Genomic DNA, 144,179 nt, shown 5'->3' with positions numbered 1-144,179 from the left:
CAGTACTTTCTACTTTGTGTGTCTGTGTGGGTGCAAACTGTTGAAATCTTTACTTAGTATCGAGTTGATCTTCTGTATCTAAAATAATTAAAAACGAATCTTAATGAAGAATGGGATGGGAGAGGGAGTAGGTGGGCTGGTTTGGGGGTGGGAGGGCGAGTACAGGGGGAAAAACCGCTATATTCCAAAAGCTGAACCTATGAAATTTATATTTACTAAATAAAAATTTTCTAAAAAAAGTTTTAGGGTCCCCTTGGCAAGGGGGAGTACAGAAAACTTGGACAATTTATCTTTTTACTCATTTTTCTTTCATTACTTCTAAATTCTCCCCCATTGCATGGATTCTGTCACCCTCATAAACATGGTCCTCTAAGAAGGTGCCGAGACTAGAGGCAAAATCCCAAACAAAATAAGTTAATTGTTTGATACTATGCAAGAACCTCGGGCTTTGAGGAGGAGGAAGAGTAGGTGAAGGTATTTCTTGGTAGAGCGAGAATGAGGCTGAATACACGGAGATGCTGAGCTGGGACTCTGGATTTAAAGACTTCCTAACAGTACAGTTCACTAGCCTTCCTGGGTGGATGGCCTTAGCCTATTTTCATATCTCCGTTGTTCAGTATGGAGGGCACCAGCCAGCTATCTGCAACTACCAAACACTTGAAATGTGACTGTGGGATGGCTGAGGAACTGAAATTTTAATATTATAATTATAGCAAATTTAAATTTAAATGTCCACATGTGGTTGTCGGCTTCCATGTTGATCAACACCACTTTAGAACAACTCTACTTGTAATCCCAGGAGAACTTGTGAGAGATCAGTATAAATGTCTCTGATGATCCTGTCAACTTTCTGCTGAGAATGCTACCTGTGGAAAAGGTGTTTGGTTAGGAAGGGTATAAAACACGAAAAATGGATTTTGGGTTCTGCCTGTGGTGAAGTCCTGTTAACATACACAGAGGGGCTTGGTACAGAGAAAGGAGGCTGGTCATGTGGCTTTGTCCCACAAAGTTGGGCATCCAAGTCTCTATGAGCAGCTAGCTAATAGTGAACCTAAGGGATGGTTTTTGACTCTGCCACTGATTTGAGCACCTGTATCCTGTTGTACCGTTTTTCTACCCTAACTTAAGTCCTTTCAGGCTAGATCAAGTTATTGTAAACTACTCAGGAAAGATGGAGAGGATTTGTGATGTTGAGAGCCATGTTTGGAATGTGTCACCAGGAAAAAAAATCCTCCTCTTATTGCATTGCTTTCAAAAATGAATTTGCAAATGACATCATCTCAATAGCAAATTTGAATCAAATTGAATACTATTTTTCAATTGCTTTCATGTATTATTCCATTTATTCCTTTTATTAGCCCTATGCCTCAATAGAGTGAGTGCTATAGAAAGGACTTTTGTGCCTTCGGAGAAGTTAACTGACTTGCCCTTGGCCACCGAGGATTTGAACCCAGACGTTTTTACGCATTGTCTGTTCTCAATATGGAAGTTACACTAGGTAACGAGGCCACTGATTTTTAGAATCGATACCTGGTTTTTTTCATCTCTACAAAACATCATGACTTCAAGTTTGTGTGGCCTCACCCTTGTAACTTCTATGCTTCAAATGGGAGAAAGCTTCGATTCATGTCAGTTGTTTAAAATTAATGGGCACTCATATTTTATTTAATAAATATTAATGGTTGGATTTGGCTGAAGGCAGGGAGCTATTTTAGACTTTTCCTGTAAGGAAGATCATTATCACACCCCCAAATCTGATTTCTAGAGTGCTTCTCTATCAATAGCTATCAGACGCTTTGGTTGCTTCTAATTATGTATCCTAGTTTACCTTGCAGAACACCCTTCAGTGAGCGTCGCTCCAGCTAAGTGCATTGCAGAGCGCACTTCCTTGGCGGTTGTGTCCTTCGGCGGAGGCTCGTTCTGTCTGTGAGACGTAACTGGGATGCTGTGGTCTCTTCTGTCAGCAGACGATACCATAGGAAAGCAGAAATCCCAAATCAATAACACTTTTTATTCCTGCACAATTGATGCATAACAGCCTTCTTCACATCGAGTTTAATGTGTTGTAAATTAATTATCTGGAATGAATGCAGGGTCAGTGGTCAATGGACCTTGGCGTGACTGGGAGGTGGTGGGAAGGTGTTCCATCCTCTCCACCGCTCAGCATCCTTACCCTGGCTTTTGTGAGTTTCAGCTCCGCCCTCTTGTTCGGTAAACTCTCTGTGGGGCAATGATTGCCCTCTAGGGACTGATGAATAGAAAAAACAAAAAACCTGCTTTGCCAACAATTGTTTGCCTAGAAGGCAAAAAGAAAGAGTGGAGGACATTTTATTTCTATATCCAGTGGCACTTTTTTTCCCTTAAGAATATTTAATTCCACCTTGGTATTTCCACAGTGAATAACACATTTTCTCCTAATTCAGTCTCTAAAAAGAGTTGCGCCAATACATGCAGCTTTTATCATTACCACTCTCTTTTGCGAATGGGAACGATTTGTTTATTTTCTAGAATTCAGTTTAAAAAGAAAACTTTGCCCCATAATCTAAATGTGGATATGATGGCAATCCCATTTCAAATGACATAAAATCAGGTACAGTAAAGTGGATTTTCCATCAGAAGCAGAGCAATTAAAAAGCAGGATTTCACTAAGTTTTAAAGGACTCAATTTTCTATTTTCTTTAAAATAAGAATAGGAGAGGCAAACTCCATTATAGTTTCTCGAGGGTAGCTCTGCTATTAGTAGCTATAGAAACAAGGTAACTAGGTAGTGAATAAGAGAGAAGGAGGGAGTAGGGAGAGAGGAAGGGAGAAATGGAATATGAATAGAGAAAAGCAAACCACAGACCTAGCTTAACACTTGCAGGTGAATCCTAGGATTTAGGGACTGGCAACTGGCCAGCAGATTGTCCAACACCTCTGCTGGTTGGCCAGTCTGAACACTTCCTTGTCAATGCCTGATTCCTTTGGAATTTAGGCACGCGCTGTATCACCCACACAAAGTGGATCAAACCGTCTTCAAAGAACAGCGATGTAAACCGCCCCCCTCCCCTGGGCACCAAATCGCAGGATGCACACACACGGGGGTCAGCTTCGTGGATTTTTGCAGAAGCCTTTTGTCTTCTGTCAAGTTAAGGGACAGAGAGTGGAACCAAATCTGCTTTATTTCCCTTGACAACGAGGTCAATACCACTTGTAAATCTGACCTTCCCCGTTGCAGCTGTAAGTGTCAAAGCGAGGAGCTCAGCGGGACACTGGAATCACTCAAGACACAGTGCATTTTCCAAAGTCCAGCTTGCACATGCCTGGTGGAAATGCCTCTGATCTTAGTTTAAGTTCCCCGGGAATATTTTCAGCGTAGACTTTATCCACACATTTGTCTGGGATCATCACAGCGTATTTATTACACTGCCACTTGGTCTTTAGAAACAAACACCCTAACAACCGAGTGGATGCTATGTGGGGTGTGGCTTTTTCGAAAATTATTTTATTTATTTATTTGCAAGGCAGAAAGATTGAGAGTGAAAGGGAGAGAGAGCTCCTATCTACTGGTTCAACTCCCCAAAAGTCTGCAATGGCGGGGGCTGAGCTGGGATCAAGGCCAGCAGCCAGGAGCTTAATCCAGGTCTCCTGTATGGGTGGGCACCCAATAACTTGAGCCATCACTGCTGTCTCCCAGTATCTGCATTAGTAGGAGCTGGAGTCAGGTATCAAACCCAGGTACTCTGATAGGGGATGCAGGTATCTTAACCTCTAGGCTAAATGCCTACCACTGGAGCAGCCTTTTGCATCAAATAGAGTGGTTTTCTTGCTGGTCAAGAGCCTTAGAGGACCGTGCAGGTGTGAAATATTGCCTCTCTGCTTCTGTTTCTGAGAGAAAATGGGGTATCGCAACCAAAGCTCAAACCTAAGCTTTCATAAAAGACAATCATACATTTTCAACATACCCTCATCTTGGGCTACTTAGCATAACAGCAAGGAAGTCAGTGCAAGCCAGAGAGCAATATGCCGAAGTAAACAAGTCATGTCCATTTCTTTGGGCTGCAATTGTGTGTGTGCTAAGACTCAGCATCATGTGAGTGGTTAATAGCAGAGGCAGGCACGCTAGAGCCAGGAGCCAAATCCAGCCAGACACCAACCTTGTGTGTCTGCTTTCGCACTGCCAAGACGGAAATGAATAGCTGTGACCGAGGCCGTGTGACCCGCAGGGACATTTACTACATAGCCTTTTAACGGACAAGTGTGCTGACTTCTTTGTTGTTGTTGTTTCACTTAAGAGAAGGGGGTTTTGAGTCACAGTGTCTATCCTTGAATTCTGGCTTCCGCATGTATTGGCTGTGGTGCCTGGATCAGTATTCACCACGCCTCCCTCCAGAGTCTACCTGCTGTGCAGTACTTGGTCCTCTTCGACTGCTCCCATCGTCTCTAACTTCCCAGAAGGGTTCTAGATCCCTAATAAAATCATTTTCTTAAATTTCACACAGGACAACTTTGTGAATGGAAGGGGAGAGGGAGTGGGAAAGGGGAGGGTTGCGGGTGGGAGGGACGTTATGGGGGGAAGCCATTGTAATCCATAAGCTGTACTTTGGAAATTTATATTCATTAAATAAAAGTTAAAAAGAATATTAGTTTTAAAATTCCTGACTCTGATTTCTTAGTAGCCCTACTAGGAAGGGCTACAAGAACATCACACACTCATGCAATTTTGCACTTATAATTTTAAATCTCTAGTGTTTGTCCAGATTTGGGCATTAAATTTGTTTCCCAGAGAAATTCACCTACCTATTCTGAAATATCCTAATAGGAAGTGCAGAAACAGAGCTCAGTCATGGCACATGGCAGAGCTATAGTTTGGGGCAGGTAAAAGATTTGAGGACAATGGACACCTAATTTGGAGGGACCCGAGACCGTGTCTTTGAACTTTAGGTCCTTGGAAGCAGAGTAGGAGTCAGCGTCCTCCCGTCCTGGAGACCGAGGAATCAAAGGGAATGACGTGGCATGGCCCCTGGCCAGGTGCAGCTCTCACGTTCTGACATCCCCTTCCTCTTCCTGGTGCCCCATCTCCTTGCGGCCCTTGGCTGTTCACCGTCCCTACTGCGTTGCATCTCAGGTCTGGCTGCCTCCAAAGCCATTCAGGTTCCAAATGATCTTTCTTCCCTCACCCCCCCAGTCTCTGAGCAGGACTCCTCTTAGTTTCAGACTTGTCTATATGAAGCCAGGATGGAGCTGGTGGAAGGAACTCCGGCTGAGGGGACATTTGTATTTTAAAAGAGATTATTTCATGCAAATGAAAATCAAATTGATGAGACTTTCTTAGCAGAGGGATTGTCCCTGAGTTCCTTGCTTTCTGTAGTTGTCAGTAACTTACCCAGGCTCTTCTGACATGCCCAGTCTTAGACTAGACCAGATTGCGTTATACTATCTTACTCTAGGATATATCCCAATGTCCCATGTGTATACGGATACAGTCTCCCTGAGCCATATCGGATTACATGTGATGACTGACATAGGAGCCTGAATGGTTCCTCCCTCAAACCCTCCCAAAAGGCACCGGACTGTGCCCAAGCTATGTAAAACCCATCTGTGTGGAAAATACAGAACGTCACGTAAAACGTACCGAGCCATCAGATACAGACTGAATTCCCTGTTTTCTTCCCTCTTGGTTTGGAAATTCCCTGTTTGATGAATTTAGACTGAAGTTCCTATTAGAAATCTGCAGTTTGCGTGCTGAGCGATTCAGTCTTCCAGATCAAACCAGAGCTAATTTCACCTTGTTTCGGGCTGGAGAGAATCCAGGTACCGCCTGCTGTGAAGCATTTTCGGTGGTGCTACACGCTCCGTTGACCCAATTTCAAATTTCCTCCATGCGTGCTGGTTGCTTGTATTAGAATCCTGGCTTTACAGACTGCTTTCTGCCTTGGCGTCTCATTTTCTCCAAGTTCGCTGGTTTTACCTCCAGGTGAGATACAGGCAACACTCATGATCCTCATTATTTCAGAGGAGAGATGAATAGCTGTGATCAGCTAGGGTTCCAAGTGATTGACTTCGCCAAGACGTTTTCTGATACGGATGCAGGATAACCACAACTCAGGATGCTTTCACTGTGACCAGTTCCCCGCCCCAGACCCTCCTTAATCAAATGAGTGTGCCCTGGGACTGCCACTGTGGCACCCCACTATGAGGTTGGGTGGATCACTTGTACCAGCTAAGTTCTTCCCATGTGGTCATGGATGGACCTAGCTTTACACCAAATCCTCGCTGTGAGGGTGAAGGCTCTGGCTCCAGGGAAGCCTCTTCATCTACAGCTCCCGGCTCTGAGCGAGCTTCCTTCAGCCTCACTTCCACTTAGAAGAGCCGCTTTCTTCCCCTGATGTGGGAAAAGAGGACTTGAAGACTTTCTTTGACTTTAAGATCAGGCACAAACTAACTGGGCAATGTGTGCACATATTTGATTTTTAGAAACTAGGTCAAAAGACAAATTCTTTAGAAAGTACAGTCAAGGCTTGGGGGAAGCCTACAGCAGGACGGGCAAGAAGAAGGCGACATTTGTAGATGGTGGCGTCTCCTCTCTGTCCACTCTCTACTCCGTGTGTGAGTGACTTTCATTGTAAAGGAATTTGGCTTAATGTCTGGGAGGAGATCACAGGACCGTGCACGCGTTCTCTCTGCCCCACACACTCCCCACCTTGAGCCCTCTTGAAGCAATGCTGTGGAAACTGGTTGTGCTCTGAGTTTGGTTGCGTGGTGGCTTGTGTGGATCGGGCACCTGTTCCTGCTGTCAGTTTCGTGTGACTGCTCACGTGGACCTGAGATGTTATGTGGCTGTCTCATACTCTCTTTCTTGCCTCTTGCACCCTTTAACTACTTAGTACTAACTACTTAGTATCTAACTAGTATTTACTAGTTAGTAATACTATCTAATTAGTATTTAACTACTTAGTATTATTAAATATATTAGCATAATTAGTTCAGTAATTTAATTTACATCATAGAAAATATAGAGTATAATCATCCCTTAAAATAACCCATTTACATTTTATGTGACATGGAGAGAAAAAAATCAGTAATTTCCTTTATTTATCCATGCCTTCCTGGATGAGGGCAATCTAGCAAAAGTATAGATGTGGCCTGGTAAATTCATTAAGGTGATTGAGAATCTACATTCAATGATACAATTAACTGCAAGCTCTATATTTTTTTAAACAAAGACTCTGCTTTTCCAGACTCTATTCCAGTAATTATAGCAAATAACAGGACTACAATAGCTGGGTTGGCATATTTTCAATCACACACACACACAGGCACACACAGACATAGCTCAGTGAGTTTGTTTAATTGTTAATAAACCTAAATATAAAATATCCTGCCAGAATGCCCTATTAATTTCATTTTAGGATATTTCTTGCACTCTATCTCATGAACCATAAGCCATCTGGATCATTTTAGAAGAGAATCACAGATGAAATTTCTATGTAGATAACTTGGCCTTTTATCTAGGAAAGCTGAAAACTGGTACATTTGCAGATGATGGCAGCTGTTTGTATTGAATTCAGTACAATGAAAAGAAGTACTATCCCCTTTCCCACTCCTCCTCTCCTCCCCCACCCCTCCTGGTCCCTTTCCTTCTCTGTAGTGTGTGGATTAGGCCTAGAGGGAGGAGAGTGTTGGTCTCTAATAGATGTAAATGACAGGCTGTGGCAGGTGCTGCAGGCCTGCCCATAACCTAGTCCCGGGAGTGTTTGACCATGGGGAGCAGTACTGGAGGTATGTGTAGGAGCCTCATGAGCAATGATACATGTAGCTCAATGAGAAAATGGCTTATTTCTGATCTTGTCATGTTTAAAAGTGCTGTCGAAACAGTCTAATAAAATTAATTGTATCAAAGCCTACAGATACAGTCCTATTCATGACCATTGATGGTTTTGAGTAAATGAAGAGCTTTATTCTTCTCTTTATTTAACAGTTATTGAGCATTCCTGGGATGAGGTGATGCTGGATAGGTCAGGTAGGGCAGTGAACAAGACAGGCAAAGGATCCTATTTTCACTGAGCTTATGTTTCAAGTGTGTGTGATGGTGTGGGAAGAGTGACTGTGCAATGAAGGGTTTGAGGTTTCACCCTATTTGCAAGCTAACAAGTTCACATGCTCCAGTTTGATGACTCCTGGGTTGGAGGCCAAGTACAATTTATTCACAGCAGTACAGTAGCCAAGTAGCCATTGTTTTTCTTGAGTTGATTCCTCAAGCCCCAACCCCGGTGAGCAATGTGGCGGTGGCCAGGAAACACCTGCATGGGCAGTATTTGTGTTATGATTGTATGATGGGAGAGGGGCCTTAAGCTTAGGGAACCCAAATAGTTTATAAAGGACAGTAACTGCCTCTCCTTTGCTTTTAGGGAGACAGCAGCCTGGTTCTGGATGAGGGAAATAAGGTCTCTAATCTCCAGATTTATTCACTATGCAAATATTCTTGGGACAACTGCAATGCCTCTGCTGCAAAGAGCCACAGAAACATCAGAGAGCCTCCAGCAGAGGAGCAAAGAGATAGACTGATTCACACTGCAATATTTATGAGAGCCGTCAAGTATATGAAACCCGGACAAGTCTCAGTTCTGACTCACGGCTTACGTTGGTCGCGCTGGTTCTCAGCATTGGTTTTAGCAGTCGTGCAAAACAGCAGGGCTTCATGTTCCCTCGTGGACTTGGCCCAGTGCCACCTGAGCAGTGTGGATAAGGATTCACACTTCCCCTCTGCCCCTCTCTGGCTGTATCGCTTTAGCAAATTGCATAGATTCTTAAATCTGTTTCCTATAAAATGGAATGGTAGAACGTACCTTATGGAGTTGTTGGAAGATTAAATAAATAAGGTTCATAAAATACATGGCACAGAGTCTAGGTACAACAAGCATTTAGTAACCGGCGGGCATTTCAATTTACTGAGTAGGTCCTGGGCATCATAGGTTTTACCTACAGCATTTAAGTTAACCCCCCCCATAGCAACACTGTAACGTGGTGCCACCTCTACTTTATAAGTTAGGAGATGGAGATGTATCTGGGGTTTCAGCTGATAAGTGAGAGAGCCGCAATTTCAACACAGTTCAGTCTGTGTCAAAGCCCACACCGTGCACCGCCCTGCAGGGTTTATTGCTTCAGTCCCTGCATTTCCCAGATTTCCTGATTCCAAACGCACTCCTGCAGTTTACCATCTGTTTTACTTTGAACAAAATCTTTCTCCAGAACAATGGGAATTACCTACCAGGTAAGGTGGTTTATAAAGGTTAAATGAAATAGTACCTGCACACTGCTTGACAAATAGCACCACAAGTTCATGTATGTTGATGCCATTAATGTCACTCTTAGAAAACTGAGATGCATCGTTTTGCCTTTTGTGGTATATATTGTGGGGAGCAACTCGGACTAGACTAAGTTACTGGAATTAAGACTTATTCTATGCATCTGCTCTCCCACAATATGGCGCTGAGAAGGGAGAAACAGCTTCTACACAGCTGCCTCCAGTTCAACCAATAAACTGTAGGACCTGCTCCTGATTGGAGGAGAGCAGCGTACTCGGCGTGTGGGTAGCAGAGTTGGGATTGGTGGAAGAGGACTATAAAGGAGGAGAGAGACAACATGCACCAGGAACATCTAAGAGGAACATCTGAGGGAACACCTGTGCAGCCCCCGAGAGAGCCGGCCGGCGGTGTGCCGCTCCCCCGCGGAAGTGGGGAAAGTGGCAGGGGGAACCGCCCTTCCACGGAGGTGGAAGGGACGGTAGCCAACCCGGGAAGGACCAGCAGCCAACCCGGGAAGAACCAGCAGCAAACCCGGGGAGGGCCGAGCAGACGAAAGAACAACGCAGGGTCCTGTGTCATTCCTCCACGAAGATGGGGAGCGACAATATATTTCCTATAGGCTACATATCCGAAGAGTTTTGAGGAGTAGCTAATATGCTGATTACAAAGTATGGTGGGTGCTTGATACATAACTTTAGATTTTATTAGAGAAAAGAGAAAGTTGTATTGGGTTTTCTATTCTATTTTCTATTCTCCCTCCATAATTCTGATAACATATACAGAGTATATGTTGATCCAAATAAACAAAACATTACTTAATTTACTTTGACTCATACATATCTGTTGTATGGGTTATGTCACCTTGTGTACATTTTATATAACTTTTAACATATTTTATTTCTTATATATATATTTTGAAGTTTTCTGAATGGCTTATTCTCTTAACAATGGGAAAACATAACCTCATTAATGTAAAAAAAAAAACAAGCCACCATTTTTCTTCGGAGGAGATGAGGTGGTTGCGCTTCAACAATAGGACTCCTTAAGGAGGAAGAAGGGGAGAGACTGAGCACTTGCTGAAAGTCACATTCCTCAGGAAATAGTGATGGTAACACGTGACAGGAGCATTGACGGGGGAAAATTAAGGCAAAAGGGCACTTTCTCTCTTTTTTCCAGCCATTTAAACAATGAGTGGCCAAGAAGGGCTAATGTATCCCTAAGTGCTAACAGTTTGAAGCGCTTGCTCTCTCCCTCCCCAAAGGACAATCGATCCTGCCTCTGCGGCTCTCAGGCTAAGTGGAAATCATGGTGAACCTGGTCTCTTTAGTGATACCCCCTGGGAAAGGCTGGTGCTAAAACATGCAGAAGAGCAGCCTGCCTGTTCAGGAAAAAAAAAAAAAAAAAAAAAAAAAAAACCAGCAATGAATTGAGTTGGACACTGTATCCCTGAGGCATAGAACTGACTTCCTCCATGTTGACCCCCCGCCTATGGGCAGCTATGAGTCATTCGAGTGACACTTTACTTACTTACTACAACGCTAGAGAGGTACCTGTTGTTTTGACACGTTGTTTTTTTAACAGCAGCAGGTTAGTGATAGGGGAGAGCCCTTTGAAGAGTTTCAGGGTGAGCCATCTAGAACCGTTTGAGGAATTTGTGGCCCCAATAACTATGAAATAATCAGCCAATGCTGCATGGTTGCGTTGTCTCTCCTCCAGAGTCAGCGGTTCTCCATAGTTACAGCAATCACCAGAACACCTAGCCGTCAGAAAAACTGTTTCCTGCTAGCAGATGAGTTTTTTAGATGCTAGAGAATCCACTGAAAAGAAGTGGCCATCAAAGAAGGAGGCACCTTTCTCTGAAGGGAGGCGAGAACTTCCTCTTTGACTATGGACTTGTCTAAATAATATCGGAGTTTGTGGACTCAAGAGGCTTCCATAGCCTTGGCAGCTCATGACAAGAGCCTCAGGTGATCACTGACATCATAAATAAGAGTGTCAATTGTTCAATCAACAACGGGAGTCACTGTGCACTTGCTCCCCATGTAGGACCTCTGTCCTTAATGAGTTGCACTATGAGAATTAACGGTAAAACTTGTCTTCAAACAGTACTTTCTACTTTGTGTGTCTGTGTGGGTGCAAACTGTTAAAATCTTTACTTAGTATAGAGTTGATCTTCTGTATGTAAAGTTACTTGCAAATGAATCTTGATGAAGAATGGGATGGGAGAGGGAGTAAGAGGTGGGACAGTTTAGGGGTGGGAGGGTGGGTACGGGGGGGAAGAACCACTATAATCCAAAAGTTGTACCTATGAAATTTATATTTATTAAATAAAAGCTTTCTATAAAAAAAGAATCCACTGGAAAAGTTCTGCCCCAGGTACCTGGTCACTGGCAGCCCCTTGAGGATGAAACACCGGGCAGACAGCAATTCACCCGCAGAGGAGGGGAAGAGCTAATTGGTTGCACGTGGTGGCCAGTCAGCCCCCGCCCCCCAGGAGGCTGGCTGTAGAGTGATAGATACGGTGATATCTTAACCAGCCCCACACGACAAATGCGAGCACATTTGAAAGCCAGGCGCCTGGGAAGAAAATGTGTCAGATCAGAGCGATGTTATTTTTAATGGAGCATGTGTTTGTCTTGTAAACGTGTCAGAAGGAGGGAGCAGGTGTCCGGTTGCCGGCCAGTGCTTCTGATGCAAGATGAGAGGCCGGGGTCCCCCTTGGCCGTGTGAGATCTTTGATAATGCGAGTGGAATGACAGCCGTCCAGATTGCTGGACTGCCTCACTCTGTGTACAGTTGCTAGCAAAGGAAACTGGGCTCCGTTCAGATTCCACGAGGGCTCTTCAGGAGTGAGCCAGGTCCCTTTAGGCAGAGTAAAAGCCCAGTAAACGGGAACTGTACACCCCCGTGAGGTGAACACAGGAGACAGTGGAGTTGACCTGAGATCTACTCGGAAGGGAAAGATATGTCCTCCCCCCACCCTTTTTAAGAATAAGAACACGAATCCGCCAATAAAAATTAAAAATCCTCATGTACAAGAATTGTCAATAAGAGAGACTGTATTTCCCATGTTCAGTAATAAAGCTATCTATTATTTTGGTAAGAAATGCCTAAATTGAAATTCCAAAGGGCATTATGAACTTGAATTAAAAAGGTAATGGATTTTTTAATAAGTTCTGGGTCAAGATGTATTATCAAACTATTTTCCATAGGGCATAGAATATACCATCTATCCTTTTAATAATACCAGACCCAGTCTTACTTCCAGCAGCCAGCTGAGGCTGCCTGTCTATTATAGTCTCGCCTACCATCCCTAACAAGGAGCAAATAACTAGATGGCCTACGAAACATTCTAAATAGAACTGTCTCCTGGAGAAACTGTTACGAGCAGAGACAGGTTCGATCCAGACCTGGATAACTCACTTTAAGAAAGAGCAGATCAATAGTGTTTGGGAGCAAGTAGCAGAAGTAAATATTATGATGAATTAAGTAAATCATAAAATAAATGATGTATACCCTGGCAGACAGCCTTATTCTACCTGATTGCTCTGATTCAGGACTATGCGAAGAATAATTCCATGTGCTTTGAAACTCAAAGGGCTTTCAAGAAGCAGTTTTAATTACACAAACCATATATTAGTCATGAAAGCACTATGCCTGCAAATCCTTAAAGACAGGCAAAGAACTTGACCATGCATTTGAAAAGTAGTCGGCGCATTCTAAGTTGCAGGAGATGAGTTCTCTTCTTTCCTGAGTTATGGCTTGGGTCCAAAGCTATGGCTTTGTCTTTTTTTTTTTTTATAAAGATTTATTTATTTATTTGAAAGTCAGAGTTACACAGAGAGAGAAGGAGAGGCAGAGGCAGAGGCAGAGGCAGAGAGAGAGAGAGAGAGAGATATCTTCCATCCGCAGGTTCACTCCCCAGCTGGCCACAACAGTCGGAGCTGTGCCCATTTGAAGCCAGGAGGCAGGAGCTTCTTCCAGGTCTCCCATGCGGGTGCCAGGGCCCAAGGACTTGAGCCATCTTCTACTGCTTTCCCAGGCCATAGCAGAGAGCTGGATCGGAAGTGGAGGGGCTGGGACTTGAACCGGTGTCCGTATGAGATGCCAGCACTGCAGATGGTAGGTAGCTTTACCCGCTGCACCATAACGCTGGCCCCAAAGCTACATCGTTCAACCATTCTTTCTGTTACCCTTGTCTGTCTGACTCTGCTGTCCTCTGCCAGCCTGCCTCTTTCTTACACTCTGCTGCTGGAACACTTCTTTTGTACACCACACGTCCTCCTGGACATTGCTGCTGGGTACTGGCAGGGGACGTGGCATTTCTGTGTGTAGCACTGGAGTTACAGGAGGAGAACCTGTTGGCTAAAAGATAACTGCAGTCAATGGAAGTAAATGCTCTTATGTCCTCAGGGAAAAGGTAAATGACTAGGAGTCCTAAATGGACAGAAAAAGCTGCGTCATTCCATGTTAGCTGCTCTGTGCTCAGGGATGAGTTGGTAGATGTTGTCACAGCTACCTCCATAGCTGCGCTTACTTTAGATGGCTTCAGATTGGGAGAGGAGTTGATTTTCTACTGTAACTTAATATCGGAAGCATCAAACTCTTTGCTACAAATCGTCTTCTGTTTTCTATATCTTCTGTACAACAAGGATCTCAGTAAGATGAAAGACCACCTGCCCCTTTCATCATGGACACATGGAGAGACGGAGAGGATCTGGAAAACAGATTTATACCTTTTCTGGAAGTGGGACCCACTCATAAAACATCCACTGAGTTCAAGGTCCCCTTGCTCTCCTTCTGCCCCCTATTTATAAAGCCTGTTGGCAACGCAGAAGCAGCCGGGGTGGGGACACGGTGTTGGATGGAGCTGCCTCAAATCTGAAGATTTATGTAAACTCTGACGGACGAAAGTACCCGTTTTCCTTTTTTGAAAAGGATGAGATTAGTATTCAGAGGCCACAGTACATAATTAAAGAGAGAAGTGGAGTGAGCTGTTTATGCAGGAACAAAGACTGGGTTTGGTATCACCACAGACCTGCGAGGCCGTGGCAGAAGTTTTAAATTTTGCTCAGGGGTCTAAAGCCCCTCGGAAGAGCCCCCGCGAGTGCAGTCGGTGCCTTCTCAGCACGCCGTGAACCTGTTCGCCGGCTGCGCGTGTGTGAGACGTCCAAGTGTCTCCCGATGCATCTTTGTGTTCGCTATGCTCTCATTAATTTTGGAAAGAATTTTAAAGAGTTCGCAAATAGCACTTCCAATTAGTGGCAGAATCAATTTTTTTTAAAAAAGGTGTTGGAGTACAAAGCTCATTGAAAAAACCCCAGATGGTTGAATTTTACTCTGAAAGGAATCCCAGGTAAGAAGCAGACTAACTGATGTCTAGAGGTCTCTGAACCATCTAACGCAGTTAAAATTCTGTTCCCACTCCCTTCTGTTTGCTGGGGGCACTAGTTATAAGTTCTGTTCTTTACTTCTAAGCTTTCAACCTTGGGCTAAAAGCCTGCTTTCATTTTCCCTAGAACTTCATCAAGTTGTGCCTTACTGTCAGGAAGTAGGAGCCCAGCTGGCTACATTTTGCATCAACACGTTTTCCCGCCTACATGAAGTCCACCATCATCCTGCAGAGGTGGGCTTGGTGGGGGTAGGGGGAGCTGTGTGTGATTTGGCGGCTACATGGAGGAAGTAGGATGCTAGATCACTCGTGTAACAAGGGAAAACTTCCCAGTTAATTCTGGATTTCCGGGAGGCCTCCTGGAATTCAGCAGGTAAGGAACAGAACCCCCGAGACCAGGGACTTTGCCGAGAACGTTGGCTCCTGGGTCTGGAGGCAGAGAAGTCCAAGAGTGTGACATGGGTGAGGACCTCGTTGCTGTACCAACTCACGGCAGAAAGTTAGTAAGAATTAGCGAGAATGGAACTCACGCCAGCATCCAAATGAGAAATTCTCCTTGACCCATAAGAGGTGAACACTTCTCAGTAGGATGTGTGTGTCCGTGGCCACTCTTGTGTCCATGTGTCGTGGGGAGCACCTCTCCAGCACTGAGCCAGTCCAGGACAACACTAAATGATGCAGATTTCAAGTTAGAAGTGATGGGAAAGAACCCGCAGGTGTCCTGGTGAGAAAGGGTCTATCCCTTGCATCAGGACCGGTTCCAGTTGGGAGAGAAGAGCCAGGGGGAGGTGGCTCTCTAGTGCTTTGTGTCTTCCTGAGCAAACTGGAGGCTGTGTGGGGAGGGCCTGGCAAGGAAGCAGGGAACAGAGCAGCTGCTGTTTCAACTCAGCGTGAAGAAGTGTGTCGGGCCCATGTCAAAATGGATTCTTTCGTTGGAAGTTACGAGGCTAGCTGTAGGAGAGGCCTTTGCGTCAGTTTATAAGTTTTTAAGGCTAAATCACTTTGCCTCCTGAAATTCCACAAAGATCAGTTGGTTAGAATACAGGTCATGTTCTAGAAGGAAGTTTTTAGGGACCTAAAATTCTAGAATAATCAGAAGCTCCACAGTTGATTCGTTGCTGGTAAGCTTTGGACATCATCAAATAAAGTCCTGGCTGACTGCATGCGTGACCTTATAAACTTCAGTGCGCTTCGCTCTTAAGATCTGCAGTTCTTTGTTTTAAAAATCTTTCTAAGAAACAGAGAATACCCTGGTTTTCTTGACTCTGGATAAAGTCTGTGGGGACAACCCAGGTTCTAGCTTTCAATCTATAAATGTTAAATTTATACCCAGTTTATGTCGTGGGTGAGTCTATGTATAATACAGTTTAGGGATTCTGAATTTATGAATGAACAGGCAGCTTTGAACTCCTTATGGGAGCAGGCGCCATATGCCATTCAAAGGTAATCTCCCTTAGATTTACATTTCATTTACTCATCTTGGGCCCCTAAAGCCAAGGCTGTGTCAGGCCTTGAAGGCAGTTCTGGCAGTGAAGAGCAGTCCAGAGAAAGAGCGATAAGGCTGACACACAGTGGCCTCCCCAGTAAATCACAAAGTCCGCGGAGAGTTGACTGTCGAGCGCATACTTTAGAGGAAGAAATGTAGAAGGAGGAAAAGAAAACAATCGTAAGAAGTTTGCTGGGACCAGTGAAGGAGAAAAAGGAGCCACAAGGAGACCTGGCAGGAAAGGAACGTGACTGACGGTGTGAAGCAACACCTTCGAGAAGCCAGTTAGACATTCTGGAAAAACAATGAGAAATAGTCTCTATGTGCAGAAGGCCAATCAAGTATGGAAAATGTTGAGAGCAGGCCTTTTCAAACAAGGTGGAGTGCAGCAGAGGATGGACACGTGAGTGCCTGGGAGGTCAGAGGTCAGAGGGCACAGGTTCATGGGTACACCAGAGCAGGTTGGGTTCCATTTCTTCCATTAGGAATCACAGTTCAGACAAGTTGTGTGGGATTTGAAGGTTACAAGATTTGGTGCAGATTTCTTCAGGGAGAAACAATGATGACCAGACAATAAGACGTGAGGCCTTTGGAGACATCTGAAATGGGGAGATATGATGGCCTTTGGCTGCTGTGGGGGGCAAATGGTCTGCAATTCATCTTCTTGCATGATTTCAAAATTTTTGTACACCAAAAATTTGTCTTTTAATTCCATTTTCAATCAACACTTTGGAATATCCTCATATACGTACACACACATATATGAGCAAATGATGATAAGTATAATGAAATAGAATAAAACAGGTTATGGGGGAATAGTCCATTCTGCCTCCACCCCTTTCTCTCGCTGTGTGTGTAGCTATTGCTATTTTACGTAGTGTGATCAAGAACTCGGTGGGGGCTTGTGCTGTGGCACAGTGAGTTAATCCACAGCCCACAGCTCCGGCATCCCATATGGGCACCAGCTGCTCCACTTCCAACCTGGCTGCCTGATAATGCACCTGGAAAATCAGCAAGAGATGGCCCAAGTCCCTGGGCCCCTGCGCCCATGGAGGAGACCTAGAAGAAGATTCTGGTTCCTGACTTCCAGCTGGCCCAGCCCTGGTTGTTGTGGCTATTTGGGGAGTGAACCAGTGGATGGAAGATCTCTCTCTCTGTCTCTCCTTCTCTCTGTAACTCTGCCCTACAAATAAATAAATCTTTTTTTAAATAAAAAATTCAGTGATAAAATGGTATTTCAGAAGAAGATAAAGAAGTGAGTGAAGAACACTGTGGGAGGAGCTTTCTGGAGAACAGCAGGTGCATGTGTCTGGAGGCTGGAGTGATCCGGGGGTGTCTGAGGACAGCAAGGGAAGGCCGGTGGAGCTGTGAGCTATGCTTTGGGAGAAAGGTGAGAAGGTTGGGGAGGAAGCCAGGGGCAAATCTAAGACCCATGGGAGGCCGTGGTAAGGACCTTAGACTCCTCCAAGTGAGGTGGGGAGCCATTGGAAAGAGCCATACTTGGAGAACCTCTGTTAGGTGGGCAAGATTGAGCAGGGAGCTGAGTGGGAGGACTCCTGGAACAACCCGAAGGAGTGATGAGAGTTGCATGGACCAAGTTGGTAGCAATGAGGGTGGAAAGGGATTGGCTCCTGGTTTTATTTCCAGGAAGAAACCAGCAGGATGTCTCAACAGATGAGGTAAGGCAATGGCAGGCCACGTTTCATATCAAGCAACTAGAAGGTTGACATTTTCATTTATGAGAGGAAGAGAACTGTGGGAGGGGATGGTGGGATTTCTGTATGGAGCATAAATTAGGGTCTCCGTTAGACAGCTAGCTGGAATATCAAGCAGGCAGTTGGATGTGAGTTTGATGTTCAAGGAATTAGGGTGAGATCGGAGGTAAACGTGTGAAGTCAAGGGGCTAGCATCGTGGCCTAGCGGGTTAAGCAGCCACCTGAGACACTGGCATCCCATATGGGTGCTGGTTTGTGTCCAGGCTGCTCCACTTCTGATCCAGCTCCCTGCTAATGGCCTAGGAAAAAACAGCAGAGAGTGTTTGGGCCCTTGCACCCATGTGGGAGACTCAGATAAAGCTTCTAGCATGAGCCTGGCCCACCCTCGTCATCGCAGCCATCTGGGGAGTGAACCAGCAGGTGAGAGCTCTTGCTCCCGCTCCCCCTCCCCCTCTTCCCCACCTCTCCCCCTTCCCCTCTCTCTCCCCCTCCCCCTCCCTCTAAAGCAGCCAGTTCTGGGCCAGGCTGAAGCCTGGAGCCAGGAACTCCATCCTGGTCTACCACATGGGTGACAGGGGACCAAGTGCTTCGGCCATCTTTTGATGCTCTCTGGTGCCTTAGCAGGGAACTGGATCAGAAGCAGAGCAGCCGACACTACTGGAGCTCTGGTGTGGGATCTTGGCATCGCAGATGGTAGCTTAACCTGACACATTGCAATGGTGGTCCCACCGTTCTTGAACTTTTGGTTAGAACTGCTGTTCAATCTCTAGGAATCGGATGTATATGAGCCTAGCTTCCTGCTATTTTCCTCTCTCTACAAATCCACGGCACAACTTAGACGCTTCACATTCCATACAAGGCTCTCACAGTCTGACCCATGGCACTCACCTCCTAGTCTTTGTTCTACCAAGTACTTTGTGCACGTTTTGCTCATGCATATCTTCTTCATGGAAAGTCCACTGAAGCCCCAACCTGCTCCCGCCTCTACACTCACACACTCACTTCTGGGGAATTTCTTTTGAAAGGCAGAGTTATAGAGAGAGAAGGAGAGACAGAGAGAGACAGAGACAGAAAGAGAAAAGAGGTCTTCCATCCACTGGTTCACTCCCCAAATGGTTGCAATGGCTGGGGCTGGGCCAGACAAAAGCCAGGAGCCTGGAGCTTCTTCCAGGTCTCCCATGTGGGTTCAGGGGCCTATGGACTTGCGCCATCTTCTGCTTTCCCAAGCACATTTGCAGGGAGCTGGATTGGAACTGGAGCAGCCAGGTCTTGAACTAGCGCCCATATGGGATGCCATTGTCACAGGCAGAGGCTTAACCTGCTATGCCACAAAGCCAGGCCTTCTACTCATTTTGAAGACCTTGATTAAGTATCTTTTGCCTAAAAATAAAAAAACAAAAAACTTCTCATCAGCTCACTCCATCTTGTACGCTCTATTGTCTAAGTTGTGGGACTAATTCCTTACCCTGTTGCTTTATAATACTGTCTCTTACTAGCTGCACAATCTTTGCAATAAACAGAGTATTTATGAAAGTGGGCCAGACTAGTCATAGAAAACATGCAAGAAAGTAATGAGTGAAACCAGTCCTTTGATCTCCCAAAGCAGCAGAACACAGCGAAACAGACCTGAATTCAGCCAGAGGCTCCTGAGCCAATTCCTAACCAATGTCCTCTTCTCTGGACTCTGTACTTAGCCTGGTCTCGATGAATGGGAAAAAATAGACCTGAAATAATCAGTCATGGGGCAAAGAGCGAGCAAATGAGGAACTAAGTCTGTGCTGGGAGGAGAAGGAAAAAACACCCAGACAGTTCCTGCTCTGAGGACAACTCAGAATGATCCCAACTGCAGTCTAGCTCCAACTCAGCGAAGGAGTATTAATCTCCCGAATGATGAGAATGAGTCTTTTTTTTTTTTTTTTTTTGACAGGCAGAGTGGACAGTGAGAGAGAGAGAGACAAAGGTCTTCCTTTGCCGTTGGTTCACCCTCCAATGGCCGCCGCGCTGCGGTGGCACTCCGATGGCAGGAGCCAGGTACTTACCCTGGTCTCCCATGGGGTGCAGGGCCCAAGCACTTGGGCCATCCTCCACTGCACTCCTGGGTCACAGCAGAGAGCTGGCCTGGAAGAGGGGCAACCGGGACAGAATCCGGCGCCCTGACCGGGACTAGAACCCAGTGTGCCGGCGCCGCAGGGGGAGGATTAGCCTAGTGAGCCGCGGTGCCGGCCGAGAATGAGTCTTAACTGAAGTCCTGAAACTGCCTTTCAGGAGAGCGTGTTGTGGTGTAGTGGGTTAAGGCACCACCTGGGCCTTTCCCATCCTATTATCAAAGTGCCTGGGGTAGAATCCTGGCTCTTCTGCTTCTGATCCAGCTTCCTGCTAATGTGCCTGGGAGACAGCACAGGGTGGCAGTTCTTGCCACCCATGCAGGAGTTCCATCTGGCCCAGCCCTGACTGCTGTGCAAGCATTTGGGGGAGTGAAACTACAGTTGGAATCTCAATCTCTCTGTTTCTCCCTCTCTTTGTCACTCTGCTTTTCAAATCAGTCAGTCTTTAAAATAGTTTGTGGCAATGGAATTAAAAGATATGTTTATCTTAAAAATGACTCACAAATATAAAACTCTGAGTTAAAGAGATAATTAACAGGCCGGCGCCGCAGCTCACTAGGCTAATCCTCTGCCTGCGGCGCTGGCACCCCAGGTTCTAGTCCCCGTTGGGGTGCCGGATTCTGTCCCGGTTGCTCCTCTTCCAGGCCAGCTCTCTGCTGTGGCCTGGGAGTGCAGTGGAGGATGGCCCAGGTCCTTGGGCCCTGCACCCACATGGGAGACCAGGAGGAAGCACCTGGCTCCTGGTTTCGGATTGGCACAGCACGCTGACCATAGCGGCCATTTGGGGGGTGAACTGTGGGGAGCAATCCGGACTGGACTAAGTTACTGGAATTAAGACTTATTCTATGCATCTGCTCTCCCACAATATGGCGCTGGGAGAGAAGTAAACAGCTTCCGCACAGCTGCCTCCAGTTCAACTAATAAACTGTAGGACTTGCTCCTGATTGGAGGAGAGCAGCGTACTCGGCGTGTGGGCAGCCGAGTTAGGATTGGCGGAGGAGGACTATAAAGGAGGAGAGAGACGGCATGCACCAGGAACATCTAAGGGGAACATCTACCTGAGGGAACACCTGTGCAGCCCCTGAGAGAGCCGGCCGGCGGTGTGCCGTTCCCCTGCGGAAGTGGGGAATGTGGCCAGGGGGAACTGCCCTTCCACGGAGGTGGAAGGGATAGTAGCCAACCCGGGAAGAACCAGCAGAAAACCCGGGGAGGGCCAAGCAGACGAAAGAACAGCGCAGGGTCCTGTGTCGTTCCTCCACGAAGAGGGGGAGCGACAGTGAACCAATGGAAAAGGAAGACCTTTCTCTCTGTCTCTCTCTCACTGTCTAACTCTGCCTGTCAAAAAAAAAAAAAAAAGATAATTAACAGTTTTTAAGCAAATAGTAGCTCTTGCGGCTGTCATTGTGGCATAGCAAGTTAAGCTGCTACCTACAATGCTGGCATCCCATACTGGTGCTGGTTTGAGTCCCTGCTATTCCACTTCCCATCCAGCTCCTTGCTAATGTGAATGGGAAAGGGGCAGAAGATGGCTAAAGTGGGGTTCCAGGCTCCTGGCTTCAGCCTGGCCCAGCCCTGGCCTTTGTGGCTCTTTGGGGACTGAGCCAGTGGATGAAAGATCTCTCTCTCTCTCTCTCTCTCTCTCTCTCTCTCTGCTTTTCATGTAAATAAAACAAATCATTGAAATCTTCTGTTTTATCCAGCCCAATAATGTTAGAATTATAAAATCATTTAAAAGAGCTGCTCTTGGAAAGTTTTTTAGATCTTTGTTAGTATTTTCCCTATTGACAAATCCATTACCTGTAAACTGCTACGAGACCAGATTTCAGTGGGACCATCTCATGCTCACTAGTTGCTCTCCTAATGTAGATTGGCTTTGACATCTTTTATTTATTACATCACTCAATTGTAAATTCTTTAAAAGCAGGAACTCTGTGATGTCGGTCTTAAACTAATGTGTGTTACATTTGAATTTGAGAATCTCATTGCATGACTTCAGCATATTCTGGGTTTCTGGTATAGAACATCTACACTATTCCATAGTAATACACTCGAATAATGGTACAGCCGTGACTGATTAGCACCTACATCCTGTACTTGCTTTGTTTTGTTTTATCCTCACCACATCCCTATGGGAAAATAGATTTTTTCAGTTGGAAAGAAGCAGAAGTTATGGGACTTGAAGCAGTTCACTGAGGTTCAGAGACCAATTTTTTCTAACAAAAATAGCCTTGGCTTTTTCTTGTAAACTATGCCTTGACGTACTTAAGTAAAACTTATATATTATATATATATATATATATAAACTCAAGTAGTTGTACTACATGTATTTAAGAATTCCATTTATTAGGAAAGTCTAGGTGTATAAGTGGATTTCAAAATCCTTATTAAAATATCACTCAATTTTTTTTGTTATCAAACAGAAGTGACACATTGGGGTTATTGTCTCAGATATGTGTTAAATTTACAAATATCACACAGTATTTATAATTAAGTAGAGAGAAATATTTGCTTCAGATAATTTACTGAGTATTAGAATTTCTTTTTTTTTGAATATTTATTTATTTATTTGAAAGTCAGAGTTAGAGAAGGAGGGGCAGAGAGAGAGAGAGAGAGAGAGAGGTCTTCCATCTGCTGGTTCACTTCCCAACTGGCAGCAACAGCAGGAGCAGTGCTGACCTGAAGCCAGAAGCCAGAAGCCAGGAGCTTCTTCTGGATCTTCCATATGCAAGCAGGGACCCAAGGATCTGGGCCATAGCAGAGAGCTGGATTGGAAGTGGAGCAGCTGGGACTGGAACCAGTGCCCATATGGGATGCCAGCATTGCAGGCAGTGGCTTGCACTACACTACAGTGCTGGCCCCATAGGATTTCATACGTATTTAATAGTAACGAGTGCTAGGGCCTCAGAATCAGCCCTTAAGGCATTCAGATCCAGCTAAAAAGCCCATGAGAGTTTCTCAGGCATGGAAAGCCAAGACACTGTGGTAAAACAAACAAACAAACAAACAAACAAAACTAAATTAAAGATCTCTGTGAGTGATATCCCAGCAGAAAGAATGGGCCATCAAAGAAGGCAGTACCTTTCTCTGAAGGGAGGAGAAAACTTCCACTTTGATTATGGCCTTGTCTAAATAAGGTCGCAGTTTGTGAACTCAAGAGGCTTCCATAGCTTTGGCAGCTCATGGCAAGAGCCTCGGGTGATCACTGATGTCATAAATAAGAGTGTCAGTTGTTAAATCAACAACGGGAGTCACTGTGCACTTGCTCCCCATGCTGGACCTCTGTCCTTAATGTGTTGTACTATGTGAATTAAGGTAAAACTAGTCTTCAAACAGTACTTTATACTTTGTGTGTCTGTGTGGGTGCAAACTGTTGAAATCTTTACTTAGTATATACTAAGTAGATCTTCTGTATGCAAATGAATCTTGATGAAGAATGGGATGGGAGAGGGAGTGGGAGATGGGATGGTTGTGGGTGGGAAGGAGGTTATGGGGGGAAAAAGCCGCTATAATCCAAAAGTTGTACTTTGGAAATTCATATTTATTAAAGTTTTTAAAAAAATAACAAGTGCTATAAGATGCTAATACCCAGATATAAACATGCAAATAAGTACACTTAGGTACATACTTTATTCTCTGAAAAGTATAAATTAACATGCAAGCTGGGGCCGCGGCTCACTAGGCTAATCCTCTGCCTGCGGCGCTGGCACCCCAGGTTCTAGTCCTGGTTGGGGTGCCGGATTCTGTCCTGGTTGCTCCTCTTCCAGTCCAGCTCTCTGCTGTGGCCCAGGAAGGCAGTGGAGGATGGCCCAGGTCCTTGGGCCCTGCACCTGCATGGGAGACCAGGAGGAAGCACCTGGCTCCTGGTTTCGGATCGGCACAGCACGCTGGCCATAGTGGCCATTTAGGGGGGTAAACCAACGGAAAAGGAAGACCTTTCTCTCTGTCTCTTTCTCACTGTCTAACTCTGCCTGTCAAAAAAAAAAAAACAAACAAACAAACAAACAAAAAAAAAACAACAAAAAACAAAAAACCAAAGAGAACCAAAATTAACATGCAATAAAATCGCAGTTTGGTGTTTCCTTCTAGCCTTGAGGTCTCTAATGCTTTGTCGTTTTCCTTCCTTCGTGCAGGAGATACCAAGCTTCTGTGGTGCTGAGCGCGGACAGAGGGCAGCAAGGACACTGCTCGCTCGGTTGGTGCTTTGTGGGAAGGCCCTTCCATCCTGGCTCGCCTGGACAACACCCGCATCTGCCCTGCTACACTTGTGAGTCGGAGGTCTGTCTGTGAAGCCCCTGCTCTGGTCTCATCTTGTGTGTCATTTACCCACTGTCATTTCTGCTTGAATTCTTCTAAGGGGTCTCCACTCACCGTAAGATACTTCTCCTGGGGGCAGCATAGTGGCAGGGCAGGTTAAAGCACCGCATGCGATGCAGGCATCCCACATCCTGGTGTTGTATGAATCCCGAATCCCAGCGGCTTTGCGTCTGGCCCAGCCTCCTGCTAATGTGCATGGCCCAAATGCTCATGCATGGCCCAAATGCTTGGGCCCCTGTGATGGAGTTTAGGGTGCCTGGCTCTGGCCGGGCTGTTGAGGCTACTTAAGGAGTGAATAAGCAGATGAAAGATGTTTCTCTCTGTCTCTTTCTCTGCCTTTTCAAAAAATAAATAACTCTTCATTAGAAAGATACTGCTTCTGGGAGCCCCTCCAGGAAGATGCACACAGTCACGCTAGCTCTGGGTGACACAGATGCTATTTTATCACCCAGTGAAGTGGTGACCTCCTTAGTCTGTGACAGCAGACTCTGTGATGTTTGCACAAGGACAGAATCGTCTGTTGATGAGTTTCTTGGAAGGTATCCCCGCTGCTAAGGGTTATGTGACTAAGTGAGGGTACTGGGAAAAGTTAATGGAAAATTGAATGAAAAAGGTAAGTTTATTTTGGTGCAAAAACAGTGGAAATCCATGCATGAGGGATGTTTAAAAAGTTTATGAAAAATGTACTTTATGAAAAATGTTAGCGTTGGGGCCGGTGCTGTGGCATGGCGGGTTAATGCCCTGGCTTGAAACGCTGGCATCCCATGTGGGCACCGGTTCGAGTCCCGGCTGCTCCACTTCTGATCCAGCTCTCTGCTGTGGCCTGGGAAGGCAGTGGAAGATGGCCCAAGTCCCGCGTGGGAGACCAGGAGGAAGCTCCTGGCTCCTGGCTTCGGATCGGCACAGCTCCAGCCATTGCTGCCAATTGGGGAGTGAACCAGTGGATGGAAGACCTCTCTGCCTCTCCTCTCTCTGTGTGGCTCTGATTTTCAAATAACTAATTAAATCTTTAAAAAAAAAAAAAAAAAAAAAAAGAAGGCTGGCGCATGGCTCAATAGGCTAATCCTCCGCCTGTGGCGCTGGCACACCGGGTTCTAGTCCCAGTTGGGCCGCCGGATTCTGTTCCGGTTGCTCCTCTTCCAGGCCAGCTCTCTGCTGTGGCCCGGGAGTGCAGTGGAGGATGGCCCAAGTGCTTGGGCCCTGCACCCACATGGGAGACCAGGAGAAACACCTGGCTCCTGGCTATGGATCAGTGCAGTGCGCTGGCCGCGGCGGCCATTGGAGGGTGAACCAACGGCAAAGGAAAACCTTTCTCTCTCTCTCTCACACTGTCTACTCTGCCTGTCCAAAAAAAAAAAGTTGGCATGGATTTCAATTATGGAGGGCACCAAAATAAACAACATTTAAATCCACTTTGCATGAACTTTGTGAAGTATTCTGACATTTGAATTTTTTGGTGCTACTGCTGTACTTTGTGAAAGTTTCTGTAATAATATCTAATACTTTCCTCTGGAAATGCTGAGCATACAGACCAGTCTCCCCACTCTTCACTTAGCTGAACTAATAATAATAATAATAATAACAGTGGCAGCTATGGTTAACAGAATTCTTTGCTGACCTCATTGACTACAGTGGGCAAATAATGCCAGCAGATTGGAAGTCGTTGACCAGAAAACACCTATTTGCCATTCCTGCAAATAGGAATTTTTAATAGTCATTTTATAAGCATTTTAGTTTTTCATGACATGAGTAGATAAATTAGTGAATCCATAGATGAATCAGGGGCTGGTGTTGTGGCACAGAGGGTTAAGCAGCACCTATGATGTGGCATCCCATACCTGAATGTGAGTTTGAGTCCTAGTTGCTCCACTTCCGATAGAACTCCCTGCTAATGAGCATGGGAAAGCGGCACAAGATGGTTCAAGTACTTGAGCCCCTGCAACCATGTGGGAGGCCTGGATGGAGTTCCAGGCTCCTGGCTTGGGCCTGGTCCAGCTCTGGCTATTGTGGTCATTTGGGGAGAGCACCAGTAGATGGAAGATCTCTGTCTCTGCCTCTCCCTCTCTCTGTCACTCTGCTTGGAATAAGTTTATGAAAGTTGTATACATTGATAAACAAGTCACACTGCTTTTTTAGGTTTTCTGGTGACAAAACAGAGTCACTTTGGTGGGGTCAAAGTCTGTGACCTCCGCTTCTGCATAGGAATGTTCACATTTGATGACAGCCAACTGATCAAGCCAGCCCGTTCCTAGGCAGTGCATCAAATTAACCCAACCAAGTTTAGTGCCAAAAAGTTTCTCGCCTTTGAGTCAAGGGAAAAGACACACAATAACTACTTATGACAAGTATGCAATATTAATTGTGCAGCTAATTAATCTTTAATATCAGGTTGGTTTAATTAGTAGCCCAAGAGCGGCAGCTGCCTCAGACAACTAGAGCTGGTGTGCTATGTAGGTGTGTAAGTTTAGGCTGCCATAGGCTTTATAGCTTCACACGTGGCTCAAGATGTATGGTCCACACATGATCCTTAAAAAGTCCTCTCCAGCCAAATTATGATTAGTAAGTAGTTCGAATCTTAATTACATGACATATTTCTTCTTTATAAAGGGAGATGTTATCTAACAGGGTTCCGAATGCCAGAGGCTAATAGCATCAGGGCCTCAATGGAATTTTGTTTTTCTATGCACTACAAGCGTATAAAAAATGATGCCGCTAAAAGAGAAGAAAATAATTAATCACTAATCAGTGAATTGCTTTGGTCTTCATATCCAGCGAACAATCTTGGTTCTGTCCTGGAAAGTCCTGAGTTCATTTTATTTATTTGTCTAAATGTTTTTAGATGATAGAGTTGGTAACTCCTCTGTCTCTATTATTTCCTGTTTCCTATGTTATGGAGCCTCTATATCATTCTGTAAAGTCAGGTGGAAGGGAAAAAAGAAAGCATTGTTAAACTGATTGCAACAAAACAAAACAAAGCTAGAGGGGAAAATAACTCCCATTCTATACCTTTGAAACAGAAATCAGCTAATAGAGTTCAAACATAACTTTTTGCAGCATTTTTGTCATTATGCTCTTAGAATATATGATGTGTTTTTATTTTCATAATTAACGGGAAGTACATGTTATACATTAAATGTGACACAAGAGATATGAATTATGCAGTCAACTCGGTATGTGCTGATGAGCTCAAAGCCCAAGGCACGTTCGGTCGGCTCGCTGTGAAGATCTGTAATGAGTTTCAAGTACATCATTTCCTGACGGAGGATAAGAAAACATCCATCAATGCAAATTTTTGCACATTTTTCAGCTTTTATGAATACGTTACAACTTCTAAAGAGAATGGATTTCCAAAGTGCAACTTGAGCAAATTCTACTAGCAATTTTATCTTTGACTGTTTAGAGTCCCTGGCACCCTCACACATATGCATGTATACACACAGGCGGATATATTTAAGCTTATTACAGAGGGCTGTCAATCAAGACAATTAGCATAACACAGTTTTGATCCTGTACAACTTAATGAAAATGCTAGCTAATATCTGAACCTGGGATATTAGTTGTATGTTGGAAAATAAGCAAATGGCACCATGGAATAGGAAGCAAGCTAATACTTACATACTCTTTAAGCTCAACATTAAGATTTTTCATATATGTATGCTAAATAAACATGCATATTTTATTCATGTAGTTCCTTTAGAAGAGTTTATACTAAATACCTCAAAGTTTAGGTTGGATTGAGTTTTTATTCTCTACTAGGATAGTGTTTAAACATATACTAATGAGGAATGAAGGAAAATACTTAGGGAGTAAAATTGTGTTGAATATTAAATAAACATTAAAAATCATAGCTCTTGGAGGTCCTTAGAGATACTTTATAGAATAACGTATGGTTATTGTATAAGAAAGTCCAATAGGCAACAGCCTCCTAATTGGTTCCCTAAACACATTCCCCCTACCCCCCTCAGTCCATTTTCCACAAAGAAGAGTTATCCTCCTGAAAAGCTGATCCGATCACATGGCTTCCCGTTGAGAGCCCTCTGCTGGCTCTCTGATCTCCCCAGCTTGGCCCCAGCCTGCTCCTCCAGCCTCATTTCCTGCCAAACTCCTCCACACACCTTAACCCCTGGGCCCTGGGAGGAGGGGTATGGGGCCTGGAGCAGAGGGCTGGCCCCAGGGAGCAGGGTGGGGGATTTCATGGCCATTTCCTCCTCAGGGCTTCCCCCTTGAGATGCCCGCCCCTCTTTTATTTCACAGTTGACCTGCACTTTCACGATCCAGTGTTTACTTCTACTTTTTGTTTTTGCCCATTCTCTGTCCTCTAGCCCAGATATCACAAAGTGACAGGCAAACATTCTCACATTCTCACGGTGGTTAATGGTGACAGGGGTGCTCATGGATCGGAGGAATAACTCCTACTGTTCTGCAGACCAGGATAGCTATGGTCCGTGACATTTAACTGCAGATTTTAAAATAGCTAGTAGACAGAATTTTGAATGTTCTTAAGACAAAGAAACAGTTAAATGTCTCGGGTGATAAGACATATGTTCATAGGGCTATACCTGATTTGATCATTACACCTTGTGTACGTGTCTTGAAATTATCACACACTTTTTTTTCCTGAGTACAAGGGGACTTCGAAAGCTTTTGGAAAAGGAAATCAAAAGAAAATTTGGGTGCAAAAAAAAAAAAATTGAAATCTATTTGGTACTTTCTATGAACTTTTTGAAGATATTTGAATTAATTGATGTGTCAATTAAAAATTGTTTAAAAAGTCTCACAACGTAGTGCAGGCTGTGAAGAGAAAATATTCCTCTGCTTCCCTTCCTGGCTATCAGTTACCCACGGGCATGGAAAGTCAGAGGTTCCAATGACTGCTGCTCACCGAGGAAGGACGCAGAGCCACCAGGAAAGCGGCCCACAGTCCCCCTGGGTCCCTTGTAACAGAATCGTCTAAGGCTCCAAGCACCCATCTCCAGCTCCTCTCTCTGAGGTCGGCGTGTAACAGCTCAACAGATGGTTGTAACAAACTGAATTGAACTGATTGATAGCTCTTAGGAACTGGGAGGTTGAAGGAAGTGGTATCATGTTAATGATACTATAACAAATTGATTTTGAATACTCTTTCTTTTCCTACCAATATGTAAACACCGTTCATGGTAAGTAATTTTATTTTTGGTGTAAGTGAAAAAAAGAATGCAGAAGGGGTACTTGTTTATTTACTAGAGCTGCGGGCTCCTGCAGATTCAAATGTGTGAAGTTGAATTTTGTTTTTTCTCTCTGATGCCCCCATGCAGCTCTACAAGCTGTTTTTATGACTGTAAGTGGATGCATGGAGTGACAGCCTGCAAAGCGCACTGACATAGTGGTGTGGTGAGGATATGAACCCCATGTTTAACTGATCCAAAAGAAATGATCTTATTGTGCCAAACAGTCCACTGATATGGACCAAAGGCTTCAAAAAGATTTCCCTCAAGCTCAGGAAGTCATTGATCTGAGGCCCCTTACCAAAAATGCATTTTTCTCAATTCCCTGCAGGTTAACATGAGGGACCATTATGTCAGCTGTGAGGTGGTCAACGGGGAAATAGATGATTTCCTATGTAACCTGAGCCTATCCCTTTCAAGATCTTTGTCGATTGTCCTGCAGATTCAAAAATGAAAAGAACATTCTTGATATCTTCAAGGATTTTACAAATGCAACAGGGAGAAATATTACAGAAGTGTATTCAAATATTAAACGATACAGGGACAGGCTGTGGCACAAATCAAAATTCTGTGCAACCGGCATTGTTTATGTAAGGAATCGTCACTTCAGAAACTATTAAGCCAAAACTGTGGCCGAGCATAAAAGAGTTTGTACATCAAGCACTGAGTGGAAAGCTGCGTTATGCTAACAAGCTGAGGATCTTGTCAACAGCTCCTCAGTTAAGTGTGCCTCTTCTTTGATCATCTAAAAAGGTTTCCAACACTGTAGGTGGTCCTAATTAACAGGGTACTGTGATCTTCCTCTACTAGTAGATTTCACACGTCAGGCAATGGACCACATTCTACTAATGCTTACTAATGTTATCCTATTCAAATCCCAATAGCTCCCCAGATACACAACTGGTTATGAACGTGTGTCCTCTTTGAATAGCATCTTTCAAGCGAAAGCCTGATGTTCCTTACCTAGATACCTTAGGGTTCCTGCAGCCAATTATGTTTTCTCATGGACCAAGAAGCCCCACACTCAGAATAAGCTCTGAATAATGCCTATCTGAATTCCACCCTTGATCTAATTTACATGACCATCCCAGGGTAGAGGAAAGGAGAGAGAGAGAGAGAGAGAGAGAGAGAGAGAGAGAGAGAGAGACTGAGTGTGTGTGTGTGTGTGTGTGTGTGGTGTGTAGGTGGTGTGGCTGCATCTGGATTTAAGTCCCTCTATTAGGACTGCCAGAAGGAAATACACTGGTTGCTTTACATACACAAATCACTCTTAATAGTTATGCCAACCCTGCAAGATAGCTTGATATTCATTTTAGAGATTAAGAGACCAGAACTCCTTCTGTGGAAAGATGGCAGACAAAATATATGCCTCTAATTTTATTTCTTTTGAATCATCAGTGAAAACATAGTAAAGTGACTTTTAAAAGTACAATCAGGAAAACAGAGACAATGGGAGTTGGACCAGCCTATGGAGCTGGGAATGCAGATTGATAAGCGTCAGGTCCTACTCAATGCCTGGAAAGTTTAGACCCAACCAGGTAAGGATCCTCCGAGGGCTCAGAAATGTTCATATCACCTTCTTCTGGAAGAGGAAAACCAAAAGGGTGCAGGGAGCGAAAGCAGAAGAATTTACTGAAACTGTTGGTCAAGTGGTTGGCTCCTCAGATGAACTTTCCCACTGTGCTGCTGGGTGACCGTCTGTTTTCAGCTCCCAAAATACTGGGAGTCCTGTGCTCTGAAAACAGTGAGCCGGTGCTTGTGTACTGGACGACCTGGATCTGAGGGAGCGGAGCCTCCACCATCACAGGGAGCCCAAGCACTCTGGATTTTCTGCCTTCAGCTCATCCCAGCTTGCTTGCGCTGCCAGAGCTCGGGCAGCACGGTAATGTCTCCACAGAAGGAGTCCTGTCTGGAGACCCAGAGCAGCCCCAACGCAGAGACCAAAGATTCTATTTCTGCAGATGCCCCCAGATGGGCTGGAAAATCTAAAGCTCAGACAAAACACGTGGTGCCAATGGACAGGGCTGGTCGTTCTCCACCCTTTCTTTTCAGCCTCATTTTACCTTCAAAATTTAGGTTAGGTTTCCTGTTATTTTCTTACTGACTTGTTAACTTCATTCAAATTTTCCAGAAATGAACCTTTTTTAGTAGTTTGTGCTTTAACTATCTTCCCTAATGTCATGGTATATTTTTACTTTCTAACGGTTTTTGTAAATGAGCAGATGTTTATTTACTTGGTATCATTTATCAAATTTCCTTTAATGCTGGTATTTTTGTATTCTAGTTGAGAAAAAAATCATTCACTACTATAAAATCTTGACAATATTCTACACTTTAAGAACTTTATTGTTTCACATGTCAAATTTTTATCTATAGTCCACTTGTAATTGCTTTTTAAAGAATATATGATAAGACTTCCTGGTCTGACTGAAAAGCCCGTAAGAGTATTTCAGGCAGGGAAAGCTAAGACACTGTGGCAAAAAATGTTCTACATGAAGGATCTCTGTGAGTGAGACCCCAGCAGAAAGAAGTGGTCATCAAAGAAGGAGGTACTTTTCTCTAAAGGGAGGAGAGAACTTCTACTTTTCTTCTGGCCTTGTCTAAATACTGACAGAGTTTGTGGACTCAAAAGATTTCCATAGCCTCGGCAGCTCATGTCAAGAGCCTTGAGTGGTCACTGATATCATACATAGAGTGTTAATTGTTAAATTAACAACAGGAGTCATTGCACACTAACTCCCCATGCAGGACCTCTGTTCTCAATGAGTTGTACTATGAGAGTTAATTGTAAAGCTAGTTCTCAAACAGTTTGTGTGCGTGTGTGTGTGTGAGCAAATTGTTGAAACCTTTACTTAGTATAGAGTTGGTCTTCTGTGTACGAAGTTAATTGAAAATGAATCTTATTGGAGAATGGGACTGGTAAGGGGAGAGGGAGGAGGAGAAGGGTTGGGAGTGTGGGTGGAAGGCAGGAATGGTGGGAAGAATCACTATATTCCTAAAGTGTACTTATGAGATTTGTATTCCTTAAAAATAAATTAAAAAATAAAATTTAAGAATTTAAATCCTAAAAGAGAGAATATATGATTAGCTGTTAAGTTAGTTCTCAAATTTTAACTTTTTTCCATATAGGTAATTGATTCAACACCATTGTTTGGAGACATAGTTGTTCCATACTGCTTTGTGATGCAAATTTAATAAAAAGTGAAATTATCTGTTGGCCTTTTTTCTGGTTTGTCTTATTTGTTCTATTTTTTGTGTATCCTCACCCCAATACCATATCATCTTCATACTAGTTATAAATCTTTAACAATAATTTATTTTTAAAATTTTTAAAAATTTTTTTAATTTTTTTTGACAGGCAGAGTGGACAGTGAGAGAGAGAGACAGAGAGAAAGGTCTTCCTTTGCTGTTGGTTCACCCTCCAATGGCCGCCGCAGCTGGTGTGCAGCTGCCAGCGCATAGTGCTGATCTGAAGCCAGGAGCCAGGTGCTTCTCCTGGTCTCCCATGTGGGTGCAGGGCCCAAGCACTTGGGCCATCCTCCACTGCACTCCCTGGCCACAGCAGAGAGCTGGCCTGGAAGAGGGGCAACTGGGACAGAATCCGGCGCCCCGACCGGGACTAGAAACCGGTGTGCTGGCGCTGTAAGGCGGAGGATTAGCCTATTGAGCCACGGTGCCGGCCAACAATAATTTATTTTTAAATCAGCAAAAAAATTGTATTTGTTTGTGGTACACAATATACTTTGATCAAGCTAATTAGCATATGTATTACCTTATATACTTATTTTTGTGGTGGTGAGAGCAGTTAAAATCTGTTGTCTTAGGAATGAACACCGTCCTTTGCCAATAACTGGTCGGCACATTGTACTACTGTGCCAGTCCCAACACCTGTGATGGAACAACAGTTCCTCTGCCTTGCGTCGCACTGCTGCAGCCTGGATCAAGTCGGGGCACCTGTGTCACTGCTCTTCCTCTTCTGCTCTCCCTGTTCCTGAGAACCAAATGTTGGCCCCAGGAAGGACAGAGCCGCCTGTCGCCTGGTCACGTGCTTGCTGGCTGGCCCAGCCGCACAGCGTGCTTGCTGGATCCCTTGACTGTGCTAACTCCTTGATTTCCCAGGACTGTCTGATAGGCTTGCCCATGGAATTATGGAATTTCCCAGGAGAGTTCTTGCAAACTCCGGTTGGGGGGGGGTTATGAAGACAGCCTATGGCCGACAGCTTTCCAGCTTGTGCTCTCCCGGGAATCTTTAACCGTGTTGTGCGCAGTGGTGCCTTTTCCTTGTGTTGCAAGTCTTCTCTTTGGTCTGTGGTGTTTTATTAATCATCTTTCACTTTAATTAATATGTAAGTGAGTGCTTGTAATAATAAAAATATTCTAATAGTAGTTAGTAGGAAGTCCCTGGTCCTTTTGGCTTCCCTTGTATGTAGCCTTCCAGTGTTTGAGGGACACCCTAAGGCCTCAAGATGTGACCCAGGTAACAGCTGAGAGTTGGGGAAACCAAACGGCCCTCGGAGGGAGACTGCTGTCCTGGCTATGCTTTAGAAGTGACTTAATGTCTTTGTTTCTGTTAATAAAATAATGTTGGATCTCTAATAATAACTGTTAAGGGTATAGGAAACTTTCCTTGAATTATTTTTATTATATAATTATTTCCTTGAGTTGTCTGTTTTCTAATGGTGATACCAATAATGTATAATTAAACTCTTCTGTTTTTCTTATCTATTACTTTTGTCTATTCTTTTAAAACTACTCCACTTTATTTTTTCTACTTGTCTACTTGTTTTTTTAAAAAGATTTATTTATTTATTTGAAAAGTAGAGTTACAGAGAGGCAGAGGCAGAGAGAGCAGAGGCTGGTTCACTCCTCAGGTGGCTGCAATGGCCAAAGCTGCATGGATCCAAAGCCAGGAGCCAGGAGCTTCTACTAGGTCTCCCATGTGAGTGCAGGGGCCCGAGGACTTGGGCCATCTTCCACTGCTTTCCCAGGCCATAGCAGAGAGTTGGATCAGAAGTAGAGCAACTGGGACTCAAACCGGTGCCCACCAGTGGCAGCTTTACCCACTATGCCACAGCGCTGGCCCCTACTTGTCTACTTCTAATTGTCTATTAAATTTATTTTTCTGGCCGGCGCCGTGGCTCACTAGGCTAATCCTCTGCCTAGCGGCGCCGGCACACCGGGTTCTAGTCCCGGTCGGGGCGCCGGATTCTGTCCCGGTTGCCCCTCTTCCAGGCCAGCCCTCTGCTGTGGCCAGGGAGTGCAGTGGAGGATGGCCCAGGTGCTTGGGCCCTGCACCCCATGGGAGACCAGGAAAAGCACCTGGCTCCTGGCTCCTGCCATCGGAGCAGCGCGGTGCGCCGGCCGCGGCGGCCATTGGAGGGTGAACCAACAGCAAAGGAAGACCTTTCTCTCTGTCTCTCTCTCTCACTGTCCACTCTGCCTGTCAAAAAAAATAAAAAAAAATTATTTTTCCCACTTAGAAAAGTTTCTGTCCTGCGCGTGCTCCTGCCAGTCCCTGTAGTGCATCCTCCCTGTCTTGTTGCTGTTGTGGCTGTCACTCACAAGGCGGCTTTTCCTTTCCACTCTCTCCCAAACTCCAACGGCTCATCTTCATCTTCCCTCTGTGTCTTCTCAGAGCCCTGCCTCAGTTCTTGCTTTAAATCCATTTTTGGTTTGTTTTTAGTGTGTAGAAATACATTGGGTCGTAGATTGAGCTGTGACATGGCAAGATCTTTCTGGTGAATTTTCTTTTCATATCATTTGTTTCTCAGTTCCTTTTCTCCCCATCCCCACTCCACACCCTCTCTATGTGATCTGTGTACAGATCCCATGCTTACTCCATAATTATTACCATCATCATCATTATTCATCTATAAATGGGGTAAGTTCTTTCTAGACCAACGCTTTCCAGGTTTGTGGGGGAACAGACTCCGTGTCCTAGGCTAAGAATTCTCCCTGGCTCTTTGGAACTTTCCTCGTGGTGCAGGTTTATGTGGTTGAGTGAGTTCTTTGGCTCTTACTCTCCTAAGGGAGATCTGCAATTATGTGGTTGCGTCTCTCCAAGGTCCTCTCCTCCGCTGCCAGATGTCTGTCACAAGAAACCAAGCTGTGTGCTCCTTGTTGAGTTCCAGACTCTGTGCTTCGCCATGTTGTCGATGGGATCCTATAATGTTCTCTCATCAAAGAAAGGATTGGTTGCAGTTACTGTTCAGCTTGGATCAATGACTTTGAGAAGGGGATTCTGGGAGCTTTCTTGGAAATCTACGACCACTAATGTCTTCTCCTGGCATCTCCCCCCAGGACTTGTAAGATCCTTGTTGACGTTCCTCCCCTGCTGTGTTTTGGGGTGACAGCCCCCAGTAGCTTCACCAGTGATGCAATTTACATTTCCTGTTTTGGTTTTGTTTTGAGGTGACTACTGAGGGAAGAAGGCAGTAGAAATGTCTTTTTCCCACTCTGCTGAAGTCAGACACGGACAGTTTATAGAAGTCCTGTTGTTGCCTCTGCTTCTCACAGATACTTTTGTCTCCTCTGTTATCTGGTATTGTCCAGTACTGCCTGTGGAATGACCTATTGTCACTCGTTAGATGTGCTGTCCAAAATAGACAGCCACTAGTCCCCTGTGGCCAGTGAACACTTGAGGTGTGGCTGAGCAGCTGAATTTTAAATTTTATTTATTAATTTATTTAAAATCAAACTTAATTAGCTCAACTCCAATGCTGTAGTTCTCCCTAAAGATATATGCATTTAGAAGGTATATATTATTCTTGTTTGTCTCCCTACTTTTCACATCCCTTATCTGAGGCTAAGAACACAGCCCAACTGTTTGGAGGTATAAGGGAAAATACTGGGAAAAAATAGCACAAGCTAACATCTCAGGGATCTTGCTCCCCCATTCCTTGGAGTTCAGTTTTCTTCCCGAGATGGAGCTGGAGGCCAAGCCTTGGTTGGGAGTGCCCAGTACCCTCCAGCCTCAGCTGTTCCATTTGGTACCTACAGTAAATGCTAGCACAGGAATCTTTGGCATTTCTTATGAGTCATGAAAAATGCAACCCATAGCTGAGTTGCTAAGTCCACAGGGGCACGGTAACAAGAGGGAAAGAGGATAGGAAGTCGAGAGTACCCTCACTCCCAGGGAGCGCGTGAGCCATGGAGCCGGGCACTGCCAACCCCTCTGCCCCTGCTGTCTTCTCCCAACACTGCCCTTTGTTCTTTGTGGCCAGGCCTCCCCTGAGAGTCCATGACTGTGCCAAGTCCCTGCCCACTCCACGACTCTTGCCTGTCTTGTTCCTGCTCCTGGGAATCCCCACCTCCCCTCTGCCCTTATTTACCTGGAGTGCCAACGATCTTCCAACCCCGGATTTCACTTCCTCAGGGGAGCCTTCTGTGACTGCTCAGTCGGTTGTACCTTGGGAAGTCAAGGCTGGGTGGGTCGCAACGGTGAAGGGTCGGAGAACAGCTGGGAACACGCCTTCCTCTCCTCCAGGAGCTCACGACCCAGTTGGAGTGTGGGGTTGCCATCCTCCATCCCTGCCTGAGGTGTGTGCTTGCCTGGTGCTTATCACTCTGTGGTGCGTGAATGATGAATTACAGTTTCAGTAGTCATCTCGAAGTGTAGGAAACAAATTTCCAATTTCCATCCTTTGCTGTAATCATGTTATGCAGTCCCTCCTCCCGTGAAACATTTTAGGTCGCTTGACTCTGGCTAATAGACACTTTAGTCTTTATTTGAAAAATGTAGCAATGTTTTCATTCATAGGACTTACAGAGATGGGATACCTCTGTTAGACTTAAATGTTTTCTAGAAATGCATGGTGGAATACCAAAGGGTCACGGCACAACTTATCAAGGAGGAAAAGAGGTGCTTGTACCTAATGAATGAGGTTATTTCCCTGTCTGGTGGCCTACAAAGTAGATTCATTGTTCTCTACCAATTTAATGGTTTGCTCTTCATGGAGGTAGGGCTGATCCCTGGATGAACAGAGAACAGGGCAGGGAAGAAAGGGAAACGAGAGAGCTTATTATTGGCTTAGGATAGAGTGAAGGAAGTCCCCGAGGCTCATTTTCTCGTATGAGAGAGTTTGTCAAAGCGATTTCACCCTTTCAAAAACTGCACTGATCCTGCTGCGTCAGGTGAACGCTAGGTTAATATCCAAGCCGTTTGTTCTGCTGTCTGCAACACTCACAGAATTTATTCATTGACAAAGGCGACGCTGACCAAATGTCATGACTTCTTTGAGTTCCCCAATGTATTGGGAGTGAGTTGTGCATTAGCAAATGATGTGTGAATGACCAAACATTACTACCTAATTGGAGTTAATGCAGGCTGGATCTGGGAACGCAGGTCAGTCAGAAGGGGTTTGCTGTGCCATAGGCCACTGCCAAACAACCAAGTTAAAAGAAGCTTAGTTTTGGGGCTGGCGCTGTGGTGCAGTGGGTTAACACCCTGGCCTGAAGCGCTAGCATCGCATATGGGCACCGGTTCTAGTCCCGGCTACTCCTCTTCTAATCCAGCTCTCTGCTGTGGCCTGAGAAAGCAGTGGAAGATGGCCCAGGTCTTTGGGCCCCTGCACCCATGTGGGAGACCAGGAAGAGGCTCCTGGCTCCTGGCTTCGGATCAGCGCAGCTCCGGCCATTGCAGCCATCTGGGGAGTGAACCAACGGATGGAAGACCTCTCTATCTCTACCTCTCTCTCTTACTCTTTCAAATAAATAAATCTTTTTTTTTTTTTTAAAGAAGCTTACTTTTTCTCCATAGATCTTACCTAGTTTTACTTTATTTAGCTATTTGTTTGGAAGGCAGACACACAGATACACATACAGGCAGGAAGCAAAGAGGTCTTGGATCCACTGGTTGACTCCCCAAATGCCTACAACAGCCAGGGGCCAGGCTGAAGTCAGGAGCCTGGAACTGTGGGATCTGATTGTCCCACATGGGTGGTAGGGACTCAGGTACATCACCCACCACCTCCCAGGATGCACATTAGCAGGAAGCTGGAATTAGAAGTTAAGTCAAGTTAAGTCAAGTCAGCAGTTGAACCAGGAATCCTAAGTGGTATTTTCAGCACTTTGCCAAACACCTACCGCTCAGTACAATTTTAAATTTATAAATACACCAGAATTCCTTAGATGTTGGTTATGCAATAATTCATATTAACTCACCAGCATCATATCCATAAAAAAATCCTAAAGTCAAGAGAATAAATCAACCTGTAATGGCGGCAACCTCCAGTCCTTGACATTGGTTGTGACGCAGAGGAAAGCAAGTCTAGTGTGGCAGCTATTTGCAGATGGGAACTTGCTCTGAGATTTCTCAGAGATGACTAATATGAATTAGTCATGTAACTGTTTCAAAGTAGCCCAGAAAAATTAAATTCAGATGAAGTCATTATGCAGACTTACTACCCTTGGAGAGTCGAGGCCCGAGGCTAAGAAAATAAAAGTGGACCTTATTTGTATTTATATTTAATCAACAAATGAATTCATTAGCTCCTTAAACAGCCTTAAAATTGGTCCATGTAAGCAGCCTTCTTCAGTTGCAATTGGAGAGGCTGTTTTGTGAGCTGAATTACAGGGAGTGTGCAATCGGGCCCTGGAGGTCTGCTTGCCTCTCTTCCTATTTACCCAAGCACTGGCTGGCTGCCTTACATTCTTCAGCCGAAGATACACATGCCTAGAGCTAAGTGTGGGGTGTGCCTGTCGAAGACTAGGAAGGACAGCTTCTCCATTGGTGGTCTGAATCCACAGACTCCCAGGAGGGGCCGCCGGGAGCCTCTCAGAAATGTGCACTTAGTTTTTATTGTCATGGACTCTGTGTCATTAAAGTGTCAATACGACAGCGTTTTACCCACATGATCGCATTCCTTGTGTTTTCGTGGTAAATTTTGCCATCTGAGCAGATAAGGATTCTAAAAGTAAGGAAAGTTAAGGTCTTAAGATTTTTGTTCTTATGGTGAACTCAAATTTACATTAAATTAAGCATACACATGGTGAAACTGACAAACACTACTGCAATACTTTATAGATAAGCAGGGATTGAGCGCTCTGCCCATCCTGTCCTGGAATCTTAGAAGTTCGCCGGGGTCAGATAACCCCAGCTTTCTGGAAGATAAACGTTGGCATGGGAGCACACAGTGAGAAAAGCCTGGCTCTACCTCCTCAAATCCTCATTTTTTTTTTTAAATCCATATTTCAATTAGATTATAAGGTTTTTCTCTCTCAGAATAGGAAACTGAATGAGATCATTTCTATAATTATTTTAAAACTAATAGAATTATGGAAGTTTTATGCAGTCGCATTGTCATTTTCTCTTTATAATCATCAAGGCTCCCCAAAAAACCTTTGTGTCTCACCCTCACTTCTACCATTGCTACGCTCAGGGACACCCACATGTATGTGTTTTTGGTAAAAGTTTTATGTGACGCTATCACCATCCGGGTTATTTGATCTCAAGCACCTCTTAGAGTGTGGACTTGTCTGCTTCCATTCTACAAATCCTCTGAAGGCCTCCAGCCCGGATGAGAAGTTTTTGAGCAGATCTTAGCTCTCCCCTCTCTCACTCCCAACACAGATCTACTGATTTTCTGGACTGTGGAGCAGCAGAAGCCGAGGGAAACTCTCTGATAAGTTCTGAAGGTGAAGGTGGGAGCTTACAACCAAAAGATCCTGAAGTGGGAAAAAGTGAAGACCCCAGCCCAGGATGGAGTCAGTGGAGGGGGGAATTAGCTGGAGATGGAGGGGGGTTGAGGGTTGTTCAGGAAAGGGATAGGGAGACTAGGACTCAACTCAACTCTTCTAGTCCCCTCAAATACACTTTGCTTTTCAGAGCCAGAACAAGAAGCCTTGTTTCTCCCACAGTACTGTGTTGGTTTGTTTTCTCTCTAAATACTGGGACCATTTTAGAGGAAGACAGATCTCTTCATTCTGCAGAATTAGAAGCCTTCACACGTTTGGAAGAGTTCACATCTCGGTAAAGAGATATGGGCAGAAAGGTAAATACGGGTATCAGATCCTTCCTGGTCTGATGGGGCGAGGCCTCTGGGAGCAGAAACATGAGTCCCAGGAAGGGCAGAGGGGCTGTACGGGGAAGTCTGGTGCACAAAGTGTAAGACAAGGCCGGCAAAGACAGATCCCATTATTTTATGATTTGATTGGGGCTGCCCTAATTATCTTCTTCTCAATGCAGACAAATAAAGCTGTGTGCAAGGGTTTTATAGCTCTTGTCTTTATGAAATATCCACACCTAAGTGAGAACTGTGAAGCATTTTGCAACACGATTTTGCAATCTGTCAAAATGCAGCGTTTTCTTTCCTTCTCAAAACCCAGTATCCCCCAGCTCTGCATGTAAATCACAGTTGGACAGATGATATTAAAGACAATTTTCCTCTGCTAAGGTTGCACATCGTAGACTCGCCTGACACTTTATTTTTCTAAGATTGACCATTAGCGAACCTTCCCTGTCCCAGGATAGAAATTCACAGAATTGCTTGTGTCACAATGGTACAAGGATGGGCCTACAGTTGAAGAGGTTGTATTTCTTCATCTGGTTAACCAGTCACCTCCTGTTGTTCTTTATAACATGCAACATTGCCCAAGATCAGACAATGGGTTGTAACATTTAGATCCAGTGAGTATAATGTCAATATTGCAGGAGCTATAAAACAACACTTCTGCTTTCTAAAATGGTGTTGGGTTGAGACGAAAGAGGCTCAAGTATTTCTCTCATGCCACCATTGATTCAGTTCCTTCTGGAATATGCAAAAATATACATGAAAACTTTTTATGATGCAAAACGGTGTTCAAAAATTCCAGCTGTTTGATCGTTGCTTTAGAGAACACAGTTGACAGAATGGCAAGACATTTAAGACATCTGACTGTGCTAATTGAAACCAAGAGAAGATGAACATCTGGTTTTGAGTATCCTTTTTCTAGCCAGAAGTAGCAGGGTTATAGAGCACTGGTCCCTTGGCACTGTGGCATAGTGGGTAAAGCCACCACCTGCAGTGCTGGCATTCCATATGGGTGCCAGTTTGAGTCCCGGCTGCTCCACTTCTGATTCAGCTCTCTGCTATGGCCTGGGAAAGTAGTAAAAGATGGCCCAAGTGCTTGGGCCCCTGCGCCCACGTGGGAAACTGGGTAGAAACTCTTGGCTCCTGGCTTCGGATTGGTGCAGCTTTGGCCGTTGTGGCCATCTGGGAAGTGAACCAGTGGATGGAGGACCTTTCTTTCTCTCTCTCTCTCTGCCTCTTCGTAACTCTGCCTTTCAAATAAATAAATCTAAAAACAAAACAAAACAAAACAAACACTGGTCCCTGTGGAGGGCGCTAGAAACTACTTATATGTTTCTGATAGGACCCCTTCTGTTTGGTTTCCACTTCAGGAATGATATTTTGACATTCCTCAGGAATTCTCTGCAAATTGCTTAGTATGCACAAACATAGCTAAGGGCTGCCTGTCTGCTTCCCATAGGTGGCATATCCCTGGCAGCCGTCAGACACCATTGCTTTTCACTTAGAGCAGATTCCGCTTCCGTTGTATTGGGATTGGATTTTTTTTTTTTTAAATTTATTTGACAGATAGAGTTAGTGAGAAAGAGAGACAGAGAGAAAGGTCTTCCTTCCACTGGTTCACTCCCCAAATGGCCGCTACGGCCTGCACTGCGCTGATCTGAAGCCAGGAGCCAGGTGCTTCCTCCTGGTCTCCCATGTGGGTGTAGGGGCCCAAGCACTTGGGCCATCCTCCACTGCCTTCCCGGGCCACAGCAGAGAGCTGGACTGGAAGAGGAGCAACTGGGACTAGAACCCAGCGCCCATATGGGATGCCGGTGCCACAGGTGGAGGATTAACCAAGTAAGCCACAGCACCGGCCCCAGGATTGGATATTAACTCAACTGCAATACTTGAGACTCAGTGAAGGGGCCATGGCACATAAGGGCAAACTCAGTAATGACTTCAGTCACCTGTGGCTAGCATAGCTGAGATGAGCCACTCTGGAGAGAACTGTCCTCGTTATGAAGTATCTAATGTGATGACTTGCAATGCCCGGGCCTTTGTGACTTCATTAGGAAGTTTTCCTGAACTTTTCACTGTGACACAATTCTAGATTTACAAGAATGTTGCAAAAATGGTACAAGGAATTCCCACACACCTGTCTCTCAGCTTCTCCAAATGTTAACATCTTACCCAAGTCTCATATGATGACCAAATCAGGAAATTCTCATTGACTGTTCTCACTCATCTTCAGATCTTATTTGAATTTTTTGCTTGTTTCTCCAGTGTCCTTTTTCAGGTACAAGATCAAATCCAGGAAGATACTTTATGTTTAGTTGTTGGATAATAACTTTTTTTAAAAGGATAATTCTTTAATAGTGGTGTCTAAGTATGCTTCTGGAATGAACAAGTTAAGGGTATACTGCACACAGTGAACTGAATAAGTAATAACTTTCTCATAGTCTTATCAGCTGAAAATAGAGAACTTTAAATGTGATTTTTTCATGCTTATATAAACTAGCTTTCACTTTTGTACATGTAGTATAGTATGCTATACTTTTCTATTACCTAGTTCACTTGCTTCTTGAGTGCCCGCTATTTGGTGCCAGGCACTTGATCCAGTTTTTCAAGTAGAATTATCTTTCAGCATAAGTCACTCTAACTGAATTGTCAACAGCAGTTAGAGCAGAACCTTAGAACAGAGATCAAAATTAAATCAATATTTTGACTTAAAACAAGTATAAAACATACCAGAGGTCCTGGTGCATAATTCACTTGTGAGTTTAAATGTTTCAATGTTTAAAATGCCTTTCCTCCTTAAAGACAAGCTGTGATATGTACATGGGTATATAGTCATCTATATATATACTTTGGGTTGTAGTCGTACTCTTGATAAACCTCTTCTCCCAAGATGCACTTATAAAATTCATGAGAATACCATTGAGGGGAGACTTCTAAAAGTTGTTACACAGTAAGACAAAAAAAAAGCAGCTGATACACATTGTTAACTTTTCCAAGTAATGTCATGTACAGTTTTATTGACTGTATTGTACCACTTCCCTTTTTTAACTATTAGAAACTTTGAGTATAATGATATAATTATGAGACTGTTTCAGTTAAAAAATGTCCACGCCTGTTATTTATGAATTCAAAGAATTTTTTAATGTACTTATTCAAGGTAGAATAGGAAGGAAAAAGGTCAGAATTTTCCCAGGCACGTTAACTTTGCACCCATCCTAAGTGGGGAATGTTATTATATAGCCTTAGAAGTATTTTGCCAGGCTAGCACTTTCCATGGTCAGCTAAGTTGGAAGCCAAATTAGAACCACTTCCTATTTTAGAACCATCTTGACATGAGTTCCAATACCATTACTTGACTCTCAACTTTATTCAAAATTAACTATGGTTTATCCCTTCAAAAATCCTTCTAATCCCTTTTGCACTGACCTACTGTTATTGAAATTCTCATCCTAAGTCAATGTACTTAGAATTTTTTTATCCCAATTGGTTGAGTAACACTGAGCTAATTGATATCCTAAGAAGTAAAAGAATGGTTCCACTCACAGAAAGCCAATCTTCTTATTGGAGAAGTAATATGTATTTTACTAAAACATACATACTAGGGTTCTCCAGAGAAACAGCACCAAACAGAACATACGTATGGTCCTTGACTTAGCATGGTTTGACTTACCATATTTTGACTATATGATGATGTGAAAGTGATATATGTTCAGTAGAAATTGTATTTCCAATTTTGAACTTTGATATTTCCCTGGCTAGTGATATGTAGCATGATACTCTCCTGAGGTTCTGGGTAGTGTCAGTAAGCCACACAATAGTGAGGGGAAACACAGAACTGATGGGGAAATACACAGCAGGTGGTCTACATTGAACTGATTCATTGCTAGACTGTGATTTCTGGCAGGTTGGATGTATTCAGTGCATTTTTGACAGTGATATTTTCAGCTTGCCATGGGTTTACTGAGATGTTAGAAGTTGAGAAGCTAGTGCAGACACATTTATTAAAAAAAAAAACTGACTCCCATGGTTGCGAGGCTGAGAAGTGTCATGATTTGCAGCTACCAAGCAGGAGGCCCAGGAGAGTGGATGGTATAAATTCCAACTGGAGCCTGAAGAACCTGAGAAATGGAATTCAGATGAAGGGAACTGATGGTCTAAGTTCTAGCCTGAAAGCAGCAAGTTTGAAATTCAAGAAGAGTTGATGTTTCAGGTTGAAGCTAAAGACAAAAAAGACCACAGCCCCAGCTCAAGCAGTCAGGAGGGAGGAATCTCTTCTTACTTGCCTTTTGGTTCTATTCAGGCCTTCAACTGATGGATGATGCTCATCCACACTGAGGAGGTTAAATCTGCATTACTCAGCCTACCAATTCATGTGTTAATCTGGCCCAGAGATACCCCCACAGACACACCAAGAATGTTGGACTAAACACGGAGGCATCCATGGGCCAGTCAAGGTGACCTGTAAAATCAGTCCTCACGGTGTGGTTTGGGAGTATAGACAAGGAAAACCAGTGTGGGTTGGAATAGTGAACATGGCCTGAGACTTGAAGAGGAGCCAGATTACGACAGAAGTGAAGGAACTCACAGAAAAGAGAAGTGAATTAAAGTAACAGCAGCAAAATCCTACAGAGTGAGGCATGTTGGCAAACAGATAGGGCAGTGTCACCTGTTAGAGAGAGTGAAGTTATAGAATGATGAACTGAAACATGATGTCATGATATAAAAGGCGATTCAATTTAATGTTAGGACTTTTTTTAATGACAGAAGGAAGACCTTTCTCTCTGTCTTTCACTGTCTGTAACTCTACCTGTCAAATAAAAAAATCTATTAAAAATAATAATTTTTTAATGAAAGGGGTAATGATTTTGAATATCAGTCTGGTAGTAGTATTACTTTTATTTTGAGTGGATTGAGGAATGGAATCTGGTTAAGAGACCATGTTAACAATAATTCAATTTGGGGCCGGCGCCATGGCTCACTTGGTTAATCCTCTGCCTGCAGTGCCAGCATCCCATATGGGCGTTGGATTCTAGTCCCGGTTGCTCCTCTTCCAGTCCAGCTCTCTGCTGTGTCCTGGAATAGCAGTGGAGGATCGCCCAAGTGCTTGGGCCCTGCACCCGCATGGGAGACCAGGAAGAAGCACCTGGCTCCTGGCTTTGGATTGCTGCAGTGGTGGCCTTAGCAGCCATTTGGGGAGTGAACCATAGAAGGAAGACCTTTCTCTCTGTCTCTCACTGTCTGTAACTCTACCTGTCAAATAAAAAAACTATTAAAAATAATAATTTGTTATATTGATGTATTACATTTATTGATTTGGGTGTATTAAACCATCCCTGAATACCAGGGATAAATCCCAGTTGGTCTGGGTGAATGATTTTTTGCATATGTTGTTGGATTTGATTATCTAGTATTTTGTTGAGGATTTGTACATCTACATTCATCAGGGATATTGGTCCATGGTCCTCTTTCTTTGTTATGTCTTTATCTGATTTTGGAATTAAGGTGATATTGGCCTCATAGAAGGAGTCTTGGAGGATTCCCAGGTTCTAGTCCTGATCGGGGCACCAGTTCTGTCCCAGTTGCTCCTCTTCCAGTCCAGCTCTCTGCTGTGGCCCTGGAGGGCAGTGGAGAATGGCCCAAGTGCTTGGGCCCTGCACCTGCATGGGAGACCAGGAGAAGCACCTGGCTCCTGGCTTTGGATTGGTTCAGTGCCGGCCGCAGTGGCCACTGGGGGGTGAACCATCGGAAAAGGAAGACCTTTCTCTCTGTCTCTCTCACTGTCCACTCTACCTGTAAAAAAAAAAAGAAAAAGAAAAAGAAGGAGTCTTGGAGGATTCTCCCACTTTCAGTTATTTTGAAAAGTTTTAGAAGTTCTTTAAGAGTGTAGTAGAAGTCATCAGTGAAGCTATCTGGTCCTGGGCTTTTCTTTGTTAGGAGGGTCTTTATTACTGATTCAATATCCCCCTTGGTTATTGGTCTGTTTAGGTTTTCTGTGTCTTCATGATTCAATTTCAGTACATGGTATGTGCTCAGGAATTTATCCATTTCTTCTAGATTTTCCAATTTTTTGGCATATAGCTGTTTGTAGTAATTCCTGATATTTCTTTTTATTTCTGTGGTATCCAATGTGACATCTTGTACTTTATTTCTAATTTTATTAATTTGGATTTTTTATTATTACTTGGGTTAATGATTTATCAATTTGTTAATTTTTTTCAAAAAAAATCTCTTCATTTCACTGATCATTTATTTTTTTTTAGTTTCGATTATTTTATTCTCTAATTTTTATTATTTCTTTCCTCCTACTAATTTGGGTTTTGGTTTGTTCTTGTTTTTCTAGATCCTTGAGACGCATTGTTAAATCATTTATTTGATGCCTTTCCAACTTCTTGATGTAGGCACTAATTGCTATAAACTTTCCTTTTAACACTATTTTTTGTTGTATCTTTTTATAAGTTTTGGTATATGTTGTATTGTCATCTTCACTTGTTCCTAGAAATTTTTTATTTCTCTCTTGATTTCTTCAAAGACCTATTGTTTTCATTTAGGAGCATATTGTTTGAACTCCATGAATTTGCATATTTTCTAGAGTTTCTTAAGTTGGTAATTTTTAACTTCATTCCATTGTGGTCAGAAAAGACACATGACACAATTTTCTACAAGTTGAATAATAAAAACCATATGATTATCTTAATAGATGTAGAGAAACATTTGATAAAATATACTGTCCTTTCATTATAAAAACCTTAAGGAAATTAGGTATAGAAAGAACATATCTTAACATAATCAAGGCAATGTATGACAAATCCATAGCCAGCATCATAATGAATAAGGAAAAGCAGGAAGCATTTTCATTAAGATACAGAACCAGACAAGGATGCCCACTTTCACCATTACTATTCAGAATAGTTCTGGAAGTTTTAGCCAGAGCCATCAGACAAGAAAAAGAAATCAAAGGAATACAAATGGGAAAATAGGGAGTCAAATTATCTCTGTTTGTGGATGATATGATCCTGTACATAGGGTACCCAAAAGACTCCACTATGAGATTATTTGGAACTCATAAGAGTTTGGTAAGGTTGCAGGATATAAAATCAGTTCACAAAAGTCAATAGCATTTGTGTACACAAACAATGCCATGGCCAAGAAAGAACTTGTAAGATGAGTCACATTCATAATAGCTACAAAACCATTTACATATCTTGGGACAGAGTTAACCAAGAATGTGAATTATCTCCACAATTAAAATTATAAATCATTAAGGAAAGAAATAGAAGACACACAAAAGTGGAAAAATTTTCTGTGTTCATGGATTGGAATAATTAATATCATCAAAATGTCCAAACTGCAGAGAGCAATTTACAGATGAATCTACACATCTTTAACCAACTAATATTTGACAAAAGCACTAAACAACACTTTGTGGAGAAAGGACAGTCTCCTCAACAAATGATGTTGGGAAAATTGGATCTCTGCATGCAGAAGTATGAAACAAGACCTCTACCTTCTACCCTATAAAAAAATCAACTGAAAATGGAGCAAAGATCTAAATATAAGACCTGGACCATCAAATTACTAGAGGAAAACAGGAGAAACACTGCCAGACATTGGCAGAGGCAAAGACTTCTTAGATAAGACCCCAGAGCACAGGCAAGAAAGGCAAAAATAAACAAAAGGGATTACATCAAGCTAAGAAGCGTCTTCGCAGCAGAGTAAACACTCAGCAAAATACAGTGGCAAATGACAAAATGGAAGAAAATATTTGTAAGCTATAAATCTGGTAAAGGATGAATATCCAGAGCACAGAGGAGCTCAAGGAACTTAACGACAAAACAGTTAAGAAATGGGCTAAGGCTATGGACAGGCATTTTTCAAAGGATGAAACACAAATGGCCCACAGACCCATGAAAAGATGCTCCGGATCACTAGCCAACACAGTAATGCTAATAAAAATCACAGTGGGGGTTCATCTTACCACAATTAGAATGGCTTTCATCCCCAAATCCAAAAATAACAAATGCTGGAGAAGATGTGGAGGAAAGGGTACCCTACTACACTGTTGATGGGAATGTAATCTAGTACAACCATTATGGAAGACAGTATGGAGATTCCCCAGAAATCTGAAAATAGATCTACCATATGACCCAGCCATTCCACTCCCGGGAATTTACCGAAAGGAAATGAAATCAGCATATGAAAGAAGTATCAGTTCCCCCATGTTTATAGCAGCTCAGTTCACAATAGCTAAGACATGGAATCAGCCCAGATGTCCATCAATTGGTGACAAGATGAAGAAATTGTATATGTACATGATGGAATACTACCTAGCTGTAAAAAGAATGAAATCCTGTCTTTTGCAACAAAATGAATAAAATTGGAGACCATTATGCTTAGTGAAATAAACCAGTCCCAAAAAGACAAATATCATATGTTTCTCCTGATTTGTGATAGATAATATACAGATTAGAAAGAAAATAAAATGCATATGAGTAAAATTGGCATTTTGAGATTTGATTATTGTTTATAGCCCCTGTCTATACTCTTGAGGAACACTGGTTTTTTTTTCTACTTACTACTTGTTGAATTCTTTACTTAGTGGAGGGTTAAGCTTGTGATTATAAAGTAAATTGAAGGTATGTCATTGTAAAAATTAAAGAAAAATAAGAAAGGAAGGAGGAGGGGGAAGGGTAAGGTGAGGATTATCGATATGCTCTTAAAACTGTATATATGAAATACATAAAAATTTTTCCTTATATAAATTTTAAAAAAGAAAAAAGAACAATAATGCAAGCCAGAAATGATATTGTAGAAAGAGAAAAAAGGATTGAGAGGAAAAATCTGAGAACATTCCTGCCACTAGGTGGCTGAAGGTTGCTAAGGAGATGAGAAGAAAGAAGAGACTCTTAATTTATAACCATTTACGAATTGCTTACTATGTGCTAATATGTGATAAAACTTTGACTTGTATTAATCATCACAATAACCCTTATACAGCATTCCAATTCTCTCCAGGGTAAAATCTAACCTCGCAGGTGCATGAAACACAGCTGTTCATGTACAGACCTTGTTTAGTTGGTCAAGCTCACTTCTGTCCAGTAGATCCCCAACGTTTGCTTTCCATCTTTGAACTTATTGGTAGTTGCATGCATAGGCTAACTTCCCTAGTAATGCTGTGGCTCACTAGGCTAATCCTCGGCCTGCAGCACCGGCACGCTGGGTTCTAGTCCCGGTTGGGGCACTGGATTCTGTCCCCATTGCTCCTCTTCCAGTCCAGCTCTCTGCTGTGGCCCGGGAAGGCAGTGGAGGATGGCCCAAGTGCTTGGGTCCCTGCACCTGCATGGGAGACCAGGAGGAAGCACCTGGCTCCTAGCTTCAGATTGTGCAGTGTGCCAGCCAAGGCGGCCATTTGGGAGGTGAACCAACAAAGGAAGACCTTCCTCTCTGTCTCTCTCTCTCTCACTGTCTAGCTCTGCCTGTAAATAAATAAATAAATAAATAAATAATTTTACTTCTTTACCAGCATGCCTACTCCTGCTTTTTTCCTGTGGAAAGTTAGTTAGCTTTCAGCATTCAGTGCAAACTTTATTTTCTCTGGAATGCTTTCTTGTATTTTTCAGATAGGCAAAGGTGCTGTGGGGTCTCACTCACTGGACTACTGGATATCAAAATAAGGACATGTGCTTGTCATATTGCATCCTCGGGTTCCACCATGTCAAGTTAAAGAGGCACTGGTCTAGATTAATGAGTGTTGCTGAGGAATGAGTGAATGAATGCTGAGTGTGTTGGTCAGTATTATACTATTATGTTTCTGTTAAATGATACAGTGAAGTCATTGCTTAGGCCATTTTGTCCCAATTGTTTTTCCAGTGTCTAGAAATCGTCTTCATCTTTGCTATAAATCTTGTTCTTTTCCATCATTCCAAATGTTGGAATAACTATATTACTGGCAAAACACCTCCTGCATCACCACTCACTGGTAACTTGGACATATTCTTCCGTCATGTCTCTGCTTTTTGGTGAATGTTGAAGAGGAGAGTTTGTTACCATTCCAAGGCTTTTTGCTAGGGAAGAGCTAATTTTAAAATCTCTGAATTATTCATTATTAGGGGGTGATAATTTTGTAAATAGGACATCAGAATAATTTTTCCATCCTTTTCACAAAGGAGGTATCCTTCTGAGCTCTTGCTGCATGCCATGTGATTCCATTCTTGATTATTTCTAAACTATTTAGTGATCACGTGCTAGATGCTAACCGCTGTGTTAAGTGCTAAAATTTTTAAGTGTCACATATTTTACAGGTTTGCCTTAAGTCACACAATTAGAGTTGTATATTCTTAGAATCGTCCTTAAAGACAGGATGCATTTCCCCTGTTTTACATAGAATATGGAGAGGTTAGGTTACTTGCTCATGGTCTCATGGCCAGTGAATTACAAACTGAGATTTGGATGCAGGACTATCTTACTCTGTAGTTAATATATTCTTGCTTACTCTGTGCAACACCTTAGTGGGCATTGTGGAGAAGCCCTGCATTTACAGTCAGAAGACCTGGGGAAAGAAATCCCAGCTAACTTGCTATGTGCACGACTTCTCTTGTATTATTGGACTTTAGTTGGTCTTGATTTCCCCTTCTGGGTAGTAAGATAACTCTGACTCACAATGTTATCATGAAGATGAAATCAAATTCTCTAAATGAAAACCATCAGTACAGTTCTTGGCATAATGTAGGCATCCAGTAAGTATTGACTGGATCTAAATTACAAGTTTAAAAATTCTACAATCATTTTCTTCCATATTTAAAATTCCTTCCTATGAGTATAACAAAGTGAATAATTTCCAGTATTTATGTGATAGATAAACTTTCTTAGGTGATCTCTCCTAATAGATTATTTTCCTTTTCATTTAAAATTTTATTCATTTGAAAGGCTGAGAGACAGAGTGAGAGAGACAGTGACATAGAGAGATCTTCTATACACTGGTTCACTCTCCAAATGCCACCTCCACAGTCAGGGCTGGATCAGCCCAAAGCCAGGATCCCAGAGCTCCATCTGGGTCTCCTGTGTGGGTGGCAGGGACCTAAGTACTTGAGTCTCACAGGGTGTGCATTAGCAGGAAGCTGGAATTGGAAGCGGAGGAGCCAGGACTCAAACTCTGGCATACCAATGTGGAATGCGGGCATTATAAACAGTGTCGTAACCTCTGTGCCAGACTCTTTCCCCTAATATGTTGCTTTCTGAATAACATCTGGATTCATTGGTTGAATCAAGAAGGAGAAAGCAGTAGGAGAGCAGGAGGACCACAAAGTATCAGCAGAGGCCAATTCTGCGTTTTGGGCAATGGACGGACTGTCTTCTAAATGATGGAGTCCTCAAAGTAGCTCTTGGGTGGTCCAGAGTCCAGTGGGAGCCAAGGGGTCCTGGGTCCTGCTGCCCTGTGGCGCCTCCCTCCCTGGAGCCACCTCCTGCTCCCTGCCTGGCGCAGCTGCCCTCCCTGTGGAGAGTCTGTGGTCTGGAACACCCGCGACTGATGCACACTTGCTGGTGCTGTGCTTGTCAGTCCCACAAGCTCTGCTGTTGAAGGAGGACTGTTCAGGGAGCCAGGGTAGCAGTGACTACGGGAAAGCTGCTACGTGGCTCCAGCTTCCTATTTCCTGAGAAAGGAGGGAGGGAGAGGAGATGAGCTCCCCGATTTCTTCAAGTTCTCTAATCCTGTGGTTCCTACTCTGTCATCTCGTCTTGCCTTTTCTGCATTTTGTCATTGCTACTCAAAAGTGTGTCCATAGGAACGCACTCTGGCTGTCTCACAGGGCATGCGATCACAGAGATTCTCTTCACACAGCCTCCCTGTTCACAGCAGAGTTTAAAACATTTTTTATGTCCATTTATAGGTGAATGTTTAGGGTTTACTTAGCCCTAAGAGAGATTATTCAGTGTCAGGAAGAGGGGGAAGAGGGAATTTTTCTGGATCTTGGGGGTTCTATAAGATTAAGCTCTAGAAAAATACAGGTATGGTTTTACCACACCAACAGAAAGAAATGATTTTTAAAAGATTTTTTCATGGACTTCTGCCTTGCAAAATAGAAAGTTATTTGAAGGAAAAATAAAAACAGGATGAATATGGTATAATTTATATCGAATTACAAGTTAGTATTATCAGCTTTAAAGCTGAGTATGATCCATCATCTTACTACCTAGAGTGTTACCTTGGTTCACAAACCGTACACAATTGAATTTCTTAAGTGTCTATAAAATTTTTTAAAATGACCACATATAACATTTTGAAGTGTAATCTGACTTATTCTCTAGTTTTCGCCATCTATTGGCACAATTAAATTTTCTCTCCTTAAGACCAGCTTGTTAAATGCATATAAAGAGAAATCAGCTTGAATAATGAAAGCCCGAGTGCCTGTCTTCTGCGGTAAGCACATAAGAGTTGACGAAAGGATCTTGACTGTCAAGGATCATTTAAAACCAATGAATTAAAAATCAGGAGGTCGGGAGAGCCGTACAGAGCCAATAAGGCTCTCTGCGTTTGTCTTCACAAAGGAAGTATCAGACCAGAGTGATTTTCTCCCTCATTCTGTCTCCCCACCGGAGAGAAATGTGGAACTCAATTTTACCCTTGGTTGAGAAGGTGCTAATTTGCCTGACAAGTGGTTGGAATTTGAGGATGCTCAAGTTATCCTTGATGTCTCAAGCCTTCATGCTGAGTGAAGCATGCCTCTGGCGTGCCAATGTTTAGGAGATATTCCATATCTCATTAGGTAAGGACAATATAAGCCACATGAATGCAGATGGGGCAAGAACTTGTCCCTTGAAAAATGGAAAACCTTCAACACGTTATAACCAAGGCAATTTTTGAATCACTCTCATTCAACTAATATATGATTAGAAATTAACTTTGATTTCCTTTTTTTTTAATATCCTAGAGACTTTAAGTGAACTTTCCCCTCGTTCGCTGCCTATATCTTGGGAGGTGTGATCTTCAAATCCTTCCCTTTATTGATCGCAGTATCAATGAGTATTTATCAAGAAGGCTCCTAAGAGAGATGGCAATGTAAATATGAAAACTCTAATTCCTTTTCTTTTTAATTGTGTATTTATTGATTCCTTCATATACCTTGTAAAGCCAAGAATTAGCTGTCTGAATGACCTCTGCATGTTAGCTGACCTCTCACTGGTAAGCTGATGCACCTCTGAGAGAAAGGTCCTGGTGGAGAGAAAGCCCTTTCCCTAGCACACGCTCTACCCCAAGTTACATGGCTGATTGTATTGGTTAGCACACGGAGCTATCGCAGTGGGCCAGCTGTGTTCTCAGAGCTTTCACTCATATTAACTCAGGTAGTCTTCTGAATAAGAACCCGAGGTCGGCATTATTATTCCAGCTTACAGAAGCAGAAAAGTGAGTGCCCAAACTTTGCACAGTTCAGTTTCAAACTCAGACTGCTGGGCGTCAGAGTTCTGCTCTGAACTCCTCTGCTGCTTTTTCTTGAGTATGAACCTTGTCCAGCAGTGATGGAGCGCGCTGTGCAGAGCAGGAAGGTGCTGCTGGAGTCAGTAAAGCCTCACCTGGCTTCTGCTAGAAGCAGAGTTTTATAAAAGAAAAAAGCATATGAGATACATTTTGACACGTGCAATAACACTTGTTACTTTTTGGACCTGTCTCTCTCTCTCTCCCTTCCTCAGGAAACTTAAAGTACAGGCTGTCCATGTTAAAAAAATTTTTTTTTCAATCAAGGTGACATTGACATGATTGAAAAACAAAAGGAAGGCGCCAGCATTCGTGTAGTAATTTCAGCTTATTCAGTGATTCAATTGGGTGACTGTATAGCCAATTGTCTCGTGATTGATTTTAGGGGAGACTCATGTCAGATTGAGTTAACAGGAACAAGGAGACTGCAGGGTAACTTCCGGTGAAGAAGAGGACCATGGGAATTCCTCTATATAGACCACATCAGTGGCTCTGTCTTGATTGACTCTCAGGGGAACGTATGGAGGTTCTGTTGCCAGGGCTGGAATTCAGAGTAGAAAGAGTAGACTCTGTGGATGAGCTCCTGGCATCAGTATGGTTCAAAGTCTCCCCAGGTGATTTCCATGGGTCACTCACCTAATGGAAATTTTAGGTGTGAAATTTTGGAAAATTCTATATCTATTTCAAAAACACTTCAAGTCATTAAAATAAACATCAAATAACTTTTCTTGGAGTTCCATTTGTTGATGGGAGTTACAACATAATTGTTTGAATATCCTGCCTAGTACCTGGGGTATCTTACACTTTGAAAGTATAAGAAGTCATTGGTTATTTACAAAGTTCAAGTGATTCTGTGTAACAATCTAAAAGATTAAATATAAGTCAGGATTGTGTTTTGATAATTATTCAAGCCACTTAGTCCTGAAACATTGGCAGTGGTTATATATGTCTACATTTGGATGCCTACATACTAGATTTTCCCCGTCTTGTCTGGGAGGCCCCACCATCCTTCTCACCTGCTAAGTTCCATGTCCTCTGCTTTCTGGTTATCTAGACCAACGGGAAGTCTGGTTTCCAGACCTGAAAGGTGGGAGGGAAGTGAGACTGTCGGCTGGCCATTGTCCCCACGGCAGGTCACCGCTGCTTCCCGGCGCCTTGCCTTCTCTTACACTGAGACCTTTACCTCTCCCCTTCCTCATTTCTTCATGCCAAGGAGGGAGGGAGGGAAGCCTTCGCTAGTGCTTACCCCCGGTCCCCGCAGTCCCTGGTGGTTACTCCACCCTCTCCCACAGCTTTACGTAGCTCCTGTGGAGATAACCCTCCTCAGATCATCCGTTCTGACTCTGCCTTTTGTCTCCTGTTGCGATCCTCACTGAGAGCATTCATGACAAACTCAGCGACCCTGTGCTGAGATGACATCAGTGACAAGGACTAGAGGATTCTGGGCTGCCCTGTCACTGTACTATAGAGCAGAATCAGAATCTAATGTGGAAAAGGTGGGTTTAAAAGTGTCTTCCCTCCAGTTTTTTTTAGGTGAGTAACAAGTTAATTCTGTAGTCCATTTGACATGTGATTTAATAATGCAAGGTTACCATGAATATGAAAATCTACATAGTACAGTCTTTTTTTTAAAGATTTATTTATTTATTTGAAAGGCAGAGTTAGAGGCAGAGGCAGAGAGAGAGAGAGAGAGAGAGTTAGAGTCAAGTCTTCATCTGCGGGTTCAATCCCCAGATGGCCACATTGGTCAGAGCTATGCCGATCTGAAGCCAGGAGCCATGAGTTTTTTCTGGGTCTCCTATGCAGGTGCAGGGGTCCAAGGATTTGGGCCAACTTTTACTGCTCTCCCAGGCCATAGCAGAGAGCTGGATCAGAGGTGGAGCAGCTGGGACTGGAACTGGTGCCCACATGGGATGCCGGCACTACAGGTGGTGGCTTTACCTGCTACATCACAGTGCCAGCCCCTGCAGTATAGTCTTCATTGGACATGCTCTCCATCATGGGTCCCTCTGGGCTATTTTCTGTCCTCAACATTTGTAACATATTTTCTCCCAGTAATGTCTTATCTCACTCTGTTACTTCCTCTTAGAATTCAAAGGTCTAGATAGGTGCCATCTCTGCCATGAAATCTTCTTTGGTTTCTCTCAACTGTGGGGCAATGAAATCCAGCCCATCACCTGCACTCATTGCTAACACTTTCTACTCTACTCTGTATCTCAGATCTATCCCTCTGGAGTCAGTTCTCTCTGAGCTAGTGACTTGATCTTTCTGTGGTTTGCTTTTCTTCTCTTTAAAATGGATATAGATCTATAGATATAATATAATATATAGATAGATATAGAGAGAGATATAACAATCACCTTTGGTGAGCTGTGAGGTTTATATTAGGTAAAGATGATAAAGTATTTCCAGCTGCATCTGGTATATAATAAGAAAATGCATGTTTGCTGTTTTATTATAGTTAGATTCTTATAATTAAACTGTTTAGGCACAGGCTATTACTCTGTGGTTTACTGAAGTATTGGGGCAATGAGAGATTCACTTTTGTAGCCTCATCAAACAAAGAGACAGGCATAGCGTCGGTGGGTAGGTAGCTGGTAGTTCATTCATTCGTTCAGTTAACTCAAAGGTGACAGTGTGATACACTGGCGACACTCATGCGCTCAGAAACACAGTTCCTGTTTCAGGTCTGGTTTCTACCACCTATTGCTTGTGTGGCTGTGAGCAAATTGTCCACGCTCATTTTGTCTCAACTCTGAAATGGCGATAATGACATAACTCTGCCTCATGGTATGGTTGAGGTTTAAGTGAGATGATTATGGAAATCACTTAGCTCCGTGCATAGTAAATGACACTATTATTAAAGAAATCACAAAATTAGAAAGACTTGGGGAGAAAATAATAGATGAGGCAAAATGACTATGGCTTAATGTTTATTATATTAGAGGTCTCATGTATTGAAAAAAGTTACAGTGAGGAAATACAGATAAGGAAAGCACTTGAGGTTGAGAATTATGTCAGGACGAGGTATCCTTGTATGAAACTGCTCGAGTGATGTGAAAAAGATTCATAAAGTCTATCTCTTGCCAAAGGGTATGTCAAATGTGAGATTTACACTTCCTAAGAGTTGTGGGTTGTGATCCGTGCCATTTATTTGCGTGTCAGTAACTCTATAATCACTCCTGTAGAGAACCTATTCACTTCTCGCTGACCTCCCCTTTCCACTCTGTTCATTCCTCATTACATACCAGATGTGCACGCTGATGTATGGCCAAAAATCTAGGTGAATCAAGAGTGGCGGTCTAGAACAGACAGGAGCCGTGCCGTGCCGTGATTCATTCTAATTACACTGAAATCTAACTAATGGAGAAGTCAGAGCAGTCCGAGGAAGGAGAGGGATGTGGCTCCCCTCTCCGCCTTTGCGCTTTCCAGAGGCTGACCCCAGTGAACTGTTGGAACTTGATGGCCATAATCAATAGCTTGTAAAACAATAAGGTCAGCATTGGAAGATTCAGATTTTCTGCCTCCAAATGTAATGGAAACAAGACTGGTGGGCTGAGCCATTGAGGTGAGTCTGACCTTAGCTGACTGACTGATAAAAGACCCAGAGCAGAGGAAGAGATAAAAGAAGAGCATGGGGAAGGAGCAGTTGTAAATATAATATCAGCACAATCCTTGCTTCTGCTCTGGGAACATGCTGAATCGTTATTTTGCTGTTGCATTACAAGTGGAAAATCCCAGCTCTGGTAAAGCAGTAGATTAATTAGGAAGACTCAGAAGTGGAGTGTTTCCTCTAACAGGGCTTCATGAGTAGGTTCCAAGTGTTTTTATACATTTGGGATAATTCCCTTAGTTCACTCACATTTCCTAAATGCCAAGTGCACCTGAAATAATTTTTTAAAGACCAGAAATTAGTACTACTTATCTCAGAATTCTAACAGGAACTGGTAGGTTAGCAGACAGATTTTTCTGCATTTAAAATGCATACTGAAAAGGCATTGTTGGCCTACAGGTTAGCGAATTTGGCTTTTATCAAAACAGTCGCTGTTTCCATTGTATTTCTGTCAAGCACTTTAGGATTTAACTAGAAAATATGGCGGGAGGAAATAGACGTTGGGGCTCACACACTCGGGTCTCCATGTTTAGAGGTTATGTCAACCAGCAGGTGGATGCAGAGGAGTGACACCAGAAGTTCCGCATTAGACACAGCCAGCAAAAAAGCAATTGCCTACACTAAAAATATATATATATATATTTTGACAGGCAGAGTGGACAGTGAGAGAGAGAGAGACAGAGAGAAAGGGCTTCCTTTTTGCCGTTGGTTCACCCTCCAATGGCCGCCGCGGCCAGCGCACCGCGCTGATCCGATGGCAGGAGCCAGGAGCCAGGTGCTACTCTTGGTCTCCCATGTGGGTGCAGGGCCCAAGTACTCGGGCCATCCTCCACTGCCTTCCCTGGCCACAGCAGAGAGCTGGCCTGGAAGAGGGGCAACCGGGACAGAATCCGGTGCCCCGACCGGGACTAGAACCCGGTGTGCCGGCGCCGCAGGGGGAGGATTAGCCTAGTGAGCCACGGCGCCGGCCAATACTAAAAATATTTTTTTAAAGTTTTCTGAAAATGTGTCAATGGCTTAAAATGCTTTCCAGGTGAATAGTCCTCACCGTTTTTTTTCTATTTGGTAATTTAAAGGGAAACAATTAGGCATATATACAATAAATTTCTCCTTCCAATAAATGTGTATTTGAATGTTAGATGGGGGAAAGAGCTTCTTAATATTCATTTGTTTAAGATGGATCATTTGAGAAAGAGTTCAAGATAGCAGGTTCAAGATACTAAGAAGGCAGAGTGGCCATATTAAGATAGAAGATCCCTGAGAATATAACACCCCAGGGAAGACAGGCTGAACAGCAATCAATGTGAAAAAGAAAACAAAACTGAATCTTGCATTGAGTACGATTAGAATGGGAGATAGACTAAAGTCCTGCTCAGGACTGCATGACTGGAGTTCACTGTGAACATGAGTGGGTCCTTCTCCAAAGCCAAACGTGCTGGTTTCAACTGTAAGCAAATATTCAAGGAGACCTGACAGCTTGAGCTGGAAACTGCATGACGAAGAGCTGGTGCACCTCACTGTCCATAGCGCCCTATTGTCTCTAGAATTGCTGTTCTCCCCGCTGCAAGTGTAGACTTGAGCTTTCAAAGACACCTTTAGCCTTGATAAGCTTTTCATCTAAACAAGTGCAGTTATTCTTTGTTTTTTTTTCTACCGATTCTACTTTTTGTTCCCTACTCAGGAGGTATTCTGGTATCAAGGATAGGATTCTGATGAGAAAGGAAGCTCAGGAAGATAGAAAACATACATTCTTTAATGCATTTTAGCCAACAGTTGAATAAAATTTCCATTCGGAAACTTCCGAGACTGCGCTTAAGTAGTGGGGCCCGTCCTGCTTCCTGAAGTCCTAGGTGGGTTTCCCTCCATCAAAGGACATGACGCAGGGGTCGCTGAAAGGGCGCTTTGTGGTGCTCCCCGATGCATCTGCTCAGCCCCAGAATTACCTCTCCTCACTGGGATCTCAGCATTAAGAGAAATATTACTTACTTCACCTATAGCAGAGTAGAACAGGGCCAACCCAATGCAGGAAAGCACAGCTCAGGATTCCTGCAGAGTGGCTCAGAGATGACAGTTCCTGACCAGGTCTTGTAGCGTTACCAGGGAGACTGCTTTCATTGTTGACGAAAATGAGCTAAAGATACACAAGAATAAAGACCGCCGAGAGAGATTGTACAGGACAAATCCATTAGCATAATTTTTATTAACTGTCTGTCACAGCAGTTTACAATATTGCTATCAGATGATCTTGAACGTTAACAGGAAGCCTGAATTGCCTAAGATTCCAAGAATTTAAAGATACCCAGGAACCAAAATGTTTGCAATAGTACTCATACTGTGAGGACAAGATAGAATCTGACTATGATAGTTAGTGATTCCATTGTATTATCCCACAAGGACTTTTATCACACATGTGAGGCTTTCATGCTTTTTTCAAGATTATAAAACCTCACCAATGATGTTGAACAGCCAAGCTGTAGATGTCCATTGTGCCTTCTCAAAAAAAAAAAAAAAAAAAAAAAAAGCGAGCCAGCCCGCCCTCAGTTCCCTAATGTAATAAGCACAAGCCCTTTAAGAAGGAACAGCAAGAATCCTTACCCAAAGCTTTTACAGCATCAGAAAAGTCTGATTTTAGGAAACTCCTCCAAGCGTTCCCAAGCCTGTACCTATACCTCAGAGGCACCAGTGGTTTCAAGGGGAAAATTATAATTCTGAGTTTGGCCATTTTACCAATTCACTTGAGATTGAAATGTCTCCCTTATTTTTAAGGAAAAATATAGAAAAGTCACAAATCAAATAAGCTTTCCTCAGAACAATTATATGTATCAACATGCTGATTGTGTTGGTGCTGAAATCTGATGAACATTAAACTAAATCTAAATGAAGATTCTTAATGTATTTTTTAAATATCTAATTTTAATATGATTTTGTTTTTTTTTTTTAACTTTTATTTAATGAATATAAATTTCCAAAGTACAGCTTATGGATTACAATGGCTTTCCCCCCATAACGTCCCTCCCACCCGCAACCCTCCCCTTTCCCACTCCCTCTCCCCTTCCATTCACATCAAGATTCATTTTCGATTCTCTTTATATACAGAAGATCAGTTTAGCATACATTAAGTAAAGATTTCAACAGTTTGCTCCCACACAGAAACATAAAGTGAAAAATACTGTTTGAGTACTAGTTATAGCATTAAATCTCAATGTACAGCACACTAAGGACAGAGATCCTACATGAGGAGTAAGGGCACAGTGACTATTTCTTTGTCTTGCTTTATGACATTGGCTGCCACTTCTGGTACAGGAGTCTATTGTTGGTGTCTTGCCCTGTCATGGCGGCCTCCGCCTTCCCCCAGATTCGGCCATCTCCAATTTTAGTTTTTCCCTCATCCTGGTACTGTGTTCTCCTCTTCCTCTGCACTTCATCCTCCTGACTGTTAACAGTCAGCCTAAACTTGGGTGGATTTGGAACCAGATCATGATTTGAAAGAGTATATCGTTGGTTCACATGGACCTTGCTGTGATATAACAGTACTTGTGCCCGAGGTTTATTTTGATATGTTGGCAAAGTGAAGTCTTCGGAGCCAGTTGACCACCACCGCCATGTCTTAGCTGAATGTGTTTTCCCAAGTTTCTTTCTGGGGAGTGGAGGAGGGGCGCGTCAAGTTGGGGGGTTCCTGACTGGGCATGGAGGCAGCTGTGAGCCTTCTGTCTGTCCACATAGGAAGTCTAGGACCCAGTCCGCTGGGCTGTCCACCCTCCACCCACTGTCTTGTCCTGGCTCCATGTAGGAGATACACCATGGGTTTCTGCTAAATACTTGCCTAGAGCACAGGAGATGGAAGTTCTGTCAGAGGGTGTGTGCAAAGGTACTTTGGTGTTTAGGTTGCCAAGTCAGCTGTCTCCGTTGCTTGAGTCTGGGACACCTCCAAGCATCACGACATCGCCCCTTGAGAAGCTCATTCCCGACTCCTCTGTTTGAAACTGTCCTGCACCTGTCCAGCACGTCTTATTTCAATTCCCATTTTCTTGTTCTTTTGAGCCCTTATCGGTCATCTCATTTCATTTATTGTCATTCATTTATCTATCTACTTATTTATTTTATTTATCGTTAGCTTTGGCCAAGGTTTGATTTGTCTTAAGACTTTAGAAACTCCCTCTGGGGGCTAGGTGCAAGGACACAAAGACAGTGTCTGGTGCCGCAATCTGCTTGCCTTGGTGAGACCATGAGGGCGTCTGCAGCCTGCAGCTGGTGATGGACTGCACCTGCGGTGGGGAGCTTGGTGGGTATTGAGGGGGAGGCCAGCTGTCTGCTTGTGCTCCCAGTGCCACGCCCCCAAGAGTCCAACATTGTGTTTGACAGGTGCACAGTAGGTACTTAACTATATATTGAATGAATGAATGATTACAGAAGCCACTCTGTTCATTCTCTTTGTTTTCTCCTTTTCTTCCTAGACCAGGTTTTTCCATGGCTTTGACTCATACACAGAACCAGTTCTCCCAAAGTTGTCCAGTTTGCAGGGCACACGATCTGACCCAACCACATTGAGATGCTGATTCGCTGTTTCTCAGTTGCTGTTCCCAATTCCAACGTAAGAAAATAAAATCAACAACTCGTGTCTCAGGAGTACATCCTGCTCCAGCATCCCTGACTAAGGGATCGGGGACACAGAGAATCCACCCTGGTTGTTGCTGGGTGGTATCCAGGTTCCTGGGACAAGGCAACTCCAAGAGAAGGTAATTGTGCACTGGGTAGTTACCGGATAGCCACAGCTGTTCAAGAGGACGGAGGAACACCTTCCAAATCATTTTAAATTTTGCAAACATTTTACGTGGAATCACAAAAGGGCATGTTATGTATCTTTGTGTCCTTGGTACCCAGCAAAGTTCTCAGCGGTGGACCTCATGGTGTAAATTGTCTTTATGCATCACCTATTGGTTCTCAAGGTTTAGCAATGGTTTTGCTCTAACGGTGATAACAAGGGAAAATGGTAGAAACTAGAAAGTAATTACTTGGGAATGATGTAGTGAAAGAGCAGGGCATTCATGGGCATATAATTTTAAAGAGGTAGGGATACGGGAAGGAGTTAGGACCTGCCTAGGGAAGGGAAGCCCTGTATTTAAAGTGTACAAATGCACCTGGTGAGCTCATGTTTTTGATGCAAGGCTTGACTGCGAGATAATGGCTTACAAGCTGTCCCTTGCTGTTTGCTAATGTTAATGGACAGGAAGTGAGTAATGATTTATAAAGTGATGTTGGAGCTGTACTTAACAAGTCTCTCTGACCACAGTGCCACGTGCAGGAGGCTGCATTTGTAGCAGGCAGAGGAGAGAGGGGGCTTTCCTTCATTGTCTGTCTCCATTTCTTTTTTTTTTTTGTTTTATAGATTTATTTTATTTGAAAGGTGTTGTTGCAGAGAGAAAGAGAGAGAGAGAGGGAGAAAAAGAAAGAAGCCAGGAGCTTCATCTGGGTCTCCCCCTTTGGTGCAGGGTGCCAAGCACTTGGGCCATCCTCCACTGCTTTCCCAGACACATTAGCAGGGAGCTGGATCAGAAGTGGAGCAGCTGGGACTCAAACCGGTGCCATGTGGGACGCCAGCGCCCCAGGCAGCAGTTTAATCCGCTGTGCCGAAGTGCTGGCCCCAGGTTGTTCCATTTCCAAGCTTCCTCTCCCCACCCCACATCGTCATTTTCCCCCTGACCATACAGAGCCCAAGGACGACCTTGGAGGGGTGACTTTGCAGCAGGTTGCCAGAGAGTATACAGGATATGCTGTTAAATTTGACTTTCAGATACATAGGGGATTCTTTTATTTTTAGCATAAATATGTTCTAAGCTTCAGGGTAAATACTTGTTACTTATCTGAAATTGAAGTTTAATTAGGTGTCTTGTATTTTTATTTGTTGACCTGGGCAGCTCCACGTAGAGCTCACATTATTTCGGAAGAGGCTACCAAGCAGCCTAGAGGCCAAAGTTCCTTTAGTTCATTCCCAGCAGCCTGGGAAGAACTCTGCATAGGCTTGAACCCAAGCTGAGCTGCAGAACTCCGTGCTGCTGCCAAGAACTCTGAGTAGCAGCCTATCCCGCAGACATTACTCTGTACTCTGCTTTGGGAAGCATCAGAGGCCGGCAGTGACTCCAGCTTCGGTCTAACCGTCAGGTCTGGCAATGCTGGAGCCGAGCGGCCACCTGGAGAGAGCAGGGCGGCAAGGCGCCCTGACACCTGCAGAGCAGTTCCGGGTGCTGTGTTGGTTGACCCGTGGAACCCTCACTAGGTTTGCACCAGGAAAGAGTACCACCTCCACTTTACCGGAAGAAACTAAAGCCCAGACAGAGAAGTCGTTTGCTAATTTCCCCGCATTGTTCACTGACTGAAGCCTCAGTTTTGCAACACTGACCCCAACACTGGATTTCTCCTCTGCCGTTTCATTTCTCTCCTGTTACATGAGAGACATGAATCTTCTAGTTCCTTCTAGCTGGTTCATTCTGTGATTTACCAGGTTTCCTCTTCTAAACACAGAGTGGGTTTTATTTTTTTAATGGCCACCCATGTTCCCAACACAGCCATATAATAGCATCGCAGACTGTCAGACATCAGCTCAGACACCAGGCCCATCTGCATCTCGATGGTTGGACGGCAGTGGCGTTAGACCCATCTGCTTCTTTGCCTGTGTCATCTAATTAAAAGGCGTGGGCGCTCAGGAATTGTTAAATGACAATGTGGGATGGAAGGACATGCACAGTCATTCAACGCTGTCCTAAAATTAAGCTTGGGAGTTAATGTATAGAGGTGTGACTGGGTGATGACATGCAGAGGTCAAGGCCACCGAGAGAAAAGTTGGCTGCTCACAGTTCCCCTGGGAATGAGAAGTGCAGTGCCGGGCAGCGCCGCAGGGGGGCAGTGGTGTGGGAGTGGAGGCAGGAGCCGGGGCAAGCACAAAGCCCAGGCTGGGCTCCTAGCAGGGGTTTTGCAGACAAGGCAGAGTGAAGAGTTCAGGATTGGAAGTCTGAGTAGTTCTAGTGGGTTTTGTGACACTGAGGTGGTCTGTGGCTGTGTGGTACCTGTCCCTGGGATAATTTAAGACAGGGAAAAATAGTGGCTTGGGGTGTGGGAGTTGGATAGGGAGGGGCTTGGGGCTGCACACTCAGGATTGGTTGGGGTATTCCCTGGCCCTTTGCTGTTTCTAAGGAGGAGTAGTCTCTCCATAAGAAAATACAGCAAATAAGAACGTGGTTAATATAAATGGGTGTCAGGTGTTATGCTAGACTCTGTATTTATTATCCCATTGAATGCACACAGCAGCCCTACATTTTTGTTATTATCCCAGCACTTTAAAGTTCAGAGAAGTCAAGTAAGTTATCTGTGTGCACACAGCTAAGCGATAGAACAGATTCTTAAGACTAGTTTGACTTTCAAAGCACTTTCAAACTTTTAAATGTTTATGAAGAGACTTAAAACATTTTTGTGGGAAATGGAATGGAAAAATAAGTTTATTTTCACGCAAAAAATGTTGAATTCCATCCAGAGTTTTTTTTTTTTTTTTTTCCTTTTGAGAGACAGAGACAGGGCTCCCATCTACTGGTTCACTCTTCAGATGCCTGCATTGGTGAGGGCTGGGCCAGGCCAGGCCAGATCCTGGAGCCAGGAACTTTCTCCACCTGGGTAGCAGGGACTCAACTATTTGAGCCATCAGCTGCTGCCTCCCATGTGTTTTCATGAACTTTGGAAGATTCCTTATGTGCAAGGATTTCAATTTTTGTTGCATCACAATTTATTTATTTATTTTTTTGCACACACACTTTCTGAAGTCCCTCCATAGAAGCGAGCCTAGCTTTTCAGCCAGGAAGTCTATGGAACGGGAAGGGCCACAGACTAGCAGTGGCTGGAGAAGAGACCTGAGAAGTTTCTGAAGCTTGGTGGTGTTGCCAGAACCATCTGTTGGGAGGGGGCGGCTTGGGGAAGGCACAGCTGGCCCCGATTCTGCATTCGCCAATCCCAGGTGGAGCAGGAACGGGGCATGGGAGCACATACCCGTGTTTCTCACAGCCAACTTTAAAACAGTTTAAATGAAGCAAAGGATTCAATTAGTGATGCTTATCATCTGTGTCAGTAGCACAGGAGAAAATACTTTGCCGACCACTTCAGCACTGTGTGATGCTGCTGCCTCACAGAAGAGCGGAAGAATGCATCCAATCCCTTAGAGAGATTAATTTCCCTAGGAAAAAAAATTAAACAAAGGAAGAGCCTCTGATTACATTTAAATATTTCCTTGCCAATGCTTGGGGGAATTCTAGCATTCCTTGCTGGCAGAGGAAAGCTTTTGTGCCTGGGAAAAAGGTGATTAGGGCCCCTAGAGCCTGGGGGGGGGGGGGGATAGAGGCAGGGCAGGGGGTGGGAGGGAGGAAGAGTGTTTCAATAGCAGCACAGGTGCAACAGTTGGGAGTGAGTGATGGCCCTACAAATGACCCTGGCACGGAGCGGAGGAAACCCAAGGAGAAGATTAATTGAATTACAGCTACAGTGTGTACACATTTTGTTTCTGCTGGGGAGTCTAACTGGATTGTGGGGCCGGCCGGCCAGCTGGGGTAAGGTTGGAATATTGAGGAAGTGGGAGGGGATATAAATGAACAATTTTCCAAATAGGGAACAATTCCTAGGTTGTTTGCTTTCGGATGCAGCATTTTTGGGGCCCAGGGGGCTCAGTTTATAACCTCCTTTATCTAAGAGCCATCTAATTATTTTTCATGCCAGGATATGACCAATACCTGAGGCGTTCACTTTAAGACAATGGAAGGTAAATTGGGATAAGGGGTAAAAACATTTGCTTTCTAACATTTTCCATGAGATCTGACAGTAGAAATTTTCTCCCCATGGAGTACTGAAAATACAATTTAACTTATTTTTTATAGAAAACTTTTATTTAAGATATATAAATTTTGAAAGTACAACTTTTGGATTATAGCAGTTACAATTTAACTTATAAGAAGAGTTACTATCCATATTCCTTTGCTATAGCAATATATATTACTAAAATATTTTCTTTGGAGCACACATACAAAATTTCTAATGACAATATGATTTCATACTTCCTCGGAATGTTAAAGTAATTGAGGAATGTGATCAAGTTGATTCCCAAATATTTGCCTGGTCTCTCAAAAGCATTAATTTATTTGTAGGTAAGTAAGAGTTTAAACTATCTAGTTGCTCAATCTTCTTTAGATGTTTATTCCACAATCGAATTCTTTTTACGTGATATCTTGTGTCCATGTATCTCTGCTTTTTGAATTATATTAAGTATGTTAATGGTTTATCCTATATTCCTTTAAATAATTTGGCAAGAAGGAACCTCATATCTCAAGGTCTAGCAAACATGGTTCTAATTTAAAAAATATATAGTAAGTCTCAAAAAAAGAGGGGTAGGAAAGGTTGGATGGAATAAGCATAACAACACATGAGGGTGGGCAGAAACATAAGTATTCAAGAATGCATGGATTATTCTGAAATAAGGCAGATCTGCCTTCACATCCAGCTTTCTTCCTTCAGATGTGTAAAGCTTGGGCAAGTTCCTTGTATTTCAAGACTCCGCTTCTTGATCTACAGAGACCCAGGAAGAGCTTATAGGGTTGTTGTTGTGTGAGTTAAATGAGGTAATGCATGCTCAGCACCTCTGCTTCTCTCACAGGTGCTTCTAAAATTTCATGGAAAATGGAGTTAATTGAATAAGTTTATTTTGGTGCAACATTTTTTGAAATGCCTGCATAGTTTTTTAAAAAGATGTATTTATTCATTTGAAAGTCAGAGCTACAGAAAAGCAGAGAGAGAGAGAGAGAGAGAGAGAAAGAGAGAGAGATTCCTTTGCTGGTCACTCCCCAAATGGCCACAACAGCCTGAGCTGGGCAGATCTGGAGCCAGGAGCCGGGAGCTTCTTCCGGGTCTCCCACACAGGTGCTGGGGCCCAGGTACCTGGGCCATCTTTCACTGCTTTGCTAGGCCATTAGCAGAGAGCTGGATCAGAAGTGAAGCAGCCAGGACTTGAACGGGCACCCATATGGGATGTTGGCACTGCAGGCTGCGGTTTTACCTGCTATGCCGCAACACAGGCCCTGCATAGTTTTTTGAATCATATCGTTCATGGACTTTTTGAAATGTGAATTTCACATTTTTGCATCAAAAAGTAACTTTTTTTTTTAAAGATTTTATTTGAGAGGTAGAGTTACAGACAGTGAGAGGGAGAGACAGAGAAAGGTCTTCCTTCTGTTGGTTCATCCCCCAAATGGCCGCAACTGCCAGAACTGCACCAATCCGAAGCCAGGAGCCAGGGGCTTCTTCCAGGTCTCCCATGCGGGTGCAGGGGCCCAAGAACTTGGGCCATCTTCTACTGCTTCCCCAGGCCATAGCAGAGAGCGGGATTGGAAGAGGAGCAGCTGGGACTAGAACCGGCGTCCATGTGGGATGCCGGCACCACAGGCAGAGGATTAACCTAGTGCGCCACGGTGCTGGCCCCTAAACTTGCCTTTTTTTTTTTTTTTTTTCCTGACAGGCAGATTTAGTGAGAGAGAGACAAAGGTCTTCTTCCATTGGTTCACCCCCCAAATGGCCCCCGCGGCTGGCACTGCACCGATCCAAAGCCAGGAGCCAGGGGCTTCCTGCTGGTCTCCCATGCCGGTGCAGGGCCCAAGCACTTGGGCCATCCTCCACTGTCTTCCCGGGCCACAGCAGAGAGCTAGACTGGAAGAGGAGCAACTGGGACAGAATCTGGCGCTCCAACTGGGACTAGAACCCGGGGTGCCGGCACCGCAGGTGGAAGATTAGCTAAGTGAGCTGTGGCGCTGTCTATAAACTTGTTTTTAATTCCACTTTCCACAAGCTTACTGGCTTTCCGCATCTGTAGCAGGCCGCCCCCCAGGGAGACTGCCCCCCACTTTGCTTTAACAACTGTTTAGGAGAAAATGCAGTAATATTGGAAGGATGACTAGGCTGGATATCTAATGGCTGGAGTGTAATCTAGATATGTAGTCATGAACATGCCATTTAAAATATAGATTATCTTCATGGACACCTAAGAACTATAGGTATGAGCACTATATTTCAATGTGTGTGTATGGTGTAGTGATCAGATCAGGGTAACTGACATGGCTAGCACGCTAACCAGTTACTGTTTCTTAGTGTTGGGGACACCCTCTCTACTAGTTATATAGAATTAATTGTTATAGCTATCCTACAAATACTATATAGCAGAGAGCTGGATTGGAAGAGGAGCAGCTGGGACTAGAACTGGCGTCTATGTGGGATGCCGGCACCACAGGCGGAGGATTAACCTAGTGCACCACGGTGCTGGCCCCTAAACTTGCCTTTTTTTTTTTTTTTTCTGACAGAGTTAGAGAGAGAGAGAGAGACAGAGAAAGGTCATCAGAAAGCATCGGAAGTGATTCCTCCTGTCCAACTGTATACCCAAAGCAACAGTTACCATTACTGTACCCTGCAGATTTTTAAAGATTTATTTATTTGAAAGTTACACAGAGGGAGGGGGGGGAGAATCTTCCATCTGTGGGTTTACTCCCCAGATGGCTACAATGGCCAGGGCTGGGCCAGGCTGAAGCCAGGAGCCAGGAGCCACTTCCAGGTCTCCCATGTGGACGCAGGGGCCCAAGGACTTGGGCATCTTCCACTGCTTTCCCCTGGCCATTAGCAGGGAGCTGGATAGAAAGTAGAGCAGCCAGGACTCCAACCAGCACCCATATGGGAAGGTGGCATTGCAGGTGGCGGCTTAGCGGGCTGCACCAAAACGCAGGGCCCTGTACTCTCCCTTTCTATGTGGTAACTTTGTAACTTGCCCAGGTAAGTGAAAATACGAGGTGTGTCTGACTTACTTCACTTGACACAATGTCCTCTGGTTTCATCTGTGGCTGCAAATGATGTAATTTCAGTCTTTGATGGCCAAGTGACGTCCATTGCTAAACACACCACTTTCTTCTCTGAGACTCGTCTCACTGGTGTCCAGTGCCTACTCAATCTGCCTTCCTGAGGTCCTACTCGCCCAGAAACTTCTTTTCTCACGGCCCTTGCCGTGGCCGCTAACGCGGGGCGTGGTCCCACCCGGCCGGCAGCACCAGCAGACCACGTGTTTGTGATACCTCACAGGCTGCGTTTCACTGGGGCCCTGATGCCCTTCATTTAGGAATCACACTTCACGGGATTATGGCGAGGAGCTAATAAGCCGAGAGCCCCTTGTGGACTATACAATGCTGGATAAACGTCCATTAAATCTGGGTTATGTTATTCCTGTGTCTCCTGAATATTTTGTTCCTCCTTTCGAGGGCTTGAGTTATCTTGTATACTTCATGTCATGTATTCCTGCCACATCCTGAGAAGGTCACGAGCTAATTCTTGGTTTAATAAACTTTTACCTTCTGACTGTCCATTAGCTATCTCTCCCTTTAGAAGTTGTGCAAAGTGACAGCAGGGTTGACTTTGAGGCCTTCTAGGGTTTTCTGCTTAAATTCTTTCCAAGGGAACCCAATATGAAAAGTACAAAGGAGGAGGAGATGGCTTTTCATGGCATCTCGCTCTCTCCCTCGCTCTCTCCCTCTCTCTTTGCAGGTGGCAACACACTTTGACAAGGGATTTGAAGACATAAAAATAAATCTGATAATGAAAACAGTGGGCTGGAATCTGTTCTCTGAGTAATATATTCTTTAGGGCTAGCCAGGCCCCCAGAATTCTAAAGTAGTATCTGGACGAAGGGGTTACCTAGTAATCTCTGTAAATCCGTGTGCCTAGTGTTCCATGGAATTGTAGTGCTGGAATTTACGCGAAATCATCCCCTAGGCAGTACCTGTTACTGGGGAGAATCCGTGTGCCAGCTCTGCGGGGCGTTGTGTTTATTTGTACCGGTAACCACAGCATTTGCTGTATTGTATCCTAACCCCCTAACCCGGGCACTGATTTCATTTCCCATGAGAACCTTGGTGCCTTTCTTCGTCCCCATCCTCCACGAGGCTTTGGCTTTCCTGAGAACAGACCCTAAACCCTAACCCTAACCCTAACCCTAACCTCCCTCACAGCTTCGTCTGCAGTGCTCAGCGCAGTGGGTGGCAGGGCTCAGGCCCACAGATAGTTGTCAAGTAGCTGAATGCATCCATGGTCTTAGGAAGAGTAAAAAGAGAATCCCAATGACCCTGACCCCGGGGGCGTGTGTTGGGTCTGGACATCTTAGAACTTGAGGTTCCGCCTCTTGTTCAGATTGTGTGCTTTTTGGATTGGTAGGAATTTCGGTATTGGGGATCTCATATCTTGGCAGTGTGGATGGTGTTAAAGGCATTGGAAACACATATCAATATGGGAACTCTCCCAACTGAAGTTACCTGCAGCAGGATTTAGGTGGGGGAGGGTCTCACCGAATCTCCAGACGAATTTTTCCACGGGGACCCTGTGAGGTGCGGGCATGCAGGAGTGGGAGGTGATGAGTTGGAGTTGAGGAATGGAAAGAAGAGCTCTGGGAGAGAAATCCTTAACTTCCACCGGATGTGAAAGAGGAGAAAAATGATAAAGTTTTAACCACGAAGGCGGAGATCAGGGTTACAGAAGAGTAATGTAACTGGTAATGCATATTCACATTTCTCTGTCTTCAGCAACAACAAACAGGTGACAGCGAGCCATCATAAACGTTTTTCATGATTTTGAGAAAATAACGGGTTGGCTTAGAGAAACGCTAAATGGTAGAACTGGAAGGAAAATCAGAGACCAACTAACTCAGCTTCTTAATTTTACTGATGATGAAATCAAGGCTTTCCCAAAGGGTTTTAGTGATCTTATGTTGCTTCCCATATTTATTTTGGGAATCGTGTGGAATGCTCTGTGCTGTATTGAGATGGGTCAAACTGCATAGGAGGTCAAGCACAACTCGTGGTGCCAATCAACAGAGTGAACCAGACTGTGGCAATGTGAAAGCTGAGTAAGCAGTCATTTAACTTCCTTCCTCCAAATCGTAAGCACCTCCTAGGCTGCTTTTCCACAGGGATTTAGAGAACCTCTCCTACAAACCTTACACACCGCAGTATGGCGGGCGCTTGCAAATGCGGAGCTAATTAGTGTTTTTCTTGGCAATCGCCTAATGTGTGTCGTCATCTTAAATCTATATCAAGACAGTTTGATTCCCAATGTAAACAGCATTTTAGGGAAAGGTGTTCTTTGAAGTATCCTAAACGTTACCTGTTTCCACAAGGCAGGGTTTTCGATGCTGACCCCGAGACGGTAGCACATCCCTGTCTCTGGTAGACCGGTTAGATCAGCACAAGTATGCCTGCCCGAGTTGTCCTCAATTCACAGAAAGTTGTGAAAAGCTTGCATTTCATGGCTGCTCCGAGCCCTCATGAGCGATGCAGCGTCTCTGACAGCCACGGAACTTTAGCCCACATCCTGTGGGATTCTGGGGGTTTCTGTGGTCCAGTGTGTTCATTCTGAACACGGGTAGGCTTCTTAGGCTTTCGGTGCTGTCCATCCGGATTAAGAATGTAAATTGATGCTAACTGCATGACTGACATCTAGTGGATGAACGCCAGTGTCGCTCCTTACCGTTGGGGTTCCTCCTGGGCAGGCTTGCTCCCTGGGTCCTCAGAACGTCACACGAGAAGCCTTTGTCTAAAACACAGAGCCGTGTCCCCAGATACTAGGAAAATGACGAGGTTGGCAACCTTCTGACATGGACGAATATTCACTTTATGGAGACTTGAAAGAATGAATAGTAGCACTGAGTTGGGAAAAATGATCTGATATCAAATGTACATTTCTTTAGTTTGTGGCAAAGGATTGAAATATATTGCTATGGTAGTAGAAGCGTGTGCAACATACACATACCCACGTAGGATTGGAATCCTTTTAATTTCTTATTTGTGATTTTTTTTTCTTTTAAATTTAGCTTACTGCTTTAGAAAAACACTAAGGAGGGCCTGTTCTACTTACCCTGATACGAAATCTCACCTGTGACCGTGGTGAAAGGGTAGGAACTGGGGTACTGTTCTAAACTGAGATATTGATTAATCAACATTTGGAATGAACTCCAAGTGATCTGTATGCTTCTTTTGCCTACTAGAAAATTTTATTTACTACAAAGTTCCCAAAAGAGGATCATGCCTATAAGAACTCTCCAAATTGGAAAGCTGTGACTTTTTGTGGTGTGCTTTCTTTACACACTATACTCTACCTAGAGCTGCCACCATCTCTCGGTCTTGGCTCTGTTTTAAAAAAAAAAAGAACGGCTTCTCCCTGTCCTTTGTTACAGATTTCCCAGGCGTCTCTGGGTTGGATTCAGCTAACCCTTTCGTTGGAATTGTTTTTCTCTACTCTTGATACTTGAAGGACATCTTGGTAGATGTAAAATCCTTGGCTTGGGGAGGGTGTGAAGCCTGCTGAGTAAAATGCCCACCCCACACTGGAGTGCCTGGGTTCCATTCTGGCTCTGGCTGCTCCCGCGCGTTTCCTGTTAGTGCAGCCTCTGAGAGGCAGCTGCGATGGCTGGGTCCCTGTCACTCCTATAGGAGTTCTGGATTATGTTTCCTGCTCCTGGTTTTGGCCTTGCCCAGCCCTGACAACTGTGGGTATTTTTGGGGGTGAAATGGCAGATGGGGGGCTGGCACTGTGGTGTAACGGGTTAAAGCCCTGGCCTGGGGTGCTGGCATCCCATATGGGCGCCGGTTCTAGTCTCGGCTGCTCCTCTTCCAATCCAGCTCTCTGCTATGGCCTGGGAAAGCAGTAGAAGATGGCCCACGTCCTTGGGTCCCTGCACCCGCATGGGAGACCTGGAGGAAGCTCCTGGCTCCTGGCTTTGGATTGGAGCAGCTCTGGCCATTGCAGCTGTCTGGGGAGTGAACCATCGGATGGAGGACTTCTCTCTCTGGCTCTACCTCTCTCTGTAACTCTGTCAAATGAATATAATGAATTTAAAAAAAAAGAAATGGCAAATGGGAATTTTTTCAGTTTATAGCTCTCAAATAAATTTAAACAAATTAAATTACAATCCTTGGTTTGCACTTTCCTTACATTTCTCGGCCACGCTGCTCTGCTCTTGCCTTGCTTTGTCTGTTGCTTCGGAAAATTCTTTTCCTTTTAAAAGATTTTTTTTTTTTTTGCCTGAGACTTTCACAAGTTTTTTTAAAGTTTAATTGTTCTACGAAAGTATGTCCCAAAGTCGATGGTTTTGGTTCTTATTCTGTGTACTTGGTGCACCTTTCTGGGGTGGTAATTCATGCTTTTCTTATTCTTGGAAATTTCTTTTTGTTAATTTTCTTTTCCCTCCCTCCTTTTCCTTTTCCTTCCTCTGGGCTTCAGTAATGTAAAAGTTGGAATTTTTCTGATCAGATTTACTTTTCAGCAACTTTGTCTCTGAACTTTTAAAATTTCCCTCTTTTAAAAAAAACTTTATTCTTTTGGGTGCTTCTTTTTTTTTTTTTTTTTTTTTTAGCAGTATTTGCTAGTTTTTAAGTTTGAATTTGTTCTCACCTGAGTGTGCTGTTATTTAATCTGTATTTCTGCTATTATTTTCTTCCTTCTTTAACTCGATCTACCCAATTGCATTCTCATTCTTTTATTTATTTTTAGAATTTATGATTTAAAAATGTCTTCCCTCTCCCTAAAGTCTTCCATGAAGCTGCTTAATTCAGTGGGGATGGTTGTACTAACATTTCTTCTGCATCAGGACTGTATTTGGGGTAGAATTTTTCATCAGTGGGTTGTTTGGGGTCATATTTTCTGTATTAGGAAGTTGTATGTGGATATGTTTTGATTTTTTTCCCACGCATTTTATGGACAGGGTCCTAGAACAAGGCGCTCTCTGCGTCAGTTCAGTAAAATGCAGTGCATTTAATGTGCGATGTTGGTGATGAGAGAGGTGGAAATGTCCCGTCTGCCCTTCGCTCCCTTATCTCCAAGGGGCACCGCCCTTCTGCTGTCAGTCTGACTTCCCTGCCTTTTCCACTGTGCATCTGACTTCAACACCACTGCTCCTCCCCTTGATCACCTTAGAGACCCTTGACAAAGTCGGTGCTGTGAATGACCAAGTCCAAGACCTGCGTCCGGCTTTTTGACACACGGCATTAGATGGTTTCTTCCCAGGAGGGTTTTGTGTTGGATTCTGGTTTTATCTTCTTTTACCCACTCTTCACAAACAACAGCTTGCGGCAGTGACTGAAATTCATGATGTTCTTTGTCTCCTTTTGTGTGATTTTATTTGTGCTTGCTGGTGCTTCAGTAGTTTGCAGAATAACGTGCATGTAGGCCTGGATTCAAGTGACTGTCATTTTCCTAACGACCTGAAAACTCCCAGAGAGCTTTTTGTTATTGATTTCCAATTTTATTCCCTTTAAGTCAGAAAACATATGGTTTATGATGACAATCTTTTCACTTTTTTATTTTTTGTTCCACCTTATGATTTATATAGGCATATATTCCATGAGCTGTTGAAAAGAATATGCATTCTGCCAGTCAGGTGTAACGTTCTATTAACATTTGTCAACTGGATTCAATTGTTTGAATTGATATCTTTTATAATATTTTATATATTTTTAGTTTTCTTGTCAATTGCAGAGAAATGAGAGAGACCATCTCCAAGTATAATGGTGTATTTGTCTATTTACTTGAAATGCAGAGTCACAGAGAGGGGGAGACGGAGAAATCCTCTCTCTGTCTGCTGGTTCACTCCCTGGATGGGCCCCAACAGCCAGGGCTGGGCTTGGCTGAAGCTGGGAACCAGGAGATTCAGATGGCTGTACCACATGGGCGACAGCGGCGCAAGCTCTCTATTATTAGGAAATACATTTTTTTTTTTTACCCATGGCAATATTTCTTGTCTTGAAGTCATTGACATTAATATAGCTACCCCAGCTTTCCTCTAATTAATGGAGTGGATATCCTATATTTCCTATTAATATATCCTATAATTAATGGTGTGATATCATCTTTCCTTTATACTTCCAATGATTTTGTATTTAACCATTTTGTACTTTATTCCTTACCATTTTGTCTATTTTCTGGCTTAAATAATTTTGTGTTTACACTTGGGTCCTGTGAATAACATTGCTGAGTTGAAGAAACCTACTGGTATTTGAAAGGTGCAGAGACACAGAGAGTGACAGAGAGCTCCCGTCTGCTGGGGTGCAGACCCAGCATTGAGCCATCACCTGTTTCCTCCCAAGGTGCGTATTCAGAGCTGGTATTCAACCCCAGTCACATCAGTCTTGGATCAGGCACCCCAAGCAGTACCTTAAGCCGCTGAGTCAACTACCTGTTGCTGTAGTTGAATTGTTACTTTATCCTGTCTGATAGTACCTGACTTTTCACTGGAATGGTTATGCTAATTTCATTTGATCTAGGCCCAGCATAATCCAATTAAATCTTTTGTGTTCTGTTTTCTCATTTATTTTTACATGACTGATTATAATTTTTTATTCTTTCCTTCTTTTTGATTTTTTGCTGGGTTATTTTATGTTACTTATTGGGCTTTATGTCTTTTTCATGCTTTATGTTGAGATTAAAATATGCATCTTTGACTTAACAAGGTCTACTTTCATAAGATACATCGCACTGGGTGTTATTTAAGAAAATATAATTGTATATTTTACCTTCCCATCCTTTTTTTTTTTTTTTTTTTGACAGGCAGAGTTAGTGAGAGAGAAAGACGGAGAGAAAGAGTTATAGACAGTGAGAGACAGAGAGAAAGGTCTTCCTTCTGTTGGTTCATCCCCCAAATGGCCTCTACAGCCAGCGCACTGTGCTGACCCGAAACCAGGAGCCAGTTGCTTCCTCCTGGTCTCCCATATGGGTGCAGGGCCCAAGGACCTGGGCCATCCTCCACTGCACTCCCGGGCCACAGCAGAGAGCTGGACTGGAAGAGGGGCAACCGGGACAGAATCCGGCGCTCCGACCAGGACTAGAACCTGGTGTGCCGGCGCCGCAAGGCGGAAGATTAGCCTAGTGAGCCGCAGCGCCGGCTTCACCATTGTTTTTCAATGATATTTTCATAGAATTTAGAATTCTTCACTGACAGTGTTTTTTGGTTAAGTTTTTAAAATAAAATTTTCTGTTTTTTATATACATTGTTTATGATGTGGAATTAGTGATATTTACATCATTTTTCTTTAAGAGTTTTTTTTAAAGATTTATCTATTTATTTGAAAGTCAGAGTTACGGGGGGGGGGGAGGGAGACGGGTAGGGAGAGAGGGGAGAGGAGAGGAGATCGATCTTGCATTCGCTGGTTCACCCCCAAAATGGCTGCACCTGCTGGGACTGGGCCAGGCCAAAGCCAGGAGCCAGAAGCTTCTTCCAGGTCTCCCACATGGGTACAGGGGCCAAACCACTTGGGTCACCCTCCACTGCTTTCCCAGGAGCATTAGCAGAGAGCTCAATCAGATGTGGGGCACCAGGGCTGGCGCCATGGCGCAGTGGGTTAATCCTCCGCCTGAGGTGCTGGCGTCCCATATAGGTGCTAGTTCAGGTCTCGGCCGCTTCTTTTCCAATCCAGCTCTCTGCTATGGCCTGGGAAAACAGTAGAAGATGGCCTAAGTGCTTGGGGCCCTGCACCCATGTGGGAGACCTGAAGGAAGCTCCTGGCTCTGGCCGTTGCAGCCTTCTGGGGACTGAACCAACGGAAGGAAGACCTTTCTGTCTGTTTCTCTCTCACTGTCTGTAACTCTACCTCTCAAATAAACAAAATATTAAAAAAAAAATGGGTATCCAGGACTCAAACTGGCATCTATATGGGATACCAGTGTTGCAGGCCATGGCTTTACCTCCTCTCTAGAAGTTTTAAGGTTTTTCTTTTCATGTTTCTTTTGGAGCAATGTGATTCTGCTTTGGTCGCTCGCTCACTCGCTCGCTCTCTGATTCTTGGATCTGTGAGTTCATATTTTTTATATTTAGAAAAATTTCAGCTCTTATTTCTTCAAATATTTTTTGTCTGAATTTTTCCTCCATTTCTGAAACTCCAATTATATATGTGTTAGATTGGTGTTCTAACCAGTTATTGATATTCTGGTTATTATTTTCGACATGCATGATTTAACATGAGTAGTTTCTGTTGCCTATGTTCTGGTTCATTGATGTGTTCAGCAGTTTCTAATCTGCTATTGAATACATCCAATGAATTTTTTCATATCAATTATTGTGTTTCTTACATTTTGTCATTAAAAATAATTTTCACTCATTTACTGAGAAATTGCTATACTTCATTCAACACATCTGCATTTTCCTTTTTTTTTTTAAGATTTATTTTATTTATTTGAAAGAGTTGGAAGAATCAATATCATCAAAATGTCCATTCTCCCAAAAGGAATTTATACATTCAATGGAATACCAATCAAGATACCGAAGACCTTCTTCTCAGATCTGGAAAAAATGATGCTGAAATTCATATAGAGACACAGGAGACCTCGAATAGCTAAAGCAATCTTGTACAACAAAAACAAAGCTGGAGGCATCGCAATACCAGATTTCAGGACATACTACAGGGCAGTTGTAATCAAAACAGCATGGTACTGGTACAGAAACAGATGGATAGACCAATGGAACAGAATTGAAACACCAGAAATCAACCCAAACATCTACAGCCAACTCATATTTGATCAAGGATCCAAAACCAATCCCTGGATTAAGGACAGTCTATTCAATAAATGGTGCTGGGAAAATTGGATTTCCACATGTGGAATCATGAAGCAAGACCCCTACCTTTCACCTTACACAAAAATTCACTCACCATGGATTAAAGAATTAAATCTATGACCTGACACCATCAAATTATTAGAGAGCATTGGAAATACCCTGCACGATATAGGTACCGGCAATGACTTCTTGGAAAACACCCCAGAAGCACAGGTAGTCAAAGCCAAAATTAACATTTGGGATTGCATCAAATTGAGAAGTTTCTGTACTTCAAAAGAAACTGTCAGGAGAGTGAAGAGGCAACCGACAGAATGGGAAAAAATGTTTGCAAACTATGCAACTGATAAAGGGTTGATAACCAGAATCTACAAAGAGATCATGAAACTCCACAACATCAAAACCAACAACCCACTTAAGAGATGGGCCAAGGACCTCAATAGACATTTTTCAAAAGAGGAAATCCAAATGGCCAACAGGCACATGAAAAAATGTTCAAGATCACTAGCAATCAGGGAAATGCAAATCAAAACCACAATGAGGTTTCACCTCACCCCGGTGAGAATGGCTCACATTCAGAAATGTACCAACAATAGATGCTGGAGAGGATGTGGGGAAAAAGGGACACTAATCCACTGTTGGTGGGAATGCAAACTAGTTAAGCCACTATGGAAGTCAGTCTGGAGATTCCTCAGAAACCTGAATATAACCCTACCATACAACCCAGCCATCCCACTCCTTGGAATTTACCCAAAGGAAATTAAATTGGCAAACAAAAAAGCTGTCTGCACCTCAATGTTTATTGCAGCTCAATTCACAATAGCTAAGACCTGGAACCAACCCAAATGCCCATCAACAGTAGACTGGATAAAGAAATTATGGGACATGTACTCTATAGAATACTATACAGCAGTCAAAAACAATGAAATCTGGTCATTTGCAACAAGATGGAGGAATCTGGAAAACATTATGCTGAGTGAATTAAGCCAGTCCCAAAGGGACAAATATCATATGTTCTCCCTGATCAGCGACAACTGAGCACCAAAGGGGAAACTTGTTGAAGTGAAATGGACACTATGAGAAACAGTGACTTGATCAGCTTTTGTCCTGACAGTTGATGTACATTGTAATACTTTATCCATTTTAGTATTTTTTTTTTGTTCTAGTACCATTGGTTGAACTCTGTAACACACAATTATTCTTAGGTGTTTAAATTTAACTGAAAAGTGATCCCTGTTAGGAATTTGGAAAACATTATGCTGAGTGAAATAAGCCAATCCCAAAGGGACAAATACCACATGTTCTCCCTGATAGGTGACAACTAACTGAGCACCAAAAAGGAAACCTGTTAAAGTGAAATGGACACTATGAGAAATGGTGACTTGATCAGCCCTCACCCTGATTGTTGATGAACAACTTAATATGTTTTCCCTCTTAGTATTTTTGTTTGTTTGTTCTACTTAATACTTTTGGTTGAATACTGTAATCAATATACAATTATTCTTAAGTGTTGAAACTTAACTGAGAAGTGATCGCTGTTAAATATAAGAGTGGGAATAAGAGAGGGAAGAGATGTGCAGTTTGGGACATGCTCAAGCTGACTTACCTGAAACGGTAGAGTTAGAAACATACCAGGGGATTCCAATTCAATCCCATCAAGGTGGCATGTACCAATGCCATCTCACTAGTCCCAGTGATCAATTTCTGTTCCCAATTGATCATAATGATAGGACTAAGAAACAAAGGGATCACATAAACAAGAATAGTGTCTGCAAATACTAGCTGATAGAATAAAAAAGGGAGAGAATGATCCAACATGGGAAGTGAGATACACAGCAGACCCATAGAATGGTAGATGTCCTAAACAGCACTCTGGCCTCATAATCAGCCCTTAAGGCATGCGGATCTGGCTGAAAAGCCCATGAGAGTATTTCAGGCATGGAAAGCCAAGACACTCTGGGGAAAAAAAAAAATCTAAATGAAAGATCTCCGTGAGTGAGATCCCAGTGGAAAGAATGGGTCATCAAAGAAGGAGGTACCTTTCTCTGAAGGAAGAGAGAACTTCCACTTTGACCATATTTGGACAAGGCCATGGTCAGAGTCGGTGAACTCAGGGGGCTTCCATAGCCTTGGCAGCTCATGACAAGAGCCTAGGGTGATTACTGATGCCATAAACAAGAGTGTCAATTTGTTAAGTCAACAACAGGAGTCACTGTGCACTTACTCCTCATGTAGGATATTTGTCCTTAGTGTGCTGTACATTGAGATTTAATGCAATAACTAGTACTCAAACAGTATTTTTCACTTTATGTTTCTGTGTGGGAGCAAACTGTTGAAATCTTTACTTAATGTATGCTAAACTGATCTTCTGTATAAAAAGAGAATCGAAAATGAATCTTGATGTGAATGGAAGGGGAGAGGGAGTGGGAAAGGGGAGGGTTGCGGGTGGGAGGGACGTTATGGGGGGGAAGCCATTGTAATCCATAAGCTGTACTTTGTAAATTTATATTCCTTAAATAAAAGTTTAAAAAAAGTTACACACAGAGAGAAGGAGAGGCAGAGAGAGAGAAAGAGAGAGAGAGAAAGAGAGAGAGAGAGAGAGAGAGAGAGAAAGAGGTCTTTCATCCACTGGTTCACTCCCCAATTGGCCACAATGGTCGAGCTGCATTTGTCTAAAGCTGGGAACCAGGAGCTTCTTCTGGGTTTCCCACGTGGGTTCAGGGGCCCAAAGACTTGAGCCATCTTGTGCTGCTTTCCCAGGCCACAGCAGAGAGCTGGATCAAAAGTGGAGCGACCAGGACTCGAACCGGTGCCCATATGGGATGCCAGCACTGCAGGCGGTGGCTTTACCCACTACGCCACAGCGCCGGCCCCTGCATTTTCCTTTAAGTCCTTAATATAATTATACTAGTTTTTTTCGAATGTCCTATCAGCTAATTCCAACTTCTGCGTCATCTGTGGGTCTGTTTGTGTCGGAGGTTTTTTCCTTTCCTGGTGTGAGTCGTTGGTGTCTGCCTCTTATGTGAGCAGCCGCTTGTGAGGGTACTGGAGAGCTTGGCACTGTGTGGTGAGAGTCTGCACTTGATAGTAGCATCTCCATAGAGAGTGCAGAGCTTGCTCTGGGAGGCAGCTGATCCACACGGTCCTTTGGAGACTTCTCTTTAGCCTTTGCTAGGGACGTCCAGAGTAGTCTACTCCCTGCCATCTGGGATCTGGGGAGTTTGAATACTTGAGTACTTGGCTGTTCAGTGAGCTCCCACCTTTCTGGCTTGCCAGAGAGCTGAATCTTCTACCCCCAATATTGTGCAACGTTCAAGAATGCTCACAGTTCCCATAGTCCTTGCTCCCTGACCGTCGAGATTTCTGGAGCTTTCTATTTTTGTCTGCATCTCTCCTCTCGGATCCTGTGCTCAGTAACTCCCACCTGTTTCATCAGCCTTGACTCCTGCTCCTCAGTATAGCCAGACTACATGCTCTGGAGGTCTCTGCGTCTCTGTGCCACAGCCTGGAATGTTTGTTCAGGTAGACACAGGACAGAGCTGGCCCTTATGGGCTGTAGGTGCTTTGCTTCTTTCAGGGGTCACAGTGCTACACTGCTGAGTGTCCAATCCCTAAAATGTGTTGCTGTATATATCATACCAGGTTCTATAGTTCTATAGTTTATAGTAGGAAGACTACTTTAATTACTCCATCATGGCTAGAAACAGAAATCAGCAGCCACTATTTTTAATTAAGGAGTTTCCATGGCACTATTAATTTTAGTAACAATATGTTTCCATTTGGATATGCTATGGTCTTTGCATGACTACTTTTATTTGACAGCAGAATTAAGTACACTCTGTACAGAGATTTCCAAATTTCCAAACAACTAAAAACTTGGCATATATACATATAATCTCAGGAATTGACAAAAGTGGAATTTAAAATTCTTTTTTTAAAGGTTTCATTTATTTATGTGAGAGGTAGAGTTATAGACAGAGGGATGGAGAGACCGAGACAAAGGTTTTCCATCCACTGGTTCACTCCTCAAATGGCTGTAATGGCCAGAGCTGACTTGACCCAAAGCCAGGATCCAGGAGCTTCTTGGTCTTCCAAATGGGGTACAGGGGTCCAAGCACTTGGGTCATCTTCTACTACTATTCCAGGCCATAAATAGAGAGCTGGGTGAGAATAGGAGCAGCTAGGACATGAACCAGCACCCATGTGGGATGCTGGTGCTGCAGGCAAAGGCTTAGCCTACTGTGCCACAGTCCCCATGAATATAAAATTCTTATTAAGGGTAATGATACAAAGATACTTCATAATGAGATATTATTTAGACTTTCTTCAAAATATATGGCTAATTATTAACATATGATCATATTTTCTTTGTAAAAACAAATGAGTGTTCCACTGGAAAAAAGATTGAAATAATCAAGGAATATTTTTGTCACTTATGTCATACATGTGTGTATATCCATGTATACTTATTTTGGTTTCTTAGATCCAGGACTGTATGCTATATTTAGAGCTATGGATACACGCAATTTGGGCTAGGGCGTGGGGAGTAGCAGAGATAAGTTGAGAAACAAAGAATAAGTGGAAATGACAGTCCAAGATTGATAAGAATGCAAAAGGTACCATATTCATTAGGGAGTCCAGTGTGATGAAGCATGGGGCTTGCACATACCACAGCAAAGAACCCAGGGACATCTCTTTAATGAGCATTTATTGAGTGATCAATGGTGCTAGGCACTATGTAGGTTTCTGGTCTCACTTCTGCTCTCTAAGAAATTAGTCTAAATAGACATATAAATCATTATAATTATCAAGATAACTATTATATAAATCAAAGATGTAGAGAGAACAATTTAAATTTTTATTTAAATTAAAGTGGTTTTTATTTAGAGTTTGTTTCTCTTAAAGTTTGGTAATTTATTTTATATTCTCGTTTTTTTTCTTATGTCTGTTCAGTTACCTCAAATTAAAGAAATTTCCTTAAAAAACTGACCTCTTCTAGGAATTAATAGAAGTCTCTGAAATAAGACATTTAGTAAAGCTTTCATACTTTTAAAAACGTCAAATGGATACTTGGTAAAATATATAATGCTGATAATGAAAACCATATAAGTACTTTAAATAGTTCTTGAAAAGAGAATCAAACAGATAATCAAGCTAAAAAATTGATGCTATTAGCAAACAACCGAATTCCTACATAAACTTCGACTTAAAAAAATCATTACTTAAAATCAATTATGTACTTATATTAGAATCAAAATGTTAATGTCAAATCCTCCATTAGGACTTATTTTAAAAATACATATTACATATACTTAATCATATACAGATTATCCTTAATTTAATACAAAATAAAATGGGAATCATTTCTGTCATAATTGATATATTTGTTTCCAATTCTTTCCAGACACCCACTAAAACAAGCAGATTTGTTGCCTTACATGAGCTAGCATTTCTATGTCAACGTTTCCTGGCGACGAGATGTTTGCTACCTTGAGTGAATTGAATGCTTCTGCATCTAGGATTTAATTTGATGAGGTAAACCTGGCTAGTGATTGATTCTGAGTGCCAATGGACCTACTGAGCAATTTTGTAGTCAATATGACAAAGGAAAACTCCAAGTCTATAGCCTTCAGGATGAAATTCCTTTTGCAACCTCTATGCCCTGGGTTTTCTCCTCTTACTCAACATTTCCTAACCTATTATAACTTTAATCACTTTCATGGATGGGATTCTGCTGACCATACTCAGTTTCTATCACCACTTGATTGCATTCTCCCAGTCTATTTATTGTCGTACTCTTTTTACTTCTGATTATTGGCCACAGCTTTAATAATCTTCTAACAATGACCTTGTTGGAAGAAGCAAAACAGAGAAATGTGCAAAGTGTTTGGGAACACGTAAAAGAAAGCTTACTTCCTGTTTAGGGCAAATGCCTTCTCTCTGACTGCTCCCCCTTGAAATTTGTGCTTACTTCCATTTTAATACTTCTTAAAAGATAGTTTATTATTTTGATATTATTTCCCAGTAGAACCTGTGAGCTTCTTGAGGGGTTGGACTGTGTCTTCTTTCACATTGTATCTTAGAAACTAACACACTGCTGGCACACGGTGGGTGCTTAACACATGTTTATAGAATAAGATTACAAATTTTTAATAAATGTAATAGCAGTAAAAGTTTGAAATGAGATTGGAAAACAGGAACTCTACTTAAAATTCTTTAGATAGTCTCAAAGATAGGTGATGTAGTCGATAGGAATAAACAAGGCACATTCAGGAAATACTTATTTAGGAAGTTATTGGTAAGAGTTGATGACTGGGTGTTAGAAGGGGGGCCAGGGAATGAGAAGTCAAGAATGACTCAGGTTGGTATCTCAGAAGGTCAGCTAGGTGATCACAATGCCACTTAATGATCCTGGCACTCACGAAGCAGGTATGTCTTTAGGGAAAGACATTGAGTTTAACTTTGAATATGATGAGTTAGAGATAATTATGGTTTATCCAGGTGGAAATTTCTAGTTGGTTGTTCGAAAGTTCTAAAATTCATAGATCTAGGCTAAAAATAAGATTTTTAATAATCAATCTGTGGGTGATAGTTGAAATAAGGAAGTGATTGAGATTCTCAAGAGGAAATATGTAGAATGAGAAGAAAAGAATACAGTTCATCTTGCGTGGGGGAAACTCTAATCTAGTCTAATGGAAGTAGAGAGGCCAGAAAGGTTAAATGATTAAGGAGAAAGAAGTAGGTGAAAATACCAAGTCTGATCACTCATGTACTCAAGAAGGAGAGAGTAATATACAGGACCAAATACCTTCAGCTAAGAACCAGTAAGTGGCTTTTGGGTATGGGGTTGGGAAGTCCATAGACCAGTGGAGAAAGACCATCATTCATGCATCAGTGTATGTGTACCCAGCAGGCTTCTTGATTTGGTCAGGAGTCAGTCCAATGCCAACATGAATCCCTATTCTACCATTTTTGATGGGTTTTTGTTTATCATAGACCAGTTTCTCAAGTTTTCTGATTCATGGTTTTTTTCAGGTACAAAACATAAATGAGAGTAAATCCTTTCAGTATTGTGAGAATAATAAAAATCTGTTATTTCTAGATAAAGTGATCTGCACTGAGAGGTTGTACATTTTGACTGAAAGAGGGTAGGGGATGATTTTGGAAAACGGAAAAGAAGAAAATCCCTTTTTTTCTGTAGTTTGGTCCTCAAGACCATTGTCTATCAATCAAGTTCACATTATGCTAATATAAAATAAAGCTAAGTCTTCATTCTATCAATTTTGTTATTGATTGGTCTACAATACTATTTGACCAATACTATTGACCTACAATCACTATTTGTAATGATTTCTAGAGGAAAATATTTTCATGTCATAACCATGTCACACATAGACTTTGGAGAAAAACTAAAATTTCTAAGTTGCAGATGGCCTGCATTGACCTGTATCGGGTTGCAATCCTATTCCCACCCATGTATAGAAGTCATTCCTAGTTCACCAATCTGGATGTATGCGTGTATGTAGAAATACAGAAGAAAGAAGGAACAGGGGCCAAAAATTCTCAGTCAAGAGGGAGATGTGGGAGAATTGCAATTCTGATGTTGTATAAGGAGAAAGCTTTTGCAAATTAAGAGTCAAATATTTCCTTAAGTTTTTCTGATGGTAAAAAAATGAATTATATTCAAATGAAATATGGTGTTTGAGCCTGCATAATTATTGTAGTGATAAGGTTTGAAGCTGTTTTAGAAAAACTGTTGAAAATGTACTTTTCCAAACTTTCAAGCATTGCTTTGTATTCATAAAGGTCCATTTCATTGTCACTAAACTTAAATACAGAGGATTTCTTTCCAAGTCGTCTTTCTCTACCTCTCTACGCTCTACTGTGACCCTCAACCCTCTGGGGAAGGAAGTAAAGCATTCTAGGCTAACCTGCAACTATTTCAAGGTAAAATACTGTAGGAACGAGGAGTTTTTGTTTTTGCAGAAATTAAGAATTTTCTACGTTTGAGGTATTTTTCTCTGTCAGTTATGTGTTTTCTTTTTCTGAACTCAAGTGTAGCATCGGGACCATGACTCACAATAATCTGCAGATGTTTTGGGGGGAAACTAGCCATTCATATGTGCTACAAAAACTGAGGGTGCAATGGGAGTTCAGTATAAATAAATCTACTAAAACTTAGTTTTTGAAAAATTGCAGCAGGGTTTCAAAAATTACTCATTCACTTAACTTTATGACATCTGCTAAAAAAGCACTTCCAGGACTGGGAAAACAGATAAAAGAGCTAACTCAGAATTATTTATTTTGAATTCACCATTCATTTTCCCCTAAAGCCATGGGGACCATGCAAGTAGATGTAGTGTCTGTCTTCTGCACCCACTCAGGCTTTCAACTCCTAAAGGCAGAAAATACTCCTAGGGGGTCGGCTGCCACCACTGTTCATGGGCCGTTTCCTTGGGTCAGTTACTGGTTAATTTCCTGTTAATAAAGTGTGAGTTGTGGGAAAAAATTCAAGAAACCAGAGGTCAGTTAGGACCCCAAATCTCCCTGAGCTTTGTTGTGTGAGACAGTTTTACGTGACGCTCTCCATATGGGAACTCCGTAGGGATCCTGGGGATATACCTGAGCATTCCCCAGTCTTCACTCGGGTCATCTTCCCTGGGTTTTCTTCTGACTCCACATTTAATAACCTCATGCCCAGGCAGTGCCTTGAACTGATTAAATCAGATCTGTAGGTATTAGATCCTCTTGTGACTTTTTTCGAACCTCCTAGAGTGTCTTCCAAGTGCAGCTTATTTAGAGAACACATTAGTCTAAGTTCTTTATGGGCTGGGATTACAAATTCATGTTCAGTTGGAGGTAGAAGTGGCTGCGTGGTTGTGGCCTTTTAAGCCAGCTGATGCCAGGAGAAGATGGGACAGGGATGGTTATGAACTGGATCATGTCCACTGCAAGTTCTTTTTCTTTCTTTTTTTTTTTTTTTTTTTTTTTTTTTTTGACAGGCAGAGTTAGTGAGTGAGAGAGAGAGAGACAGAAAGGTCTTCCTTCTCTTGGTTCACCCCCTAAATGGCCGCTACGGCCAGTGCACTGTGCTGATCTGAAGCCAGGAGCCAGGTGCTTCCTCCTGGTCTCCCATGCGGGTGCAGGTGCCCAAGCACTTGGGCCATCCTCCACTGCCTTCCCAGGCCTCTGCAGAGAGCTGGACTGGAAGAGGGGCAACCGGGACAGAATCCGGCGCCCTGACCAGGACTAGAACCTGGGGTGCTGGCACTGCAGGTGGAGGATTAGCCAAGTGAGCCGCGTCGCCGGCCTCCTGCAAGTTCTTAATGTTAAAATCCAAGTTTTGAATACCTCAGAATGTGCCTTTATGAAGACTGGGTCTTTAAGAGGCAGTTAGGTAAAATGAAGTCATTTACTTGGGCCTTAACCCAATATGGCTGGTGTACTTATTAGCAAAGAACTGTGGCACACAGACACTTACACAAAGCAAAGACCGTGTGGAGACACAGAGAAGGTTTGGCAGAGAGGACTCAGAGGAAACCCAACCTGAGACACAGTGGCGTGGGGTTCCAGCCTGCAGTAGGATGAGAAAAGTCTGCCCAGTCTAAGGAGCTTTGTCATGGCAGAGCTCACAAACTAATACAGGCATCAGTGTGACTATAGGGATAGAGAAAAGAAAGGGAGGGGAAGAATCCAGAAAAGTAAAGGAGCAAAACATCTTTGTGTTGCACCCTGTGAAAATGGAATTCTGTGCCTGAGCAGCCAGAGCTGTCTTGCTGTGAGGAGGGGGCTCCCGGGGAAGCAGCTCTGTGCGGGGGTCACTTGGCTGAGAGCCCGGAGCTCATGACCTAGACTTTGCCTGATGGCTGCTGTGGAGAGAAGGGAGAGTGAATGTGCTCTAGGACTTCCTTGGCTTGTGGACTCTCCAGACAGAATTCTAGCTCAGTGGTTTACAAACACCTACCCGCCAGAGTGTTCTTCCAATTTTGTGCTGTGGTATTCTCCACACTTGCTTTACATGAACTCTTTAGGGAAGTGAGCCATAGCTTGTTTGTTTTTGTGACTTAGTCACAAAACAGGCACACAGTGGGTATTCAAAAATATTTGATCAATGTGTGAATGCCTTGATTAATTGGTAAATAAACCCCAATATTAAGTGTAAATTGTTTTATTTGGTTTTCAAAATACTTTAATCCATTCTCTTTAAAAAATATCTTTCCTTATTTTCCTGTTAATGAATACTTGCCATAAATTGCTTGACTGTTCCTTATACTACATATTGGTTCAACATACTGCCCACTGAGTTGCCTTTTGCTTATAGAATTCTTAGGTTTTTCCAGTCAAAGTTCATTTCTCCTGTGTGTCCATGAGTAGACAGGAGACTACGCTCAGAAATCATTAATTGAGCCTCTACTCCATGCCATGCCCTTCATTAGATCCTAGAGATGCATAATAGGTTCAGCATGGTTTTCTGCCTTCTGGGGCTTTGCACTCCAGTAAAGCAGAAAAAGTTGGGTGACCAGTTAAAAATGAAGCATGCGGAGTGCAGCAGAAGCAGAAAACAGATGGTGTTGATAACAAGGGAATAGTATTCAGGTCTCTACAGGGACTTAAGGTTCACTAGAGAAAAGGACCTAGACTGACCCTAGAGCACCATGTGGGAATGACCTAGGTGAAAAAAATGTGTTAATGGGAACCAAGAAGAGAAACTGTACATGTGAAAGCTCAGAGACTTGAGACTTCAGAAACTCTTTAGGACACAGATGTTTTTATTTCATTGTGAAATCTGCTCCTGCTGTCCTGAAACCTTAAGGAATAGGCACCATTAGAATTTGTCCAGATAGCTTAGGAAATGAGAGTATTAGTTATATAACAGCCATTCCACCCCACCCCCAACTCCCATGAAAGGAAATACCGGTAGGCTAGAAAGCTAAGGTCATAGAGTTTCTTGATCTGGTCTGTAGCCTGAGTAAATTATTTATCTGGGACTGCTATTTGCCTATCTATATTTACAAAGTACTTCTGTAGACATTGTCTCCTTTCACTCTGAAGTCCTTTGAGAAAATAGTAGCAAATCATACTCTTCCCATCATGGGAATACTTCAACCAGGCTTCAGTAAAGTTGAGCGATTTGAGCAAATTCACCCAGATGGGATCTGGGATTTGTATCCAGGTTCTGTGACTCCATAATCTCTTTTCCTTATGCAATGGTTCCTTTCATCAGAGAGGTGAACAACTTTAGCAAAAGAAAGAATGTAGAATGGGTCACTTGAAAGTGTAGAAATTCCACATATCTAAAATTTAGGGGGTGATACCTATGGCAGCTCTTAAGAAGACTGAGTTCTGAGGAGATACAGTGTAAGTCTTTCTCCATCAACAGAAAACACTTGACAGTTGATCTACCTCATGTATCTGTTAGTTGAAAATAGTTTCGTGTAGACCACAAGTTCATGATCTTGAGTGCCCAAGAAGCAGTGACGACGAAACCACGTGGAGGGGTGCTAAAGAGTGTTTACGAGAAAGGGTTCTTCAGTCAGTCTCGGGTTCAAATCATGGCTCTGCACTTAGTGGTTGAGTGTGTTGCCCAAGCTTACTATGTCTCAGGTTCCTTGACCTGGGAAATGTGGATAATAACTAGACCTTATCAAAGGTCGATTATGAAGATTCAATGAGTTGATCCATGTGAGATGCTTAGAATAGTGCCCAGCAAATAATTGCTAAGAATACCAGTGATTATTGTTACTTTTCATTCTAAATCCATGTGAGAAAAGTAACACATCTCAACCCCAACAATCTTGTTTGAATATCAAATAATATTGCTAGATGCTAATATAATTTCACCCTCTAAGCTTGTAACAGTATTCTATCTGATAGAACTTTGGAAAGATTTCTTGGTTTGTTAGGGACACTGTTAGGATTTGCCAGAGGATTTGATTTTTATTTTTGTGGGTAAGTGCCAGCTTAATATAATTCTCTATGAAATGTAAAGTTTAGAAATGATGTCTAATGCTTTTCTTAAATATTGGGAGTATTTTTATTCAGAGTGAATTTTTTGCTAAATGAGATCTTAAGGGACTGAACAGGAAATATATTAAGCAGGAAGCATTTTGTGAAGGTATAACATTAAGATTTAACTTTTAGAGATAATATTATGTAACAATGGCCTATATATTGGATAAGTTAAATTTATGCCTTGAAATAATATTAGTTACATTTTTGAAAAATTGATGCCAAAACAAATCTTTCATTAAAAACCCAATCAGCACTTTGTAGTTACCCCAATCTTGTTTTCTGGCAAACATACAGTGTTTGTACTGTTTTCAAAGCTATGTTTGATTTAGTTAGGTGCCCAGAGAACTGCACATGAATTGTTAATTTCATATTGCCACAACAGGCATCCAATGAATGTTTGCAGAGTTTCTAGAAGATCAGTTACAAATGTGATTATACCAGCCATTTCTCAGACGTGACACCAGTTTCAAATTAAAAACTGACAGTGCTCACCTGCTCCTGGGTTCACCCACAGGTCACCTTCTTGTCACTTTAGCTCTTCCCCCATTAAAATGACATCTGTGTTCATAAAGGGGCTGAGAGGGGCTGTGAGTTGTTAGAATTGTTGAGGAATAAGAATAAGGTGTCATCTGCCCAGATAATGTAGTGTTCAACCTTGGCCTTAAGGGGATAGGGGCCAGCAGCACCCGATTGTGTTCCAAGTACAAGAACAGAGCCCAATGAGGTCACCAGTAGCTTCTGATGCAACCCATGGATGAGAACAAATGTGCCATTATAAGGAAATATATGGTCTGACCAATAGGAGGAAATAAGAAATATAAACTGCCATCTTGAAGATACTCTTCCTACACATCTATTCTCCAGATGTTTTATTAACATTACCTAAAGGAAAATACTAGAGGTTTGTTTTAAGAAGTGCAAGAAATACAATTAGATCAATACAGATTTAGTGAAAAAATGTTTGATATACGGAGCATTTGCCTAGAATGATTTGTCATATATTAACTGTAATGTTTGCATAAAACACTATATTGTGTCTCCATTTTTCCAAGAGGCATAAATGCATTGTAGTGATTATTTCAGGGAAGACCACTTTAAATCTTTAAAGAACTAAGGAAGATTATTTAAAAGAGAAAGCAGACTGATAAATTATTTGTAATAAAGTTTTAGTATTTGAGTATCTCTGGGACTTAGGATGATATAATACTAGAGTAGACATTTAATGAACATCTGCTGAAGATGATATGAAAAGCTAATGTACAGAAGAGATACCTATAACTGCAAAAGTCACAGATCTGAAAACTTATTCACTACTGGTTATAAAAGCATATTATAATTGCTATAAGTTCTATGAGTTTTGAAAACAATTATTTGTTAAAGCCTTTTAAAAATACATATTAGTTCCTCTTAGTTATATCTGCTTCCAGATCACAAGGAGCCCAAGAGGAAAACCAGCACCCCTCCATACTTCAAATACCTTCCTTTTGCTCACTGCATTTTACAGTGAAGTTTTCTTTGAAAACCTATCTTTAATTTCTTTTTCAAAGATTTATTTATTTAAAAGGCAGAGTGACAGAGAGGTAGGGAAGGAAACAGAGGGAGAGAAATAGAGATCTATCTTCTCTCTACTGGTTCACTCCCCAAATGGCCACATTGCCAGGGCTGGGTCAGGCTGAGGCCAGGAGTCCAGAATTCTATGTTCATCTCCCACATGGGTGGCAGGGAGGACCCAAGTACTTGGGCCTTCCAAGGCACATTAGCTGGAAGCTGGCTAGGAAGTGGAGTAGCAGGGAGTTGAACTAGCACTCCAGCAGGGGACTCAGGGGTCCCAAGGGGCCAGCCTAACTGGCTAAATGACAACGCCTGTCCCTTGAATCAATTTCTGGTTACACTTCCTCAGGAGCTGGCCTGTCTGCACAGGAATCCTAGATCCTAGTTAAGTAATTTACTACACGGATAACCTTGGGCCACTTACTCAACCACTTTGTGTCTTTCCTTATGTATGAAATGGGGACAATAATAATAACTGCCTCATCAGTGAGATGAAATGAGTTGATACCATACCAAGCCTTTAGAACACTACTGGGGCATATTAAATGATATAAAAATGTTTGTCAGGCTAAACCATTGTAAACAGACTAATACTAACACTTGCACATTTTGAAGGGTTGGTTGGAGAATTAAATAAAGTATAAACTTATGTAAACTTTATAGTAAGATTATCACTATATTGTTGTGATGTGTGAAGTCTAAGGCTAGACCACGTTCAAGAGATATGGGAATAGGCCAGCGCCGCGGCTCACTAGGCTAATCCTCCGCCTAGTGGCGCCGGCACACGGGGTTCTAGTCCCGGTTGGGGTGCTGGATTCTGTCCCGGTTGCCCCTCTTCCAGGCCAGCCCTCTGCTGTGGCCAGGGAGTGCAGTGGAGGATGGCCCAGGTGCTTGGGCCCTGCACCCCATGGGAGACCAGGAAAAGCACCTGGCTCCTGGCTCCTGCCATCAGATCAGCGCGGTGCGCCGGCCGCAGCGCGCCGGCCGCGGCGGCCATTGGAGGGTGAACCAACGGCAAAAGGAAGACCTTTCTCTCTGTCTCTCTCTCTCACTGTCCACTCTACCTGTCAAAAATTAAAAAAAAAAAAACACAAAAACGAGAGATATGGGAATAGTTCCTGTTGCTATTTCTAGCACAGATACAATGTGGTCACTCAAATATTTCTCTTGTCCAGGACAGACAATGGAGGTACTGTGCTTCAGAAAGAGGACAGAACAGAGCACATATGTAGAATTGGGAGATCAAGCAAGCACTTACCATGAGAGGTGTTTTAGATGAGTCTTTTTAAAAAATTATTTATTTGAAAAGCAAAGTGGTTCAGGAAGGGAGGGGGAGTAGGAGAGAGAGACAGATTGATTGATGTTCCATCCACTTGTCCACTCCCCCAATGCCCACAGCTGGGGCTAGGTTGCGCTGAAGCCAGGATATTCCATCTGGGTCTCCCAATGGGTGGCAGGGACCCACGTATCGGGCTATCACCTGCTGCCCCCTAGGCATATTGGCAGGAGGCTGCATTGGAAGCAGAGGCAGGACTCAATCACAGGCACTCTGATATTGGATGCTGGTGTTCCAAACTGTGTCTTAACTCCTATAAAACAGTGACCCCAAATTCCCCCCTTCCATAGTCCCTGAGACGAGTCTTAAAAGATTTTGAGAGAAAACCAGGTAGAAAGTGTCTTATTTTTAGGACAACTATACACACAAATACACATAGATTGTGAACTAAATTTTAGAACTATAATGAAACATTACTGATATTTGTCTAAGATTAAAGGTTACCTTAGTTTCACTTAAAGTTGGTGAGGCCATTATGTCATGTACACATTAACATTTATATACAATCTGAGTTACACAGAGCTAAGATCCCAAATATTTACTCATTGTCTATAATCATGTTAGACTTGTAAAAACTGAAATAGCTGAAAATTATTATTTATGGTTAAATAACAGAATTGGAAACTTTATGTACATTTTGACACTCATTCACCATGATCATCCCACAAAGATAGACTCTGTTTTTTTCTACATTTTATATTTGAGGAAACTGTTGAGGCTTGGCGAGGGTGAATAAATTGTGGTTACAGACTAGTAGGTAATGAAAGCAGATTTTTCTTACTGGAGACCAAGGTACTAATTTCAATCTGTGGTGTCAGAAAATGTATAGTCAGTAATGAAGATCTGAAAGCATTTTTAGCAGGGATGGCTGTCCTGAGCAGAATGAGATGGCATTAATGAATGTGTTGACAAATGGATCTAAATATTAGCAAGAGGGAACAGATAGTGACACAGAAGATGCTTGGAGGAGAGCGTGAAGGGGCAGATATCAAGAGGGGCTTTTGGGGGTGCTGGAGTTGCCCTGTGTCTGTGTCCAGGGGCGTTCCCTAGGTTTCATTACACTGCATACTTAGAATGTAATTCTGAATGTATGGTATGCATTTATTAAAAAGTTTATAAACAAGTACACGTTGATTTTCAGATTTGTTAAGGAAATTCAGAAAAAATTAAAGGGCAGAATAAATAACTGTCCACTTCCATCCCCCCCACACCCCCGCCGACTCCCCCGGTTTGGGACCATATGAAAGTCTTCCTGCTCTCTCCACTTACCCTCTCCTCCTGCCACAGCTGCTGGAAGGACTCACAGAGCCTACCCCATGTCATCTTGTGTTTCAAAGGCAGAAATGAGAGACTAGAACAAGACACATGCATTCCAGGGTAAGAGGATGAACCTGAAAGGAAAAGTAGCCAGATCTGGGTAAATGATCTATAGAACTCCACTAAGCATCCAGCAAGTTGGTTGGTTATTTGAAGATTGTCATTGATTATTCATCTCTGAAGTTTAGGCAGATATACAACAAGTTATAGAAATGCAGCTGATTCACAGAAAACCAGGTAGAAAGAAAAAATGAATCTCTGAATTTTCTCCCTGGAGAGTGCACTACCATCCTAGAACCATTGTGTTCAGCCCATTGCAGTAGAAGTGAGGGAAAGAAAAGCAATATACCTCCCTCTAGTTAGCACAATTAAACCAAGTCGAATAAGTCTGTCTAGTTTTTATGAAGCTAAATGCCCATGTTTCTTTTACTGTGATATTCTTGGAGGAATTCAATGAGACTGATTAGGGAAGAATGGAACATCTGGAAACGACTTTATTCCTGAGCACAATTTTCTCATTATTTTGACTTCTGACATCACCCATGTTTCATGAGGTTATTAATAAATCAGAAATTTGAGGGAAATCCATTTCCATTAAAATTGTTTATCCCAGAAATAATGCCAAAAATGAGAAGGAAGAAAACACGCAAGATCCTAAAATCTCAAGAAGTGGCAGTTGATGCACTTGCTTATTGGTCTAGGCTAAGTGCTAGAGCTCAGAGTCACTTTAACATTGATGGAAAAGGGAGGCCAGCATTTTATTATTTACAATATTATCACTGATTTGTAATAATTCTGGTTGTCCAATCCAAGATGCCACGTGCCAACCCTTACGAAGAACAACCAAACTGGACACTTCTTGGACGACTTTGATGCAGGAATTCTGGTGTTTTGGGCAGTATGTCAGATACTTCTGTGGCCAGGAGATCTTTGAGCATGGCAAAAAGTAGCATCTGTCTACTTTTCAGAAGTGAGCTCCTGTGACTGCTTAGTGTGTTTTTCAAGAAGCAACTTTCAATACAGCTTTGCACATTCAGTTTGTCTTTCTGAGAGCAGGAACTAGTCCCCCATCTGCCTGTTAGCTGTAACTCCTGCCCCCTCTCTTAATTTCACCTCTGGTATTCTGGGGTTGAATGCAACTTCTGGCACTTCCTAGAGCACTAGGAATTCTTTGTCATATTTCTATTTCTTGCATATCTATGTAATATTTATGATGTTGTCTTTTTTTTTTTTTTTTTTTTTTTTTTTTTTTTTTTTTGGGACAGGCAGGATGGACAGTGAGAGAGACAGAGAGAAAGGTCTTCCTTTGCTGTTGGTTCATCCTCCAATGGCCGCCACGGCCGACGCACTGCAGCCGGCACACCGCACTGATCCGAAGCCAGGAGCCAGGTGCTTCTCCTGGTCTCCCATGGGGTGCAGGGCCCAAGCACTTGGGCCATCCTCCACTGCACTCCCGGGCCACAGCAGAGAGCTGGCCTGGAAGAGGGGCAACCAGGACAGAATCTGGCGCCCCGACCGGGACTAGAACCCAGTGTGCCAGCGCTGCAAGGCGGAGGATTAGCCTAGTGAGCTGCGGCGCTGGCTCTGATGTTGTCTTGAAGTATTATTGGAACAGTGTAGTTTTAACCTAGTTATCTTCTTATATAGGCAGGTTGATATTTACGTGTTTTAAAACGTTTTACAGATAGAAGTTGGTGTATTTGGTAAGAAAGCATCAGAATTATTCATTTTTATCTTTTTTCAGTCAGGATTCCTTCTGCTTCGCTTCATGTTCTTTTAATGAGCTCTTCAGCATAGTAAACTTGCATCACCTCTGACCCATATATTTGTATTGAAAAAAATCAATATAGTGTCATTACTTGGAAGGGCACGAAGAAAAATTATAACTTTGCTCTTTTAGAAAACTATTGAATCAGGGACAAACTTGTTGATTCATGCCCAGAAAATGAGAAAAGAGCAGAAATGTTTCAAAAAAGTGTCACTTCAAACATGTATGGAGGAGGTGCTTTGGATACATGTATGGTCAAGTTCATGTGTAAAGATACAAGCTGATAAAATGGGTAGAAATTCACAATGAAATATTTGGCTAGGATGAGACACCAACACTCTACAGCATAACAGGGATCATCTCCCTATATAGCCTGCTGGCTAAATCTAGCCTACAACCTTTTGGTTTGTGTGTTTTGTTTTGTTTTGCAGTCTGTGAATTAAGAATGTTTTTCCACATTTTAACTTAAAAATTATTTTTGATTTAATAAAATTTTATTTTTTCCAAATGTGTGATTCATTCAATCTATTCAGACACGCTCCCCAGCTCACCCATGGTATTTCTGCTGTAAATTACTTGAGTTCTGGGCATTGAAATAGTTTGCTGAATCATTTACTCAAAATCTCCTGCTGGGCTGCCCTGGCCAGGGACCTGCGCACCCTTAGTCTCTCAGGGGTCACAGCCAAGTGACAAGCTTACAGTTGGAACTTACAGAGTTTGTCATAAGTAACTTGGCCACACAAAACTAGGTTATGGAGCAGGTCCTCAGCTTTGCCGTCGGCTTCTTCTTGGCCTTGCCTCCAGATTTCTTCATGGGATTCCTCATCTTTTTGGCCAAACTTCCAGTGTCCTTTCTTCATCTTGTCAGCCTTGGGTGTCATGGCCAGGTGCAGAGTGCCACAGTGACTACCTCAGCCTTGCAAGATGTTGGACAAAAATCGATGTTCACATTTTTAAATGGTTAAGCAAAAAAATTTTTGTTTCACATGAAAATCATATAATCATACATCGGTGTCCATAAGTAAAGTTTTACTGGAACTCAGTCATGGTCATTTGTTTACATATTGTGTGTGGCACAGGGCAGTGGGTGCAATAGACAACGCATGGCCCACAATGCCCAATATATCACTCTCTGGCTACTAATTTCAGGCTCCGTGTTTAGGTCATAGGGAGGCAGTGCAATTGCACAGATCACATAGTACACTTCTGGAAATCACCTCCCCTCATACACTTTGCTTCTGAAAATGTTTGAAGGTTTGCAATAGTTTGAGCTGCCTGTTCCACTTGAGCCAGTTCACTTAAGCTTTCTTTGCTCTTCCTCCTCTGTAATCCGAAGCACTTTGTTCCTCTGTGTGCTCACTATGCTTGGCCTTGAACCAGCGTAATCCCTCTTGTTTAAACTACTTTTCTCCCGCGGATCCTCCTTACAGGGCAGGAACACGTGTCTTTCATCCCTCTTTCCTCCCTTAGCTTCTAGCACAGTGCTTGGCCCAGATTTGTAGAATGAGCACAGTGCCCTGATTAACTGTGTATTTGTGAAGGAAATCATTTCCTAGAAGGTTACGACACAAATCTACCTGGTCTGTTGTTTTCCAAAACACAGAATTGGATAACATCCTTTATAAATCCGCTCTATGTCTAGTGAAATCCAGAATTAAGACCTCATATTTTTAGACACAAAATTTCCTCTTGATCCAAGCAGTACCTTATTAAAGTATTCTTCCCTTGGGGCAAGTGGTTAGCCTAGTAGTTAAGATTCCCATGTGTGGGGCCGGTGTTGTGACACAGTGGGTTAAGCTGCCACCTGTAATGCTGGCATCCCATATTGGGGCTGTGTCCTGGCTGCTCCACTTCCAGTCCAACTCCCTGCTAATGGCCTGTGAAAAGCAGCGAAAGATGGCCCAAGTGTTTGGGCCCCTGACACCCACATGAGAGACCTGGATGAAGGTCCTGGCTTCTGTCTATAAACTGGCCCAGCCCTGGCTGTTGCGGCCATCTATTGGAGTGAACCAGTGTATGGAAGAGCTCTCAAAATAAATAAATATTTTTTTTTTATTAAAAGGATGTCCACATGCCATAGTTAGGGTACTTGGGTTTAAGTACCCTAACTTCTGACTGCCGACTCAGGCTTCTTGTTAATGCAGACCCTAGAAGGCAATGGTGATGGCTCAAGCAATTGGGTTCCTGCCATGTACAAGGGAAGCCTGGATTGAACTTGCAGCTTTGGCCTGGTACAATACCAGCTTTTGGAGGCATCTGGGGAATGAGTTGATGGATGGGAGGTCCCTTTGTCTTTATTTTTCTGCCTCTCAAATAAAAATATTCTCTCCTTGGTTTATTGAGATTTTTCTCTTTAATTTCTTCCTGTTTTCTCTGCAGGGATCTTCCGTGGAGTAAATGCTGCTCCCTTTAATGGCTGTCTGTGAGACAAATGTTAGGGTTGAACTGTGTTATTGTGGCTCATTTCTTATACTAGTAATCAGTTTAGCATGTTTTATACCCTAGTCATTGTTTTTTCTTCTCATCTATCATGTGAATTAAAAAAATATAACTTCAACCTGAAAAGCATGTTTTTAAATTCACTTAAAAATACTTTTTTGGATGTTCTTTAAATTTGATTTTATTTGCCTGAAGAATTTCCTTCCACATTTTCTTCCTGAGAACCTTCGTTCTTGTGGCAAATGACGCTTCCGTGTAAACTCAAAGGATAGGAAAATTCACTACTTAAAGGCAAAGAAATTCTGTGCAACTCAGGTAGTCAATATACTGAATAGATGAGGATGAATTAAATGGAAATAAACAGAAGGTGAAGCCCTGGGCGATTCTGTGTTTGAAGAAAAGGGTCTTCTCAAGGTTTGGGAAATCATGCTCAGCAGAGGAAAAAATAACAAAAACAGATTTACTGAGGGAAACACTTTAAAAAAATGATTTGGGTATTGATCATTTTTAATCTTTTGCTCCGAACAACTGGGAGATGTATTACAGCTAGAGCCCAAGATGAAAAGCAGGTCTGTTCTCTAACCTGCCCCAATTCACTTGGACATATTTTATATCTCGGGGGATTTGGCCACAAAGTCCATTAGAGCTTGGGAGGCAGTCAGGTCAAATCAATTGTCCATCCTGCAGACAGGGTAGCCATCATTTACGGTAATTCACCCCCGTCATGGTAGAGGAGAGGAAAGGTTAAAAGCTGTATTGCCGTGAGTGTGTCTCATCTGTCTTCCAGGGGATTGGTAGTGCTCAAGCCCTGCTTAAGGAGTAGGGTATGCGGCTTCAAATTAAGTTGGGTTTGGAGGCCTTCTGGGCAGCTCACAAAATTTTGTGAATGATGCTTTAGTAGAAATGAGGAAACGGCCTGCTCCCGCACAGACCTGGCCGAGTCTTCGCGCTCTGGAAGACACATGCAGAGTGGAGGGCATGCTGAGTAATGAAGTCGTGAGTGATTCAGGGTGGCTGGAGGGACTGATTTCCCACTGCCCTCCCTCCCCCAGCCAGAGTCCACTCCACACCCAGTTATGTGAGTAGGAGAGATTTATGTATCCTCCATCTACATTTGAAGCGTAAAGACAGGTTCTAAACCAGGGAGGACGAGATGGAAGAAAAGGATAATTAAAAATAAACCTGGTGATGTCTATGTTTCCAGGAAGAGAAGCGGTCTCCCTCTGTTTTGAGGATGACAAGCTTAAAATGTGTCAGATGCTATTTCAGGGTGGGTGTCAACGGAGTGGCCATGCATCCCCCATGCTTTGTTACTAGGGAGAATTGACTTCAGCTTAAAAACCCAGCCTCGCTTTCCCACAGCGTTGGTTGCGTCGTAATCTCTGATGGGGGCAAATGCACTCAGGATGCCTGCCCTAGAATTTAGGCAAGGTGCAGGGCTGTTTGCTGCTTTGCAGAATGGGGAAGAATTAAAATGTGGAAAAATTGACCCTTTTGCTCTTCTTTTTCACCATAATACTTTATTTGCTTAAATTTTCTCTTATTAAAATCTTATTTTTATTTGTTTGAAAGCCAGAAAGATAAAGGGAGAGGGAGAGAAAGACTGTTCATCCACTGGTTCACTTCATAAAATACTCACAACAGCCAGGCCAGGGCCAGAGTGAAGACAGGAACTCAATCCGAGTTTCCCACATGGGTGGTGGGGACCCAGGCACTTGTACCATCCCCTGCCACCTCCCAGGATGCACATTAGCTGCAAGCTGGATTGGAAGGGGAGCCAGGACTTGAGCCAGGCTCTCGCTTATTGGATTCGTGTGTCTTAATGTCACCTGAATTGCTACACCACAACTTCTGCCCCAGGTTCTTGCTTGAATTACATACTTTCCAGCTTAAACTTCCTTATGGACAGCAAATAATTTTAAAGAGGTTCATATCTCTTGGAGGGAAAAGGATCAGGTGTGTGTGAGATCTGTTTTTATTTGGGGGCCCACATATGATTAATCAATAAATTGCTGAAAATCAGTATAGTCCATACAGCAGATTTCCCCAAAAACTTTATGTGCTTTTTTATTTTTGAAAGATTTATTTCTTTATTTGAAAGTTAGAGCTATAGAGAGAGAAAGGGAGAGATCGAGAGATCCTTCATCTGCTCATTCACTTCCCAGGTGACCACAGCAGCCTGGGCTGGGCCAGGCTGAAGCCAGGAGCCAGGAGCTTCTTCCAGGTTCTCCATGTGGGTAAGAGAGGCCCCAGCACTTGGACCATCTTCCACTGCTTTTCCCAGGCTGTTACTAGGGATCTAGATCACAAGTGGAGCAGCTAGGACACGAACTGGCGTCCATATAGGAATGCTGGCACTGCAGGACACAGCTTTGCCCCCTCCGCCACAGCGTCGGCCCCTCTATGTGCTTTTTTCTATTTAAAGGAGGCTGTGGAGAAACCACATGTGTAGACAGGCTGTGAGGTCATCCCCTGGAGTAGAATTGCTTTGGTGATTTGGTCCCTGCTTCCTGAAAATAACAATGCAGGGGAAAAATTCCTTGTCACTATGCAGCCTCACTTGGCTATGCTATCGCTGAGTTCCAGGACTTCTGCTTCCTCCAACTTCTTGTTTCCTCCATCTTTGAGGCTTCTGCTAATTTCTGAAGGCACAGAATGAGTGGGAGATGGCAGTGATGAACAGAGACATAAAGGAAGTGGCATAATATCCGTGCACTTAAGAGCACGCCTTAAAATAACCCATAACCAGAGCCAAAACTCTATTTAGATGCCAATGAAAGTAATGGGTCAGGAGGAAGTTCTTCGTTAGTGCCAGAAGATAATAATATATATTCTGAGATATGTGTTCTGATCACTCCATTTATAAATGTGATGAAAAACACATCAGGAGGCTTTTTGAAAGTGCTGCTTGAAGCCATTGTTCTGGTTTGAAATTTGGACAGTGGAGAAAATGAAAATTCACTTGGATTCTTAAACCAGAGACTAGTTCATGTATCCTCAAACAGAATTATTTAAAACTTGAGTCTGGGTTAAAATTTTGAAGCCAAATTTCTGCCCAATGTAATTTTCAATAGATGGGACAATTCTGGCTATCATTGAGTCACCCCGACCTGAAAAACCCCGCTCTGCGTCGCTCTGTCTTCTCGTCCTGCGTCGTTTTTTCTTCACTGAATGAATGACTATCTGGTATTTTATTGTCTGTTTCCTCAGTTTGGGAGCAGTTCTGCGAGAACAGGGACTTTGCTCTATGCTCAGCCACATCTCTGGAACCTGAGACAGGGCCTGGCACGTTCTGCACACTGGAGAAATTTGTTACCTGGGAGAAAGTGGCTGGATCAATGCAGAGATACATTTGTGTTTTCCTTTTTGTTCACAACATTGTGTGGCTTGATTGTTAACTTTTTAGGTTCACTGAATTTGGAATTGCTCTTGGCTCTTTACAAACATCAAATTTACTTTTAAAGGAGGACACTTGGTATGAATAAATATTTAAAGCAACATGTCATATGCTTTAAATGTAATTGTGAGGAAGTTCAATTATGGTAATTATGCTCCTAAACAGAGGAACTGGAAAAAGGCAGTACGTGAACGGGAATGGATTACAAATTAAAAGGCATTCCTTTGAATTCTGAATTATAAAATGAAGCATTATATCTTAGAAATTTGGTAGGATATTGCATGTGTCATATAGAGGCAAATGTTTTTCTTTCTTATCAGATAGCTCCTTCTCCCCAAACAAATTCCATCCAATAAGGTTGAGAACATGATGGTTAGGGAGCTCACAAGAGGGAGAGGATGCAGATAGGTCTTTGTGCCCAGCTTTATTTAAATTTTTTTAATTTTTTTATTTTTTGCAAAGGACTGAGCAAAGCAAGTCCACAGGAGAGTCTTCCTGCATTCATCCTTGCCTATCTCCTCCTGTCTGTTTTTTCATTTGGCTTCACACAAGTTGACCCATACTCACCCACCATGGCTTATTGTCTATTTCCTTGTAAACCAAAATGAACCAAACAAGGAGTCTGCCAATGGTGTTAGGCTTCAACATGTAGCAATGTTCACATACCTCTGTCTTTCTATAAGGCTTTTCTATAAGGCTGTTGAAGCATTTAATGCCTTAATAAACAAGTAGTTGATTTCATGGAGGGAAACCTTAATTTGATGAGGTTGACAGTGAAGTGAGATATAGCAATCAAAGGCATGGACCAACTTGAGAGAAACCTGAAATGAGATAAAATAGACAGCTTGTGCCTGCTTTATAAAATTGCTAATCAAAGCAACCCAAATATGATAGCTAAAACTATAAATACCCTGGGAAAAAAAGACGTACGAGTAAACCATGACTTGAATTTGACAAAGCATTCTCAAACATGACTCCAAAAGCATGAACAGCAAAAGAAGACATAGATATATTGCACTTCATCAAAATTAAAGGCTTTCCTGCTTCAAAGTACATCATTGAGAAAGTTAAAAAGAGAACTCTCATAAAAAGTAAAGACTTTCAAATCATACATATGGTAAAGTTCCTATATCTAGAATATACATAAAGGACTCCTGCAACTCAGTAATAAAAACACAGACCAAGGCCGGTGCCGCGGCTCACTAGGCTAATCCTCCACCTAGCGGCACCGGCACACTGGGTTCTAGTCCCGGTCGGGGCGCCGGATTCTGTCCTGGTTGCCTGTTGCTCCTAGGCTTACTATCCGAGTCACGGCACCATTATGTCGCTCCCCGTCTTCGTGGAGGAACGACACAGGACCCTGCGCTGTTCTTTTGTCTGCTCGGCCCTCCCCGGGTTTGCTGCTGGTTCTTCCCGGGTTGGCTACCGTCCCTTCCACCTCCGTGGAAGGGCGGTTCCCCCTAGCCACTTTCCCCACTTCCGCGGGGGAGCGGCACACCGCTGGCCAGCTCTCTCGGGGGCTGCACAGGTGTTCCTTCAGATAGATGTTCCCCTTAGATGTTCCTGGTGCATGTTGTCTCTCTCCTCCTTTATAGTCCTCTTCCACCAATCCCAACTCTGCTACCCACACGCCGAGTACACTGCTCTCCTCCAATCAGGAGTAGGTCCTACAGTTTATTGGTTGAACTGGAGGAAGCTGTGTAGAAGCTGTTTACTTCTCTCCCAGCGCCATATTGTGGGAGAGCAGATGCATAGAATAAGTCTTAATTCCAGTAACTTAGTCTAGTCCGAGTTGCTCCCAGTTGCTCCCCACAGTTGCCCCTCTTCCAGGCCAGCTCTCTGCTGTGGCCAGGGAGTGCAGTGGAGGATGGCCCAAGTACTTGGGCCCTGCACCCCATGGGAGACCAGGAGAAGCACCTGGCTCCTGCCTTCAGATCAGTGCGGTGCGTGGTGGCAATTGGAGGGTGAACCAAGGGGAAAAGGAAGACTTTTCTCTCTGTCTCTCTCTCACTGTCTACTCTGCCTGTAAAAAAAACACAAAAAACAAACAAACAAAAAAACACACACACACAGACCAAGTAAACCAGGAGAAAAGAATGTGAATACATATGTCTTCAAAGATATACAAATGTCCAATAAGCACATGAAAAGGATCATTACTTATTAGGGAAATGCAAAGCAAAACTGCCCAAGATACCATTTCATATTCCTCACACTAAGATCACTGGAAATAACAAATCAGACAATAGTGAGTGCTGACAAGGATGAGGAGAGAGCAGAATGCTCACACCCTGCTGGTGAGTGCATCGCATGTAGAAGTTTGCTTGGAAAACAGTCGGACTCATCCTCAAACAGTGAATCACGTAGTTACCATGTGACCCAGTGGTCCCACTCCTGATGTGCCCGAAAAAAAACATATTTACACAAAAATGGACACACAAATGATCATAGCAGCACTATTCATAATAGTCCAAAGATGGGAACAACCCAAATGTCTATCAATAGATGACTAATAAAATGTGATATGTCCATATCATAAAATATTTAGACATAAAATGAAGTCCTGATACCTGTTATAACAAATGTAACTTGAAAACATTATGCTAAGTAGAAGAATCAAGTCACAAAGTTCATAAATTGCATGATTCCATTCATCTAAAAGTCCCCCCCAAAGCATCTACAGCAGTAGAAAAGTAGATACTTTTTTTTAAAAGATTTATTTATTTGAAAGAGTTACATAGAGGTGGGGGGGGGTCTTCCATCCACTGGTTCACTCCCCAAATGAATGCAATGGCTGGGACTGAGCTGATCTGAAGCCAGGAGCCAGGGTCTTCATCTCCAACGAGGGTGCAGAGGCCCAGTGGGCCATCCTCTGCAGTTTTCACAGGCACATCAGCAGGGAACTGGATTGGAAGTGGAGAAGTTGGGACCCGAACTGGTGCCCATATGGGATGCTGGCACTGCAGCCTGGGCCTTTAACCCATTGCACCACAGTGCTGGCCCCAGAAAGTAGATTCTTAATTTCATAGGGATGAAGGGAATGGTGAGAAGGAGGACTAAGGGTTGGTAGTTAAGCAGTACAGTACTTTACTGAGCTTATGAAAATATTCTAAACATTACACCAGGGGTCGCATATATCTGTGAATATGCTGACATTCATTGAATTGTATATTTAAAGCATGAATTGCATGGTATGTTGGTATGTGAACTATATCTCAATAAAACTGTTAAAAATACCCTGGACAAATGGTAGAGAACCATTCTTTCTTGGACAACCATTGGTAATTTATATTATGTTAAATTATTAAACACTGTTAACTTAGGTAACAGTAAGTTTGCTTTATGCATTTTCTTGTGTGATGTAAACATAATTCAGGGTTATCTGGTCCCTAAATTCCTCTCACTTTACTTCTCTTGGCAACAGACTTCCTTCCTAATACCATGAATTCTGATTCTTGTCATTTCCTAAGATAACTTGAGAAAATAGAAAGATCTTCAGAAATCTTAGTAAGATTTTCTTCTGTGATATCTGTTTAAATTTTGGCAAATGGGCTCTTTTTCCCTGGCCTCTTGCTAGGAAGGGGCTTGAGGTAGCCCCGCGCCTCCAGGGCACATGGCCTTTGAGCCTCGTGCTCTAGGTTTCCTGGTCTAGATGGACATCCACGTGGCTGATTCCTGGTGCTTGGATGAGCCCAGAAAAGACGCTGGAGGAAACATGTCAAGCAATTGCGAGAGTCGTTGTCTCCGTGGGGTATGATTACAGGTGTTCCTTAATTTCTACTGTAAGCATTCAGTGGCTATGAATTTTCATCTCAGTGCTGCTTTGGCTGCATCCGCAAATCCTGGTGCCCTCCCTCCTTTCAGTGTCCCCGATTCTGCCTTCCAGCCACGCTTTCTTTCTTGTCGGGGACCGTGCGACATGTGGCCTCTTAGTGGAAAACTACTGAAGAAGAGCTAAGCAGCCCGGGCCGGGAAGTACTGATAACGCCTCCCTGTGTCTTAAGACTTTATGACCGTTCGCCTACCTGCACAAGCATTGCAGCAGCAAGATAACATTGTGACCTTCCTCTGCTTGCACAAGCATTTCACCTTCTAGGTGCTTGGCCCCAGTTGCTGTCCTGCGGGACCTGCGGGACGGGACAACTGGCGCCCAACGTGGGGCTTGAGCGCGGCCCTTGGGGTTCGAGTGCCTGTAAGATTGGAGGAACGCCGCCTTCCAGGAGGAAAACTTGGATCCAAGTGATTGTGCGACTGGCTTGGAACTGCCCACCTGAAATCATTAGCATCGGTCGACGCTGCGGAGTGAAGATGGCGCAAGGACCTTCAAGATCAAATTGACTCCCTAGCGGAAGTGGTTTTACAAAATCGTCGAGGCTTAGACTTGTTTACTGCTGAACGGGGAGGTATTTGCTTGGCTTTACAGGAAAAATGTTGTTTTTATGCTAACAAATCCGGCATTGTTTTCAATAAAATCAAGACACTTCAAGAAGATCTGGAGCGTCGTTGACGTGCCATGGGATTATAACTGCCTTGTAGTATGTCGTGAAACCTGGTGTTGTGATGCCTCTGGCTTTGTTTTTGTTGTACAGGATTGCTTTGACTATTTGAGCTCTCCTGTGCCTCCATATGAATTTCAGCACCATATTTCCTAGATCTGAGAGGAATGTCTTTGGTATTTGGATTGGTATCATTTGAGTCTGTAAATTGCTTTCGGAAGAATGTACATTTTGATGATATTGATTCTTCCAATCCATGAACATGGAAGATATTTCCATTTTTTGTATCTTCTTCTATTTCTTTAATGTTTTGTAATGCTCATTGTAGAGATCTTTGACATCCTTGGTTGAGTTTATTCCAAGGTATTTGATTTTTTTTTTTTGTAGCTATTGTGTTTGGGATTAATTTTAGAGGTTCTTACTCAGCCATGGCATTGTCTGTGTATACAAAGGCTGTTGATTTTTGTGCATTGATTTTGTATCCTGCTGCTTTGCCAAACTCTTCTATGAGTTCCAATAGTCTCCTAGAGGAGCCTTTTGAATCCCCTATATATAGAATCATGTCATCTGCAGTTAAGGATAATTTGACTTCCTCATTCCCAAGTTGTATCCCTTTGATATCCTTTTCTTGCCTAATGGCACTGGCTGGAACTTCCAGGACTATATTGAATAGTGGTGCTTAGAGTGGGCATCGCTGTCTGGCGCCAGATCTCAATGGGAATGCTTACTTTTCCCCATTCAGTATGATGCTGGTTGTGGTTTTGTTAGAAAGCAAATTTGTTGTGTTGAGGAGTGTTCCTTCTAAACCCAGTTTGCTTGGAGTCTTCATCATGACAGGGTGCTGTGTTTGTCAAATGCTTTCTCTGCTTTCAATTTTGTTGATTTCTTCTCTAATTTTAACTGTTCCTTCTCTCCTACTGGTTTTGGGTTTGGTTTGCTGTTATTTCTCTTGATCCTTGATGTGCATAGATGGTTCATTTATTTGGTGCCTACCAGTTTCTTTATGTAGGAAGCTATTGTTATAGACTTTCCTCTTAACACTGTTTTTGCTATATCCCACAGGTTTTGGTATTTTGCATTGTTGTCTTCATTTTTTTTCCAGAATTTTTTTTATTTCTCTTTTAATTTCTTTTATGACACACTGTTCATTCAGAAATATGCTGTTCATTCTCTATGTGCTTGCATATGATGTAGGGATACTTGAGTTGTTGATTTGCAGCTTCATTGCATTGTGGTCTGAGAAGATGCATGTGTGATTTCAGTTTTTTTGAATTTGCTGAGACTCACTTTATGGCCTAGTGTATGGTCAGTCCTAGAGAAAATTCGATTCACTGGAGAAAAAAAAATGTGTACTCTGTGGCTGTATGGTAGAAGGCTCTGAAGATATCTGCTAAGTCTATTTGATGTATTGTGTCAATTAACTCTGTTTTTTTCCTTGTTGATTTTCTGTCTGGTTGATCTGTCCATTGCTAAAAGTGGGATATTGAAGTCTCTCATTAGTACTATATTTGAGTCTATATCTCCCTTTAAAACCCTTAATTCTTTTCAACAGCCAGGTAAAAGATAATGGTCATATCTTCCTGTTGAGTTGACCCTTTAATCATTACATAGTGCCCTTCTTCATCTCTTTTAACAATTATTATTTCATTAAGAAGACCTTCTAATCCTTTCTCTTTTTCCACAATTTCTGGAATTCCTAGGATCCATAAATTGGGTCATTTGATAGTGCTAGAATCTTGTAAATCTCCAACTGTGATTTTCAATTTTCTAATTGTGGGGAGCAACTGGGAGCAACTCGGACTAGACTAAGTTACTGGAATTAAGACTTATTCTATGCATCTGCTCTCCCACAATATGGCGCTGGGAGAGGAGCAAACAGCTTCTACCCAGCTGCCTTTCACCAACTTGACAAGCTGCAGGAGCTGCTCCTGATTGGAGGAGAGCAGCGTACTCGGCGTGTGGGTAGCAGAGTTGGGATTGGTGGAAGAGGACTATAAAGGAGGAGAGAGACAACATGCACCAGGAACATCTATCTGAAGGAACACCTGTGCAGCCCCCGAGAGAGCTGGCCAGCGGTGTGCCTCTCCCCCGCGGAAGTGGGGAAAGTGGCTAGGGGGAACCGCCCTTCCACGGAGGTGGAAGGGACGGTAGCCAACCCGGGAAGAACCAGCAGCAAACCCGGGGAGGGCCGAGCAGACAAAAGAACAGCGCAGGGTCCTGTGTCGTTCCTCCATGAAGAGGGGGAGCGACACTAATTTCTTCTTCTTTTATTTGGTCTGGATGTATTATTTCCAGAAGTTTGTCCTCTGGTTCTGATACTCTTTATTTTGTCTCATCTATTGCTGACTTCACACTGCATTTTTTATTTGCTGTATTGAATTCTGCATTTCCAGTATTTCATTCTGGTTTCTCTTTAAAATCTCAGTTTCTCAGGTCTTCAAAGAAGGAGGTACCTTTCTCTGAAGGGAGAGAGAACTTCCACTTTGACTATGACCTTGTCTAAATATGATCAGAGTCGGTGAACTCAAAAGGCTTCCATAGCCTTGGAAACTCATGACTGGAACATAGGGAGATTACTGATGCCATAAGCAGGAGTGCCAATTTGTAAAGTCAACAACAGGAGTCACTGTGCACTTACTCCTCATGTAGGATCTCTGTCCTTAATGTGCTGTACATTGAGATTTAATGCTATAACAAGTACTCAAACAGTATTTTTCACTTTGTGTTTCTGTGTGGGTGCAAACTGTTGAAATCTTTACTTAATGTATACTAAACTGATCTTCTGTATATATAGAAAATTGAAAATGAATCTTGATATGAATGGAAGGGGAGAGGGAGTGGGAAAGGGGAGGGTTGTGGGTGGGAGGGAAGTCATTGGGGGGAGAGCCAATGTAATCCATAAGCTGTACTTTCCAAATCTATATTCATTAAATAAAAGTTAAAAAAAATTTTGGCAAATGATCAACTATCTTCTTGATAAAATTAATTAATAACACAAATGATCACTATTCAGATGGTATAGGAAGTGATGTCTGGAATTTTTCCAAAGTTTAAGTGTACCCAAAAAGAAATTTCTTTTTCCTCCTAGGAATGCAATGATCTATTCCAGGCCACAGGAACCAGCAATATTTCCCTACAGAATGAGAATTTGAACATCCAAAGTGCTGTTGTGGCACTATGCTCAGTAGTATACAAAAAATAGAATCATGAAAGATTTTTAATTAATTTATTTCAAAGACAGAAAGGTTGGGGGGAGAGAGAGAGACAGAGAATCTTTCACCTGCTGGTTTACTCCCCAGACACCTGCAGCTGGGACTGGGCCAGATTGAAACCAGGGTCCCAGAGCTCTTAGTCTCCATGGGTGGCAGAGATCCATGTACTTGAGCCATCCCCCAAGCCTTCCCAGGCACGTTAGCAGGAAGCTAGATTGCAAATGGGGAGCTGGTTTTCAAACTTGAACTCTGATAAGGGATATGGCATCCCACGTGGTGGCTTAACCTGCTGTGCCACAACACCTGCCCCTAGAAGTTTTTCTACTTGGAGAGAGAGCACATATTTAGCCATTGGTGACTATATAGTAAAATTAGAAACCACATCTAAATAATGAAAATTAATAGCGTACAAAAAAGGATCCATGCCTACAAGTATAGATTGCAAAGTAAGTGATAAGAGATAATGTGGGTTAGAGAGCACTTCTTGGAGGTCACAGTTTTGAAAGGAAGAATGGCATTTATCAACCAGGAATTCCTATTTGTCTATATTGAGCTAATGGAATTCCTTTTAATTAATGCTGCAACTCAGTTGCCTAGGAAACTTACTAGAGATACATAGAAGTTTCTCTTTTTTTGGCAGGAGAGTTTCTTCATTTCCAATTTGACTCAAAATCCAGAACCCAGGGCTAGGTTTGTGTGTGGGTACAGATAACAAGTGGCTATTGCCTGTACCAGGAGACAAAGCAAGTGAATTAATTAGGGTTCCAATTACGTTTGTCAAAGCAAGTAATTTATTTTAACCAAGACATTCTTCCTTAACTAAAGTCAATAAAACCATTTTGTAAAAAATTGCGTTTTGTATAAGTGTATTATAGTTATCTTCTTCTTGTACTTCATAGCTGGAATATAGACAGAGCCTGATTTTGAATACTGCTATTGTAATCAAGAAATACGACTTAAACACATGATGTTTTTCACCATAGAAGAGTATTCCATTTATATATGTGCTAATTTTTCTTCTTTCCTTTCCTTGATATCTGAGCTTGAACTTCACCAGTTTATCTAGAAATTCTGAGTAAATTAATTTACTGTTTACAAATAGGTGCTTTTTCTTTCATGTTTAGCAGGCCAACTTAAAGCAGTATTTTTCTCGGTTTAAGGAAAAGCTTATTAAGTTGATCTTAGTCCTATTTCAGTGTTTCTGCCAGACTGTAGACGCTGGAATTTGGCAGCTTTTAATTAAATTGCTAAGGAAGATCGAAGGTGTTTTCTGGGGATGTTCCTTAGACTTTGGTAAGGTGCTCTGTTTCTTGTGAAAAAGGATTTTATGGCCTGTTTCCATCACGATGCGCACATTTAGAGGGAATTGTTGGAATAGCTAGGTTGAAGAAGTGCTTTTTTATTTCTAATTTGCTAAGAGTTTTGAGCAGGAATAAATGTTGGGTTTTGTTAAATAATTGTTCTGCAGCTGTAAAGGTGATCATAAGCTTTCTGTGTTAGTTTGTTTATGCAGTGAGTTACATGGGTGTTAGGATTTTAAACTAAACTGAGGTTACTGTGATGAACTCCACAAAATCATGATGCATTATCTTTTTGTTATATTGTATTTGATTTGTTAAAACTTTATGAAGGATTTTTGCACCTGTGTTTGTTAAGAGTATTGCAGTTTTCTTTCATTGTAGTATTTTTGTCTGGCTTTGATAACAGATAATGCTGCCCTCGTAAAATGATTTGAGAAGTCACTCCTCTTCAACTTTATGAAGATGTTTGTTGTAGAACTGGCAATATTTCTTAAATGTTTGGTAGAATTCACCCATGCAGACTTTTGGCTCTGTTGTATATGTGTGTATGTGGAAACTGTTAAGTCACAAATTTCTCTTTGTTATATGGTTATTTATGTGACTATTTAGGTTATTTATTCTTCAGTGTGCTTTGGTAATTTGCATCTTTCAGGGAGGTAGTCTACTTCTTCTAAGTTGTTTAGTGACATAATATTCCCTTATTTTTCTTCTATTGTCTCTAGGATCTGTAGTGATGTCAACTTTTTTATTTTGATATTGAAAATTTGCATCTTCTCTCTTTTATCCTGATCAGTCTTCTAAGTGTTTTGACAATTTCATCTATTTTTCAAATAGTAGCCTTTGGTTTTATGAATTTTGTTTATTGTGTTTCATTCCATTGAGTTCTAATATTTATTATTTCCACTTTAATGTACTTAAATATTATGTTTTTATAACCCAAGTTTGAATTTAAAAAAATCCAATGATACATGCATATGTTCCTTAGAGACCTGGGAATTTTTAGATATCTTCTTTTGTATATTTTTTTACCATGGTTTTTTTTTTTTTTTTTTTTTTTTTTTATTTTTGACAGGCAGAGTGGACAGTGAGAGAGAGAGACAGAGAGAGAAAGGTCTTCCTTTGCCGTTGGTTCACCCTCCAATGGCCGCCGCTGCAGCCGGCGCACCGCGCTGATCCGATGGCAGGAGCCAGGATCCAGGTGCTTTTCCTGGTCTCCCATGGGGTGCAGGGCCCAAGCACCTGGGCCATCCTCCACTGCACTCCCTGGCCATAGCAGAGAGCTGGCCTGGAAGAGGGGCAACCGGGACAGAATCTGGTGCCCCGACCGGGACTAGAACCCGGTGTGCCGGCGCCGCAAGGTGGAGGATTAGCCTATTGAGCCACGGCGCCGGCCTTTCTTTTGTATATTTTTAAACTATCATGTTTAGTCTCTTAATCTGCAGTGGAACAAAAGTTTGAGTTTGGCTTTGATAAATAATTGCTACCAAGTCATTGCTAAAACAGAGTTGCTTGTGTTTGAAAGCAGTTTTTAGTCCGGTTGTCTAAACATGCTTGTTGGTTGAAACAAACTTGAGCTGAATTCAGTTTACCCATATTCCCTTATTTTTGTGTACAATTAATTAGCTTCTAGATTATTCTATAGGTTCATGTTTGAGTTGCTATTCTTAAATGTATGGATCAGCAATATTTCTGATTTGCTATATCCAGGAGAATGTCTTATTGACCAGCTAATCTCTGGTTTGTCCATGCAAATGTTGGCTTGGTTCAAGTTGACATCTGAGGGTGTGATAAAAAGCAAGCAGTGTGTCTTCAACATATGCTTCCTTCTGAATCAGGCATAACTAGGAAAGCAATTGCAAAATCCATCTTGGTTCTGAAGCCGGGAAGTGAAACGTTAGCTGTGGCATTTTCCTCATTCAAGTACATAGCAGAGGTTAACTCATCTGACTCTCACATTATATTGATCTTTTCTCTCTTGGGAGGAGCCTGTTGTTGATTTTTGGTGGTTGTTATTCTTGGGATGGGCAGCTAGTGGAAGGAAAGAGTGAGTGAGTGAATTGAGACCATAAGGAATGGGTAACTAATTACTGCATGCATGCGGCTGACAGACTGCGAGATACACAAATCTTTGTTCTCCACCAAAGTGCTTCATTTATAATTGAGATTACAGTAAGAACAGAATGAAGTTGTCTAAAGGAAAATGATGTCTCAGGAGTCTTTTATACTGGTTTGGCCACAAGTTAATAATGTGGCCAGCACTTAATAGTGAACTGTAGGGCTACATTATCTTTTAACAGATGCCACTCAAGTGCAATCCAAACAGGTCAATTACTAGCAAATCTCTGATGATCTCAGTACACCATGAAAGAGCCAAAGAAAATGTTCAGATGCAAAGACACATAGGACTGAAATAGGGTACAAACCAATTTACTGAAATGGAACTTAACCCTTAGAGGAATGAAACCAGCCTACTACATATTCATTTCTATCTTATTAATCATTTATGCAGGATGTGAGCTTGTGATTTGAAGCAAAATTTTACAAACCAATAAATGCGTATATATTTCATTCCTGTTTCTTGCAGGAAATGGTATATCCTTTAAGAGAGGGTGAACTAAAAAGATACCCGATATTGGAAAAGCTTTCTTCTTTTTATAGTCATTGTTGTTGGCAACTCTGGTTAAGTTCAACACTACAGGTTTCTGGACAAACAAAACAATCCTGTAGCAAACACAGTAAGGGCCTATTCATCTCTTATAAATGCATGTGTCTAACTCTCATTAATATTAATGGAGTTGCATACAAGCATTGAGGCGATAATAGACTCCCATTAAAATCCATTTGTATTCATGAGTTTTTTTTTTTTAAAAGAGGTTAGTCTTCAATCATTTCTTCTAAACCTGTGAGTCAATGATCTTAACTTCAGAAGAGGTTTCAAATATAGCTGATTAAATAAATTAAGAATCCACTACAAGTTTATTTGCAGCAAATTTCCATTGAAAATGACGATAAATTGACCCTTTTCCAATAAAATCACCTTCACATGCCCTATTAATCTGTATATTGCACATTAACCAGAAAACATCAGATGATTCTTTTTTTTTTTTTTCAGATGATTCTTGTTTGCTTCTGTTAGTCTTTGTCACATGAATTTGAGAGATTGTGAGTGGGGAATCTGTCCAGGACTAAATCCATAAACCAAACTTCTTAAATTGGTTAACTTAACCCAAGTCAGTCTATTCAACATTCTCAAGTATAGCAGGCAATGTTAGTGTTCTTCAAAGCATACAGGAGCATCAGAACGTTGAAGACTAGGAACATCTGCTAAACCTTATGTTCTGAGAGTAAACATTCCATTTGTTACAGAATCTGTGTTTGCATTGTCAATTACGGATTTCACACAATGCTGGTAACAAAGGAGAGTCAGAGGACAGGAAGATGAGGGTGACACAGTCTCTGTTTTCATCTAACCACTATGCTTACAATGGGATGGAGAAAGGGAGAGGAGGTGAGAGCTACACTCACTTTTCCAATCCATTGATGAATCTTTTCTGGATTCCTTATTAGTGTCATACTTTATGCTTTTAGAAAAAAAACCTACCCTACCTTCAAAACTAAAATTAAAAGACAATTCAAACATTACTGAAAACAAAACACATTAAATAAAGGAGCAGCCCATACATCAATTTTTCCTTATCAGAGGTACTTAGCTGAACCATTTGATTCAATAAAACTCTAATGTGGGTTTTCCTTGGACAGATACACAGCTGAACCTCGATGAGGAAAACAAGCGTGAGTGCAATGATGTGAGACTCTGAGATTTATAATCTCAAGAGGACAGAAAATGCAAACCCAAGCTGCAAGGTTTGTTTTCTGTAACCACAGTTCACAGCTAAAGGAAGGTGGCTTTGATAGAGCCACACCCAGTTGGAGAAACAGCACAGCATGATAAAACGTGTGTCATACATAAAATACCTATATTAATTTCTTGAGCACGAAGGAAAGATAAAGTCAATTTTGTTCTTGCCCACGAGTAAAAACTTGACCAAAATATTTGCCACTACATATGCTTTGGTATGCACATTTATATACATGATAAACATCTTAATTGTCTTCAGGGGTAAATATTTAAATACATATGTGAAAAGCCACTGCAATACAGAGTACTTAGTGACTAGGAAGATTATGGGTTGAATGGATTAGAGAAAGTAGGATAAGTAGGAGGAAGCAAACTCTTGAATATAGGCTCAATCTCAGTTATTTATTGTTTTATGTGACTTGGCAGGTCATCTGTCAGGACACAGCATAACAGTAATGAACAATAAGACAAGCTATTTCCGTTTATCTGTTCATGTACTCATCCTCCTTATGAGACCTACTATGTGCCAAATGCTGGGATACATGATCAGAGAAAGGAATGAAAGACATGTGCTTATCCTAGAGAATTTTTCAGGCAGGCGAGAAACAAAGTGCTGCTGAATATAATAAATGAATGTGCTGATGGAAGCATGAGTAGGAGGTATGGGAAGAGCCGGTTAGGAGGCAGAGAGAGTCGTGGTTTCAGGGAGAGATTTCTGGGGAGAGGGCATCTGAGCTCCATCTCATGAGATGGCCTAGGAGGTAGAGGAACTGTTCATTCTAGGAAGTGTACCTTGTTCAGTTCTGTGGATGGGTCAGGTGCCAGTGAAAGAGTCAAAAATGATGGTGGGGAGGGTGCAGAGCTACCTCCTTCAGAGTCTTGTGTGTCATGTTAAAAAAAGAAAAGTCTCTTCTTATTTGGAAATGGATAAGTCACTGATACATCTTTTTTTTTTTTTTTTAAAGAAAAGATTTCCTTATTTAAAAGGCAGAGTTATAAGAGGGCGGGAGGGAGAGACTGAGATCAATCTTCCATTTGCTGATTCACCCGCCAAAAGACCACTGATGCCAGGAGCCAGAAGCTTCATCAGAGTTTCACATGTGGGTGCAGGGGCCCAAGGACTTGGGCCATCTTCTGCTTTCCCAGGCACATTAGCAGGGAGTTGGATTGGAAGTGGAGCAACTGTGACCCAAACCAGCATCCATATGGGATGCCAGCATTGCAGGTAGTGGCTTAACCTGTTATACCATAATGCTGGCCCCTACAGATAAATCTTAAAGACTTACAAACCAGAGAAGACAGAAACATCACCCTGGTGACAGTGTGGAATGTGGATGAGAAAAAATAAAATTGGCAGCACAAAGACCAGTTAAAAAGCATTTGCCCAAATCTGAGAGAAAAGGAGAACCTGAGCTAGAGAAGTCAGTGGTGATGAAATAACTCATCTGGAAACTGGTCGGTTGAATCCATAGCACTCATTTAGGTGGTGGAATCTATGGCCGATTTAACAAAAGGAGAGGTGGGAGGAAAATGGTTTAGGAGGATTCCTATTTTCACAGATTGATACGAATAAAAAATAATAACCTGAGTCAGGAGGTATCAGACAAGCAACAAGCTTGGAGGAGAAGACGTCAAGTTCAAATGTGGACACTCAGAGTTTGAAACCTATGTAAGACATTTGATTAAAGATATCTCTTTGTTTATTTTTTAAAAGATTTATGTGTTTAATTTAAAGGTAGCATGAGGGAGAGACAGAGATTGTCCATCTACTGGTTGACTCCCTCAAATTTCTGCAACAGCTAGGGTTGGCCTGGCTGAAGCCAAGAGCCTAGAAATCCATCTGGGTCTCCCATGTGGGTGGCAGAGGCCCAGGTGTGTGGGGTATCATGCACTGCTTTCCCCGGCTCATTATCGGAGAGCTGGATCAGAAGTAGCGTAGCTGGGACTCAAACTGACCCTCACATGGGATGCTGGCATCACAACAACGGTCCTTGAAGACGTCTCCTAGCCAAGGATTCATGACACTGAAATTCAGAGCAAGCTTCCACGCTGGAAATCTAAATTTATGAATCGTTATTTGACAACTATGGTCGAGTATTGATTATAACTAGGAAAATAAAATTTGGACTCCTATTTTAGATCGGCTGATTGTATATATATATATATATATATATGCAAATTTTTTGCCTACCCAGGACCTGTTCACCTTTCTTCTGATAAAAGCTTCAATTTCTGGGGAGAGCGTGTTTTGTAACTCTTAATTCATGTGGCTGATGTTGGCTGACTCCACATTTGGCTCTGTGAGAGGCATATTCCTCAAGTCTGATCACTTTTTACCTGTCCCCTCCTATGCCACCATAGTTGAGCATGTGAACCAAGCCAGGTCATACATCTACATTTTTGGACCTCATTTGCAGCTGTTGGGGGAAAAGTCTTTTCTGCTGGGATGACAGAGAATAGATTTTTAGTCTGCAGTAGCTGATACCCTTGGTGACCGCTGGGAGGACCCCAAGAACAGAGAAAACATGGGAGAGTGGTGAGCTGAGAGAGAACATGAAACCAACAGAGTCCCAATGATGACATTCTTTGAGTTTTTGGATCTACTCGGCCTATGTTCAGAATGATCCCTATACTTTTCATGTACAGCTTCTAGAATATTCTAAATTTCTTGAGCTAATTTGAATTGATTTATGTTTTACTTGCTACCCAAATAGTCCCCATTAAGGATAGAGGGTAGATTTATAGCAACTTTTATTTATGTTAATTACAAAAGATTTGTAAATGAGTGGATAATTAAATATCAATAGAAAAGGAGCATGATTGGACACTCACTATAATTTTTGATACGTTATTGCAGTAGAACTGATATCTTTATAATTTTGAATATTCCTTTTGTAAATACAATATGTATTTCCATTTAGCTCTTTATTGCCTTTCAATAACAGTTTGTCACTTCTTATTTAAGGAGTTCTTTTTTTGGTTAGATTTTTTTTTGCCATTTAAAAATTTTAAGTAATATCCTTTTAAGTGTACATTTTGGACACTTCTAAGTAATATCCTTTTTTTTTTATTTTTTGACAGGCAGAGTGGACAGTGAGAGAGAGAGAGACAGAGAGAAAAGTCTTCCTTTTCCCCTTGGTTCACCCTCCAATGGCCGCCGCGGCTGGCGTGCTGCGGCCAGCGCACCGCGCTGATCCGATGGCAGGAGCCAGGTGCTTCTCCTGGTCTCCCATGGGGTGCAGGGCCCAAGTACTTGGGCCATCCTCCACTGCACTCCCTGGCCACAGCAGAGAGCTGGCCTGGAAGAGGGGCAACTGGGACAGAATCCGGCGCCCCAACCGGGACTAGAACCCGGTGTGCTGGCGCCGCTAGGCGGAGGATTAGCCTAGTGAGCCGCGGCGCCGGCCAGTAATATCCTTTTAAGTGTACATTTAAGTGTAATTTTGGTGGTGTCTATAAATTAAATTGACTTTTATATCAATTCTGTAACCAGAATTTTTTTGCTAAACTCATAGATTTTAATTATTTAAATTTTCTATATAGAAAATATGATTTCTAATATATGATATGATATAGGATATATAATATATGATATGATATCAATATACATCAATATAATATATGATATGATATAGGATATGATTTCTAATATCCTATGTAAACATCTTTTTACACTTTTCCAATAATCGAGTATCATATTTGTTGTATATAATTCTTTTTTTGGTTTGGGGATAGTATATGCCTTTTTTTAGTTTAAGGATTTCCTTTCCATCTTTTAGCTTTCTGTGAGACTTTTATTTTTTGCTTTTTTATTTTTATTTTTGCCTAGAAACCTTTTATTCAAGGTATATAACCTTCATGCATTTCATATATACAAATTTAGGAACATAGTGATCCTTCCCACCATATCCTCCTTCCCACCCACATTCCTAACCTTCCTCCTCCCTCTCTTATTCCCATTCTTATTTTTTACTAAGATACATTTTCAATTAACTTTATACATATAATATTAACTCTACACTAAGTAAAGAGTTCAACAAATAGTATGAGGAAAAAACCCTGTTCCTCAACATTCCAGAAAAGGGCTATTCAGAGTCATCACATCTCAAAGTGTCAATTTCACTTCCATAAATCACCTTTTAGGTACTCCATTGGTTACCACAGATCAAGGGGGACATAGGGCATTTGTCTCTTGGGGGCTGGCTTATTTCACTAAGTATAATGTTTTCCAAGTACATCAATTTTGTTGCAAATGACAGAATTTCATTTTTTTACTGCTATGTAGTATTCCATGGTGTACATATACCATATTTTTTTATCCAGTCTTCAGTTGATGGACATATGGGTTGATTCCATATCTTAGCTATTGTAAATTGTGCTGCAATGAACATGGGGGTATGGAGAACATTTTTATATGCTGATTTCATTTCATATGGGTAAATTTCCAGGAGAGGGATAGCCGGGTCATATGGTGGGTCTATATTCAGATTTCTGAGGTATCTCCATACTGTCTTCCACAGTGCACAAGTTGACATTCTTACCAACAGTGCATTAGGATACGTATTCCCTCACATTCTTGTCTGCATTCGTTGTTTGTTGATTTCTGTATGAGAGCCATTCTAACTGGAGTGAGGAAAAACCTCATTGTGCTTTCGATTAGCATTTCCCTGATTGCTAGTGATACTGATCATTTTTTTTCATGTGTCTTTTGGACATTTGGATTTCTTCTTTTGAAAAATGGCTGTTCAAGTCCTTTGCCCATTCCCTAACTGGATTGTTTGTTTTGTTGTTGTTGAGTTTCTTGAGCTCTCTATATATTCTGGCTATTAGTCCTTTATCAGTTGCATAATTTGCAAATATTTTCTCCCATTTTGTCAGTTGCCTTTTCACTTTGCTGAGTATTTCTCTCACAGTGCAGAAGCTTTTCAATCTGAAATCCCATTTGTCAGTTTTGGCTTTGATTGCCTGTGACTCTGGGTTTTTTTCTTAAAAGTCTTTACCTATGCCAATTTTTTGCAGGGTTTCCCCAATGTTCTCTAATGATTTGATGGTATTGGGTCAAATATTTAGGTCCTTGATCCGTTTTGAGTGCATTTTTATGTAGGGTGTAAGGTAGGGGTCTAGCTTCATACTTCTGCATGCAGAGATCCGTTTTCCTAACACCATTTGTTGAAGAGATTGTCTTTGATCCAAGGATTGACTTTATCTCCTTTGTCAAAGATAAGTTTGTTGTAGATGTGTGGATTGATTTCTGGAGCTTCTATTCTGTTCCATTGGTCTACCCATCTGTTATTTGCCAGTACTAGGCTGTTTTAATTATAACTGCCCTATCGTATATCTTGAAGTCTGGTATTGTGATGTCTCTGGCTTTGTTTTTGTTGTACAAGATTATGTTAGCTATTTGAGATCTCTTGTATTTCCATATGAATTTTAGAAGCATTTTTCAAGATCTTGGAAGAATGTCCTTGGTATTTTGATTGGTATCACATAGAGTCCTGCAAATTGATTTTAATACTATAGATATTTTTGTTTTTAGAAAGCTTTTATTTAATATAAATTTTATAGATACAGCTTTAGGAATATAGTTGTTCTTCCCCCCATACCCACCTTCCCACTCCCACTCCTGTCCTACCTCCTACTCCCTCTCCAATCCCTTCTTAATTAAGGTTCATTTTTAATTAACTTTATATATATATATATACACACACACACACACACACACACACATATACAGAAGACCAGCTCTATACTAAGTAAAGCTTTCCACAATTTGCACCCACACAGAGTATAGCATACTGTTTGAAAACAAGTTTTACCATTAATTTTCATAGTACAACTCATTAAGGACAGAGGTCCTACTTGGGGAGTAAGTGCACAGTGACTGCTGTTGTTGATTTAACAATTGACACTCTTATTTATGAAAGCAGTGATCACCTTAAGCTCTTGTCATGAGCTTCCAAGGTTAGGGAAACCTTCTGAGTCCACAAACTCCATTCAGTATTTAGAAAGAGCCATAAGAAAAGTGGAAGTTCTCTCCTCCCTTCAGAAAAACATACATCCTTCTTTAATGGCCCCTTCCTTCCACTGGGATCTCACAGAGATCCTTCATGTAGGTCATTTTTTTGCCACAGTGTCTTGGTTTTTCATGCCTGATATGCTCTCATGGGCTTTTCAGCCAGACCCAATTATCTTCAGGGATGATTATGAGGTTAGAGTGTTGTTTAAGGTGTTAGTGATTCTATGAGTCTGCTGTGTGGACTGCTTCCCATGTTGGAAAATTCTCTCCTTTTTAATTCTATCTATTGTTATTACCAGACACTCGCTCTTATTTATGTGATCCCTTTGACATTTAATCCTATTCATATGATCAATTGCATACTTAATATGATCACTTTAACGCATAAGATGGCATTAGTGCCATCCAGCTTAATGGGATTTGGAGTCCCATGGCAAGTTTTTAGCTTTACTCTTAGGGGTAAGTCTATGGAAATGTGTGCCGAATGGTACACCTTCTCACTCTTATTTTTTACTGTGATCTATTTTCAATTGGATTTAAACACCTATGAATAATTCTGTGTTAAGTATAGAGTTCAACCAATGGTATTAAGTAGAAAAAGAAAATAGTAAAAATAAAAGATAATAAACAGTTCCTTGACAGTTAAGACAAGGGCTGTTCAAGTCATTGTTTCTCATACTGTCGATTTCACTTCTACCCAGAGCACCTAAAAATTAGGGATATTTTGATGATATTGATTCTTCCAATCCATGAACATGGAAGATTTTTCCATTTTTTTGTGTGTCTTCCATTTCTTTATTTAATGTTTTGTGGTTTTCATTGTAGGGATCTTTGATATCCTTGGTTAAATTTATTCTTTTTGGAGCTATTGTGAATGGGATTGTTCTTAAAAGTTCTTTCTTAGCCATGGGATTGTCTGTGTATACAAAGGCTATTGATTTTAGTGTGTTGATTTTATATCCAGTCACTTTAACAAACTCTTTTTTTGAGTTCTAATAGTCTCTTAGTGGAGTCTTTTGGATCCCCCTATAGAATCATGTCATCTGCAAATAGGGATAATTTGACTTTCTCCTTCCGAATTTGTGTTCCTTTGATTTCTTTTTCTTGCCTAATGACTCTGGCTAAAACTTCCGGGACTATATTGAATAGTAATTGTGAGGGTGGGCATCCTTGTTCTGGATATCAGGGGAAATGCTTCCAACTTTTCCCCATTCAGTAAGATGCTGCCTTTAGGTTTCTCATAAATTGCTTTGATTGTTGAGGAATATTCTTTCTTTCTTTCTTTTTTTTTTTACATGACTGACTTTTTATTGTTTACTTATTCATTATTGGGAATCAGTTATTTTTTTAATTTTTTTCTTTTTTTATTTAGTAAATATAAATTTCCAAAGTACAGTTTATGGATTACATTGGCTCCCCCCCCAATAATTTCCCTCCCACTCGCACCCCTCCCATCTGCCGCTCCCTCTCCCATTCCATTCACATCAAGATTCATTTTCAATTATCTTTATATATGGAAGATCGATTTAGTATATATTAAGTAAAGCTTTCATCAGTTTGCACCCACACAGAAACACAAAGTGTAAAATACTGTTTCAGTACTAGTTATAGCATTACTTCACATTGGACAACACATTAAGGACAGATCCCACATGAGAAGTAAGTACACAGTGACTCCTCTTGTTGACTTAACAATTTGACACTCTTGTTTATGGCGTCAGTAATCTCCCTAGGCTGTAGTCATGAGTTGCCAAGGCTATGCAAGCCTTTTGGGTTTGCTGACTTTGATCTCATTTCGACAGGGTCATAGTCAAAGTGGAAATTCTCTCCTCCCTTCAGAGAAAGGCACCTTCTTTGATGGCCCCGTTCTTTCCACTGGGATCTCACTAGCAGAGATCTTTCATTTAGGTCATTTTTTTTTCTTTCCAGAGCATCTTAGCTTTCCATGCCTAAAATACTCTCATGGGCTCTTCAGAAATATCCGAATGCCTTAAGGGCTGATTCTGAGGCCAGAATGCTGTTTAGGACATCTGCCATTCTATGAGTCTGCTGTGTATCCTGCTTCCCATGATGGATCATTCTCTCTCTTTTTTATCCTATCAGTTAGTATTCGCAGACACTAGTCTTGTTTGTGTGATCCTTTTGACTCTTAGACCTATCAGTGTGATCAATTGTGAACTGAAATAGATCATTTGGACTAGTGAGATGGCATTGGTACATGCCACCTTGATGGGATTGTATTGGAATCCCCTGGCACGTTTTTAACTCCACCATTTGGGGCAAGTCCGATTGAGCATGTCCCAAATTGTACATCTCCTCCCTCTCTTATTCCCACTCTTATATTTAACAGGGATCACTTTTCAGTTAAAGTTTAAACACTTAAGAATAATTGTGTGTTAATTACAGAGTTTAACCAATAGTACTAGAACGAAACAAAGAGAAAATACTAAAATGGATAAAGTATTAAATTGTACATCAACAGGACAAGAGCTGATCAAGTCACTGTTTCTCATAGTGTCCATTTCACTTCAACAGGTTTCCCCTTTGGTGCTCAGTTAGTTGTCGCCGATCAGGGAGAACATATGACATTTGTCCCTTTGGGACTGGCTTAATTCACTCAGCCTAATGTTTTCCAAATTCCTCCATTTTGTTGCAAATGACAGGGTTTCATTGTTTTTGGCTGCTGTATAGTATTCTATAGAGTACATGTCCCATAATTTCTTTATCCAGTCTACTGTTGATGGGCATTTGGGTTGGTTCCAGGTCTTAGCTATTGTGAATTGAGCTGCAATAAACATTGAGGTGCAGACAGCTTGTTTGTTTGCCAATTTCATTTCCTTTGGGTAAATTCCAAGGAGTGGGATGGCTGGGTTGAATGGTAGGGTTATATTCAGGTTTCTGAGGAATCTCCAGACTGACTTCCATAGCGGCTTAACCAGTTTGCATTCCTACCAACAGTGGGTTAGTGTCCCCTTTTCCCCACATCCTCTCCAGCATGTGTTGTTGGTAGATTTCTGAATGTGAGCCATTCTAACTGGGGTGAGGTGAAACCTCATTGAGGTTTTGATTTGCATTTCCCTGATTGCTAGTGATCTTGAACATTTTTTCATGTGTCTGTTGGCTATTTGGATTTCCTCTTTTGAAAAATGTCTATTGAGGTCCTTGGCCCATCTCTTAAGTGGGTTGTTTGTTTTGATGTTGTGGAGTTTTTATTTCTTTGTAGATTCTGGTTATCAACCCTTTATCTGTTGCATAGTTTGCAAATATTTTTTCCCATTCTGTCGGTTGCCTCTTCACTTTCCTGACTGTATCTTTTGCAGTATAGAAACTTATCAATTTGATGCAATTCCAACAGTTAATTTTGGCTTTGACTGCCTGTGCTTCTGGGGTCTTTTCCAAGAAGAGGAATATTCTTTGTATACCATAGTAGCTTAAGGTTTTCATCATGAAAAGTGTTGCATTTTATCAAGTGCTTTCTCTGCATCTATTGAGATAATCATAAGGTTTTTGTTCTTCAGGTTGTTAATGTGATGTAGCACATTGATAGATTTTCAGATGTTGAGCCATCCTTCATACCAGTGAAAAACCCCACTTGATCCGGGTGCATGATCTTTCTGATGTGTTGTTGGATTCAATTGGCTAGTATTTTGTTGAAGATTTCTGTATCTATGTTCATCAGAGAAATTGGACTACAGTTATCTTTGTTTGTTGTATTTTTTTTCAGGTTTAGTGATTAAAGTGATGCTGGCTTCATAGAATGTGTTTGGGAGGACTCCCTTTAATTGTTTTGAATAGCTTGAGAAGAAGTAGAGTTGGTTCTAGTTAACTGTCTGATAGAATTCAGCCTTGAAGTTGTCTGGTCCTGGGCTTTTCTTTGTTGGGAGGGTATTTATTATTACTGATTCAATCTGTCTTGGTTATTGGTCAGTTTAGGTTTTCTATGTCTTCATGGTTCAATTTTTCAGGTAGTATGGGTCCAGGAATCTATGCATTTTTTCTGGGTTTCCAGTTTTTCAGCATGTATCTCTTTGTAGTAATTCCTGATGTTTCTTTTTTATTTTTGTGGTATCTGTTGTTACATTTCTCTTTTCATTTCTGATTTCATTGATTTGCATTCCTATGTCTTTTATTTGGTTAGTTGGGCCAATGGTACATCAATTTGTTTATTTTTTCAAGAAACCAGCTCTTTATTTTGCTGATCTTTTGTATTCTTTTTTTTGGGAGGTTTTAGTTTTATTTATTCTTTATTTTTAATTATTTCTTTCCTGCTAATTTTGGCCTCCATTTGTTGTTTTTCTAGGCCCTTGATATGCATAGGTGGCTCATTTATTTGGTACCTTTCCAATTTCTTGATATAGGCACCAATTACTATAAACTTTCCTATTAACACTGCTTTTTCTATATCCCATATGGTTTTTTTTTTATTTGACAGGTAGAGTTACAGACAGTGAGAAAGAGTACTAGTTATAGTATTAAATCACAATGTACAGCACATTTAGGACAGAGATCCTACATGAGGAGTAAGTGCACAGTCTGTATCTTTTGACTAGAGAGTTGAGGCCATTTACAATCAAGGTGACTGTTGAAAAGTGATGACTTTGCCCTGCCATTTTTCTATAAATATTCCTATTGTTTATTTTGGATTTCCTTTATATTTTTACTGGAAGATTTTCTGCCTTCACCTTCTTCCATAGTGATAACCATGTTTCTGTGTGTAGCACATCCTTAAGTGCCTTTTGCATGGCTGGACGAGTGGTGGCAAATTCTTTAAATTTGTTTGTTATGGAAGGTTTTATTTCACCTTCATTCATAAATGAGAGCTATGTAGGGTACAGTGTTTTGGGTTGACAGGTTTTTTTTTTCTCTTAAGATTTGGAATATATCTTGCCATTCTCTCCTAGCCTGTAGGGTTTCTGATAAGAAGTCAGCTGTGAGTCTAACTGGAGGTCCTCTGAAAATAATCTAGCATTTTTCTTTTGCACATTTTAGAATCTTTTCTTTATGTTTTACTATATGGAAAGTTTGACTATATTGTGTTGTGAATATCTTTTCTGGCTGTGTCTATTATGAGTCCTATTTGCTTTCTCTACTTGGATGTCCCTTCTTTCTCTAAACTGGGGGGGTTTTCTAATTATTTCATTAAAAAGGCCTTCTAATCCATTCTCTCTTTCTACACTTTTAGGAAGTCCTAAGACATGTATGTTGAGTTGTTTGATAGTATCCCTTAAATCTCCAAAACTGTTTTTAATTTCCTATTTCTTCTTTGTTTTGGTCTGACTGAAAGTTTTCCAGAGATTTTCTTCTAACTCAGATACTCTTTCTTCTGCCTCACCAAGTCTGTTGTTTAGGCTTTCCACTGCATTTTATATTTGGTCTATTGAATTCTTTATTTCTAATATTTCATTTTAATTAATCTTTAAAAGCAATTTCATGGGAAAAATTTAAATCATATCATGTGTGGATTTCTTTAACTTGTGGATTTGCTTCTGATTACTTCTCAGTAATCATATGGTCAATTTTTAAAATTCTATTTCTGGAATTTCATCAATCTCTTCATCTCACATTCTAGTATTGTATGGTTGTGTTCCTTTGGGGGCATGGTGTTGTCTTTCTTGTTTCTTGAATTTCTGCTTCTATTGTTAGGCATTTGTGGGGATACTTTTTGTTTTTGTTTTCTCTGATAGCTTTTATCTTTGGAATAAGCTTCTGTGGCTTAGTGGAGGGTCTACTCTTTTAGTTTATACCTGGAAGCATGTGCTGTGTATGGCCAGGAAGCTCTGTTCAGTTATCCAGGATGAGGAGAGTATCCAAGGTGACATCTAAGTTGGGTGTGGTAAGACTTTTTTTTTTTTATCAGAGTCTGATCAGCTCTAATGCCATAGTCTCAGCCTCTTCTCTCCTCCAAGGTGACCAATGCCCAGGTGCTATCCCCAGAGGGTGCAATATTCATTGCCACAAGAACCACATGAAAAATCCATGCAATCCACAGTGTGAGCATGGATCCTACAGCAATGACCTTCCCCAGGCAAACGGGAGCCCTGAGCATGTGGCACCACCCACAGAAACTGCCCAGAGACCCAGCCACAACCTGGGCCTTTCCATGCAGCCACAATGTTTCCACAGTTCCAGAATACAAGACTTCCACAGTCAGAGGGTATTGAGGATCCACTCTGCCATGCCTGTCTGTCCTGTCCACAGAGAGGCGGAGATTCTCCTGGAGCCAGCTATCTGTAGGTACTCCACCTAGGCAACTGAAGCCCCAGAGTCCATGATGTTCTTAAAGCCTGGGGCACCTCACAGTCCTACATTTGATCTTAACCAAGAGGCCAAGAAGTGATTACCTCACAGTCCTAGGTGGGTTCCCAGTCCCCTGTCAGTCCTCCCAGCCAGACTCAGCTGTCACCTCTCTGCTGGTTGCTGGGCATGTGGACACAAACTGTCACAGCTATTACGAGTATCCACAATGGCACCTGCCTTCTGTCTGCTAGTTGCACGGCATCATTGTCTGGGAGTAAGGGAGAGAGAAACATGTCCCTTTTCCCCCTATAGGTGGGAATTAGGTAAGTGTCATCACTATTAACCCCCTTTTACAAGTGAAAACATTGAGGAATGAAAAGTTAAAGTGGGCTGGAGTGTGGCTCACTTGGTGAATCCTCTCCTGCAGCGCTGGCATCCCATATGGGTGCCAGGTTCTAGTCCCAGTTGCTCCTCTTCCAGTCCAGCTCTCTGCTGTGGCCCAGGAAGGCAGTGGAGGATGGCCCAAGTCCTTGGGCCCTGCACCCACATGGGAGACCACGAGGAAGCACCTGGCTCCTGGCTTCGGATCGGCGTAGCTCTGGTCATAGTGGCCATTTGGGGGGTGAACCAATGGAAGGAAGACCTTTTTCTCTCTCTCTTTCTCTCTCTCTCTCTCTCTCTCTCTGCCTAGCTTTATCAAATAAATAAATAAAAAAGAAAAGTTAAAGTAATCTGCCTAAAGACAAAGGCATTCCCAACAATGCCAACATTGAAACTCTGGCCATTTTGTATTGGCCATTTTGTACTCTTCACCATCGTATTCCACCATTGTAGCTGAGAACCAGAAATCATTCCGCAAATTATACTTAACATCTTTTGAAGTCCATCTTAAACAGATCTTTACTAAAAACAAGTAAAAATAAACATCTAAAGAAATCAATTCATAGGAAAGTGTCATGTCCCAAATTCTGTTCAGCATTTTAGCTAGCAATGGATTAACCAAAAAGAGATGTTGGAAAATATTAAGAAGAGTGGATTTTCCCCTTATGGATGATTCACAAGCTAACATTTTGGTACTGGCAATTTAAATGTATTTAAGAAGCTTGTTTTCATCCTGCTAAAAGGCAAATATAATTAATGTTTCCAAAAGAAAAAAATAAAATCAATATATTCTCTTTCTATTTGGCTTTTGATTTTACAGCTAATTATGTTTTTGCATAAAAAGAGTTTTGCCTTAATTATATCCCTTGACTGCTTTAACAGTGCATTGTTTTAAACCATGTTATTCTAAAAATCTTACCTTAATGAGATGACTGTTCTCATTAAGTCAATAACTTTACTTAGCATTTTAATATAACATAGCTGAGAAATCCTCACAATTTGTTACTTACTGAATTTTCTTTCCTTATTGTACACATCAACTGGTGTTTGTGTTTAGCTATAACAAGTACAAATTTAGAAGAAAATTTACTGCATGGAAAATATGAAACTATTATGCACTAATACACAACATGCATGAAAATTGGAAAATGAATACATTTACATATTTGTTTGTTTATGCATATTTGTATTGGTTTACTACACTTTCTAACATTATCCATTCTGGGACTTGAGACTTGGGGAAAGATTTTTTAAAAACCATATGAAGTTTTACTGTTGAGAGAAAGACTCAGATTTTGCTAAAATCCTTTGTAAGTGAAATAATGTAGTAAGTAAAAAAAAAGAAATAAAAATTTAAGCGTTTTCATAAATAAGGTTTACTTTGCACGCTCTATAGTAAATAACATGCTTAACAGCAATTTTAGTTTGCGTATTCAATACATATTAAATACCTTCTCTAGAAGATGTATGCCTATTTTTTTAATTACACTAACATTTTTTATTTCTGATAAATGGAAGGCAAGAAGATTTGTCATTGTTACATATTTTTTTCTAGTTTTAAAAATAAATTGCCAAACGTAAAAAGAGCTTCAATGAATATATTTGGTGTTGTGTTTTGTGACATTAAGTAATCTTGTGTTTTATGTGATATAGAGTACAGGAGAACAAAAGGAACCCTGGACTTCTGGGTCCTATCTGGCTGTGCCACAGTTAGTGTGCGCCATCAGAGTCTATTTTATTGGCCTTGGTCCTTGTCTCTGTAAAACCACAGGGAAGGAGTGAAGGTGTTGCTACTCAAGGTGTGTTCTGTTAGATCGCCTGGAAAAAGATTCTTCGCTCCCATGTGGACCTACTGAATCAATCTGCCTTTTACCAAAATGCTCAGGAAATATTTATAGTGATTATAGTTTAATGGACACTGGGATGGAGGAATTTGGATGTTACTATGTCTAAAAATGTATGGGTCAGGAATGTGACATTTTATGTAAAAATACTCACAGATTTTCTAAAGTGATCCAAAGTGTCCTAAAAGATATAGCATAAATCTGATGTCATGTAGATTTTAGCTAATTCCAGGGCTACCCATTATTCTCTGTCATCTTGGGGAAGTTATTTAATTTTTATGTTCTTCTATGTGAAATGTAGACAGTCATAACTCTTATAGGGATGACATAGTGAATGAAATAAATATTTTGTTCAGCAAATACTATTTTTGATTATTCTACCTCCCTGCTACTCCCATCCATCCCCATTCTCAACTTGTGTTAAGCCACAAAAGTTTGAGATGAATATATTAAGCAGTATTCCTATTTCCAGCATGAGCTGAGCTATTTGTCCAGTTAATTTCCGATTCCGTCCTCTGAAGCTACCATTCCAAACCTTTCTTACTCTCCTCAAATACAGGATGTCACCTCTTCCAGCCGTATTTCAGCTTTAGCTAGGCCAAGTCAGTGACGTGCAGCCTGATGTGAGAGGCTGACTGTGACTTAGATGAACAGGAAAGCATGGACTATCATCCCCAAACACGTGACAACCATCCCATCAAGTTCAGCCGAATGACTCGGGGGTGTCCCAGGGAGAAGGATAGGTTTGGACAGAGAAGAAGATGATACCATGTAGCAAAAATTGGAGTCCTGTGACTTTAACAGATTCGGAGCAGAACAGAGCACGGAGCAGAACAGAGCACGTTTCATTGATAGATACTCGAGGCCTAACACAAAGCTGGGACTCTGTATGTGCTCGTTGACTATTTCTTAAGGGTGAATCAAAGTAATGTTGAGGGGCAGACCAGCTAACCCGACTAACTGGAAGCGGGGCAGATTGTGCATGGGTATTAAGAATCTGGAATGTGGGAGACGGACTGGGAAAATAACACAGTGTCTAGAAATGGTGCACATACAAGGTCCTCAGCACTGGTTTCACGCAGTGGCAAGAGCCACTGGATGTGCTCCAAGGAATCCCTCTTAAAAAGGTTTTTAGACTACAAGGAAATTCCATGGGGTTTTCTATGGCACTTGGGATGTAGTTAGGTGCAGTAAGAAACACGGACATAGAAACTATTGTCATTGTCATACTCATGGGTCCCCAGAGGTGGGGAGGCATGGCATGTACTCAGGACCACATAGGAAACGCCTCCATGGGAAGTAGATGGGTAGAGAAAGAACCATGGGGTAATTACTGAAGTTATTGCAAGAAGTGGGATAAGAGGAAGCTGTCATTGCTGTAGACATGAAATGCAACTCTGTTCCCATATGCTTGGTTACTGCATAGAACAAAATGTACACTTCTGCCTTAGGGGGAACGACATAGCTGTGTCCAGGTGGTAAACGTGGTGGCTACCACAGTATAGCCTACTGAGGATACCAGATACAGCAGGTAAAATGATGGTTGTTAAACCTGAGCTGGATTAGGCAGAAGGGCTCCATGGACTTGTGGGTCTTGATGAGGTTCAGGGACCTCCTGTAGTGGCATCATCCGGGACCAATAGCTGGACACCAGACAAGAATGGTCAGTGGTTCCCAGCCTTCACAAAAGTTCCTATACTTGGTGTGGTCTAAAGGCACTGACCTTGACTGAGACAGTGGTTGTCTGTGTGGTATCCAAGGTGAAAGGATGCCTCTGAGGTGATAACTATGCAGGATGTTGTCCTAACTCTGGGAAGAATGAGGGAACCCCAACGATGACTAAGCTGAAATTTTTTGTCAGGCTATTGGGGGAAAAATTAAGAGTTCAAATTTAGGAAAAGTTTGAAAACACACCAACTTTGTGGGCTGATATGTACAATATAGATTGTCATTCACTGGAACTGTAGATGGGAATTTTTGCATTTGTGGAAACTGAGATGCATTTGAATGCTAACCATCTGCCTCCACTCATCCATGAGCGATGGGAGCTCAAACTGAGGAGATTCCTTGCAGCTGACTGTTTGCTCTTAGACATGAGAGACATTTCTTCAGAAGAACTGGCTCTTATTCCAATGATATTGAATACTTCATCTTTTTCTCCATGGTTTGAAACATTAGCTTTATCATGTATTAAACTTTGATTTATTACTTAGGCCAGTAATTCTCCAGATTAGAAATTAAAAGAAACATCTGAAATATTTATCTCTTCATTAAGATAACAAAAAAGGGTGAGTTGGCATTATGGTTAAGTCTCTGCTTTGGATGCCTGCATCCCATTTCAGAGTGCTGGTTCAAGTCCTGGCTCCATTTATGATCCCGAATCCTAACAATGCACACACTGGAAGTGGGTGATGGCTCAAGTAGTCGGGTCTCTAACACCCATGTGGAAGACCACATGGAGATCTGGGCTTTTGGCTTTGACCTGATCCAGCCCTGTCTGTTGTGGGCATTTGAGGAATGAACCAGCAGATGAGACATCTCTATGCCTGTTTTTCTGCTTTGCAAATGAAATGGAAATAAATAAACCAACGAATCAATCAATAAAGCCATAAGGTCTACTGTATGTTCTTTTTAAGATTTATTTATTTAAAAGTCAGGGTTACACAGAGAGGAGAGGCAGAGAGAGAGAGAGAGGCCCTCCATCTACTGGTTCACTCTTCAATTGGCCACAATGGCTGGAGCTGAGTGGATCCGAAGCCAGGAGCTTCTTCTGGGTCTCCCACATGGGTGCTGAGGTCCAGGGACTTGGGCCATCTTCCACTGCTTTCCCAGGCCATAGCAGAGAGATGGATCAGAAATGGAGCAGCCGGGACATGAACCGGTGCCCAAATGGGATGCTGGTACTGTAGGTAGTGGCTTAACCCACTACACCACAGTATTGGCTCCATGTCTACTGACTACTATTAACACTGATAAGATATTTTATGGAAAAATAATTTTATTTTCCTACTAAGGAAAAAACTATTGAGTGATGTTGTTTCACTGCTTTTGCAAATCTATTGATGTCTGGCCTTATGGAAGATAGCTGGCTTCTCCTATCTGCCCCTTCATCAGTCTGTTGAGTTTTCTTGATTTCCTTGAAGAAAATTAGGACTCACATAGATATGTGATGGGGAAAGAGAAGAACAGGTGACCTGTGAAAGGGTCTCGGGAACCCCTAGATGCCTTCGGACCGCAATTTGAGGACTACTGTTTTAGTTTACTTACAGATTTTTCTATTCACTTCTATTCATCTGTCTAGTTTCTGACCAGTTCATCGTCTTAATAAGCATGTTTACAATATGTTTTAACGCTTCATACTAGAATTTCCTTGCTGCTTTCTTTCCTTCAAAGTATTGTAATATTTTCACAATTATTCTTCCACTTCAAATTTAGGATAACTTCAAATTTAAGACACCCTTGTAGAATTTTAATTGGAATGGTATTGTTTATAGAGAAATTTAGAGAATAATGATATCTTTACAATTAAAGATTTCGTTCTTTGATGTTATACCATATCTTAGAAAACAGAATAAGACTTTTGGCCCATTGGATTCCTTAATGGAATAGGGTTAATGTAGTATTAAACCATTAGCATGACATAGCCAAAACTGATATCTCTGAATTAAAACCATATGAAGATGATGAGAATCATTCATCCTAGCAACTAGTGTATTTTGGTGTGACAACAAGTACTGAAGAGTTCAATGACCACATTCAGCCTATTGGAGTTGATCATTTGTGTGGGGAGCAACCCGGACTAGACTAAGTTATTGGAATTAAGACTTATTCTATGCATCTGCTCTCCCACAATATGGCACTGAGAAGGGAGAAACAGCTTCTACACAGCTGCCTCCAGTTCAACCAATAAACTGTAGGACCTGCTCCTGATTGGAGGAGAGCAGCATACTCGGCGTGTGGGTAGCAGAGTTGGGATTGGTGGAAGAGGACTGTAAAGGAGGAGAGAGACAACATGCACCAGGAACATCTAAGAGGAACACCTGTGCAGCCCCCGAGAGAGCCGGCCGGCGGTGTGCCACTCTCCTGCGGAAGTGGGGAAAGTGGCTAGGGGGAACCGCCCTTCCACGGAGGTGGAAGGGACGGTAGCCAACCCGGGAAGAACCAGCAGCAAACCCGGGGAGGGCCGAGCAGACGAAAGAACAGCGGAGGGTCCTGTGTCGTTCCTCCACAAAGAGGGGGAGCGACAATTTGTTTATTAACTTCAGAAAATTTTTTTCTTCTTTCTTATAGTTAAAATTTGAGAGACTTAATTGAAACTTTCAAAAATAGAAAGCAATAAAACCTATAGCAGTGTGCCATGCAAGAAAGGTTATTGAATATGAAACAATACTTAGAGAGTCTGGCTTCTAATCTTAGTGTGAACCCTGATTCCCTGCAGGTTTGGTGATCTCTTTAGTCTCTCCAAGATCAGCTTTCTCCTCTCTCTGGTAGCAAGCGTGACACCCCTCCTTCCCATGCAGAGCATGGAGCTGAATATAAGGTGTAGTGAGGTACTTTATAATGAGTTTCACAAAATGTATTGTGTTCTGTAATGCTGGAATTATGGGCTGTAGAGCTGGGCCAACACTGCAGAGATCAGTTGGTCTCCTTGTCCTTGGAATGGTAGCTGTCGTCTAAGTGTTTTCCAGAGTCAAGAGGTGGAATTCATGGCTGAAGTAGAAGGAAGGGCATGACCTTTTCTGTGTGACTTGGGTTTATGCTTTATGGAGTTTTACTTGGTGAAAGAGACACACTGCTTTCAAACATCTGGACACCTCTAGTCCAGGCCAGTTCTAGTGCGGACCCTCATTTTTACAGATGAAGAAACAAGCTAGCAGACAAATTATTTCCCATTTGCCTAGTTTGACAATAGCAGTGTTGAGACCAGAAGCATGAGCTAATGTTTAATGTGTGCATTCGATTTGCTTAAAATTTAATTTAAAAAAATCGACATAAAATTTAATTATCTTTGGCTTTCAGTCTAGAAATTTGACTTCTTATTGGCCTACAGTCAGGCATGGATCATACTATTTGTAAATAAAGCAAAATATAGACAGTCAACACAGGTAGTGTTTAGTCTGTCAAACCTGTACATCTTCATGTAAGAATTAAGGAATGCTTATACAGAGTACTTCATGAGTCTTCCCTAGTTATATACTTAGATAAAGTAAAAATACAACCAAAGCATCTCTTACTTTGAGGCATACTGGAAAATTCCATTGAAAGGAGGAAGATAGACGTCGACCCCAACTCCTGGAGCTGTTTCGTGCAGCCTGAGTGTGTCCTGTCTCTATGATGCTGACTACTCGGCATTGCCACATGTCATCCTACTGACCTACAGATAAGAAGTTTAGATGAATATTTTTGGTTTGCTTTGATTTTCCTTCACTTAATCTGCTATACGGGCACAACTAAATTAATTATTCCTTAGTGTGCTGTACATTGAGATTTAATGCTATAACTAGTACTCAAACAGTATTTTTCACTTTATGTTTCTGTGTGGGAGCAGACTGTTGAAATCTTTACTTAATGTATGCTAAACTGATCTTCTGTATATAAAGATAATCAAAAAAGAATCTTGATGTGAATGGAAGGGGAGAGGGAGTGGATAAGGGAAGGGTTGCAGGTTGGAGGGACGTCATGGGGGGAAGCCATTGTAATCCATATTCTGTACTTTGGAAATTTATATTCATTAAATAAAAGTTAAAAAAATAATTATTGACACTGGGTCTTTTTATATAAAATAACTGCTAATTATTTTTCAAACATGTCTTGATTTTAGCACAGTAAAAGTCACACCAGAATATTAGAGCACTCTGGCTTGGAGACACACACCCCTGGTTTGTTGGGAACAGAGGAAGCCTGTCACTATTATCTGGTTTACTGCTTCTGGGATGGTGTTAAGCGGGTAAGAGCAAGTGGTCAAGCAGCACAGAGGTCTCCTTTCATTGTGGAGAACTATGAGACATAATCAGGTACATACAGCTCTCACTGTCCCAGTCTACATGGGGCAGTGCTGCACCCAGCCAAATGACTGGATATTCGATTATGGGAGAGGTATCCTAACCCAGGTAGGGTAAGGGTCTTGATGATTTCTTAATTATGGAAGCACTGGCCTCACCTCTTCTATAAATGGCAAGTAGGATACCATAGCATGCACAGGAAATTTTTCAAAGCAGATGATTTAAGTGTTCAGCAAGTTTCTTGATATTCTATATGGTAGTGGATAAGAATGTTTAGATTTCCTGTTTGAACTTCAGGCCATGCCAAAAATTTTACTCCCGAATTACAGATGCTTGGAAAACTCAGTACCTTATATAGCAATGCCTGCACTTCAGGTTTACAAAGTAAACTGTGCAGAGAGCAATGAAATTGCAGATCAGAAGGTGTCACGTATTTATGCAGACGGTATGCTTCCTTACTAATGGGCCTTTGTTATAGAAACTGATTTGTACTGGATGTTGAACTCTTTTTAAAACAGGAAAATGTAAGTCTCACTTTACACGGATTCTGTTTTTAATTATAATTTGACAAAAGAAATAACTGCGTTACCTATTTGATTTGCCAGAACCTTATCTAGCACCACCTGTTGAGCCCAAGGCACTCAAATGCTGACATATTGCAGAGAACAAAATTATGTAGCTGGCATACTAACTAGTATTGATGCCAACAAAAGCATAATGTAGCCTTTGTACTTGAAATAAAACAAAAATACACTAAGCTACCAACTGCAAAGGTTTAAGAAAGCCACATTTAATTATACACAACCAGATCCTTCTAACAAAGAAATATAATGAAAAATGGTCTGGGAGTTAAAAGGATGAAGTGTGCCTGGTCCACACTGGTAAGTATCTTGAGCTTAAACAAAACAGAATTTCATGGTACAGCTGATTTATATTAAATATGACATAGAGGATACTGAACTTGTTTTCATGAACCGATGGGTTCAACAGAGTAACATTTGCAGTGTGAGGAAACATCAAAATGCATTGCCGAAACTGGCAAAGCAAAGAGCTGTAATTAGTTATCAGCTTGTGCACAGACAGTTCATTGGGTTCAACTTTGTGAAGAGTATATTGCCTTTGGAAGTTCACCTGCCTCTGCCTTTGTACATCTGTTTACTTACATACAGTTAATGCAGAAATATGCAGTCCAGACAGAAAGGGCTACGTAGGGACCGCCCCTATTTTGAGACACAGGAATATGAAACCCAATTTGGAAGACTGATATTGGCAGAACCACAGTCTAAAATGTTTGAGATTATTGATGACTGTATCTTTTTAATTGTCAAGCCCTTACTTTGGGCCAAACATTCAATTTTATAAATATTACTCATTTATCCTTTCAACAAACTTGAAAAGTAGTTATTATTTTTATGGAAGAGGAGGATTTAAAAATATTTATTTACTAATTGGAGAGGAAGAGAGGCAGGAAGATATAAAGAGACATAATTTCCATTCACTGGTTCACTCCCCAAATGCCCGCAACGATTTGGGCTAATCCAAAGCTGAAGCCGGGAGCCTGGAACTAAATCCAAATCTCTCATGTGGGTGCCAGGAACCCAATTACTTGAGCCATCACTGCCACAGAGGAAAATTTTGAGGCTAAGAGAAGTTAATTAACTTGCCTAAAGTTGCTAATGCCAAGTCTGATCCCAACACAAGTATTCTAAAACTCTGCACAGTAGATTTCTATGAAGAAACTCCCTAAGAGATAATTTGTAAATTGATGCATTAGGATGCCCAGGTTAACCAGAATGATTAGAGTATATTTCATTGCCTGAGATGTAACTAAAGAAATACATTAGTTGATTATATCAGATTGTGACTGTATGATAAAAGGAATGACTGCAATCCATTCAGAAATTAAAAGAAAAAGAAGGGATGTATAGGAAAGGAAATAGTGCTCAGGTTAGTACAGGAGAGATGCCCTAGGTCCAAGAAGCTGGTATTGATCACTGGGGAAAAGCATCCCCAGTGTGAAGAGAAGCAACCTAATTCACACAGTTATCCTATACTGATGACAATTCAACTCTCCCATTCTGATTCTGAATTGCGATTAGTCTCTGAAGTGAACTGGTACGCCAGGAAAGGGCACTCTGAACAAATGTCCAAACACTTTATTTGCCATTATTTCTGAGATTGTAATTTAATAATTGGCTTTCTGGCTTATAGAACAGACTCCTGCAATTTTAGTTTGCCTGAATAAATTTCCTTGCATTAACCATTCACATGAGCTCATAAAAGAAATTTGTGAGTCTGAAATGCTAAGAACCAGGACCTGGAACCCAGGAACTCCACAGCAGTAGTACCTACTTGGGAACCATGTCTGAGTCCTCTTCCTTTGTGAGACCACTCCTTAAATGGGAGCCTAGTCTTTAAGCTTCTCAGTGGAACATTCATGCTTGTATAGATGGGAAACAAGGCACAGAGGTTCAACAATTTGTTTAATTATATAAAGGATGAGGAGTTCTGATTAATTACCCTGTTAATTTTTAATTATAACAGTACAAATATTTGGTACATATAGTTCAATTGTCTTTCAGTCTCTATTCAACAGCTATACTTTCTTTTTTTTGATTTTTTCTTTTTATTATTTAATACTACAGGGCAGTTGTTATCAAAACAGCATGGTACTGGTACAGAAACAGATGGATAGACCAATGGAACAGAATAGAAACACCAGAAATCAATCCAAACATCTACAGCCAACTTATATTTGACCAAGGATCTAAAACCAATTCCTGGAGCAAGGACAGTCTATTCAATAAATGGTGCTGGGAAAACTGGATTTCCACGTGCAGAACCATGAAGCAAGACCCCTACCTTTCTCCTTACACAAAAATTCACTCAACATGGATTAAAGACTTAAATCTACGACCCGACACCATCAAATTATTAGAGCATTGGAGAAACTCTGCAAGATATAGGTACCGGCAAAGACTTCTTAGAAAAGACCCCAGAAGTACAGGCAGTCAAAGCCAAAATTAACATTTGGGATTGCATCAAATTGAGAAGTTTCTCTACTTCAAAAGAAACAGGAAAGTGAAGAGGCAACCAACAGAATGGGAAAAAATATTTGCAAACTACGCAACAGATAAAGGGTTGATAACCAGAATCTACAATGAGATCAAGAAACTCCACAACATCAAAACAAACCACCCACTAAAGAGATGGGCCAAGGACCTCAATAGACATTTTTCAAAAAAGGAAATCCAAATGGCCAACAGGCACATGAAAAAATGTTCAAGATCACTAGCAATCAGGGAAATGCAAATCAAAACCTCAATGAGGTTTCACCTCACCCCAGTTAGAATGGCTCACATTCAGAAATCTACCAACAACACATGCTGGAGAGGATGTAGGGAAAAAGGGACACTAACCCACTGTTGGTGGGAATGCAAACTGGTTAAGCCGCTATGGAATTCAGTCTGGAGATTCCTCAGAAACCTGAATATAACCCTACCATACAATCCAGCCATCCCACTCCTTGGAATTTACCCAAAGGAAATGAAATTGGCAAACAAACAAGCTGTCTGCACCTCAATGTTTATTGCAGCTCAATTCACAATAGCTAAGACCTGGAACCAACCCAAATGCCCATCAACAGTAGACTAGAAAAAGGAATTATAGGACATGTACTCTATAGAATACTATACAGCAGTCAAAAACAATGAAATCTGGTCATTTGTAACAAGATGGAAGAATCTGGAAAACATTATGCTGAGTGAATTAAGCCAGTCCCAAAGGGACAAATATCATATGTTCTCCCTGATCGGCGACAACTAACTGAGCACCAAAGGGGAAACCTGTTGAAGTGAAATGGACACTATGAGAAACAGTGACTTGATCAGCTCTTGTCCTGTTGATGTACAATGTAATACTTTATCCATTTTGGTATTTTCTCTTTGTTTTGTTCTAGTACTATTGGTTGAACTCTGTAATTAACACACAATTATTCTCAGGTGTTTAAATTTTAACTGAAAAGTGATCCCTGTTAAATATAAGAGTGGGAATAAGAGAGGGAGGAGATGTACAATTTGGGACATGCTCAATCGGACTTGCCCCAAATAGTGGAGTTAGAATCATGCCAGGGGATCCCAATTCAATCCCATCAAGGTGGCATGTACCAATGCCATCTCACTAGTCCAAGTGATCAATTTCAGTTCACAATTGATCACACTGATAGGTCTAAGAGTCAAAGGGATCACACAAACAAAACTAGTGTCTGCTAATACTAGCTGATAGAATCAAAAAGGGAGAGAATGATCCATCATGGGAATCGAGATACACAGTAGAATCATAGAATGGCAGATGTCCTAAACAGCACTCTGGCCTCAGAATCAGCCCTTAAGGCATTCGGATCTGGCTGAAGACCCCATGAGAGTATTTTAGGCATGGAAAGCCAAGAAACTCTGGCAAAAACAAACAAACAAACAAACAAACAAAACCAAACCTAAATGGAAGATCTCTGCAAGTGAGATCCCAGTGGAAAGAACGGGGCCATCAAAGAAGGAGGTACCTTTCTCTGAAGGGAGGAGAGAACTTCCACTTTGACTATGACCCTGTCGGAATAAGATTGAAGTCGGTGAACTCAAAAGGCTTGCATAGCCTTGGCAACTCATGACTACAGCCTAGGGAGATTACTGACGCCATAAACAAGAGTGTCAAATTGTTAAGTCAACAACAGGAGTCACTGTGTACTTACTTCTCATGTGGGATCTGTCCTTAATGTGTTGTCCAATGTGAAGTAATACTATAACTAGTACTGAAACAGTATTTTACACTTTGTGTTTCTGTGTGGATGCAAACTGATGAAAGCTTTACTTAATATATACTGAATTGATCTTCTGTATATAAAGAAAATTGAAAATGAATCTTGATGTGAATGGAATGGGAGAGGGAGCAGGAGATGGGAGTGATGTGAGTGGGAGGGAAATTATGGGGGGGGTGAAGCCATTGTAATCCATAAACTCTACTTTGAAAATTTATATTTACTAAATAAAAAATAAAAACAAAAAAATTATTTAATAAATGTGAATTTACAAAGTTCAACTTTTGTATTGTTGTGGCTTTCCCCCCTCCAAAAGCTATACTTTCATACACATGAAAGAAGCCTTGAGATCTTTCCACATCTGCTAAAGATGCCAAATATATGTGTCTCATGTTTAGCATGTCTCAACACCCCAGCAATCCTTTCTATTTTTGGACAAGCACATAAGAAAAGTAGTTAGGTATTTCATCAAGTATCTGTCATCTGCCAGCCTCTGAAGTTAGTTTTACATAGAAACTTCATTTAATGCTTATAAACAATTCCTTTTTAGGCATTTAATACCTGAATTTTAGGAAATGAAGAAAAAAGGATTTAAGAGAAAGTGGGTAATTTATTCAAGATGTGTATTCAAATCCTGGCCCTCTAACTTGAAAATCCAAGTTGGCATCCTCAAGTAGGGACTCCCCTATTTACAGTGGCGACCTTTGGGACTAAAGAGAGTTCTTTGAAAATTGTACCTGCAGAATCAATGTCCTACAGACCACATTATACCATATTAGATATAAGTAGTGATATGCCATCAAATATTTAATAATACATCTTGGGGGAGGGCAGCAGGAGAAACCATATTTGTAAAATCTGCCAATTTCCATGGTGTGAGTATACCATTGATAGTTGACTGCAAGCTACCGGAAGTGGGAAGAGATGTTGCAGTTGGCTCTTGATAGCTGCATGGGTTAGCTCTTATGGATCATTGCTTTTCATCCAACAGTACATTAGGTTCACACTTTTGCTTAGCTTTTGAGTGTTCCTTTCTCAGGTACAGATAATTAATAAGTTATATGTGTGTTTTTCTTGTTGGTCAAAAGAGGAAGGGGTAGTTGAAAGAAGAGGGAATTTCAGCTCTTTTTGGAAGTTGTTTTATTACCAATTTTCTTATTGTTGTGATAGAGGCGAAATTACTTTTTTTTTTTTTACAATTCTTTTTTTTAAAAATTTTTAACTTTTATTTAATGAATATAAATTTCCAAAGTACAGCTTATGGATTACAATGGCTCCCCCCCCCACACTTCCCTCCCACCTGCAACCCTCTCCTTTCCCACTCTCTCTCCTCTTCCATTCACATCAAGATTCATTTTCAATTCTCTTTATATACAGAAGATCAGTTTAGCATATATTAAGTAAAGATTTCACATTAAGGACAGAGATCCTACATGAGGAGTAAGTGCACAGTGACTCCTGTTGTTGACTTAATAAATTGACACTCTTGTTTATGACATCAGTAATCACCCTAGGCTCTTGTCATGAGTTGCCAAGGCTATGCAAGCCTTTTGAGTTCACCGACTCTGATCATATTTGGCCAAGGTCATAGTCAAAGTGGAAGTTCTCTCCTCCCTTCAGAGAAAGGTACCTCCTTCTTTGATGACCTGTTCTTTTCACTGGGATCTCACTTGCAGAGATCTTTCATTTAGGTCATTTTTTTTTTTTTTGCCAGAGTTTCTTGGCTTTCCATGCCTGAAATACTCTCATGGGCTTTTCAGCTGGATCCGCATACCTTAAGGGCTGATTCTGAGGCCAGAGTGCTGTTTAGGACATCTGCCATTCTATGGGTCTGCTGTGTATCTCACTTCCCATGTTGGATCGTTCTCTCCCTTTTTTATTCTATCAGCTAGTATTTGCAGACACTAGTCTTCTTTATGTGATCCCTTTGGTTCTTAGTCCTATCATTATGATCAATTGTGAACTGAAATTGATCACTTGGACTAGTGAGATGGCATTGGTACATGCCACTTTGATGGGATTGAATTGGAAACCCCTGGTATGTTTCTAACTCTACCGTTGGGGCAAGTCAGCTTGAGCATGTCCCGAATTGCACATCTCCTCCCTCTCTTATTCCCACTCTTATATTTAACAGCGATCACTTCTCAGTTAAGTTTCAACACCTAAGAATAACTGTGTATTGATTACAGTATTCAACCAAAAGTATTAAGTAGAACAAATAAAAAAAATACTAAGAGGGATAACATATTAAGTTGTTCATCAACAGTCAGGGCAAGAGCTGATCAAGTCACCATTTCTGATAGTGTTCATTTCACTTTAACATGTTTCCTTTTTGGTGCTCAGTTAGTTGTCACCAATCAGGGAGAACATATGATATTTGTCCCTTTGGGCCTGCTTATTTCACTCAGCATAATGTTTTCCAAATTGCTAGCCGGGATCACTTTTCAGTTAAAATTTAAACACATCAGCAGGTATGTTAAAGGTCTCATGGAGGATGAGGTGGTGGGTGTGGTGGTGTAGTGGGTTAAGCCACGGCTTGGTATGTTTACATCACATATTGGGTGTTGGTTCAATTTTTGGCAACTCTGCTTCCAATCTAGCTCCCTGCTAATATGCTTGGGGGCAGCAGATGATGGCTCAAGTATTTGAGACCTTTCCACCCCCATGAGATGCCCACTCTGCATTTGAAATAAATTTTTTAAAAATCTTACAAAACAATTTAATAGTCTAGGATTGTTTTCTAGAAAGTACACTGTTAAAAATATTCTTGGGCTGGTGTCACGGCTCACTAGGCTAATCCTCCGCCTGCAGCACTGGTACCCTGGGTTCTAGTCCTGGTTGGGGTACCAGTTGTGTCCCGGTTGCTCCTCTTCCAGTCCAGCTCTCTGCTGTGGCCCAGGAAGGCAGTGGAGAATGGCCCGAGTCCTTGGGCCCTGCACCCACATGGGAGACCAGGAGGAAGCACCTGGCTCCTGGCTTTGGATTGCCACAGTGTGCCGGCCATAGTGGCCATTTTGGGGGGGGTGACCCCATGGTAAAGGAAGACCTTTCTCTCTGTCTCTCTCTCTCTCTCACTGTCTAACTCTGCCTGTCAAAAAATATATATTCTCATACACAAGATATCCCAGCTTGTGGGTGTCTTATTTATTAGTGCAATTTTCGTGTATTTATTTAGGTCTTAATTTTTTTTATTGTTTGTTCTTGGATTTTAAAACAACACTATGATTCTTCTGCTAGCTGGCTGAGTGAATATGGAAATATTGTTAGATTTCTTTTAACTCAGTTTTACCTTGTTAAACTGAGCAGTTTACAAAGTAAACACCATGTAGCAGGATTAAATGGTTTGCCATGTAAACACCCTGTAGCAGGATTGAATAGTATTGCCCATGATTCTATTACATACGTGACATAAGGAAAGACTCACTGAAAGGAAACCTTGGGTGCAAGATAGCGAGATTTAATGGTTCTTTCAATATTTAGTTCCTGTATATCCTGTTCCTGCTTTCTGGGTCTCTCAAAATTTCAATGTAAACCAGAGTTGCTCAACCTCAATGAGTTAACATTTGGCGCATACAATTCTTTGTCGTGGGAGTGCTGTCCTATGCATTGTTGAGTGTTTGGCAGTGTCTTTTGTCTCTCTGCACTAGAGAGCAGTGTCACTATGAAGTGCAACAACCAGAAATGTCTCAGAAACGTTCGAATGACCCATGCCAGGGGCCGGAGTGAGGGAGGGGAGAGTGTTGAGAATCACCTCATTATATTACAGATGCCATGAGTTGTTATTTTAGGTGAATGACCGCTTCCATTGTCCTTTCAATTAGTCCAGAATTGTGTTGAGCCCATTTTGTTGGGAAATATTTATTGAGCTCCTCTTATCACTCAGACACTGTTTTAGGTGTTTACCATACATCATTGAACAAACAAGATGAAGATCCCTGCCCTCATGGAGCTTATGTTCCAG

The 144,179-nt window shown here is 41.9% G+C and overlaps 1 long non-coding RNA gene across 3 annotated transcripts; it reads left to right on the top strand.

Annotated features, from left to right (window-relative positions):
• The first annotated feature begins 69,054 nt into the window (after positions 1-69,054).
• Positions 69,055-140,357, top strand: LOC127483511 (uncharacterized). Of its 3 annotated transcripts, XR_011381245.1 has the most exons (4): positions 69,055-71,547; positions 72,511-75,781; positions 83,645-83,775; positions 138,054-140,357. It is a non-coding gene; the product is annotated as an uncharacterized lncRNA (long non-coding RNA). The 3 variants fall into 3 exon arrangements; XR_011381244.1 differs by lacking the exons at positions 83,645-83,775; positions 138,054-140,357 and adding an exon at positions 77,849-79,080 and having other exon boundaries at positions 69,056-71,237; XR_011381243.1 differs by lacking the exons at positions 83,645-83,775; positions 138,054-140,357 and adding an exon at positions 77,849-79,080 and having other exon boundaries at positions 69,056-71,547.
• The last annotated feature ends 3,822 nt before the right edge of the window (positions 140,358-144,179 follow it).

The sequence above is a fragment of the Oryctolagus cuniculus genome, chromosome 13, assembly GCF_964237555.1.
Source record: "Oryctolagus cuniculus chromosome 13, mOryCun1.1, whole genome shotgun sequence".
In the NCBI taxonomy this organism is placed as follows: Eukaryota; Metazoa; Chordata; class Mammalia; order Lagomorpha; family Leporidae; genus Oryctolagus; species Oryctolagus cuniculus.
Note: the sequence above shows the minus strand (reverse complement) of the source record. Positions and strands in the feature narration are given on the sequence as shown.